Source organism: Lepidochelys kempii, chromosome 2 (assembly GCF_965140265.1).
Source record: "Lepidochelys kempii isolate rLepKem1 chromosome 2, rLepKem1.hap2, whole genome shotgun sequence".
NCBI classification, from domain to species: Eukaryota; Metazoa; Chordata; order Testudines; family Cheloniidae; genus Lepidochelys; species Lepidochelys kempii.
In genome coordinates, this window is record NC_133257.1 from 66,708,956 (window position 1) to 66,853,134 (window position 144,179).

General features: G+C 41.9%; 3 protein-coding genes across 14 annotated transcripts in view; 2 read left to right on the plus strand and 1 right to left on the minus strand.

Moving 5' to 3' along the window:
* Positions 1-20,694: 20,694 nt before the first annotated feature.
* On the plus strand, positions 20,695-77,849 carry NSMAF (neutral sphingomyelinase activation associated factor). Of its 11 annotated transcripts, XM_073331083.1 has the most exons (31): positions 20,696-20,947; positions 34,572-34,661; positions 34,768-34,846; positions 34,938-35,005; positions 35,094-35,130; positions 38,957-39,007; positions 43,659-43,730; positions 44,182-44,229; positions 44,322-44,374; positions 44,940-45,069; positions 46,225-46,296; positions 47,398-47,506; positions 50,037-50,213; positions 51,743-51,822; positions 54,113-54,203; positions 54,298-54,361; positions 54,486-54,537; positions 55,487-55,607; positions 56,003-56,134; positions 57,992-58,034; positions 58,489-58,652; positions 62,552-62,660; positions 63,216-63,274; positions 67,454-67,521; positions 69,063-69,130; positions 69,385-69,508; positions 72,095-72,178; positions 73,316-73,466; positions 73,892-73,994; positions 74,826-74,935; positions 77,405-77,847. In XM_073331083.1, the coding sequence occupies exons 1-31, from the start codon at positions 20,895-20,897 to the stop codon at positions 77,497-77,499; spliced, it is 2,757 nt and encodes a 918-aa protein (XP_073187184.1). In that variant the 5' UTR covers positions 20,696-20,894; the 3' UTR covers positions 77,500-77,847. The 11 variants fall into 11 exon arrangements, 9 of the variants coding, with proteins under 9 accessions (XP_073187186.1, XP_073187184.1, XP_073187185.1 ...); XM_073331085.1 differs by lacking the exon at positions 74,826-74,935 and having other exon boundaries at positions 20,695-20,947; positions 77,405-77,849; XM_073331084.1 differs by lacking the exon at positions 38,957-39,007.
* A 4,828-nt stretch (positions 77,850-82,677) lies between these two features.
* On the minus strand, positions 82,678-114,948 carry SDCBP (syndecan binding protein). Of its 2 annotated transcripts, none has more exons than XM_073331092.1 (9): positions 114,809-114,948; positions 103,308-103,374; positions 100,920-100,998; positions 92,427-92,536; positions 91,870-92,034; positions 87,623-87,798; positions 85,701-85,872; positions 84,903-84,994; positions 82,678-83,469 (listed from the first exon to the last, which is right to left on the minus strand). In XM_073331092.1, the coding sequence occupies exons 2-9, from the start codon at positions 103,356-103,358 to the stop codon at positions 83,415-83,417; spliced, it is 900 nt and encodes a 299-aa protein (XP_073187193.1). In that variant the 5' UTR covers positions 103,359-103,374; positions 114,809-114,948; the 3' UTR covers positions 82,678-83,414. The 2 variants fall into 2 exon arrangements, with proteins under 2 accessions (XP_073187193.1, XP_073187194.1); XM_073331093.1 differs by having other exon boundaries at positions 91,870-92,031; positions 114,809-114,947.
* A 23,682-nt stretch (positions 114,949-138,630) lies between these two features.
* CYP7A1 (cytochrome P450 family 7 subfamily A member 1) overlaps positions 138,631-144,179 on the plus strand; it is a 10,443-nt gene continuing 4,894 nt past the window's right edge. Inside the window, exons 1-3 of the mRNA XM_073329402.1 lie at positions 138,631-138,710; positions 141,502-141,742; positions 144,083-144,179. The exon at positions 144,083-144,179 is cut by the window's right edge and continues 514 nt beyond it. Of these exons, the coding sequence (XP_073185503.1) occupies positions 138,631-138,710; positions 141,502-141,742; positions 144,083-144,179 (418 nt within the window). The remainder of the gene's footprint in view (positions 138,711-141,501; positions 141,743-144,082) is intronic.

Sequence of the window (144,179 nt, forward strand, 5' to 3'; positions counted from 1 at the left end):
AGCACTACTATGTACTCTTTTGGCCTGATCCTGCATTCCTTATACACAAAAAGCTTCCATTGGCTTCAGTGTTAAAGAATGCAGGACTGTTTATATTTAGTGTAATTACGTATACATTGTGCCTGATTCTCCACTCACATTGGTTTGATCTCTGTGTCATTCCATTGACTGCAGTGGAGTTATTTCTGATGTTCACCAGGGAAAGAGAGTGGAGAATCAGGACCATTATTTCTTATGCTCACCCAGGGTAACTGAAAAACAATCTCCTCTGCAAGTTCCCAGGCCTCACTTGACTAAGGGCTTGGAGTGTTGCATTGCCAACTCTAAGCACTGTAATTTTATTTCTTTGCTAAAGACCATTAGGTCTTGCATGCACTGTTAAAGATCAATTAACATTAAAAGATTCTTTATTAATAGAGAAATGGAGAGTTAACACAGAGCAAAAATCCTTTTTATTGCCGGTGCTTTTAATTTCTGAAGAAGCAAAACAAACTGAATTAAATCTGACGTTTCATGCAATTTTTCATGGATGTAGATCTTGGTATGGAACAAAAGCATGCACTTTGTGTGAACTCCATACCCTCATTTTTTACTTTTTTATTAATTTTTCTTTTGAATTCACAACATGTTTCTGTTTCTTTTATGGAACGATATGAGTGCTTTCCAGTGGCCAAAAATAATATCTCTACATTCTGATGGCTTTTAACCAAAGAGTATGTAGCCCAGTGGATAATGCCTCTGCCTTTTATTCCAAAGATCTTGAGTTCAAATGTTATAGGGGTTGCATTTTTATTTTTAAATTTTCATGGGCCAGATTCTCAACTGGCATAAATTGAAGAGCTCCATTGACTCCTATGGAGTTATGCTTAGTTAGTTTAGGATCTGGCCCCATATGTTTTTTCTCTCAGTATCAAATGCAGCATTCAGTATTCATACACTAACAATTTGTTTGACGTCTGTAACCAAATGTTTTCATTGTCAGTATAAAAGTACCCTGTGAATTCATGAAAATGACTAGGCTGGTTGAAAACGGGATCATGGGCATGAAATTATACTAAAATTAGAACTTCCCCAAGCAGACACCTCCTGACATCTATAGAAAAATTTCCTGAGTAGGGACTGAGAAATCCTAACTGTGAAGTCAATGAGAGTTTTACTGTTAATAGCAACAGGGCTAGGATTTTCACCCATCATCTTTTGTCTAAATACCTGTGAGGTTCTGGGCCTGAAGGACTGAAAAGGACGAGGTCAGAGAACAGAGCCATGGTTCTGCCCCTGTGAATGGCCAAGAGAGCAAATCAGGGGCAAAGGAGGTAAGATGGTTCATGAGTAGTGCAGTGAGCGTGCATGAGCGCCCTTTCAGAGAGTCCCAAGGAGGACTTCTGATTGAGTCATAAACTTACTCTAAATTTTACTCAGTCCTTACTCAGGCAAAGGTTAATTTGGAATCTGTTTGAGTAGGGAGCAAAGGATTTGGTCTGCCCTGAACAGGAACAATGCAGGTAGCAACACTGTTCTGTCAAAATGCTGCAGTGCTCTAGTGGAAAGTCTGTATTTAGGAACAAGAGGATAGGTGAGTTTCCAGGTCCTTTCAGTTGGCACATAAAGCAGAATCTAGCCCTTAGTGAAGGGATGGGGGTTAATATTTCTTATCAATATCATTATAGACTGATTACCTTTAGAATTAGCCAAGTTTATACTATTTCAACAAAAATGATTTAGGAGATAACTGTACTATCATATGAGGAAAGAAAGCTTCTGAGCTGCCATGAAAAGTTAATTATTCTGGTTACAACTATAATCAAGGCCCTGCAAGTAATTACAATGATAATCATTTTTACCATGGCTGTAAAAATTAGTTTTCTGTGTTCTGTGATTCAAGCAGGCTGATGGGAAGTATTAGGAAATTGTGATGTGTAATATCAGAATGCTTCCATGACTGCCTATACTTTTAGAAAAGATTTTATTGGGCATCTCCTTATCCTTCTGATGTTTTGGCTTATTTCTGTGAGTGTTGGTTCCAGAGATAAAATACAGATTTGGTTTCCAGTACTCTTATTGTCTGCAAAAAAGGCTAAAAATGCACATATTTTTTCTGGCACTTTTGAAAAGATCTTGATAATGATTTTAGAAATAAAAGTTGACTGGTGCTACAATGAATGGTGTGATTTTCAAATGGTTTGTATTAGTGTAGCTCACATTTATTCAATTTTATGATCAGATTGAGTTTTGTTATATTTGGATGAAATTTAGTGAGCCTAAAGTCAGAAACCAACAAAAAAACTAGTTACTTTTAAGGAGAATGCCCAAATTCTTCCCAGATATCTCTCCTGTGCAAATGCATTAACATCCCGGTTGTAACTGAGGCAGAGTTTGGCCCAGTATGCTGAGGAAATTAATGTGAGTTTTTGCCAAAAAACCCAACAACAAACACAACTGAGCTTTAAGTGGATGGAGTCACCTGAGATCACAGAGCCAACCAAATATGTTGATAAGGACTTCCTGATTGAGCAGCGACACATTTGTCATAGTTCAGGGCAACTATACTTGTATTTCCCCCATGCGATCCAGCAAGGGCACCAACTTTTAAGCTCCCAGAGCCTCCGCTTGAGCGGAGACCCACATCTTTTGTCCTCCTAGCCACTATTTGTCCAGGTTGCGCAGCTCCTTGCCTACAATATGAGTTCCGCAGTAAGTCAGATTGCCTCAGCAGGCCTGTTTTGCTTTCTTGTCAGAGACTATGAAGAGTATAATTGCCCAGAGTTATAGGTTACTGCACAGCCCCTTCTACACAAGCACATTTATTCTGAAGGTGAAAGCATTACAGAGAAACTTTAAAAATAATAAAAGAACCTACACACATGTTAAGAGCTTACCAGAGATCACTTCCAATCCCAACAACAGCTCTGGCAGATGATCAGTCCTTCAAACCCCACCAAGGGGATTTTTCTGTGGTTAGGAGTCTATCACAGCTGTTAGCTCAGAACAAGCACACCCATGAATCTGTGAGTCAGTCCTTTGTACAATTTGGGTCTTTGATCTTGAGACGCTGGGAAAAACATCAACAGGCAATCACCCTTCTGAGGGCATAGTTTCAAAGGGATGGGTTTTTGCATAACCAGAGATGGGGGGGAAGAGGAGAGGGAAACTGCATTCTCCCCTCCTCCCCCTGCTTCAGATATTTCCTAGGAAATCCTCTTCACACATATTGTCCCAAAAGTGCATTCTTGTCTGCCACATTGTTCAATACAGTTCTTTGATGATCCAGGCCTGCCGTAATACATAACCTTTGCTGTTTACAATGGACTCCAAAGATATTTAAACTTAATTCAGTAAGCTCTCCCAAAGATTGCAGGAAATTGCCATCTCTGTCACAAGACCCAGCATGCAAAAAAACATACACTTCTTCATGTCTGAAGTATCATAAGTGGATGAGAGGAAGAACTGAAGATCATTAATACCCACCCCCTGCAATTGTGTAAAATTGGTATGTGAGAAACATCCATCTGATCCTAATAGATTAACCTTGCTCAATGCTCCACAAGTTGTAAACCGCCTTCTGGTTTAGCCTTCTGCCAGGATCATCAAAGTTCTGTAGCACAAGGAGTTGCAAATATAGTCAGTACTAAAGCAGGAAGGGAAACAAAGCAAAAAAAGAAAAAAAAGTTAAATGTAATTCTAAAACTTCTTGATGGAAAAAGGATTGTTTTAAAACACAAGGGCAAGGACCACATTTTGTCCTCCAGTTTTATTACTGCAAGAGAATCTGTCCCATTAGGTCACACATTGGGGTAAGAGTTCGAAGCATCATGGAATCACTCTCTGTATTCAACTCGGTGGAAGTCAGGCTGTGCAAACTCTCCTCAGTTATGGGTGCTCTGATTTTAGGAGTGTGGCTAGGTAGGGAGCAGTTGCACTCCACAACATCATTTCCCTGAAAACTCCTCTGAGGGCTCCATGTTACTAATGGGGAATTAGGGTTCTGAAGAGAACCAACCAGAGTGCAGACATTTTCCTGGATAATCCATCTACCCAAAGCTTGAGTTTGGGGGGATTTCCTTGTGGATTTTGGGATTTGCACAGGTCAGGATGGCCATGTTCCCTGCCCACTATGCAAATTGGTCAGACCAACCTCCTGACTGCATAGTTTGACAGAAACTCCATGGTCCTAAGACAGCAAATATTTCTATCTAAGATTTGTGTGGGAAGGTAGGATTTGGGGGTTTATGTTTTACATTAAACTACTGTAATTTATCTGCACACTGCTATATATTACATTATTTTTCAGATTATTAGAAATATTCCATTAATTAACTTTTACAAGACAGGTAAGAATGCATAGGAGAAGCAGAGACTTAGCCAAGCAGATGGGCTTTGTTGATCTTTTGGAGATCTTTTTTGTTCTGTGGTAGAATCTCACAACTGATTTTTGGTTTTGTTTTGTTAATCTTATTATATGTGGATCTAGCCCTGAACAAAACTAAGCACTTTGCTTCAGGCCAAGCATTACAAAAGTACACTAGCAAATGAATCTTCTAATGCTGTGGGTGATTAAAATGATACAGTGTTAGTTTAGTGCCATCAAGTGACCAAAAATGTGAAACAACACTTCTACATTTTGTAATCAAAGGAAAACTGAACTGTTATCCTTTTCATAACAGAATGGGGAACTTTCTGAAAAGTTTTATTAAAACAAAAGGTATTTCTAAAAAGTGAAAGAATCTAAAAGTTAGTTTCAAAGTCTCTCACATATTTTGATAAAACTAGGCCTCCACTCCTTTACTAGCTAAATTTGTTTGAAGAAAATGAACTCTTGGGGTAAAATCCTAGTTCCATTGCCACACACACACCTATCTCTTATTCCCAGTTATATCCCCTGATTCTGCACTCTGGTTTGGGATTTAGGATGGAGTGCTCTCTTCATTTAGTGAAGAAGACATTTGTTTTCCTCAAGTTTAGTTCTGTATTTGTAAATCAGCCAGCACATCCCTCAGGAATCAATCACCTCTCACAGTCAATACTTTCTGTCTGCAGATAGACCATCAACCTACCTAGCGTTCCATAATTGCAGGCCCTAGAGAAAAAAAGGAGAGTGGCCAAGCTACAAGGGTTAAGGAACAATTACTCAGTGTGGCATATTTTCCCTTTTTCATGGCACTAATACTATGTTAAAGCCAAGATTTTCCAAACTGGTATGTAAATCCTTATGTAAGTCCCTGACATATAGTACTGGGGCCTTTTAGAAACAGGATACTAGACTACATGGATACATAGATCACTGGTCAGATTCAGTATGACAACTGCTGTTTTTCTAGAATGTATGATGCTGCCCCATCACAAAGTCATCTAAACAGTACAACTTTTCTACAAATCTATCCATCTAGATAATGAAACCAAAATATTTCTATAGCACCCTTTGCTGTAGTAGCTAAGCACTAATAAGTTTCCATTTTGATTTTATTGAACCATTTTAAAAATAAACTTTTATTCTGAGATGAAGTACTGGCATATTTCACTTTTTAGGGTGGATGTGTTGTAATAGCATCGCACCAGCAGGGGGAGCGCTAAATCAAGCTGTAGGGAAATATTAGAGCCCCCCCACACACAAGCAGGAAATACTGTAATGCAATCAGATAGAGAACTTTAAAACACATTTGATAAGGAGGGAAATTATCAAATGTGCTCAGAAAACCAAGTGCCTGTAAATCAAAGGGAACACACAAGAAGTACTAAACTATCACCCCTGTAGAGTTTGATTGTGGTCACAAGGATGGATTAAAAATTATGTAGTAGGGCGACAGCCCATCCTGTTAAAGTGGTAGTGCAGATATGACTAATAAGGCTAGGGATGACTTCTAAAGCTATTTTGTCTGTAGCATCCAATACCTCTAAATATATGGGTGGAACAAACAGTAAGCTGGAAGAACGAAACTCTAGTGGCTTGACCATTTTACGAGAGCCTGTTATTTATAGTTGAGTCTACTTTTTTAAAATACTAGGATTAAAACCAAAAGCCCTGTATGTGTGCCCTTTAACGTTCAAAGTGTTTGGTATGTTGGATGTTAGGATTCCCATACATGTTAGTGACAGTCGTGCACCAGCCCAATGCCTTGAACATTTAGAATCACTGTAAACTTTCAAATGGATATCTAACCATTGACATCACTTCCTCTCTTCTTCTTGCACTTGCATTGGTTTGTTCCTCTACCCTTCTACTTCTCTTGTTTTTTTATATGAATGAGTAAATTGAGTACATTAAAGACAGCTTCCTTTTCACCAGAGAAGTTACTTAAAGCCCTCTGGAGAGAGCCAATGGGGGGAGCAGGGTATGACTGCCCTCCTGCTCCCCGCAACCCTGGCCAAGTGGGGCTGGAGCTGTCCCCCAGGAGGTGGCTTTGGCCTTAGGGTGACCACCCATCCTGAATTGGGCGGGAGAGTCCCGAAGCGTAGTCCCAGGCTGAATCACTCCGAGGCAGCATTTGTCTCAGATTCCCAGTGGCACAACTCTGTGTCTGAGGTTCAGGGGCAGTGCCAGCCTTTTCCTGGTTGTGGGGGAATTAGATGGGCCTTAGCCCCACAATGAGGCCCTGCCCTCTGCTTTTCCTCTCCCCCGCACCTCCCAGGCCCCACCTCCTGACCAGGCCAGAAGCTGGAGTTGGGCAGTAGTAAGCCACTGAGGTATCCCAGGTTGCTGTGGGGATTCCTGGACCCTCCACCTGCTCTTTGGCACACCCCAGGGGGTGGTGACACAGGCCAGGGGCTGTTATTGGGCACCCCAGCCCCCCATCCAGGGCAGATGGAGGGTCATGGGCTCCCCACAGCAGCCCGGGCTCCCTGGGTGGCTCTTACCATTGTCAGGCTCTGGCTTCTGGCCTGCCCAGGGTCGGAGCCTCAGGGAGAAGAGGAAGAGCAAGGGGCAGGGCTCCTGCATGTGTCCTGATTTTGCCTTTTTAAAAGGTGGTCACCCTACTCAGCCTATGTCTTCTTCAGGAAGGCACTGAGCAACAGTAGCTCAGGAGCAAAGTAACACAGCCATCGAGGTGCCCTCTACTGTGGAAAGAAACAAGGGGGAACACAGCTAAAGCACCTTCTCTCCTCCTTCACTGCCAGATCCCCTCCACTTCTATGAAAGATCCCAACTCTCTGTGGAGGGCAGAGTGGCAGTAGAAGCAGGAAACAAAGTGTCCCAGCCAGAGATGCCCACCTCTCTACTCGCTAAAACCCTTCCCAGGAAATAGACACAGTGGGGGAAGCAGGGCCCAGGTACTTTTCCTCATCCACTGACTGGAGTCCTCATTATCCCCAGAAAGACACATAATATTGGCAACAGCAGCAGCACGGACCAGAAGTCCCAGCCAGAGAAACACCACTGCCAGACATGCAGAGAGAGACAATGGCAGAAACGGCACCCAAAGGCACTCTCCCTCTGCCACCAACCCCTGTCTCTCACTCAGTCACCAGTTTGGCAACCTTGGCTTTGAGGAACTGTACTTGAACACCTGACTGAAGCTGAAACCTGGAAAGATAGAGACGATGCTGGTAGCAAGGGGAAGTACTTACAAGAATTTGCTTCCTGCAGAACATCTCCCCTCTAATCAAAATATCTGCTCAAAGATTGCTAAACTGAATCACAGCTTTGGGGTCTAGCTGGACTCCACAAACCTACTGAGATCCCCAAATAGCCTTGGCAGGGAAAAATATCTACTGCCATCTGTGTCTGCCTAAAAGATTGCATGCCATCCACTGGGCAAAAACTTGACCATGATGATCCCCATATTCTTGAAACCGAAGCACGATTACTATGACTTTTGGTCCTGCTATGTCATTGTGTTTTGATGACACTCAGTGCTGTAAACCAAAATGCTGGCTGCTTTTATTGCCTGATTTCAGAACTACTGAATACACACAGCTCCCTTTGAAGTCAATGGGATCTGTATTCAGAACCTCTGAAAAATAGCCAGTCTCCTTTGCTTTATTTTTTTAAAAAACTCTTCTTAGCTACTTACTGGATGCCATTGCAACATCTCAATCCTTTAAACTATAATTCCTATAAATGCGGAGCCAGTCATTGCTTGACTGCCTGAACCTTCTTTCCAATATCTTTCTTTACAAAGGTGTGAGTGTCATGCTGTCTGGAGTGGCTCAGGACCATGAGTGCCTACCTCAGGGCAAACTGTCAAAAACAGGGCAGATACCTCAGACTGGTAGTATGTTCTATAATTAGGGCCCTACCAAATTCACAGTCCATTTTGGTCAATTTCATGGTCACAGGAATTTAAAAATAATAAATTTCATGATTTCCGCTATTTAAATCTGAAATGTTATGGTGTTGTAATTGTAGGGGTCCTAATCCAAAAAGGCATTGTGTGTTGGGGGGGGGGAGGAGGAGGCATTGTAGTCTGTGTTGTGGTACTGCTACCCTTATTTATACACTGCTGCTGGCAGCAGCGCTGCCTTCAGAGCTGGGAAGCTGGAGAGTGGCAGCTGCTGGCCGGGAGCTCTGAAGGCAGAGCCGCCGCCAGCAGCAGTGCAGAAGGGAGGATGCCATGGTGTGGTTTTGTCACCCATACTTCTGCACTGCTGCCTGCAGAGCTGGGCCCTCAGTCAACAGCCGCCATTCTCCGGCCACCCAGCTCTGAAGGCAGCAGTGCAGGAGTAAGGGTGGTATGGTATGGTATTGCCACCCTTACTTCTGCACTGCTGCTGGTGAGCATGTGCTATTATTAATGGCTTTTTCCTCTTAGGAATTTTTTGAATGTTTTAATTACTGGAATATAGTATGAAGAGCTGCCTAATTTATTTCCTGCATATTGCTGAATGATGCAGTTCTGAGTAGATTCTCACTCATTATACTGTTTCAGCTCTTTGAACATAAGGCCACTGAAGTCAGGTTTATTATAATAAGGCAGCAATGTCAAATAGAGTACTTCTCTTTCAGATCATACCAAGTGGGGATGCTAAGCTTGATGCTTTAAAAATGATCCAACGCTTATGGATCCAGGGCAGAAACCCTAATTTCGTCTTGGAAAATTTTCCAAACACACAAGGAACCAGGACTGTCTCTCTCTGCTAGGATAAAAATCAGAATCCGTTTAAAATGCAGAAGACTGCTTCTTCCTTTCTTCTCCTAGCCTGTTAGTTGTTATTAGTTCAGACTAGAGTTAGGGGCCTTTTCTCTTTGAAGCACTCTTCCTTTAGTGTCCCAAATACACATATTTTCTGAAACAATTCCTGAATCTCCTTTACTGAACTGTGATAGTGGCATAAATATGAATCCCTCTCATCCTTTAGCACAGTGGTGCCCAAACTGTGGGGCGTGGAGGAACGTCCTGTGGGGCACAGTGGGGCCGGGGCCAGCCCCCACAAGGGGGTGGGGAGGGAGTGTGACCTAGCCCCACTCTGCCTCCAGCTCTGCTCTGCTCTGGCTCCGCCTCCAGCCCTCAGCTGCAGCTATGGCTCTGGTTCTGCTCCCGGTCTCTGTGTCCGGCCACAACTCTGCTCCTGGCCTGCAAGAGGTGGGGCATGGACACATTCTATTACTGGTGAGGGAGGGCACGAGAGGAAAAGTTTGGGAGCTACTGCTCTAGCACCAGCTTCTCTTAGCAGTTAGGGTGGTAGTGAACTCAGAGGAGAAGTCTCCAATTAATAAATGGGTTAACATATCATGGGATGTTTGTCCATGGAAAAACTTAGAAGCATTACAAAAGATTCTTAGGTGAGATTTTTGAAAGGGCTCAGCTAAATCCTGACTAAGCAAATCAGATGGTTTATCCTACAGGGGAATGCAACAGGCAAATTCTTTGTTACTTCTTTTGAACTTTTGGAAATCATTCTGCTGCTATGGTGACAGATACAGATAGAAAGAAAAAGAGAGATAAATCTGAGAGCTTTAAATTCCTTGCACCATTTTGTTTGTTCTGAACAGGTCAGGCTCTCATCTATTGATATTCTAGTTCTAGTGTATTGTCTCATCATTATCATCCCTACTTATTTTCGTATATATTATGGGAGTGCTCAAAGGTCCTACTGGGGCCAAAAGGCTCAAACTGGGGCCTTATTGTGCTGGGAGCTGTGTAAACATATATGAAAAGAGAAATCCTGTCTAAGATGTTAATGTTCCTGTACTGCCAGACAAATCATGTGATCATGTAATAATTCACCTATCCCATTCAGAGAGCTAAAACCTTCGAACAACTAAAACATTACAAGCAAAAACATCTCTGGCACATCTTCACTGAAATTAACAGAGTTACATCAGGGATGAATTTAGCGGTCAGTCTTTAGGGGCTAGAAAAGGTGTCCTAAACCCAAATACCTCCCCCAGTTTTATCCCTGACTGGCAGTAGACAAAGTATAATTCAGAGCAGCATATGAGGTTAGCCTAAGCCTAACTATTCCAAATTGCGCTGACTGCAGCAGTCCCAAATAGATTGCTGCACTGGCTGAGAATTGAGCGGACACTATGTACTCTGCCCCTGAAAAACCCTCTGTATGGTGGGATTGACTGAATGGCGTACAGCCAGCTATGCCTGCTTTACATAGCTATTTTATACTCCCTGACCAGAACAAAGTGACATTGTCATAAATATAAAGGGAAGGGTAAACCCCTTTGAAATCCCTCCTGGCCAGGGGAAAAATCCTCTCACCTGTAAAGGGTTAAGAAGCTAAAGGTAACCTCGCTGGCACCTGACCAAAATGACCAATGAGGAGACAAGATACTTTCAAAAGCTGGGAGGAGGGAGAGAAACAAAGGGTCTCTGTCTGTCTATATGCTGTTTCTGCCGGGGATAGACCAGGAATGGAGTCTTAGAACTTTTAGTAAGTAATCTAGCTAGGTATGTGTTAGATTATGATTTCTTTAAATGGCTGAGAAAAGAATTGTGCTGAATAGAATAACTATTTCTGTCTGTGTATCTTTTTCGTAACTTAAGGTTTCGACTAGAGGGGTTCTCTATGTTTTGAATCTTATTACCCTGTAAGGTATCTACCACCCTGATTTTACAGAGGTGATTTCTTTACTTCTATTTACTTCTATTTCTATTAAAAGTCTTCTTGTAAGAAAACTGAATGCTTTTTCATTGTTCTCAGATCCAAGGGTTTGGGTCTGTAGTCACCTATGCAAATTGGTGAGGCTTTTTATCCAACACTTCCCAGGAAAGGGGGGGTGCAAGTGTTGGGAGGATTGTTCATTGTTCTTAAGATCCAAGGGTCTGGGTCTGTAGTCACCTAGGCAAATTGGTGCGGCTTTTTACCAAACCTTGTCCAGGAAGTGGGGTGCAAGGTTTTGGGAAGTATTTTGGGGGGAAAGACGTTTCCAAACAGCTCTTCCCCAGTAACCAGTATTTGTTTGGTGGTGGTAGCAGCCAATCCAAGGACAAAGGGTGGAATATTTTGTACCTTGGGGAAGTTTTGACCTAAGCTGGTAAAGATAAGCTTAGGAGGTTTTTCATGCAGGTCCCCACATCTGTACCCTAGAGTTCAGAGTGGTGGAGGAACCTTGACAGACATGGAGCTGAGAACCTGACTCTCAGTTTCTGTATACATTAACATGCTAGTGAAGAAGAGCTTCTAGTTATGCTAAGGAAGGAGTAGAACATTCTAGAGTTTATTTATTGATTGCTGAATGCTTCTCTGTATAATAAAATCAATATAACTTCATGCCCAAATCCTACTCACTTTAAACATGTGAATAGTCAGAGTGAATAAGGTGAATTGGATTTGACCCTTATTTTGTACAGAATCTTTCACCCCAACTGTTCCCTAAAATACTTGTACAGAATTATCTCCTCCTGTACTATTTTTGGGGTTGTCAGCAGTGTTACAATATAAAGGATGTCCCTTTTTTAAATAAAAAATTGCATGCCCCATACTAAATGGGTAGGAGATGCCTTTTATCCCATATTTCCTCTTCTGGCCACTCCTTCCCTTTTTGTAGGCACATCTACGCATGCTGAAGAATAAAGCAGGAAGAGTTCATCGGGTGTTTTTTCCCTCTGTACTAAGTTCTGATTGGTTGCTCTATCCCCTAGGAGGTGGGGCTATTGGGGATGCAGCCAATCAAGAGGGCCCTCCCTACAGCTAACAGAGCCAGCCCCTGCAGGGTAGCTAGGCTTGGCTGAGTCAGAAGTCAGCGGTGGAACGGGGGGCTGGCTGGGGAGCTGGGAGAAGGACCAGAGCTGTTGCACAGCCAGAAGGAACAACAGCTGGCTGGGCAGGTTTCTGCATCTTGGTGTCAGGCAAAAGCTAAGAACCCCTAACCTCATTCTCCTTCTGCACCTTGCAACAAAGCCTCTCCCATTAGGGGGTCTGTCATAACCCCAGATGAAGTAAAGCCCCTGTCTTCAGTATTCTCCTTCAGTACTTCACTCACTACTCCTCCTGTTCAACAACCCTAAATGCCAGCATTCAGTTGGAATGCCTGCATTGTAAACGTCCTGGTGGGTGTTTTGCCCCATCTACCAGGTAAATAAGGCCTTGTTTACACTCCAACAGTTACATTGGTTTAAATAAAATAGATTTTAAAATCAATTTAATCAAAGTGGTGCACATTTAAATTGGCTTGCAACTGACTTATATACATTTAGCAGAATTAAATATAGGGTGACCATATTTACCAAAGGGAAAATGGGACACCATGTGGGGCTGGCCTAAGCTTCTCGCCTGAGCCCTGTCTCCCTCATGTGCAGAGCTCTCAACCGAGCCTAGCTGTCTCCCCATGTGGGACTGGCATCGCCGCTCACCCAAGCCCTGCCTGCCCCCTCTACCTGGCTAGTGTTGCTGCTCACACGAACCCTGCCTGCCCCCCACACATCAGCTGGCAAGAGCAAATGAGATAAATGCCCACTTTTGCTAAAAACGTCAGGACGGCCAGGGCAGGGCTTAAAAAAGGGACTATCCCGTCCAAAACGGGACATATGGTCACCCTAACTAAGTAGATATAAGTCAGTTGTAAACTGATAATTAAGTTTATTTACATCAAGGTTTTCAATGGTTTAACTAAATCAAATTAAAAACTGATTTTAGTTAAACTAATGCAACTTTTGTGTGTAGGCAAGGTTGTAGGCATTCCTCTGTGCAAGACAACAGATAGCACAAATTTTTGTTCCTCAGACACAGTGGGCCAAACTCATCCATTATTATTATTTATTATTATTGTGGTAGTGTGCTGAGGCATCAGTCAGAGATTGAGCCCCATTGTGGTAGGAACAGTACACATACATAATGAAAAGATGACGCCTGCCCCAAAGAGCTTACAATTGGAACTTGCATTACAGAATTTAGCCCAAAGAAAGCTATTTTTTAAAAGAGCAAAAATATTAACTCAGATCTTCTCAACACAAAGTGCTAATCCCATTAATGTATCAGTTAGTTGCAAAATGTGAGAGAATTATAAGAGCTCATTTGAAAATGTCAATTTCAAAATTTCAGTGAAAAATGGTGTGACGTTATCTGATTAAAATATGACCATATAGATCATTGTTGCAACAAATCTTGTACAAAGGTTGTCAAGTAAGGTGTCTATGGAAAGGATATAATTTGGTGAATATGATTATGCTACTTGTATGCATGTATGATTTTTGTATTTGAAGTTATGAGTATTGGCTCTATACCTGAATTTCAAATGTTTGCTCCTGGGGTAATGCCCACAAGGTATTTAGCCTGCACATCTTGGAGGGACTATTCGGATTAAGTGGCCAATCAAGAAACACTTAACTGACAATGGACCATGGGAGACGCCCATCTACACTGAATGGACTGTCCTGTAAATGTTCTGTCTGGGGTATAGGTAATGATTTCCTGCTGTGACTAAGCAAAATTTATGCCTGGACACGTGACTTGCCCATGTGACTCCAAACACCATCTTGTTCCTGTAATTTTCCACAGTAAGAACAATGGGATTCCCTCCACATGGCAGAAGATATAAAAGGCCCTGGAAACATCTCCATTTAGCCTCTTTCCTGCTCCAGCCTCTGGACTATGGATTTACACTAATGGGAGCATTCTAACCGACGAATTGAGGACCTTCCAATGATTTCGAAGCAACCAGAGACTTGACTTAAGCCAGCAGTTTGTTCCATCACTGCTACAAGCCTTAACCTAGAACTTTCCAATTATTGTATGTATTTGATTCCTTTAACCAATTTTCACTCTAACCTTTCTTTCTTTTTATAAATAAACCTTTAGATTTTAGATACTAAAGGATTGACAACAGAGTGATCTTTGGGTAAGATCTGAGTTGTATATTGACCTGGGTGTGTGGCTGGTCCTTTGGGATCAGAAGAACCTGTTATTTGATTAAATTGGTTTTAAAGAACCACTCATCTATAAGTCTAGTCTTTTTGGTGGTGATACAAGGACTGGAATGCCTAAGAAAACTGCTGTTCTGACTTCTTGTTAGCCAGTGTGGTGAAACAGATGTTTACTTTTGTTGCTGGTTTGGTATATCTCATGGGAGAATAATTTCCAGTTTTGGGTGTGTCTGCCCTATTTCTCAGCAGTTTGTCCTGAATTTAGGTATTCTCAGTTGTGACCCACAAAGGCACGGTTACAAATGGCAACACATTTCAGTGCAGTTTTTCTTGGAAGGTTATATTTGCTAACCTCTAGTAATAATTAATAGGCCAGAATATCTCCTCCCAACTCCACTGTTACATAATATGCCACTGGTTTCCTCTTGTCCACTGCTGAGTGAATTTGAAACGTCCTCAGCAGTGGCCGAATATTGCTCCCATTAAAGAGCCAATGGAAGTTTTACTGTTGACTTAACTAGAGGCCGATAGGACAACATTAAGCACTTCAGAAAACTTTACTCGTACTAATTTTATAGGCATCCAGTGAGGATCCTAAAATGATCCTTAGCACTGAAAGCTGAACAGGAAAATGCCTTACTTATATCCACTAAATGAGATAACATGTGCTGCATACATATTACCCGAGACACCTCTGCTAATAAAATACTAACCACCCCTGAAACTTGACACCTATACTGACATCCACAGTAATGAATACTATGTGGGTGGGGCGGGGAGTGTTGTGCATATATTCTCCCCTTTCCTGAAAAGATTTATGCACATGCTTAACTTTATGCTTTTAGGTAATGCTGATCAGAAATTTTATGACTAAACTTAGCTTAGTAGAAAAATGCCAATTTGATAGAACTAGTGCTTAATGTCTGGAGGACTGAGGTAGGTTGTGGAGGGTCACAGATCTCAGATTTTTTTTTTTAAAGTTTTAGGAGGTCACTACAGGGTTAAAAGATTCTACTAGAGCTGCTGACCTACCCAGCCCCTGGGCTCTGCTCCACTGCCACATGGGCAGGTACTGCCCACTCATTGGCCCATCCATCATGTATAAAGGGGTCTGTATCCCTGGGGGAGTAGAGCTGAGCCCAGGCTGTGAGCAGCAGGAACCAAGGGAGCAGTAGTTGTAACTTGGCTGGAAAACATTGCAAAGATTTTGGGTGAGCTAAACTTCATTAGACAGGAGAGCATTTTGTTAATTAGTCTAAGCGCTAGAATGTGTGTTAGGATTTTATTTTACATGTAACCATTTGTTTTCAATATTTTTACTTGCTACTTCTTAAATCTTTGTTTACTTTGTTAAATACATTTTTACTTGTTTTCACTATAAACATATCTATGTGCTGTTTGTTAAAGGGGGTGGTGATCTGAGGTAAAACTGACAAGCAGATGTGTACTGATTCTTTGTGAGCAGCAAATCTGTGATTTCTGTGAGTGTCCAGTGGACCAGGGGCTGGACACTCTAGGAGGACACTCTGAGGTCATGCGGCTTGGAGTGTGCCTAATGCTGATTGTAGAGAGTGGATCCTGCACAGTCCTAGAGGGGAGTGCTTCTGTTGTCAGTGGCCGGTGGAGTGGGGGAGCTGACCTGCGGTGGGCTTCCTCACACTAAGGGCAGGTGGTAGCAAGGTGCCTCACAACCCTAGGTACTGTCACACCCAGCCTCAGAGACTCCCCTAGCCCCACTGTCACTGCACCCCCATGAATGGAGAAAACCCCAAACCCACTGATTGTCACTTTACCCCAATTCCCAGAGAGCCCTCCAACCTCACAGAATATCACTGCACCCCATTCGCCCATTCCCAGAAAGACCTCCACCAATCTATCACTTCACCCATTAGCCCCAGAGAGATACCACTGAATATCACTGCACCCCTAGGCCCCTCTCCCTAGAGAGGCTCCCCAAAATTCACTGAATCTCACTGCAGCCTGAGCCCCCTATCACCAGGGAGACCTCAGCCACATTAAATTTCACTGCACCCTCCAGACCCACCATCTCCCAAACTTCCAGGATTGTATTTTATTTTAATAATTTGTATGAATCCCATTGTAACATTAAAAAAACAGTAACTATAAATAAGCATAAATAGCTTAATGAGCTACAATTGCATGCAAGTATGTAATATATGTATAAAAGAATTTGTGAATTGTCTGTACCAAGTGCATGAAAATTGACCTCAGAGGGGTTATGACAGACCCATACACACACTATTTTTAGACTGGGTACAGAAAAATGTTTCAATGAATTTATTACAGATTACATGAAACACAGGAAGGTTTCTGCGGAAAAGGACCTAGGGGTGACAGTGGACGAGAAGCTGGATATGAGTCAGCAGTGTGCCCTTGTTGCCAAGAAGGCCAATGGCATTTTGGGATGTATAAGTAGGGGCATAGCGAGCAGATCGAGGGACGTGATCGTCCCCCTCTATTCGACATTGGTGAGGCCTCATCTGGAGTACTGTGTCCAGTTTTGGGCCCCACACTACAAGAAGGATGTGGATAAATTGGAAAGAGTCCAGCAAAGGGCAACAAAAATGATTAGGGGTCTGGAACACATGACTTATGAGGAGAGGCTGAGGGAACTGGGATTGTTTAGTCTGCGGAAGAGAAGAATGAGGGGGGATTTGATAGCTGCTTTCAACTACCTGAGAGGTGGTTCCAGAGAGGATGGTTCTAGACTATTCTCAGTGGTGGAAGAGGACAGGACAAGGAGCAATGGTCTCAAGTTGCAGTGGGGGAGGTTTAGGTTGGATATTAGGAAAAACTTTTTCACTAGGAGGGTGGTGAAACACTGGAATGCGTTGCCTAGGGAGGTGGTGGAATCTCCTTCCTTAGAAGTTTTTAAGGTCAGGCTTGACAAAGCCCTGGCTGGGATGATTTAATTGGGGATGGGTCCTGCTTTTGAGCAGGGGGTTGGACTAGATGACCTCCTGAGGTCCCTTCCAACCCTGATATTCTATGATTCTATGATTCCACCTCTCTCCCTTCTAGCTCCAGGAAATGGAGAAGCACAGAGCTGGTGCTCTGCCTCTCTGTCTGCCCCCTGTCTCCATGGGACAGAGCATCACAGTGCTCTGCCTTCCTACCTAGCTCTGGGAAACAGAGAAGCTCTGGCAAATAAAGAGACACGGTATCTGGCCACTCTCTCTCCCCACTAGGTTGAAGGGGTGGAGAGGCAGAGTATTCCGCCATCCTGCCTAGCTCTGGGTGATGGACTCCAAGAACTGGATGGTTGGTTGGGAGACAGAGCTCCCAAGCTCTCTGCACCTCTCTCCAGCAGCCAGATGGAAGGCACTTGTAAAACTGACAAGAGCCTTCCCTGAAGGCAGCTGGGAAGCAGAAAATTTTCATTTGCGGTCTCCTGAACTGAATTAGTCTTTAAAACCTTTTCTCAAACAAATTTTGTGTTTTTGATGTTTCTTCCTGCTTCAGGATGAAACTTTTTCTTAAAAACACATAGTATTTTGTGAAAGGGATTCCCTTTTTTCAGCCAGTTGTACTTGTAAGTATGCCTTGACTGACTGGGACTACTCGTTAAGTGGGCACTATTGGAATACAAATAATAAACTGATTATGGGAGTATGGTCTAATGATTAGGGCCCTAGCCTGTGGCTTCAGAGAGGTGGGTTCAATTTCCCTGTACTGCTATGGACTTCCTAGATGACCTTGGGCAAGTCTCTTAGGTGTTCTGTGCCTCCATTTCCCATCTCTAAAAATGGGGATAACACAGGGATGTTGTGAAGCTAAATATAGTGAAGGTTGTGATGTGCTCAGACACTGTGGTGATGGGGGCTATTTGAACTAAAAATAGTTAGGGGTAAAAACACTTAGGAGTTTGGATGTTTGTCTACCTTATATGTTAATACTGCATTTGCACTCTTTATTTTAATAAATCAGGAATTACCTTTTTAATTCAAAACATTTATGGTTATAAGAAAGATAAATTAAAGGTCAGTTAATGAACAAATATCCAAGTGAGTTAATTGGCAAGATAGGGCTACTTCTATTCTAACCCTTGGCTTTTTCAAAATCACCTTTCCTAAAAGATCCTAAGTTGTTGGGTCAAATACTTCCTGGGTGTAACTCCATGGCCATGGATTTACAATCCGTGATGAATCTGATCTAGGGCTTTCGATTAATCGCAGTTAACTCTCGTGATTAACTCAAAAAATTAATCATGATTAAAAAAATTTATTAAATATTTTGGGTGTTTTTCTACATTTTCATATATATTGTATTCTGTGTTGTAATTGAAATCAAAGTGTATATTATTTTTTATTATAAATATTTGCACTGTAAAAATGATAAAAGAAATAGTATTTTTCAATTCACCTCATACAAGTACTGTAGTGCAATCTCTTTGTTGTGAAAGTGCAACTTACAACTGTAGATTTTATTTTGTTACATAACTGCACTCAAAAACAACACAATGTAAAACTTCAGAGCCTACAAGTCCACTGAGTCCTACTTTTTGTTCAGCCTATCGCTAAGACAAACAAGTTTGGTTACATTTACAGGAGATAATGCTGCCTGCTTCTTATTTACAATGTCACAAGAAAGTGAGAACAAGGCATTTGCATGGCACTTTTGTAGCTGGCATTATAAGGTATTTACGTGCCAGATATGCGAAACATTCATATGCCCCTTCATGCTTCAGTCACTATTCCAGAGGACATGCTTCCATGCTGATGACACTCGTTAAAAAAATAATGCATTAATTAAATTTGTGACTGAACTCCTTGTGGGAGAACTGTATGTCTCCTGCTCTGTTTTACTCACATTCTGCCATATATTTCATATTATAGCAGTCTTGGATGATGACCCAGCACATGTTGTTCATTTTAAGAACACTTTCACTGCAGATTTCACAAAACACAAAGAAGGTACCAATGTGAGATTTCTAAAGATAGCTACAGCACTTGACCCAGGGTTTAAGAATCTGAAGCGCTTTACAAAATCTGAGAGGGCTGAGGTGTGGAGCATGCTTTCAGAAGTCTTAAAAGAGCAACACTCTGATGCAGAAAATACAGAACCCAAACGACCAAAAAAAGAATATCAACCTTCTGCTGGTGGCATCTGATTCAGGAAATGAAAATGAACATGCGGCAGTCTGCACTGCTTTGGATTGTTATCAAGCAGAACCCATCATCAGCATGGACGCATGTCCCCTGGAATGGTGGTTGAAGCATGAAGGGACATATGAATCTTTAGTGCATCTGGCACATAAATATCTTGCGACGCCAGCTACCACAATGCCATGAGAAGGCATTGTATATTGCTAATGCTTTCATATGCATTGGAAAGGAGTTCAGGACGGGCTGAAAGAGTGTGGAGTGAAAGATTCCTTTGCAGGTTGCGAGAGGCCGAAGGGGGAGGAAGGGAGAAAGGAGCGGGTTAACTTGACACTCCAGCTAGGTCCGAAGATAAGAAGCTGACTCCAGCCCAAGTTTACTGCACACAACAGATTCTCTGCTACCTGCCAAGAAAGACGGGAGCCTAGATTCCAACCCCGACCAGCCACGAGAAAGGAGAATTGCTGAACAGAACTGCAGGGGCTGCAAAAATGAGTGAGACTGCGAAGGTCAGCGAGTGGGAAAACAGTCTCGCATCCCTGAAGGTGTATATTAGGACAGCTGAGGAAGCCGCAGAAAGCCAGTGTGGACCGGTACAAAGAGCACAGGGGACAGAGGTACCTGAACGAAACGCCCCAGGGCTTAAAAATCCTCTCAAAAGCCAAAGCAGGTCGGAGATCAACAGCAGACCCTGGACGGCCTGTGCACAGGACTGAACTCTTGTCCACCTTTCCCCCTCTTCTTCTTACGTTACTCCCAGGCTTGGCCGGCCTTGGGTTGTGCGTGTGAGTATGAAAGCGGATGAGGGCTCAAACACTAATGCTTTCTTCCTTCCTTTGAGTGACGTGGGGAGAACCCAGCATTCACCTGTTATTTTATTAATAAAGCTTCAAACTTAATCACTTGGTGTGCTCCTTCATCTCCTCCCCTAAAGATCCTGTGGCCTCAGCCTGATCACCTGACGCCCCAGACAGATCCGTAACCTAAATCTGTCAGATTTCAGAGCAGCAGCGGTGTTAGTCTGTATCCTTGACAAGAAAAGGAAGACTTGTGGCACCTTAGAGACGAACAAATTTAAATCTGACGTACAGTCAGGTCCTCGGCCCCTGCCCGGCTGGGTGGCCCTGGGCGAATCCCGGCCCGGCTCTGCGGCTCGGTTATGGGGAGGGGGGCTAGTGACGATGCCCGGCTTTGGATCCGGCTCTGCATGACTGACAAGGGCTGCGAGTCCCGCTCGGGCCCGCCCACTGGGTAGCCACTGCCGGGCCTCGTTAATAACCAATAGCAGCAGCGGCCGCGGCTTGGTGGGAGTGTCCCCGCCCGGGGCCGGCAGCAGCACGGCTCTGGCACATCCCCCTGCAGCCGCCACCGCCAAGCGCCGTGTGGAGCGAGCCCGGCCCGGGCCTGGCCAGCGGGGTCCGCAGCCGCCCGCGCGGGCGCCCCGGGCAGTGAGCGGGAGGCCGGCCGGCCGGCCCGCCCGCCCCGCGCTCTCCGTGCCCCGGCGGGGCCTGCAGGCGGCCCCATGGCTTTCACCCGGAAGAGGCGGCAGGAGCAGCAGCTCTACTCCAAGGAGAGGTGGGGACTCCGCCGCGGGCTCGGCTGGGCCGGGCAGCCTGGCAGGGGCGGCCCCTCCCGGGCCGGGCAGCCTGGGGGCAGGCTTCGGCTTGGCCTCTTGCGGCAGGGGGGCCCACAGACACCCCTGCCCCCAGCAGAGAGGAAGGGCCAATTTGGGCAGCGCTGCCCCTGCCCTCCAAGAGGAGGGGGTCGGATTTGGGCAGCACTGACAGTTCCCGTTTCCTTTCACGGTGGGGGTGTCTCGTACGGGGCTGTGCATAGTGCAGACTCTGTCACACACACACACACACACACTTATACCCACGGAGCAAGTGTTCTGGACGTATGGAAGCACAGGATAAAGATCTGTTTCAGAGCAGCAGCCCTGTTAGTCTGTATTGGCAAAAAGAACAGGAGGACTTGTGGCACCTTGGAGACTAACAAATTTATTTGAGCATGAGCTTTCGTGAGCAGTTCACGAGGTGCCACAAGTCCTCCTTTTCTTTTTGAAGATAAAGATCTGTTTATTGTTACATTTGGGGCATGGGGTTGGGAAGATGACATGAACACTACTCTGAGCACTTCTGGTTAATGGAGAAGACTAGAGTCACACACATTGGGTCAGGCCTAACTCTTCATTGATGCATTGTACTCTTCATCCTCGGCAAGGAAACCACAGAACGATGAGACAAACTGAATGGCTAATTGGCCAATGGCTAATAGAAAAGGGGAGCTGGGGTGAAATTAGTAAAGCATTCTACATATACATTAAATACAAATGTCCATTGGATTACTTTTATATTATTGAATATTCTGTTTACTTATAATAAAAAATACCACTTTTATGCTACTCTGATGCTTTTGGGGTAGTGTTGGGCACTGCCATAGGAGAAGGGTGTGATTCTTAGGAATATACAGCCTTGAGGGGGAAAAATCTTGGAGGAGGAGGAGGAAAAGAACAATCCTTAAAGCTCTGATGGGGCAAAGAAGTTCTTAGAGGGAAAGAGGATAGGAAAGAAACACTAAATCTGTTCCACCAAATTTCTTGTTTTGTGGAAGAATGGTTTTCTTTTGTTTGAATGGAGAACTTGTAAAATGTAAAAAACATGATGAGATCGGGGTTGGAAAACTTAGTAGTGGCTGATAGAAAAGGTGAAGGACCCATTATCACCTGGGTTTATGGGCAAACTCATGTCTAATTCATTGTTCATTATTTGTGGATTGTCATCACTGCTTCTGAGACGTTTTCTCAGCCATTGAAATCTGATTATTTTTCTCTCAAATTTAATCTCACAATTTTATTGCCTATTGTTTCTAATTTCAGCAATTCAAGAAATACTGATTTCCATCTTTACTGGTATTTATAACCCCTCCCAGTTTAATATCTGTGAATTTCATTTCAAGTGCTTGCTCCTTCCCAATCATTAGTCAAAATCAAAGTTCCCTTGAGCCAGTGGCTCATGGGGTTGACCTGGTTAAGTGACGTCAATTTCATAGCCAACAGTACACAAGGTAATGATGTGGCCAGTGTGTCCTGGTGCCTTTGAGTGCCCTAACCTGCTGGACCAGCTACACATTTTGCAGCTGGGTGAACTGGAGCTGGCCTTTCAGTGTGAAATCGAGTGAGACTTGAACCCACAACCTTCAGAATTGTGATCATGTGATTGTACCTGTAGATTCCTTTGTTTTGATACCCAAATAGATGCTCCCCCTTTAGTATATTGGTTTGTACCCTTTTTATGACAAAGAAGACATGAAAACATTTAAAGCAGGGGTAGTCAGTAGGCAGACCCCAGGCCAAATCCAGACTGCCAGATGCTTTTGAATGAACCCTTTTACTTACGTATTATCATTATTGTTGTTTTTTAAATTATTTTTCTCTGGAGTCTGGACCTTGCCTATACATTGACCAAGCAATTTGGACCTTGACAAAAAATAATTGACTACCCTTCCTTTAAAGTGTTTTTCTGCTCCACATGTTTTTTTTTTTTTTTTTTTTCAGTAATATAAAGTCTTGACACTCCTGTTTTTCTTAGATGCTTTTTCATCCCTTAATTGAAGGGCTAAGCTGTTGATTCTCTAACAGAGAGATTTTCTTCTATTTGCTTGCTGGGTATTTGTTAAAGGGACACAATTTTTGTCCAAATGCCTTTATCTACTAATGTGATCTTGGGTGTTGTAACTATATAACTGAAAGAGATTTGATTTTTTTCCCATTTTATTTACTTTGTGCATTTGACAGTTTGTGTATAGTCAGTTTTGCTGGCTTTTTGCACAGCAGCATAGAGAAATATTTAAGATATAAGATGGTAAAAGTAGAAAATTTGACTGAGAGGCTGGCATAGTACCTCAAACAACATTTAACTCTCTTCGTGAAACTGACTAGATTAATTAGTTAATTGTATCCTTTTAAATGACCCACAGAAAAAGTTTTAAATCTCAATAAAAATAATTCCCTTCTCACTTAGTATATGATTTCATAAGTCTCCTACTCTCCAGTTATCTACAGTTTTCCAGAAAAACAGGACAAGACCAGAATTTCTTGTGGTACAAACTGAGCAAATAAAAAAGCAAGACTTCTTTGTATTTCTTAAAAAATGTCAAACACGAAAAAAGGGCACAAAACCCAGTGTCTCTTTTTTTCCTTTGCAGACCATCTTTAATAGGTTTAGAACAGAAATATCCCTTTCAGATGGGTAGACATCAATTCTTATTTCTCTGACACTTTTTTTCTCCCATTTGCTTTGTAAGAAAACTACTTGAGGGGCATGTATTGTGTCCCTTTTAATTGACTTGAATGAAAATCTTCTGTTTTGTAGCTGCTATTTTTGCTGTATGTTTGTTATTTGAAGGAAATAAAATTAGGTTTCTAAAAAGTACACTAATTTTAGTTACAAAATTTACAAGTAAAATGATATGGCTTTATTTCCTGTAAGATCATTGTAGTGTTTATGGATTGAGTTCTCTATGCTGTTGACTGTTAACGTGAACAGATGGGGGTGGGATTAACTCATTGGTCTGACACCTGGTACAGAGGAACTTATAAACAGATATCTAATGATCTACATCTTGCATGCTACACCGTTTCCTGTTTAGGAAGCTTATCTGTTTCTGCATTAGTGTTCTGTTTGTGTGTAAAATATGGCAGCATACAGGTTCTGCAGGTGGATCCTGAGCAAAACAATTGTTTGGCTTTTTTTTCCCCCTAAGCTAATAACCTTGTCATCCTCTTGGAGCAAAATATCCAAAAACTTACTGAGGGCTGTCATGCTCAAACATCTGTAAATGAGTGCCACTTCTTATTTATGGATACTTTGTTCAGTTAATAGTGTCTAAAATTTTATTATGAGTTTTAGTTTATGAATAACCTGGTGATTCCAGCCATTGCAGATGTTACTCACATTCTGATGCTGCAAGCTGTTCTATATAGATAACTTCAGTAGGGCTCTGTGCAGGCACAGAGGTCCACCCATGTGGGGCACGTTGCAGAACTGAAGCTTAAAGCTGCACAAGTTGGAAATCCTACTTAAGGTTGCCTCCTCTCAAATAAGTATGTCTTTGAAAGTCTGAGAGTGAGCTAAAGGTGGAAATAGAACTTCTATTTATTTTGTCTTACTGAAGGCTTTAAAACTCTGTAGTTATCTAAAATCTTCTCTCAGTGAATATAATTGGGCTGATTTGGTAAGCAGACAGCTTAGAGACCCAGTGGGAAGGGAGAGTGGTGAAACTTCAAATTTTCAGGCATCTACTAATCAGATTGATATGAGATGAATTTCTCAGCAGGATCCAGGGAGTACCCTCTCTGCCTAGGCGCTGAGGATGGTAATGATAGAAATGGGCTTCTCACAAGCGATTGACCTTGGTAGCCTCGCTTTCATATCGGTCTCTTTTTAGTAGGTTTGACCAAGGGGTTCCTGAGGTACAGACTCTTAGGGGGAAAAAACAGCTTTTCTTAGTGACGACACACTCTAGTAACATTTTTTTTGTGCACAGATAGAGATGAAACCAGAGCGCCGATCATCTCATCAGGGTCTCAATTGCTTGAGGGTGCCTAGCACCCATCAGCCTTTTGCAGGAGCTCAAATGAAAGCGTTATTTCAAAAAGAGTTTGGTTCTCCATGTTTGTGCATGTGAAACAGTTCTTAGGCTCATGTGCCTATTTATGTAGCTAATGGATTTCAGATGTGCAGAGAGAGAGGCTAGCTATCTGGAAAACTATCTCCACATCACAAGACCTCAGGGTGTGTTATGGTTAAGGTTGCGAATCTGTCATGGAGGTCATGGATTCCATGACTTTCTGCGATATCCATGAAATTCTGCTGCTGCAGCGGATAGTGTGGCTGACCCCCAGGGCTGTCCGAGCAGGTGGCCACGGGGCCAGCCGCTGCTGGAGTGGCCCCACAGCCAGCCGCACTGTCTGCTGCTGGAGCAGCCGCATCAGCCGCTGCTCAGTGGCCCCGGGCAGCTGGCCCTATGGACCGCCCAAGCAGTGGCCAGTGTCGCTGGTCCTGGGTGCTCCCCAGAGTAGCAGGTCCCATGACAGCTAAGATTTAGTCACATGTGTGTATAGTAAAAGTCATGGACAGGTTCGGCTGTGAATTTTTGTTTGTTGCCCATGACCTGTCAATGATTTTTTCTAAAAATACCCATGACTAAATCTAAGCTTTAGTTATGGTCACTGGATCTGAGCACCACCTCAGTCATTGTAGGTTTGAACCCAAACCAGGGCAGAATCTGAAGTGAAAAAAGCAGACACAATGCTCCAATCCGCCTCTGTCAAAAGTTGGTTCTTATTTTGGGGAAAAGTAATTTGAATACAGCAGAATATTCAAAAGGTGCTGAAACCATTTTTTGAAAAGAAAACAAACTACATAAGAAAATGCTTGCTGGTAGAGGAGATGATTGGGGTGGAAGAGCAGGTGGGACTAGGGGAGAGGAGTGGGGGATGGGAGGGGACAGATGGGGGAGTGGGAAGGAGGACATAGAGATGAGTGACGGGGGGATTGGGGAAGAATAGAGGCAAGTGCCTGCCAGCCCCACATTCCCCTCTCCTGTGCGTGCCATGATCAGGAGGCCCCCAGCCCATCTACAGGGCTGTGACCCCCCTACCGTGCCTCCCTCCCATTTGAACCAGCTTTTAGAGGGAGCTTGCCTATCTGAATGAGGAGGTCTAAGTCCCTCTCGCTGTGCTTTCATGTTAACTGCAGTCTGGGGGTTCCTGTCCTTTGGGAGTGTCTGAGCCCTGAGCCATGCCCTTGTGGTGTGCCAGGATCTGGGGGGACTTTGCCCATATATGGGGATGTGACGTCCCTTGGGATGTCCCACTCACTGCCCCACTCTGTGTTCCAGAATCTGGATGCTCCTGCCCATCTGTAGGGGTCTGATCCCACCGTGTGAGCTAGATTTGAGGGAGGGGACTTGCCTCTCTAGGAGTGTCTGGGACCTTCTCCTTACCCCCTCATGTGAACTGGGATCTGGGTTTTATTGTGTCTCTAAGGGGGCCTGAACCCATCTCCCTACCACCTCCTTCCATATAAATTAGGATCTGGGGAAGCCCTGCCAGTGGGTGGGGAATTTAGGACAGGTGTGCTCAGAGTGTTCATGGACAACACACTGGGGTGAGGAACTGAGGATGGGTATGTTTGATCCACCCCAGGACTGGAGAGTTTCTGAGATGTGGCAAGGGAACGCTCACCGACATGAATGGATCAGTTTGTGCATCATAGTGCTATTGTTTCAGGCTGTGTTACTCTCCATTGGGTGTTCTGTTTCAGCTGAGAACAAGGCCATGTCTCTACTACCACTTATGTCAGCAAAACGTATGTCACTCAAGGGTGTGGGGAAAAAAACCACCCTCCCGAGCGACTTAAGTTTCACCGGCATAAGTGGTAGTGTGGACAGGGCTGTGTCAGCAGGAGAGCTTCTCCTGCCAAGATAGCGACAGTCGCTCGTGGTGGTGGTTTTATTATGTCGATGGGAGAGCTTTCTCCTGTTGGCATAGGGCGGCTACACAAGCAATCTTACAGCAGCACCGCTACATGGGTACCGCGGTGCCACTGTAAGCTCTCTAGGGTAGATGTGGCCCAACTCATTGAGATGAATGGGCACTTAACACCTTTCCGAGCCCGCTATGCTCCCTCTAATTTCATAAGAATTTATAATGAAGCGTCAGCTCATCTGTAGCTATGGTTGGGATTCTTGCTTAAAGGCTGACTCTTTTGAGGGGGTAGCTACACTTGAAATACTGTAGCCGCACAGCTGTGCCACTGTAGTGCTTCAGGGTAAACATGACCTACACCGATGGGAGGGGTTCTTCTGTTGGCGTAGGTAATCCACCTCCCCAAGAGGCGGTAGCTATGTTGCAAGAGATGGAAGAATTCTTGGGGAATAGAGATCCTGGAGATGGTCTGCAATTCTCTGCCCAAGGCTTCTTGGAAGGGCTGCCTTGTTTCTTCCCCCATGGTCGGACACCTTGCCATGCCACTGGGCAATGACTTCCGGAGGCACCATTGCGGCACACAGGCTAGCAGCATACGGACCTGGTCTGCAGCCAGACGCATGCAGGAGCTGTTGCCTTGTAACTTCAGTTACTGTCAGGAGTGATATATCAGGTAAAATCACCACCAGCTGTGAAAGACTGAGCTAGTTTTCAGTGCAGTAGCCCTATCCATTTGTACTGATGCCACAGTGCAATCCCTTCCTATTATTCCAACTCACCCGCTTCTTCCCCGGGCCATACTCAGCATGGCTAGGGCTGCCATCATGCTCTGAGTCCCAAGGGGAAGTGAGAATGTTGTGCTTGTAACTTGTGTGGATCAAGAGGAGTAAATGCAGACAGTAGTACCTCTGCCCATTGTTTCATTAGCAGCTGCAAATGTAGCATCACAGCAACCCCCACGGTTGACTGACTCCAAACTGATTCCTGACTGACTGATAGCAATCTGGCATTGCCAGCTTCCTCATGGTGATCACCACTTGCTTCTCCACTGTGAATGCAGCTCTCATTTTGGTGTTGCTGCGCCGGAGGGCTGTGGTGAGCTCCATCCATGGTTCCAGGAAAGTGTCCTTGCCCATCCGAAAGTTCTGCAGTCACTGCTCATCATCCCATACCTGTATAATGATGCGAGCCCACCACTCAGTGCTTGTTTCTTGGGCCCAGAACTGACGGTCCCCCATGTGCAGCTGCTCTGTGAATCCCAGCAGCAATTTGAATTGTTTCTTTCCATGGCACACAGCAAGGCAAACACCAAGGCATCTTCATCAGATTCGCAGCTCAGGAAATGCTGCAGGGTCAGATGTGTTCATAATGCTCAGCACAATACTGAAAAGCAGTGCAGGATCCATGCTTTCTGACAGAGATGGCGGGCATGCAGGTTACTGGGCCTGTTGAAAAGTGTGGTGAAACCTACATGGAATGATGGGATGGAGAAAACTGCATCATGGGATTCTGAACCTGCCTCCATGAGGTATTGCACACTCTTTCTAAAGTATATGGTGGCGAGTTGCAGAGTGGGCTACCCATGGTGCACTGCTCTCTTTGCTGATGCAAGAGTTGTTACTGTGGATGCGCTCTGCTGATACAAGGAGTGTAGTGTGGACATGCAATAGGGTTGCCAGTTTTGGTTGGATGTATTCCTGGAGAGTTTATCACATGACATAATCTTTAATTAAAGAGTAATCTTTGAATCCTGGAGGGTTGGCAATCTTATGGTGGTTTAATTACAGCGGCAGCTGTATGTTGCCATAATTTACTTCAATTTAACTTTGTAGTGTAAAAAAGCTCTTAGTATTAGGATGTTTGGCTGTTTTCCTCCATAGGTACAGTGGCTTGTGCCAACACTCTTTCCCCCTGCTCTCCCACAATGTTCAATCGATAGCTCAGTGGTTTGAGCATTGGCCTCCTAAACCCAGGGTTGTGAGTTCAATCCTTGAGGGGGCCATTCAGGGATCTGGGGCAAAAATTGGGGATCGGTCCTGCTTTGAGCAGGCGGTTGGACTAGATGATCTCCTGAGGTCCCTTCTAACCCTGATATTCTATGAAAGTGTAGATGATCTGTTGCTCAGGGTCAAGTACTCAAGCAGTTTTCTATACATGTGTCTTAGCATCTCCGCAGGCAAGATTTTTTTTTTTAAATTTCTTCTTCAGAAATTATATTCCACTTTGTCTCCACATTTATTTTTCTTGTATTTTAGTAAATTAATCCATTAATTTAATTGGCACAGTGTAAAAAACAGAGCTATGAAATGAAAGCTGTTCAAGCAAAACTATATAGGTTGTTCTTGGTTACTACAGAAAGTACCCTTATGTAGGCATTTTAAATTCAGCTGGTACTGTGATATGTACAGTATTAAAAAAGTGCTAAACACTTTCTACACCCACTGACATCAATGGGAGTTGAAATCACTCAGTACCTTGCAGGTTCTAGTCCCTAAATCCAGATTATCTTTTATGAATATGTAATCTCTTATACAATAGCAAATGCTTTTCAAGCCTCCAGTTACTAGGTTCGTACCCCTCCATTTCCAAGCTGTATTTTAGGTTTCAGCACATCTCATGAAAGTAACTAATAGGCAGTCCCCCATCTCTGGTATGTGTTTTAAAAAACTAAAACAAACATGTATAAATAGCCGTGTATGTGTGTGTGGAGATAGACTTTAACAATCTCATTACACCATTTCAGAGAGAGATCCATGTGAGCCAATACACAATATTACAACGCTTCCTGTTTCTCAATCAGTCTGACTAGGTTAATTTAATATCAGCTGAATTTGTTTCCATAAACTCACATCATCTTCTCTTTTAATTTACACATTGATACTGATGTGCATCCTAAAGGTTTTTTCCCCCACTATCAACAAATATTTTTACCTGAAGACGTGAGACCAGCTTGTGATCTTAGGTAGTCTCCAGAGTTTCATTGATGCCTTCTGATTGCCATGAACACTTTCTGGAGACTATTTCTGTGGATGTAGCCCCTTTGCAGACAGTCTGCTTGCAGACACGGTGTATATTCAATTGAGTTTCCTTGCACTGGCTGCTTGCTGGTATCGTTATGTTGGAACTGGTAGGATAGTTGCTTCCACATCCAGAAAAAAATTATATTGAATAGCAGAGTTCCTGGAACCCCGACCAGGGGTATTCTATCTGCTACCCAAGATCCATAAACCTGGAAATCCTGGACGCCCCATCATCTCAGGCATTGGCCCCTTGACAGCAGGATTGTCTGGCTATGTAGACTCCCTCCTCAGGCCCCATGCTACCAGCACTCCCAGCTATCTTCGAGACACCACTGACTTCCTGAGGAAACTACAATCCATCGGTGATCTTCCAGAAAACACCATCCTTGTCACTATGGATGTAGAAGCCCTCTACACCAACATTCCACACAAAGATAGACTACAAGCCATCAGAAACAGTATCCCTGATAATGTCAGGGCAAATCTGGCGGCTGAACTTTGTGACTTTGTCCTCACCCATAACTATTTCACATTTGGGGACAATGTATACCTTCAAATCAGCGGCACTGCTATGGGTACCCACATGGCCCCATGGTATGCCAACAGTTTTATGGCTGACTTAGAACAACGCTTCCTCAGCTCTCGTCCCCTAATGCCCCAACTCTACTTGTGCTACATTGATGACATCTTCATCATCTGGACCCATAGAAAATAAGCCCTTGAGGAATTCCACCATGATTTCAACAATTTCCATCCCACCATCAACCTCAGCCTGGACCAGTCCACACAAGAGATCCACTTCCTGGACACTACGGTGCTAATAAGCGATGGTCACATAAACACCACCCTATACCAGAAACCTACTGACCGCTATGCCTACCTACATGCCTCCAGCTTTCACCCAGACCACACCACACGATCCATTGTCTACAGCCAAGCTCTACAATACAACCGCATTTGCTCCAACCCCTCAGACAGAGACGAACACCTACAAGATCTCTATCAAGCATTCTTACAACTACAATACCCACCTGCTGAAGTGAAGAAACAGATCGACAGAGCCAGAAGAGTACCCAGAAGTTACCTACTAAAGGACAGGCCCAACAAAGAAAATAACAACTCCACTAGCCATCACCTTCAGCCCCCAACTAAAATCTCTCCATCGCATCATCAGGATCTACAACCTATCCTGAAGGATGACCCATCACTCTCTCAGATCTTGGGAGTCAGGCCAGTCCTTGCTTACAGACAGCCCCCCACCCTGAAGCAAATACTCTCTAGCAACCACACAACAGAACCACTAACCCAGGAACCTATCCTTGCAACAAAGCCCATTGCCAACTGTGTCCACATATCTATTCAGGGGACACCATCACAGGGCCTAATCACATCTCCCACACTATCAGAGGCTCGTTCACCTGCGCATCTACCAATGTGGTATATGCCATCATGTGCCAGCAATGCCCCTCTGCTATGTACATTGGCCAAACTGGACAATCTCTACATAAAAGAATCAATGGACACAAATCGGACGTCAAGAATTACAACGTTCAGAAACCAGTCGGAGAACATTTCAATCTCTTTGGTCACTCGATTACAGACCTAAAAGTGGCAATTCTTCAAAAACAGACTCCAGTGAGAGACTGTGGAATTGGAATTAATTTGCAAACTGGATCCAATTAACTTAGGCTTGAATAAAGACTGGGAGTGGATGTGTCATTACACAAAGTAAAACTATTTCCCCATGTTTCTCCCCCTTCCCCCCCCCCCCCGAACTGTTCCTCAGAGGTTCTTGTCAACTGCTGGAAATGGCCCACCTTGTTTATCACTACACAAGGTTTCCCCTCCCCCCCACTCTCCTGCTGGTAATAGCTCACCTTACCTGATCGCTCTCCTTACAGTGTGTATGGTAACACCCATTGTTTCATGTTCTCTGTGTATAGAAATCTCCCCACTGTATTTTCCACTGAATGCGTCTGATGAAGTGAGCTGTAGCTCACGAAAGCTTACGCTCAAGTAAATTCGTTAGTCTCTAAGGTGCCACAAGTCCTCCTTTTCTTTTAGCAGAGTTTGAGTTGGCACACTGTGTTGATAATGTCAAAAAGGGGAAACTGTACTTCTGTGGTATTCTCTTGTGATTTCCATATTAAAATGAATTTCTCTTTACTCTGGCCTTCTTCTGCTATAATACAAATAATAAATAATTATCTTAATAATTTTTCACATTGGTCTCAGAAACAGTAGATGGTAATCCTATGTATTCTAGGTGTCCTGCTGTCTTTTAAAATACATCCCCAAGGCCCCAAAAGTTGGCAGGGTGGCTCAGATAGATATGGTACCAGAAGTTCCTTTTAGCTGACTTGATTTTAAATGCTCCAGTCCAATATATGAAGCCCTTCCCCCTTCCTAGGCTTCATAGCCTGAGCTCCAGCTTGAGCCGCAACTTCAAAGCAATGTCTCTACAGCTATGTTTAGAGTGCTAGTGTGAACCCTGCTAACTCGAGTCTCTTGACCTGCTTTAGGAGGCTCACTCCTACTAGTAGCTCCAAAACATTGTGGAGAGATACTCTTTGAGCTCTTTTGAAAGCTTCCCCCTTTTGTTTAACTCCTTAAAGATGTCCTTTTCCTTTGTCTTCTGTTTTAAGGGTATTGTTGCCTTTAAAAGCAGTCTACTATTTTTCATTCCAATCCCACACTTAAGATAAAATATTTAATGATCCTCAAAGAAGTAATAATTTGTGAGATACTCATTGTATGATGTGTTTCTATCAATGTATTTCTGAGCAATTAAACTGCATAGTGGTCCTACAACTTGTGGCCATATCGATGAAAAGTGTGTCTTGACTTACAGAGAGGCAACATAATTTGATTATATTACATACCCCTGAGGGAATTTTGCACCACTGCGCAATACAGAATTTTGCAGAAATTAACGTGCCTGCAGAATTTCCTTTTTCCCTCCACAGAAATGTGATGCAGAGATGTTGGCCGCCACTAGGGGCCACTGGACCCAGCAAAGCCCAGCTCACATATAGTTAAGGCCAGGGGGAGGAGAAAGGGGAGGGAACTTGAGGGTTCCCAGCAGCTGCAGTTCCAGCATGCTCTCAAGGAAGGAGAGGGTGGTGCCATGCAGGAAACTCTCTGCAAGCATGGGACCCTGCATCAGCTGTTTCTCCCTCTGGATCCCTGGGCTCTGGAGGAGTACAGGGTTTGAGCATCTGGGCTGGGGTGACCTGCAGCTGGTCTCTTGAGGGGAGGAAGCGTGAGTGTCTAGGCTGGGGGGGGCGGAGGCAGCTGGCCTCTGGGGAGTAGGGGATGTGAGTGTCTGGGCTGGGTGGGGGGCCTCTGGTGGAGATGGGCTGAGAGTGTCTGTCCCTCCGGACACTCTCAGAGAAACAGGAACTGGGCTGTCATAGGGGTTACTTTAAATCTCTACTCCTGGAAGAATTTTTGTCTGTCTGTATTATTACAGATCTATTTGCTGACAGGTATTTTGGAATAAATTACCAAAATAATTGAAAGTGGCATGATTATATAGTTTTATTTTGACAAATACAATTTGCAGAATTTTAAAGTATTGTGTGCAGAATTTTTAATTTTTTGGTGCAGAATTCCCTAAGGAGTATATTACACAAGTGCTTCCTATGATCAACTTAAAGTGATGTTTCAGTATGGGTCGCTTGAGGTTTGAGCCCAACAACGTTGAAGTCAAAGGTGATATTTCCATTGGCTTCAATGTGCTTTGAATCAGCTGGTTATGTGTATAGTGCTGAGTTATTTAATATAATTGTTAACAGTTAGTGTTAATTAATTAAGTGTCTTACACATGGCAAATTTCTGATAGCAATAGTCGATTTACACACTTCCAGAAAACTGACCACTTTTTGGTGTGAAGAAAAATCTTAGTCATCCACAGTTCTCTCTAATTTCACAAAGACCCTACAGGTTAGGGCCAGACACTAGTTTTCACTCATACCAAATAATGGAACTGAGAAGGGCTGAAACAAATTTGCCTGAAAGTGTGTGTGGGGGGGAACATCGCCCTTTTATTTCTAATACAGAAAGCAGGGCCTTTCAGAAGGATTCATTGTTGTGGTTATTCACAGATTACCCAAACAATCTTGACAGTGCAGTTTTTAAAAATGTTTATTATTATAATTTAAAAGATTATGCATATACATAATGCTTTCCTTGTAATGCTTACAAGAACATGTACATCTAAGTGATGGTGGCATAGATAATATCAAATGATTCAAGGCTATATTGTGGAGAGAAGCCTTACTTATTTTGAAATAATTGTTTGCTTCCTGTTTCCTTTCAAACTGCTGTGAGGTCAGCTTCTGTGAACGGTGCTTGGTGATACTTGTTCCCTGGTTTACCTTGATCAGGTTGAGCTATACTGGTCTTTGTGGTCCTGCTGGGTTCATCCAGGCAATCAGGATTGCTTTTTTGACCAAAATAGTAACAGAGCATAAAAGATTTCTTCTATGGAGTTTTAACACTTCAGAAATGCCTGAAACACAATTGTGGTATTTTTTATGAAAACCAGTTTCCAACATGTCTTTAATTGTTACTCCTGCCCATTTGACAGTATATTTTAATAAGAACAATGCAGAGTCTGATCTCTGCATGAAGAACAAAGTTTCTTTAAAAAAAAATAAATTCCTCTTGTTGTTTTTATTTGTAGGTTTTCGCTGCTCCTTCTTAATCTGGAGGAATATTACTTTGAACAGCATACAGCTAATCATATTATAAACAAAGACTGCAGAGATGAAAGGTAGAAAGCCATTTGTGTTTTGAAAATTATACTGGAGTCATTCAGCTATTGGATCTCAATTTAGTTATGCAAATCTTTTTTTTTCTTTTTTCCTTTCTCTTTTTAGGAAAATCAGAGGTTCACTAAAAATCTGCTCAAAATCAATTATTTTTGAACCAGATGAGCAAATCCAGCCCATTATTAAGGTAAATTGTCCAGTCTGATCATTTGGTAGTAACTTAGTTTCTTTTTAAAATGTATGTTTAAAGAAATATGTATTTCTATAACTTCCTGCAGATCCCATTGCGAGACTGTATTAACATAGAAGCAGCAGAAGATAATGAAGAAAATAACCCTTTCACATGGTATGTGGATTTAAGATGTTTAGATACTTCTATTTTTGTTTTTAATAAGTTGAATACTTGTATTTCAAGTACCTTATCTGCATTATAGGTATACACCTGGAGTGATTTCTGTTGTATCCAATCAGGTAAGAAATACATATAACAAATTTGTGGCTCATAAGTAAGAAAAGTTTTTTTTCTACGGTTCCTTTAAGTATTTTCAAAAAACAATATTGGACACAGTGAACTAGAAAACAATATGCCACATTACCTTTCTTAACATCTTTCATAAATAAGTAAATACAGAAAAACACAAATGTTCAAATCAAACTGAGTTGAGGTTATCTCTTGAATAGATGGTAAGTCAGATACGATAAATTTACCTCCATGCTCAATTGCAAATTGCCTAATAAAGATAGTATTTTCAGAAATGAATGGATACAGGAGGATCACTTTTATCATTAAAAACCAAGGGAGGTGTATTCCAGCTTTGATACTTCTTGTTTTGGTCTTTCTGCATGTCTTTCAGTTTTTCTGACTCTCTACTCTCACCATGGCTTATATTTGTCTTTTGAAAGATTCAAGTGGAAAACTCTGTTCAAAGATTGGACGCTGTTCTGCGTGTGCATTAAATTTTTCGGTAACTGGTCATGAAGTATGGAAGTAATGTTAGAGCATGGAGTGTCTTGGGTGTGATTAATTCAGATTTGTAAATAATGTTCAATACTCTATGCTTCATTTTTAAAGTGGAGCGGAGATAAAAATTTCAAAATTAGAAAGACTTCAACAAAAAATGGACATGCTTTTCATGAAATCTTTTGAGAAAAAATTCACCCCATTTTTCATGTTGGTCCACTGGTAGATTTCACACTTGTAATCTTGTTTTTGCTCTAATAAAGAACAAATTGCTGCAGTCCAAAATTAATTTGGGCAGGTTACTAGATTGTCTACATGGGAAAGTTTTACTAGTTATGCTGATGTAGTTATACCCAGTATAGTTAGTTATGCTCTTTTCAGTGTAGAGCTTCTGTAAAAATGACATTCTGGGGTTGTGGGTCCATAGCAACAACTTCTATATAAAATGTCCTCTGTTTACAAATATAAAGATGCCTTTCTAACAACCAGTCCTGCAAACTCAGTCAGGTCCCTCAAAGTGGAGCTATGTTCTTTTCCTTTTCGTCCCCACGCTCCCCGGTTAAAGTTGTGAAGAACAAAACACGTTAGCCTAATCTGTGGTCCAAGGAGGATTCCTCTTACAGTATCTCAAAAACATTTTATAATGGAAAGTGTTTGGCAAACTAAATATGGGGTAGTTAGACGCTACCATCTCCTCCCTATAATCAGGGTGCTGGAACAATTTTTGTGAGGGGGTGCTGATGATGGAAACCAGGTCTTTGGTGTTTGTTATTACTACTTCAAGCCAAAGGATGCAGGAGTACTCTTAGTTCCAGAACCACTGCCTATAACACTGGTAACGTATTGAAATCCTTGGATGAAAGCTGTGATATAAAAGTATTTTATATAAAAGAGAGGGAATTTAAAGTGTATAAAATGTATATAATTGACATTTTCTGATTTATGTCACTCTGTGCAGAGAAACCTTTATTAGTATATAAGAATTAGACATTATTACATCCATTTTGTAATAAGTTGTAGTTATATTGAATTATAATGGAACATTTGTACAGTATAATCGCAGTCAGGATTACTTTCTCTGTAAACTCAAAATTCATTGCCAGTGCATGACTGAATAAGAAGCTTTTTGTTTTGACTGCAAATAATAGGCAACTGAAAAGGTATTTAATGCCATAATATCTGCGAAATAAAACCTGTAATGTGAAGGTCATTGGAGGTTATCAAAACAGTATTAAAAAACTGTAACTTCTGCTTTTGTTATCTCTGAGGAATAACAAGATGCATTAATAATATATGTTAAAACCTGAAAGAGCCTTTTCTGTTATACTTGTTTGGTAATACAGATGCTTTCAACCTTCATGTTCTATTTGGTAATTTAAATTTGGGATACCTATTTGAGAGTTCTCCAAACTGTAAAATATTCATTTAACATGCAGTAATACAAGCTAACTGCAGTGTAAGCAAACTTTAGGATTAGGCCCCAATCCTGAAATGTGGGCAGACCTCTGCGCCTGCACAGAGCTTGTTGCTAGGTCAGGGCTTTCATAGCCATAGTTTGATTATTACGGAGCACCTAGGAGCTCTAGTCATGGACCAGTACCCCATTGTGTTAGATGTTGTACAAAGACAGAACAAAAAGACAGTCCCTGTCCCAAAGAGATGTCTACAGAGCTAGGTGGGGGAGTACAAGGAAACAGTGAATCAATATTGGTCAGCACAATCGGCAGTGCTCTCAACACACCAGCACCCACTGTCAAGTTTTTTGTAGGCATTGCTGAAAAGGAGAGTTTTTAAGGAGGATAGTGAGGTAGCTTTCGGGATGTGTACATGGAACTACTCCCAAGCATGAAGGGCAGCATGAGAGAAAGCATAAAGGTACTTTTTTTGAACATTTATCAGGTGGCCAGTTGGAGGTGACATCTTTTCAATGGACTGTTCTGGCCTTGAAATCTATGAATCTTAAGAGTGAATGAGAGAGAGGCCATGCAGGGCCTTGAAAGTGAAGACGGTTTGGAATAGTAGTTTGATTTAAACATTAAAACTAATTCAAAGAACAACATTAGAAATGTTAAATGCAAAAAAATTTCTAGGAAAGGTCTGTGTATCAAACAGCCTTCCAATAAATATAGTTAGACTTCAGTGCTCTTTCTGTACATTGCATTTAATCCTCTAAATGTTGTGGAGTCTTTTAGAGAATAGATAAAAATGCACTAAATCAAAAAAGATGTTTAAGAAATTAAGCTTCTTGGCTGAATTGAACACTTGTGCCTTTTGTAGGTGGTGGTCATATTGCTGAAAAGCGATAGCTCTCGCTAGCAGAAGTCACTCAAAGCAAAAGAGTGCAATCCTGCTTCTATCTTGCTTAATAGTAATTTACTGTCTTTAAAATCAGAAAGTGCTTACAACTTTTTAAACCTGTTCTTACATCAGTTTTAGTGTGTACACACACACACACACACACACACACACACACACACACACACATTATGAATGCCTTTGTTCAGCAGTATCACCAGTGAACCTGCCATGCTAATGGCAACGTAAATTCTGGGTACAGCTAATTGAGTGAAAGGCATCATAACATAATTTAGTTAAAAACATTTAATGTAACTGACCTTCTTATTAATATTTGTTTCTATCTTTGGTCTTTTTACATAACATAACAAAACAGTGATGTTGACAAGTTGTTTTAACAGTCATAAATCTTTAACTTTTTGAATCTCAACATCTACCGTCACTAAATAATTATTGTCTGATCCCTTCATACTTTCCTGCAACTGTGAAAATTTAAGCGATAAAAAGCTTAAAAATAAACATTGATATTATCCATCAAAATTATATAAAAACAATTGAATTCTGCCAAGCCTAATTATATAGGATTAGAAAACAAAGCAAAAGCTGCGAAGTTTAAGAATGGATACAAGTCCTCATGCTTTAGGGCATAAGCCAACTTCTAAATGAAGAGTTTTGTGAATGATGTTTTATGAATTTCTAAATGAAGAAATTTTCCTTACAAAAAGGTAGTTCCATAATTGTCCACGTCTTGGTTTCTTGCACCTTACTCTGAAGCATCTGGTACTGGCCACTTTTGGCAACAGGATACCAGATAGAAATTGCCAGGAATGGCCCATGTTCCGACCCCTTTGTCACTGTCACTCTCACTCCCCTCTCGTTTCCACCCCAAGTTAATAGAAGATCTCTCCTCCCTGCGCAGACCTCCACATACACCTCATGAGCGCACACACTTTATCCACACATTATCACCAAACAGTGTAATTCATAGAGAGTTTATTGTCCAAGCGTATTCTGGCTAAATGATCTTTTATCCTTTTTCAGGCTTTTCTCATTAAAGAACAAAACATTATTGCACCCTATAAAACTGAAAGAGTAAGTAGACATTTTTCATTATTTTTAACAATCTAAGGATTTTATATGAACTATGCTCTTGTTCCTGAAAGAGCAAGATTATTTATTTAATTGCCATCTGAGGTTTATGGGAACAAGTGCAAAGTACTCAAATAAGTACTTCTGTGTACTGTATAATAAACGGTGTCTGGGTATTTGTCTTAATGTATGCATGATGTGTCTTTAAAGGTCTAAGGCTGCCATGACTTGGTATTGAAACAAACTTTGAATGCATATAAAAGCTTTTCAATTGCTAGGTTAAATTAGATCAAGGAAAGGCAAATGGAAGAAAATGCAGTGTAAAGAAACAAACTTTTATAAAGTTGCTGTGAAAGAACATAAGCGCTCAAATACCAATAAACTTCGTTCTTACCCAAAAGTTACTGGAAAAGAGTGAACAGGCACAAGAATTGTTTAAATTGCTCAAGATGTTCTGTCTTCCTTAAATAAGGGCAAGATTTCAAGAATAACACAGCCCACAAATTCCTATTTCTATAATGAACAGCAACATGTCTTGGAAATGCTCTCTTGCTCCCTTCACAACTTTTTTAGGTTTTCTATGTACTCTTTATTAACTAGATCTCTATTCATAAAACATAAGCACTCTTGAAAGTTAGGGGGAAACAGTGAAAACCTTGTTGCACTGCTTTTCCCCTGATTCACCAGCAGTATGTTGGCAGTACAGAAAATAAAACCTTATTGACAGGAAAAGGTCCTTGTGACAGGATGCTGGGCTAGGACTGTTGAACCAGGCCTCTGTCACGCCAGCTCCAATTAAGGGAGGTAGATTGGAGCTGCCTAGAGAAACCTGCACCTGATTGGCAAAGGGGAAACATCTGCCAGCCCAATTAGCCTGGGGCTGCATAAAAGCCTCAGAGGAAGGAAGCCAAAGTGGGGCAGACAGAAAGGGGGGAAACCAGAGAGTGGAAGGAGAGGGGTAGCTCGCTCCCCCCAGTTGCAAAGATTGAGAAGCCCTTAAGGCTGAAACCTCCAAGCTTTAGATGGTGAGAAGGTGGTGGGATTACACACTGTAAATAAACTGCACCGATGATTGCTGAGCCAGAAGGTCTCTGCTTGGTTTTTGGAACAGAGCAGAGGCAGATGCAAAGGAGGCCCTGCTACACCCTGTTACAGTCCTGGACAACAACAAACCCAGCTGGATTGAGCTTGACGGGAAGAGATTGAGTCCTTGCTCCAGAGTTCAAATTTACTGGAGGCTGGCTAATTGAGAGGAACTTTTTCAGTCCAGTTCGTGACCAGTTCAGTCCAGTTTGTGTCAGTTATTTTTAGGTACTGGAGATGATTTATTTATGTGAGTGGTAGGGAATCATAACTAACACCATAAAGGGATGAAGCTGTATTGCTGCATGTTAAAACAAGAAACCTAGTGTTTCTTCCATAGCTTCAAGGGCTCACTTGTTCTGCTGTTACCAAACCGATCTTCCCCCTGAATGATTACTAATTCCAGACACTCATATGAGTACTTTGCTCTGGTACTAAGTTTAGGTGTGTGTGTTTTGAAACTCCACTCGTCCTATCCTACATAACACCTATGCAGTAACACTCTCCAACAAATCAGAATATCCTGAGTTGTGGTTTTTATCTTTCCATGTGACTGGGGAGATGGACTTTTTCTGAGATACCTTTTGCCTATGATGGCTATAAATAACCCACAACACTATTCTCTAGCATTCGTGTTGGTCTGGCAGCTTCCACCTTTTCATATTTTCTGTATGTGTATATATATCCTCTTACTATATGTTCCATTCTATGCATCTGATGAAGTGGGCTGTAGCCCACAAAAGCTTATGCTCAAATAAATTAGTTAGTCTCTAAGGTGCCACAAGTACTCTTGATCTCCCAGAGTCACTCCTAGTCATTGAAGGAAAGGTGCAATTCCAGAAATGTGCTATAAGGGTCGTCCTATCAGGCTAGGACCAGAAATACTTTGTTGTTCAACCCTCTTTCTCTTCACTCCAACCCCAAGTTCTTTGAGACTTCCTATTTTCTTCACTATCATATCAAACATTTTATTTTTATTTCCTTAGTTGGATTGCTCTCTACCGTCTGTGAACTGGGACTGTAAAACTGAGTTGAACATAATCCAGATCTCACTAGTTCTTTGAGCCTGAAAAGCAGCTCTTTTGCAAAATAAATCTTTCATTGCATCTACCTGTATCCCAGTGTCACCAAATACCTCTTACTATTCATCTTGCCTCATTAGGTTGTATGTTTAAAAAAATCACAGGAGTTTATTTGATATACTTTTATACCATATTTAAGGGTTGTCAGAAGATTCTGGGATCTCCTTGTTGTGATACAATAGAGTGCAGATGTAAAATAGAGATAGTTAAAACTGAACCTTGTTTTTAATGTTCAGTGTTTTTCCATTGTACATATTCTCCTTCCTCATTCAGAGACCTGTACTGCAATTAACCTGTACAGCCTAAAGAAAAGGAGTACTTGTGGCACCTTAGAGACTAACCAATTTCTCTAACGTGCCACAAGTACTCCTTTTCTTTTTGCGAATACAGACTAACGCGGCTGCTACTCTGAAACCTGTATAGCCTGATCTTCTAAGATGTTGTAGATTAGAAACTTTTGTCTAAAAGATGTACAGTAGCACTAATTGTATCCTACAATAAAAAGTCAGTTGCTAGATAACCATGTACTGGTTCTAAAGTTACAAATAAATATGTTGACCCTCTCTTTTAGGTGTACAAGCATTTAAAAGCTTTTACTTCTAACTAGGGCTGTCTGTTAATTGCAGTTAACGCACGCGATTAACTCAAAAAAATTAATCAGGATTAATTGCAGTTTTAATTGCACTGTTAAACAATAGAATACCAATTGAAATTTATTAAATATTGTTGGATGTTTTTCTACATTTTCAAGTATATTGATTTCAATTACAACACAGAATACAAGGTGTACAGTGCTCACTTTATATTTTTATTACAAATATTTGCACTGCAAAAATGATAATAGTATTTTTCAGTTCACCTTATACAAATACTGTAGTACAATCTCTTTTTCGTGAAAGTGCAACTTAAACAAATGTAGAATTTTTTTTGTTACATAACTGCACTCAAAAAGAAAACAATGTAAAACTTTAGAGCCTACTAGTCCACTCAGTCCTACTTCTTGTTCAGCCAATCGCTCACACAAACAAGTTTGTTTACATTTATGGGAGATAATGCTGCCCAGTTCTTATTTACAATGACACCTGAAAGTGAGAACAGGCGTTCGCATGACACTGTTGTAGCCAGCGTTGCACGGTATTGACATGCCAGATATGCTAAACATTCATATACCCCTTCATGCTTTGGCCACCATTCCAGAGGACATGCCTCCATGCTGATGACACTCATTTAAAAAAAAAATGTTAATTAAATTTGTGACTGAACTCCTTGGGGGAGAACTATATGTCTCCTGCTTTGTTTTACCCACTTTCTGCCATATATTTCATATTCTAGCAGTCTCGGATGATGACGCAGCTCATGTTGTTCATCTTAAGAACACTTTCACTGCAGATTTGACAAAACACAAAGAAGGTACCAATGTGAGATTTCTAACGATAGCTACAGCACTCGACCCAAGGTTTAAGAATCTGAAGTGCCTTCCAAAATCTGAGAGGAACGAGATGTGGAGTATGCATTCAGAAGTCTTAAAAGAGCAACAGTCTGATGTGGAAACTACAGAACCCAGACCACCAAAAAAGAAAATCAGCCTTCTTCTGGTGGCATCTGTGTCAGATGATGAAAATGAACGTGTGTAGGTCTGCACTGCTTTGGATCATTATCAAGCAGAACCTGCATCAGCTTGGATGCATGTCCTCTGGAATGGTGGTTGAAGTATGAAGGGACATGTAAATCTTTGGCACATCTACCACGTAAATATCTTGAGACACCAGCTACAACGGTGCCATGCAAATGCCTGTTCTCGCTTTCAGGTGACATTGTAAACAAGAAGTGGGCAGCATTGTCTCCTGCTGTAAACAAACTTGATTGTCTGAGCGATTGGCTGCACAAGAATTAGGACTGAGTGAACTTGTAGGCTCTAAAGTTTTACATTTTATTTTTGAATGCAGGGTTTTTTGTACGTAATTCTACATTTGTAAGTTCAACTTTCATGATAAAGAGATTGCACTACAGTGCTTATATGAGGTGAATTGAATTTTTTTTGTTTTTTTACAATGCAAATATTTGGAATCAAAATTATAAAGTGACCATTCTACATTTTGTATTCTGTGTTGTAATTGAAATCAATGTATTTGAAAATGCAGAAAACCTAAATATTTAAATGGTATTCTGTTATTGTTTAACAGTGCAATTAATTGTGTGATTAATCACGATTAATTTTTTAATCGCTTGACAGCCCTACTTCTAACAGTATAATAATCTGAAAACTTGTCTCAAAATGTTTATTAAATACTGACTAGCTTGCCAAATACCACTTAAAAAGCTGCATTTTGTAATTTATTGTATATTTGTTATGGGTATGAAATCCAAAATAGTTCAAGAATGCCACCTTCTTTTAAAATACATTTTGGCTAGACAGTGTGTGGTCTTTTGGTACTGTGCTTAATTATAGTCTCTCCTCCAGTACTAAACATACTTTTTGTCTTTGTTAGGGTAAAACTGAATACCTCTTTCAGTTGGATGTTGCTGGGAAGACGGATGATGTTATACAAACTCTACTTCAGGTACAAGTGTTTGACAGCTTTGCAAACTTCACCACCACATCATCTAATTTTGGAATATGTGATACAGGTAGAATCTCTCTAAGCAAATAGTTTGAATAGCTTCACCTTCTGAAGGCAAATGAAAGCATTTTAGGACACTTCCCTCAGAGTACTACTGATTTGCTTGGAGAACCTGTGGTAAAGTACACTAATCAAACATAGTGCTCATTTTGAAATCTGCCTTATACGTCTCTCTTAGAAAACTTTTATTTCTTGATGGTGCTTATCTGCATAGACCACTTATTAAAATGACTTCAAATTTGAACAGTAGATCTGAGTAAAAATTTCTTTTAAAATTAATGCACGTCATTTCTCAGTTAAGTCAGTGTGCAAGTCTGCTGAGTGCCCTCAACTTCTATTGACTGTAGTATGAATCTATATGGTATTTAATTGTAACTCCTTTTTTTAATAGCTCAACCGGGCCTCTCACCTGGACAAGCTGGGAGATCAAGCTGCCATGGTAAATCCCTGACATATTTTAAGGGCATGTTGTTGATGATGATGATCCAACTGCAATTAGGAACATAAAACATTTTAACCTTTTTTCATTAGATAACTGCTATATTGCAGTCACGTTTGGCTAGAACATCATTTGATAAAAACAGGTATGTTTCTAATTATTTTTTACTATGAAGTTCAAGCGTGTTTAGAGATTAACAAAAGCTAATTAGCTTGTTTAAAGTGTTTCAGAAAACCATGTTTACCACAGCATGTGCATTTTAATTTAGAGGATCTTACTTCTCTTTGCATTATGACTCAGTATTGTAGCACCTTACATTTAGCAGAGGATGGAAAATTCTCCGCTATAAAGTCAAATTTGTTACCATTTTATACATCTTCAGACTGTTCTGAGTCCTTCTTATCCATGAGTTTCTGGTAGAAATATGGCATTTCTGAACAGACTGTGGAAAATGCAGCAGTGCATGTGAAGCTGCCAGTGCTTTAAAATGATGGCTGCTGCAGAATGTGATGGAGACGGTGTAACAACTTCTACTTCGAAGTAGCAGGGAAGATGGGGAGAAGACTCTGATACATTTTTCAGAGAACCTGTTTTAGGCATGCAATAAGGTGCACGTAAAAACATTTCTAGAGCAGTGTGTGACCATTTCAGTTAAGCAGGAACTAGTGAGAGATAAATTGACTTCTGTTTTGTTTTTTAACTTTTTTCAGATTTCAAAATGTTTCTGAAACCTTGCATATGGAATGTGAAGCAGAAATGGTGACACCACTGGTGACTAATCCGGGGCATGTATGCATCACTGATGCAAACCTGTATTTCCAGCCTCTTAATGGGTATCCTGTAAGTAAATAAAATTTTGTATGTATTTTTTTTCTCCCCACCCTGCTCTTCTGTGTACCATATATAACTTTTTTTCTAGATTACTCCTCTTAAGAAAATGCCTTCTCTTGGAACACATGCAATAAGCACCTACGTAAATGTAATTTGTTGTGTTGATTAAAGTAATAACCATTTAATTTTCCACAGTCATCTTATGTAATATTATACATATCACTTAAATAACTGGGACTGTTCCTTGGTCTTGACTATTTCATTGAAATGAAAACATAGTTCTTATTTTTTGATTTGTCAGAAAGAGATTATTTTCATTGGATACTGGCCTAATAGCAATTATTAAATTGCTTGGCAGACTTTCCTTGTCTTACTATTCCATGTAATTTACAATTTATAGGACCTTATTCTAAAGTACTGTCCCTGCATAGTGGAGATTTGAGTACATTCTGGTTAAAACTGAACAAGGTTAACTACATGTAGGGGGCTCTCCAGTTCTTGGCCTACTAAACTTTTTTTTTTCGATGGGGGTAAAAGGAAATGTGTTGTAGATTAAACTGGTTGATCATTGCTGCTTCGTTCATGGGACTGTTTTTTGTTTGTGCTGTCAAATGGTTAAAATGATTCTAAAACAATTGTTTAAAAAACTGTTCCAGAACCTACAATAGATTACCACTATGTCCTAAAGTCAGATCCACTGCCACCTTGTGCTGTGTTAGGTGAAAGAAATGCTATTTTATCTTTGTCCATAAGGTGGTATCCACAGCTAGCAAATATTTTTCCTAGCATGCTTATTCTTCAAGGACCTTTTCCATATTCTGACAACTTCCTCGTTTTGCCTTCTACTGTTGTGTGACTACTGTTTTGAGAAAAATTTCTGAATGATGTATAAACGGTGGAGTTGTCACTAAAGTTGGCTCTCAATCTGGGAAGCAGCTAATAGCAAAATAATTATTTCTCCTACAAAATAACTATTTCTTAGGAGAACAGGGGTAGTTTCTTCTCTAATGTGGAGAATAAATCTTGCCTCCAGGGCATTACATGCCTACAAACAAAAAAGAAAAACAAACCCTTGTTTAATTTCCTTGAATGTTACTGATCTCATATATAAGAACCTGTGGAGTATTAATGCTTTTGGGCTATGTCTTGATTTTTATTTTACAGAAACCTGTGGTTCACATAATGATGCACAATGTCCGTCGCATCTACAAAAGAAGACATGGTCTAATGCCATTGGTGAGCTGGGGTTGTTTGCTTTTAGCTACATATATTGCTAATACCTTTCACACTTTTTTTCTCCTGTTGGATAGATTCAGAGAAAGTAACTCCTCTTGCTTTTTGAGAAGTATGAATTAAGAATAAGACTGCAGTTTTCACCCACCATGTGTTTTGTTAGCAAGGTAGAAGTTATAAACTGAAAGGAACAGTGAACTGTCTGTATGAGGGTGAGAAGCCTCTTCCATAGTTACTTCTAAAAAATTAATATTTCAGTTTGATGTTAGTGGGAACTAGTCCAGATCTTATGCTAAAAAGCTATTTAAAGGATTTTATTTAATTTGCTGATTATTCCGATGTGTGAATGAGATGCAAACTTAAGTAAACTCTCAGTAACTGACCTATATTACAGTTATTTCACGGTGAAGTAACCGACCTACTTTCTTTTGTTTTCCATAAAATAATTTGGTTTATACATTAACTTCTGTGGCTTTAGTGTCCAGATTTGGAGTATATTAACGCTTTTTTTAAACTATACATTCTTCTGCAAAATGGCCCGCTTGGTAAATGTGCGTTCTAAAGATTATATATAATCTTGAAGTACAAGAAGGAAATTGTGTTAGCTTACATGACTGATGTGAGAGAGTGGCAGAGGGGCAGCACAACAATTCTGCAGTGAGATCTTGGTTGTACACTTTCAGTGTTTTTGTTTGTTTTAACATAATGTAAATGTAAACTCTAGGCATAACAAAATTTGAGGGGAGGGACCCAAACTTTTGCATTGTTTCAGTCAATTAGTATATATTTTATAAAATTAAAATGTGTACTGTGTATTGTATATGAAATTGTTTGTTAGATTGTCTCATGTGGATCAAATGTGTACAGCTATAAATTTCCTTTCTCTGATTACAAGAAAGTGCATGTGTATGTGGTTGAGAAGGGGAGGAATCTTTACAACAGGCAGCGTATTAGCCAATAGTTAGGCAAAACTGCTGGCAAACTTCTAATATGGGAACAGTCTTAAGTTTTGGATATCACTAACTGGAATGGGCTGTTAGTAACATGGGCAGTAGGGCTTGTCGCTGAATTTCTACATTTAGTTTTTCTCCTTTAATTTTGAAGGGCCTAGAAGTATTTTGCACGGAAAATGATCTGTGTTCTGACATCTACTTAAAATTCTACAACTCTCAAGATCGAGATGAGCTCTATTTCTATATTGCAACATATCTAGGTTTGAAACCATTTATTTATTAAATGTCCTCCTTCTCCCCCTTGTGGGGAATATGCTGAGTTCTGTTGTCTTGATGTGTGGGAAGAGGTAGGTCACAGTTATGCAACTTTTTAATAGGTGGAAAGTGCCATTCCTCTGTGGACTTTTGGGCTTATAGCAGTGCATTTAGAGGCCAGCTGTACCCCCTGTTCATAGGGGTCAGCAGCCTTCGGCACGCGACCCATCAGGGTAATCTGCTGGCGGGCCGCGAGACATTTTGTTTACGTTGACCATCCGCAGGCATGGCACCCTGCAGCTCCCAGTGGCCGCAGTTCACCATTCCCGACCAATTACCCCGAGGATCACCTGTTCTATAAAGGTTACTGGGTAGCTGCAGGGGAAGTAGAATGAGAGGGTATGAAGAATAACCGGTTTCTATATATCTGTGCTGTAGGAGCGCATATAAGCTGCCCTCTTCCCCTCACTACAGGTTATCATGCTTGCACTGTAACTAGCTAAAGATGTTTTTATTTTTGGTGGAGGTTGGCAGGGGGGTTGGTTTCTAGGAGCCACCCACAGACTTGCATCTAATCTTTGATAGTCTTAAGGAACCTGTCGTCCGCTACGCCACCACCCCCAAGTTGCATGTATCAACCTTTGTAACGATGTCTTCTAGTTGCAGAAGATTGTATCTTCCACCTTGATTGTTGCCTTCTTTGTTTTTTTTAAAAAAGAGATGAATGCCAGCCATTCATCAGTAGGATTAAAACTATCGTGTATTTGTTACCAGACTTGGCCAATATTGTTAGGGCTAGTTCACTTTGTGACGACATGTATTTGTGAAATATTAGGATGCACTGTTGAGAGCTCTCTTTTCATCTTACAAACTCAGTGAAGGTGTTAACAGGATTGTCTTAATGAATAACATAATTAATGTTCTGTGAATAATTTAATAAGAGGCTGTCATACAAATCCAAACCCCCTTAGTCTGTGATTAACCCAGTGTGTGTCACAGGGGTGACATAGCAGAATCTACTTAGATAAGCTCAAATATAATCAAAGAAGCAGCCAATGTGACAACAGTACCATATTCTGGAAATGGCCTTTCAGGGTTCCTTCCCCACTCTGAGGTACAGAAGTGAGGACCCGGTTGTAAGACCCCCTAAGCTTATTTTTACCAGCTTAGCTTAAAAACTTTCCCAAGGCACAAATTCCACCTTGTCCTTGAACAGTATGCTGCCACCACCAAGTGATTTAGACAAAGAATCAGGGAAAGGACCACTTGGAGTTCCTGTTTCCCCAAAATATCCCCCCAAGCCTTTACACCCCCTTTCGTGGGGAGTCCTGAGAATAATATCTGAACCAGTTGGTTACAAAGTGAACACAGACCCAAATCCCTGGATCTTTGGACACTGAAAAAAAAATCAATCAGTTCTTAAAGAATTTTATTTAAAAAAAAAAAGGGGGGGGGGTAAAATCCCCTCTGTAAAATCAGGTTGGAAGATAACTTTACAGGGTAACAAAAGATGCACAGAACACAGGGGGAACACCCGCTAGCCTTAGTTTCAAAGTTGCAACAAAATAGGGATAAACCTCCCTCCAGCAAAGGGAAAAGTCACAAGTTGAGAAAACAAAGATAAACTAATACGTCTTGCCTGGCTGAACTTACAATTTCTGTAATACGAAGGACTGGTTCAGAATGGTTTGGAGGAAATGGTTTGATGTCCGGTCCCTCTTAGTCCCAGGAGCGAAAGAACACAGAAACAAAGAACCCAAAACAAAGCCTCTTCCCACCCCACCTCACCCCCCCCCCCCCCCGATTTGAAAGTATCTTTTGTCCCCATTGGTTCCTTTGGTCAGGTGCCAACTGGGTTATTTGAGCTTCTTAACCCCTTACAAGTAAGGAGGAAGGCTAGGCTACCCTTATGGTTATGACATGGCCTGTCAGCTCAGACCATCTTTTCCTTTAAGAGTATGGCTTGCATAGCCATACTTCCATTAGAACTGTATTATTTGGTTTTGGAGCTAATGGAGGGGTGGATCTCTGACAGATGCTCGACTCGGTATTCCACAGACAGACAGACAGATCCTCCTGTAATAATTTCCTTTTTTCTGTGTGGTGTTGGTATTGCACCTTCATCAAATCTGTTAAACAGGACCTCATTCACAGAAAGGTGAGACCACGTTTCACTAATAGATGTTAAGCAGGCACCATTAGTTACTCCATAGCAAAACAAATTCCTTTCATGTAGTCTCATCCCTTAGTAAGCCATGGTCCAGAATCTTAAGAGTCTTCTCACTGCTAAGAAGAAAATTCTTCAAATACTATAGACGTCATATTTCTCTTTATTTTCACAAATGTTTAGTCTTTTTCCCCTGTCCATTCAATTGGACTCCTTAATGATTTTTATGCATTTTAAAGCTATAGATAGATATGTTTTAATTAGATTGTTTAAACTACTACACATTTGGAGTGTATAATGTAGTGAAATAATTCAAGGTGCTGTAGAATAGAGAGAAGCTAATTTTATTTATTTATTTTTTATTAAAGAAAATCATATTACAGAGCAGACGGCTGAGAGTTACATGTTGCAATGGCAGCGAGGTCATATTTCAAACTACCAATACCTTCTTCATCTCAACAATCTGGCTGATCGGAGCTGCAATGATCTCTCCCAGTATCCTGTATTTCCTTGGATCATAGCAGATTATTCTAGTTCAGAATTAGGTAAACAACATATATAGGAGGAAAAAACATAGTCTGCACATGATGTACAAATCTGAAACTGCTGCTTTTACACTGCATAAATATCATGCCACATCAACCTGAGGTTGGAGGGTGAGGAACAGGATGTTAATCAATGTGCTAATCCCAGCTCTATTATGTCAAACAAGTGACCGTGTCTGATTTCTCCATCTGTAAAATGGGGATAATACTTGATGATGAGGTGTGAAGCTTAACTAAATGTTTGTAAAACCTTTTGAGATGCTTGCTGAAAGAGCCACATTGTCGTCTTCCACAAGATTTTTTTTAAGAATGAGTCAACAATATCTGGTGGTCAATAATCTCAACAGCTTTTTGCATTTTTTTTATAAGTCTACATGGACCAACCATATGATAGTCTGGCATGGAACAGACTGATAAAGTACAGAAGAAATGTATGTTGCTAGACTGGGCCATCACCACTTTCTGAGAAACGCTTCCTAAAAAAGGAAAGTTCAAGGCAAGGTACTAACTGTCAAGGTTAGTGCCTAAACTGGCTTCCTGAGCAAGGTTCTAACTGTAACCTGTTTGTGTTGCTGGTAGCTTGCCCTCCTCAGAGTTGTGAATGCCTTTTCCATTAATGGGTCCAGCGTGTCTTCGCTTATGCCTCTCAGCTTCCACTCAGACACTTCCTATTCAAACAATGTTGTCATGACACAATGTAGGTGTCAAGTTATTTAAAGGATGGTAGGGGGGAGATACGCCATTTATCTGTGCCTCAAGGCCACTGGGGACAATATTAACAGATGGGAGATGTTTGCCCAATCGTAGTGCTGTGGAACATATAATGTTAGCAAAATCCTACTCCAGAGCTAGCTGTTATGTGCAACTTTTAGATAAGTAGCTGAAAAACTAATGTTGCGAACAGGGTATACAGTCACTTAGGGCAAGTCTACACTACAAAATTAAGTCAACCTAAGTTATGTCTGCATGTAGCCACCACAGTAATTTAATAGCTTTTTCATGTCCACACTACACACCTTGTGTTGGTGGTGCATGTCCTCATCAGGAGCACTTGCACCAATTTAATTGTGAGTGTAGGAAATTGTGGGACTGCTTCTGAAAGGCTGCAACAATTGATGTAAGCAACACACTGACACTATGTCGCCCTAACTACATCGAACTAAGCACTACGCCTCTCATGGAGGTGGAGTTAAGTCAGTGTGATGGGTGAGTTACATCGGTGGGAGCTACTTTTTAGTGTAAGCTGCCTTACGTTGACCTAGCTCTGTAGTTTCAGAGTAGCAACCGTTTTAGTCTGTATCTGCAAAAAGAAAAGAAGTACTTGTGGCACTTTAGAGACTAATACATTTGTTAGTCTCTAAGGTGCCACAAGTACTCCTTTTCTTTTAACTCTGTAGCGTAGGCCATGCCTTAGTGTGAGAGCTTCTTGTGCCTGTAGGAAGAGGAGGAAAATGTTTTAAAATATTGGTTTACAAGTGATTCCTATCCGTGGGAGCAATCCATACAGATTAATTTCTTTTCTCTTTTAGATTTGACAAAGCCTGAAACGTTCCGGGACCTTAGTAAACCAGTTGGTGCCCTGAATAGGGAAAGGCTGGAAAGACTACTGGTATGTGGAGTTCAGTTTTTTTTTGTTCTATAATTTGTGACCTACAAATCTTATTACTAAGAGGACTCAGTTTTCCATCTAGCATCTCTTGTGAGGATGAAATTTGCACAATACAAAAATAAAATAAACATGCTTGTATGACTTGTATTCAGATATTTCTAGGATTATTCACTGTATTTCTTATGTTCTGCAATTCTTAAAGCTGTTATTGAAACGCAGACTACAAACGTTATCAGAAGCAAACTCTACCTGTATTAAGTTAGTATGGTGTGGCATTCGATATATACATAATTAATAGTGCAAACTTAAATATCTAAAAAAGAAAAGGAGTACTTGTGGTACCTTAGAGACTAACAAATTTATTTGAGCATAAGCTTTCGTGAGCTACAGCTCACTTCATCGGATGCATTCAGTGGAAAATACGGTGGGGAGATGAACACATCCGATGAAGTGAGCTGTAGATCACGAAAACTTTTGCTCAAATAAATTTTAGTCTCTAAGGTGCCACAAGTACTCCTTTTCTTTTTCTGAATACAGACTAACACGGCTGCTACTCTGAAACCTGTCATTAAATATCTAAGAAGCACTGCAAGTAAAATATGGAACACAAACTCTTTAAATCTCATTACAAATATGAGGCTTTATGCCTCTTTAAAATGAAGTCCAGTAGGTAGTTAACTGTTGTGATTGCTTTTCCATGGATACTACAACGATTAGCTATATAAAACCCTATGATAGATGGATAGATTACAATACATAATGTAAAATAAGTGTGTGTGGATCAGTCAAATTATTTTTTAAAAACAGAAGAATCTGTTTTAACAAACACTATGGTTACAAATTAAGGTAGAACATAGGCACATGCTTCTAAAGCCATGTCTAATTTTTAGGTTGGAAAAACTTGTGTCGCCAGACGGGGTGCTTTTTCACCCCCCTGAATGCCATGAGTTTTGCTGGCATAAGTGCTTGGTGCACAGCACTATGTCTCCCACCGACATAGCTACTGCTGCTTGTTTAGGTAGTTTTATTATGTCAACAGGAGAACTGTCTCCTGTCAGCATAGAATGGCCACATGAGCTATCTTACAGCGGCACAGCTGTATTGATACATCTGTGCCACCATAAGCTTGCTAGTGTAGACATGGCCTAAGTCTCTAAGAAAAAGGGTTTAATGGGGAGAGGAAAGGGGGGGAATATTTAAAAAAGAAAAAAAAATTGCGCACACATGGCAAAAGACCAGGGTAAAAAGTGAATGCAGTTATAGACAATGCCACATTAGAAATTCTTTCCCATTCCACATCAGGAAGGAATTTTTTTCATGAGCAATCTAACATATAAATGCAGTGTTTGAAAGATCCCCGTCTCTTCACTAGCGTTAGACTTCATGATTGTAAGACTTAGACATAAAGCTGCAAAAACACTTTAGAGAATCCTAGTATATTCTTTATAGAACCTGTCTTATTGGCAAATTGGCAGCATTAAGTTATCATAAAGGAAAAATCATATGAAGAATATAAATATTATTCAATAATTATCCCCATGCTGCTGAGCTACCTTAAGAAGCACTGGGACAGGAAATTCTTGCCAAATCAGTAGCATCTTTACTTGTGAAAAAGAGAAAAGGGTTTTAAAGAAATAAAGATTCTTAATGCAAATTCTGACTTCCACCTGTAAATTTCTTTGATTCTATGCTCTGAATCAGTTGATTGCTTTATTTGTATTGGAATACATTCTAATTTCAAAAGGTATCTTGAAAATATTAGTTTCTGCTAATAGATACCATTGAGTTGGAGTTGTATGTGGAGAGGCAGCATGTCCAAATAAAACAATTAAAATTATTGTAGTTATACATGTTTGGAAACTTACATAGATTCTTAGTCTGTGATTGTTATGGATGATTTAAAAAAGTATAACCTTTAACTTGTCCTAAGATGTGAAGAAGAGCTACAACACTGAATTTACAGAAATGCTTTAAACTTACAAAAATGCAAACTGCCAATGTACCTTGGTGTTTTTCCACTTTTAGCCTGCTCCGCTCTTTTCAGCGTAATAGGAATGCATTTCAGATCTTGTGTATAGAAAGATATATACACACACACATGGGAATACAGGAATTCTTTCCTGAGATTAAGTATCTGTAACGACACAATTTAAAAGCTTTGTATTTTGTTTTTATCTGAATGAGAAGAAGTGTTCAATCCTATCTTAAGTTTTCTGATAAACGTGTGTGTTTAATACAGAAAAAAATACTATGATTTTAAACAGTTTGTCTTGTTTTCAATATGTTGCAGACACGTTATCGGGAAATGCCAGAGCCTAAGTTTATGTATGGCAGCCACTACTCATCTCCAGGTTATGTTCTGTTCTATCTTGTTAGAGTTGGTAAGATTGCTTTCATTGCAAGTCTGTTGAATACCTGGTGGGTTTGAAAATAGCAGCATTTGGACAGATCTGACTTCCATTCTTATTTCCCCAGCACCAGAGTACATGCTTTGTTTACAAAATGGAAAGTTTGATCATGCTGACAGAACGTTCAATAGGTTTGTTTAAATTGAATTTAACAGATTTATTTTTCACTATATAATGGTTTCCTTTAAATTGTATACTTATACGGGGTGTAAAGTACTTTTCTGACTGATATACCATTGACTTTATTATGTCTAGTATTGCAGAAACCTGGAAAAACTGTCTGGATGGTGCAACAGACTTCAAAGAGGTAAGTAGCCAGAAGCTACTTGAGGTCACATTACCTGAGTGCTCTGTCCTCCTTTTTTCCAGTTCAAAATTTTTAAATTTCTGTTGTTTGCTTCTTATGGAGGTGAAAACTGCCTTGCTATGCCTGGTTTGAGCTTGGCACTGAACATAGGTTTAAATTCCTTCTCTTAATGTTCACATGGCTTCTGGTGGGCTGCTTTCCTTTTTTTTCCCCCCTATTTTGATCGGATCATTGGTTGGAGATTTTAAGTGAAGATCATGAGATTATTCTACCAAGTTCTTTTCCTCACTAAATGTAATTGGGACTTGGCTTTTATAGTGCAGCCCATTTTGAGGGTTTAGAATTATAGTGCATCTTTTTTTGATAGCTTCTGTTTTTAAGCATCATAGAAATATTGCATTTGAGGAGTCTTAAAAGCCTTCTCATTGTTCTTAATGTCTTTTGAAAAACTAAAGGAAATCTGTCAGGTAGATATTTGGAGCTGGTAAATCATGCTTCAGTGACATCAGAGAAGCTTGAATTGAGAAAGGAGGCTTTTCTTAACATTCCAGTCCAGTTTTCCACTACAGAATTAGGAGTGGTTAATTATATCTGATCTTAAACAACTGGCTTACCTGAAATGCTTTAGAACCTTGGCCTGATATGTTTGAGTCAGAGTTCTATTTGCTATTTTCAGAGCTTTAAAATTGAATCTATGCAAGACTTAGCTCTTTATCTACCTTTAAGATGCTTTGGGGGCTTTCCAAAATGTTGACAAGTTTGTAATACTGTAATGTTACAAAAAGAAAAGGAGTACTTGTGGCACCTTAGAGACTAACCAATTTAATACTCCATGTGTTTTTAGCAGTATTGTTTCAGCATATGTATTGATTTATTTAATTTAAAATTATAAAAAATAAAGGAAATCCTGAAATGTTTTTCTTCCCTCCCTCTTCCATCCTCGCACTAGCTGATTCCAGAATTCTATGAAAACGATTCCAGTTTTCTAGTGAATAGTCTGAAGCTGGACCTAGGGAAAAGGCAGGGTGGAAAGATGGTTGAACATGTAGAACTTCCTCCTTGGGCATTAGGTAATGGCACTGTGAATGCTTTTACTAAACTCAATACTGCACACAGTTTACCTTCATTGTTTTCAGACTCTTGGAATCCTTTGTCTTCCCCTTCCCTCCCTCAATTTTATTTTTATCTTCTGTTCTGTTTGCTGTTACAAAAACTTAAATAACAATAAGTGCAGCTATTGGAGAGGAATAATCTAAAGTGGCTATTAATAAATGAAGATCATATTCTTATATGAATGTATAAATCAAATACTTTTTTTCAAAATGTTACTAAATAGCTGAAGTAGTGTTATTTTAATAAATCTAGAAGGTTTCTCATTGGAATGTCTGTGCGGGTGAGAGAGAGGAGAGTTCAGCCACATTTAACCGTGGTAGATTTCTGCACTGATTAAACTTTCTCTTGTTAGATCCTGATGACTTTCTTCAGAAGTGCCAAAATGCCTTAGAAAGCCAGTATGTGTCAGAACATCTCCATGAATGGATTGACTTAGTATTTGGCTACAAGCAGAAGGGAAGTGAAGCCATTGCAGCCCACAATGGTAAATTGTAAAATTCTCTAAAGAATCACTTTTTTGACATTCTAGCTAAACTCGGATGGAAAACATAACTAGCAAGGTTTCCATGCTGCCCTGCGTTCTTTTGAACCTGCATCATGCCTGTGCTTGATCCTTCAGTAATTGAGAAAATTGCCAATCCTTTTCCACTGAAAATAGTGACTCCTCTTCTAAAACTTATTCCCTTTCTTGTAATGCCTGTCTTCCCGGAATACAGTATATAAATGAGAAATGTTTGATTATGTATTGTGGGTAGCTGTTGCACTTAAAATGACAGTCAAGGGAGACCGACAATATTTTTGTCATTTCTCAAGTCAATGATAATGGCAATTTGGTGCTGAAATAGTCTCTTGTGTAGGTTAAAATGGGGCTGGCACACAAACCATTTGTGTATTTCACATTTCTGCCCAAAAGTTGCAGCATGAAACTTCAGGTTCATGTGGGTAACATTGGTTTCCAAGAAGAAAGTGAGAGGGAAGGGAAAGGATAAATAGGTCGCTGGGCTTCTCTCTGTGTGCCACTCTAGCGACAATAAGTCTTTGACTCACTTACGATGGTTCCTCTTTTTTTAAAAAATTTTTTGTGATCTTTATTTTGAGTCTTATTGCTCTGTCTTTGCTGTAATTAGCCCAGAATATTAAGACATTGTAAATACTGAAAGAAAAGTAATACATTCTTTTTTGAGTGACTGAAAACTGTTTTGCAGCATCAAAAGCAGTTCTTTCATGATGAAGTTCTCTGAATTAAACTATTGAAAGTCTGCTACATCAGAAATCTGGTGTCTCATTTAGTTGGGTTTTTAATACATTTACTAACTTCTCAGTGAGGAAACACATAACATTTTGCCAAACCAAGTGGATTTCAGAAAGAGCGGGGGAGTGGATAAAACACCTTTATCTGTTCTAAGCATCTTCCCCACCACACACATTCTTGAGTTTCCTTTATAACCACCTCTAAGCCAAACAGCCATGTAGTCAGTTCTCTCCAGTCTTGTTACATAGCTTCAATTTAGATGTAGCTGAATGTAAGGCACATGTAGCTTAGTTGTACTAAGCTAAGTTTTATGTCTCTGAATTACATTCAATGTTTATCTTCCTGGGGAGCAAGAGATTGAGATCTGAAATCTATCCTAGACCTATTAGTAATTGAGTCCTTCAGAGATCTAATGAGGAAGCAATAATTGTGGGTGGGTGTGTGTGTGTGTTAATACTGAACTAACCCTAAATCACCAAGCCTCTCAGCTTATCACTTAATCACAGTTTACAAAATTCTCACTTTCTTACAGATATGGGATTAGTCCACTGTGATGATGGGCTCTTATAATGATGTAATAAGATCACTGTTGTGTATCCAGTTACTGAGAGTCTTTGAAATCACAAAAAGAAAAGGAGTACTTGTGGCACCTTAGAGACTAACCAATTTATTAGAGCATAAGCTTTCGTGAGCTACAGCTCACTTCCTCCGAAGTGAGCTGTAGCTCACGAAAGCTTATGCTCTAATAAATTGGTTAGTCTCTAAGGTGCCACAAGTACTCCTTTTCTTTTTGCAAATACAGACTAACACGGCTGTTACTCTGAAATTTGAAATCACAGAAAACATCCTAGTGAAATGCACAGTCAGGAAAAGTTGTGTCTGAGACTGTTTTTTCCTCTTTGGCCTAGCTCATACCTTTTCTGTTTGGCTTGAAACAAACTATAACTTGCAATAGGTGTGAGGTGGGTGGAATTGTCTAGATGTGTAGCACAGTTAAATATTTGTGGTTTACAGCTCATGTGTGAGTTGAAAAAAATAAGGCATGTTTATCTACATTGTGCAAATGACTCTCTTTCCCGCTTCTTTCAGTGTTTCATCCATTAACTTATGAAGGTGGAGTGGATTTGAACAGGTAATTAATGCTTATAAGCAATGTTTGGTAGAGGCACGTATTAAATTTCTCTTTATCCCATAGAGTTCCCTGTTAACTATCTAAGTGCTCCCAACAATTGAGGTAGCCATTCTGTTTTGGACTCCAGAAGACACTGACCACCAATCTTACCATTGTAACAAAGGTTGTATTGAAGGACTAAGTTCTCAAATGTCTGTGCAGTCTGAGATTTCAGTTACACTGATACAAATTGCTATATTTGCAGAGTAGCATGCATGCAATTATTGCTTTTGTACACACAATCATGGTTATGTGCTTGCATTGCAATTCTCCGACAACAACTATGTAACAGGTCAGTTGTGTATGCCTTTACTGTGACTGTATTTTACAGCAATAACTGCACACATGTGCCTACATTTTCAGAAACAATCTTTCTGTCTTAAAATATTTCACTGAACACTTCGCTTTTCTTAAGTATTATGGACCCCAATGAGAAAGTAGCTCTGTTGACGCAAATCTTGGAGTTTGGACAGACACCGAAACAGTTGTTTACAACTCCTCATCCCCGGAGGATAATACCGAAGTTCAAAAGTTTGTCTCGAACATCGAATCACAATGTTTCCATAGCTGAATCTCCAGGTAAACGTGTAAAAGAATGGTAGTTATTTTTTGTATTGTTACCTGAAAACATAACTGACTTGACCTTATTTCTGGGAGGGTTGTATCTTTTTTGTTTCAGAGGTTCATATGTTATATAACTTGCTTGGCTGCTTTCCCTGTAAGTCATGGAGAAATAACTACCCGAACCAAAGGCTCTGACAGAAAACAGACTTTTGCCTGGCAACTCTTTTTTTATTCTGTTTTAAACAATCAGAAACGGAAGCATTGTCTTGTTGAGCTCTGATTATTCAGTTTGCCTCTTAAAATTGTTTCAAGGGTTTAAATGAACATCAGACTTTACTTCTATCATCGATATACAGGCCTATAAATATACAAGTCAATAACTCCTGCAGTTAATATGCAAATTACAGCACTCAGTTTTTCTATTCTATGTGGTGGTGACTTTACCAAAAAAAAAAAGTGAATTCTGTGACCTGTGAAGTACCAGATCGACAACAGTGGCAATCAAATTAGTATGTCCACAGCATAGGTACGGGATGCCCACTGGCAGTGCAAGCTCCACACAGTGTCCCACTAATGTACTTTTAATCCTGTCCTGGAAGGATCACCTCTAGGGTGAGAGGGTAATTCAGTTCCTATGTCCACTCAATCATTTAGCCACCGCTGAAATGGCCAACAAGCGTGCCAGTCAAGATGGTGGCTCTTGTGATGTGGACAGGGGGCCACTTAGAATTGGACTAAAATGTGAGACCACATATATGCTTAAATCGGTCTCTGTACCAGATGACTGTAGGGTAGCTAATGTAGTGCTGATTTTTTAAAAAGGCTCCAAAGGGGATCCTGGCAATTACAGGCTGCAAGCCTAACTTCCGTACCAGGCCAGCTGGCTGAAACTCTGATCATTCTGCTTGTTACTAGACATTTAGATAAACGCGATATGTTGGGAAAGAGTCAACGTAGCTTTAGTAAAGGGAAATAGCGCCTCCGCAATCTATTGGAATTCTTTGAGGGGGATCAACAAGCATGTGGGCAAGTCATTACAGTGACCTTGAACTTTCAGAAAGTCTTTGACAAGGTCCCACTCCAAAGGCTCTTAAACAAAGTAAACACTGCTGGGATAAGAGAAAAGATCCTCTCATGAATGACTAACTGCTTAAAAGATAAGAAACAAAGGGTAGGAATTAATTATCAGTTTTAACAATGGAGAGATGTAAATAGTGGGGTCCTCCAAGAATCTGTACCAGGACCAGTGCTGCTCAACGTATTCATAAATGGAGGGGTGAACAGTGAGGTGGCAAAATTTGCTGATGATAAAAAATTAATCCCAATAGTTAAGTGATTGCGAAGCTGACTGCGAAGAGTTTCATGGGGATCTCACAAAACTGGGTGACTGGGCAACAAAATGACTGGCAAAATACGTTGTAATGCACATGGGGGAAAAAATATTCCCAACTGTACATACAAATGATGAAGTCTAAATTATGAAGTCCAAGAGATTGTGAAGTCACTATGGATAGTTTTCTGACAACATCCATTCAATATGCAGCAACAGTCAAAAAAGCTAACAATGCTAAGAACCATTAGGAAAGGGTGGGTTAGATAATAAAACAAAAGATATGATAATGCCACTATATAAACCTATGGTATGCCTGTTTCCTGGGGTTATCTGAACCCAAAAAAATGGTAACTAGTTTGTGTTTTCTAGGCAGTTTCAGGACATAAATCACTAGGGACATAGCTCGTCTGTCTGATAAATGATTGGTGTACACACAAGTGCTTTAAACCAAAAATCCTTGTTTTTGAGTCCAAAGCACACATCTAAAATAACAATAGTCTTGAGCATCCCCAATATAGTTACCCAAATAGATTGAGATTGTGTCAAGTGGTCAGCAGTACATTTCCAGTGGCCAGCTTTTCTCCTAGCCGCGGGGGAGTTGTATGTCAGTCTCTTAGCTCATCAAAATCCTCTCCAAAACTTCTCCAAATTGCACACCCTAACTAATCTCTTTTATAGGTTGCTCAAAACAAAGCACATAACTCATAGTAACCCCTAATGGGCAAGTAGTTTCCATAGCAACAGCCAGAAAAAAAAAATCTTATTAGCAAAGCAACTCCCACACCCAGATCCAAGGTCAGCTATCCACACTCCCTCCCCATCTCATGAGTCTGTCATTTTGTCTCCTTGTCAGCAACAATGAAGCTGTACCGCTGTTTTGTCTGCTCCGGCAAAGGCCAAATTATTCCTGACTGTGTGGTGGTCTCACTTCCAAATAATGATGGCTGAATACACAAAATGGCTGCGGTTATGTTAATTACAGTTTGTCATAACATGCCCACACCTTGAATACCACATGCAGTTCTGGTCATCCCATCTCAAAAAGGCTGTATTAGAATTGGAATGCAAGGTGCGATTCCAAGATGCAGAGAAGGTGTTGGAATTATTAATGTTTATGAAGGGTATTAGCATGACACTAATTTAACCATAAATTCCTTTATTAAATTCAAAGGTCACATGGTATTTATACAATTGCTCTGAACATGCCTATAAAGTCTAACTAATAAGCAATTTGCTACACCTACAGTAACAAAACATTTATAGGCATTTGCTCCAGATACTTACAAACGGGCTAAATGCATCCATATTGGTTGGTTCCAAAGTGGTCAGGCAGGTATTAGCAATGAAGCTTTTAAGAGTTTTCTTTCTATACCTTTTAACAAACAAATGATGTCCTTTCCAATTACTGACTTCAGCTAAAGACCAATTGGGACAAATCCCCCTTATTTGCAGTCTTAGGAGGTGGTAAATTTTATCTGGATTTTCTCCCCAAGGTCTTTCCTCCCTATCTCTTCCCCTCCTTGCTGATCAACATTTTTTCTTTTGCATCTGGTTCACATCGGCCCTCATTTTTTAAATAAGACTGGTGCGTGGGTCGTATTGGCTCATCTAAAACTGATTCTGCTTCCCGCAGTTCCCATTGGCCGGGAACAGTGAACCGCGGCCACTGGAAGTTGTGAGTGGCTGTACCTGCGGACGCTCAGGTAAACAAAGCGTCTCGTGGCCCGCCCTGAACAAGCTGCGAACCAAGTTTGGGAACCCCGGCGGCTGAAGCAACTGGCATTGACCACTATCAGAAGAAAGGATACTGGGGCTATATGGACCATTGATCTGGCCCAGTATGGCCATTATGTTCTTATACTCCGTCAGCCAATAACTATGCTTTTGACCATCATCTTAGATTTATACCATTTTCCTCATTCCCCTATTGGGTGATCTTTAACTTTGAAGTAAAGGAGTGACAATACAGGTTGCTGTTTTAAGTAGAATATCTCTTCCAAATGACTCTCCTAGAATTAATTCTAAGATTATGTTGGGTGGTTTGTCAAAATAAGATTCTATTAAAAAAATTCTAGAAATTTAAACATTTCTAAATCGTGTTATGTATTCTCACGGCTTGGCAATTCTTATTGACTTGGTGGTATTCTTGGTAGCAGTTGCCGCATAGTTAGCTCATTTAATTTCTTTAAACCCCCATAACCTTTGAAAAACATAAGCCATAATTTTAAACCTACAGCTTTACAGAATTTGACTCTTAAATACATGAACATAAAAGTGGCAGCCAGTCATAACAGAAGAACATATACTGTCTAAAAACTTCTGATCCATTTAGGAATTAACCAGAAGATTTTTGGCTATTTATGTTCTTGAACTTCTGTCAATAAATATTGTGGGATAGTTAATGACAATCTGTCATAAATTCTCTCCTCTCTATAATAGAACTGAAATGATAGAGGTGCCTTTTTGTATCATTAAATGTATTCGTATTTGTTATAACTTCAACTAATTTATTATCTGAAGTCTTATCTTTTTTTAATTTTCAATTTATGACTTCTCATTTTATGGTGGTATTTTATTTTAGTTTCTCCAAGTGAAGAATCTTTTGAAGATTTGACAGAAGAAAGTATAACGCTTGCATGGAACAACATTGCCAAACTAAAGTTAGATGAACAACATAAAATTCATAAAGAGTAAGTCTTTGTAGTGTCCTTGTCTGTGGTATAATTATTTCAAAATCTATTAATCTCCTGTAGTCATCTTGATAGTTATTGGATCACATGTTTATCTGGATGCATTATGTGAAGGAAAGCTTCAAGAAGGTGCATTCCTTCATGAGATTATCTGGTTGTTTGGCAGTGAAAAATGAGTTGTATACTAGGAATGGGCCTGATATCTTAACAGTCATCTTATTATTGGCTGACCCAGTAGAGGCTAAATGACTTAAGTGGGTATGGGCCAATTTAGGCTTTCACCACCTTAGGCACGTCCTTTTTGGTTAGGGTTGAAGCATGCTGGCAGAACAATGTGGGGGGAACTGGTACTGCTCCTTTTAGTTCTTTGGCAAGGTCTATTTTGTCTGTAGAATTGTGATGCGCTCTACAACAATCGTCTTAATTTGTTTGTGTCTAAATTAACCCTTGTGAAGATCAAATACTGAATTGCAGCTGTAAAAAAGTCACTGTATAGTATGATTGTTGAATGAAATACCCTTTGAATTCACTTCCAAATTTATTTGCCTTGAATAGGGAAATTACTGGAATAGCAGTCTCTTGCAATGGGTCTTCAGTTTTCACTACATCGCAAGGTGGGTATTCTCGTACAAGTGTCTCCTTGCAAGACACTGTGATGCAAACATTGCATCACTGTGTTATAATGTCTTGGCTTAATGAAGTTTCATGAACCATCAAAAATTCATACCACTCAAAGTATACCTTTGGATGGGATTTGCAAAAGTGCTTAGCATTGGCCTCGCTCTGCTGTTCTTGAATTCATGCAAGTAACTTCACTAAAAACAGAGTTAGGCCAATACAGTGATTTTGAAAATCCCATCCTTAGTTTGTTTCTTTGACTTTTTCAATAAAGTAATCCACTTTTTGACCTCTAGACAGGCTTTAATGACCTGTCGAATGCAAAAATCTGTTTCAGCCTGTACTCTGGAGCCACCATCAGCGTTTCCATTATGTGTCTGTTTCTCTCAAAAAAACATGTGAATAGATACAGGATTAAAAAACTTCAACAATAGTCTAATGTGGTGTGAAGGCTTCTTATCTGAATGAGTTTGGGATAGTCAGGTTATCCAGCTCATGCCAAATAAACGTTGTTAAAACTGTGCGCCACATTACAATGTATATTCTGCCATATATTTAACATACTTAAAACTGCTATAAAACCAATTTTAGGTCACTTTTTATATACATAGTTGTCATGCTGTTGAAGTTGCATCTTGAAAATTTGCAGGTGCCAAGTAACTGAGAAAAACTGATGATGCTGGTAACTTCTATTTTCTAATGTTACAAAGTTCTTTAGTTAATTAGCTGTTTAGTTAGTTTAATTAGTCAGTGAGCCCGGGCCAGGGCATGCCCAGGGGTTTAAGTCTTGCGGCTCTTGTAGGTGTTCTATGCCAAGTAGTGACCCGCACACAGACTGTTTGTGCTGCTTGGGAGAAACCCATATCAGTGAAAGGTGCAAGATTTGCAAGTGATTTAAGCCTTGGACCAAAAGAGAAAGGGATATTAGGCTCCGGGCCATCCTGAGAGAGTTGGTGCTGACCCTGACCCCGGCACGCCGCTCTGAACTGGTACCTGGCACTGCAGCATCGGTACGTGGTGACCCTCTGGTGCCATCGACCAGTCGGCACCATTCCCCATCCACGAGGCACGCCAAGAGGGCCAGGAAGACTTCCTCTTTGCAGCGGCACCGAGGGAAGTCTGAGACAAAGGCTAGGCCCATGTCGGGCAGTCCTTGATCCCCACCGGGCCCCAGGCCTCTGAGTCACTTTGAGAGTGACTTCTCTTCAGAACAGGCCTCTCTGGATGTCAGGATGCCGTCCACGCCTGAAGCCCTCCAGGTGGCCCGGGACGTTATGTCCATGCTGGTGCCTGGAGTGCCGCCGATGTCAGCTCCGTGCTTCAGAGGCAAGCCACCACTGGGATCTTTGCAGTCGCCTCCAGCCTGGTACCGGTCTTGGTCGAGGGAACGTTCCCAACGCTGATCACCGCCCACCAATCGCTCGGGGCAGAGTCCAGGTGGATCACCCTCAATGCAGACCAAACTGTCTGGCTGGATTCCGTCCGGATGGGACTCGCGGCACCGCTCGTCCTCAAGGAGCAAATGTCGGCGGGACCACAGCGGGCGTCGCCATCAGTCCTGGTCTTGGAGAGGGTACCGCAGTCAATCACAGCATGGTCGTTGACACTGTACTTGCTCGGACTCCCGCTCCAAGTCTCCGCCAAGACATCACAGCCCCAGGAATTGATAGCCGGCGTTTCGCTATCGCAGGTCCGCCCGTCGAGGCCGTTTGCGAAGCAGCTGTTACCGCCGGTACCAGTCCTCCATGTTGAGATCACGGTCTCGTGGCCATCATAGATCCCGGCACCGCTGCTCCTCCCGGTCTAGAGACAGCAGCAGATCTTATGCCAGTCTGGTCTCCATTGATAGCCGTTCTTCGATGGGGCAGGCCAGCCAACCTGAACAGCCGGCCCTGCCACTGCCACAGCAGGTGCAGTGGCTCTGAGTATCGTGACCAGCCCAATGGTAGCAGTGAGCATCGTGGCTTCCGGCGCAGCCCCCAGTGGGAGCTTGCTCGGTGGCCGGAGTTTCGGAGGCACCGTCGGCCTCCTTCTCCAGACCCCCGAGAAAGGAGGCGGTGGGACATGTGTCCGCGGCACCATGCCTGGAGACCGACCATGTGGTGGACCCTCCGGTGCTGGCCAACACCCAAAGCACCGCACTGGCCTCTTCGCCCTGCCCAGAGGAGGCGATTGCGGCCCTGCCCCCCTCCATCCTGCAGGAGGACTTCAGGGCCCACCAAGAACTCTTAAAGAGGGTGGCAGCAAGCCTCCACTTCCAGGCAGAGGAGATGGAGGAGCCCTCAGACTCCCTGTTTAACGTGTTTTCCCCATCGGCACCGGGTAGGGTGGCCTTGCCTCTCCATGAAGGGGTGGCTAAGATTTCAAATGCCCTGTGGCAAACACCGGCCTCATTGGCCCTCATCTCTAAAAAGGTGGAACGCAAGTACTTCGTACCTGCTATGGGGCATGAATACTTGTATACCCACCTGGCGCCCAACTCCCTGGTGGTCGAGTCGGTCAACCACAGGGAACAGCAGGGTCAGCCAGCCCCGACCCCAAACAACAAAGACTCTCGGAGACTGGACTCTTTTGGAAGGAAAGTTTATTAATCTTCGAGCTTCCACTTATGAGTGGCAAACCATCAGGCTCTCCTGGGCCAGTACGAATTCAATCTGTGGGGCTCCCTGCCCAAGTTTGAGGACTCCCTCCAGGAGCGTGATAGGAAGGAGTTCAAGGCGCCAGTGGAAGAAGGGGCAGCGGCTGCTAAGGCATCCCTGCAGGCAGCCTCGGATGCTGCGGACATGGCCGCATGATCAGTAGCCTCCACGGTGTCCATGGGACAGGCTCCTGCTCTCTGGGCTGTCCAACAAGGCACAGTCTTCCAGGCAGGATCTCTCGTTTGACAGGAAAGGTCCATTTGCGGAGGAAACAGATACAAGGCTGCATGCATGAAAGACTCCCGCACAACCCTCCACACTCTGGGCCTCTATGTCCCAGCTCCAGTAAAACCTAATTTCAAGCTGCAGCAGACTCCCACCCAGGTCGCCCTCGCGAAGTACGAGGCCGCCCATTAAAAGGAGCGGGACTATAAGAGACGCCCTCAGAGGCAGTCTTGGCCCCTAGGTCCTCCAAGGGCAAGCAGGCGGGGAAAAGGCGTTTTTGATGGGACGCTCGGGGGCACTCCACCAACCCTCATCAGGAATCCACCCCCAATAAAGCTCCCCTTCTCCAACTGGTTGGGTGCTTTCCTCCCAGAATGGTCGCGGCTAACCTTGGACCAATGGGTCCTCAACACCATCTCCCAGAGTTACACCCTCCAGTTTACTTCCTCCCTGCCCAACCACCCCCCCGCCTCCATCCCCCTTGGGGGACCCCTCGCACGAAGCTCTAGCAGGAGGTGGGGTGGCTCCTAGGTCTAGGAGCGATAGAGGCGGTGCCCGAGGAGTTTGTGGGCAAGGGTTATTACTCCCATTATTTCCTTATCCTGAAGGCCAAAGGGGGGCTCAGGCCCATCCTGGGCCTCCGAGATCTGAACCAGTACATGGTGAAGCTCAAGTTCTGCATGGTCTCCCTGACCTCCATCATCCCTTCCCTGGATCCCAGGGATTGGTATGCTTCCCTCGATCTACAGGATATGTATTTCCACATCTACATATTCCAGGGGCACAGGTGCTTCCTCTGTTTCATGGTGGGACAGAACCGTTACCAATTCACGGTCCTCCTGTTTGGTCTGTTCACTGCCCCCAGGGTGTTTACAAAATGCATGTAGATGGTAGTAGCCTACCTCAGATGGCGGGGGGTGGGGGTCCAGATATTTCCCTATCTGGATGATATCAGTGATGAACAACAAATCAGAATGTTTAAAGATTACACCTTCAGCATACCTCCGTTATCTTGGGTTACCTTTGAATATAAAACACTAGGACTGCCTTTCCCTTCAACTCCCTGTTCTCCTTCCTCATTCACTTCTTCAGAGTTAAGAAAGAAAAATGTTCGGTAGTTTCTGTATTTAACAGTATCTTACAATGTGCCTCTTATAGTGACATTTTAGAAGTGATGTATGCATCCCTTGCCTGTTGTTAGAATTAAATATTTCAATATTCACACAGGAGCAAAAATTATTAGTTTAGGTGAGAGTATTGCAGTACAGTCCTGTTCTGTCTTCATAATTACCTTCCTAATGTTTGCATTAGATTCAACCTTGAAGATGTTTTCTAAAGAATCAAAAACACTCCAAAGAAGTATATCCTTTTCAAACATGGTGAGTAGTTGTCATCATTAAGGGAAGTCTTCCTGAAAGCTACCCACAGAAAGATGTCCCTTGTCAGCAGTATAGCAATGAAATGCCAGATTTGCCTTTGTTTCCTTCTCTCTCCAGCCTTCTGCATTTTCTCTTGCATGAGTAATTTACCGATGTGGGGTGAGGTTCAGTACTGTGCCTCCAAAGAAGCATAGCACAGCTCGCACCCTCCTAGGTTTGGGCTGCTTTGAGGCCCAGAGTAAACCTGGTGATGTAATTGAGACCATCCAAGGGTCTGCCTATATTACATAAATTCATCACTGATTGTCTAAGGCCAGCTATGCTGCCCCGAATCTCTGCAGCACTACATGCTCTCTCATGCCCCTGACATGTCCCCTGGACCAGGGCTTGCAAGGGGATCCTTGGAAGAATATCTTTTGTCTATCTTCCTCAGTTCTGTGCCAGGAGAGTTATCCTCCAGAGGGAGCTGAGTCTTTTAGAGCCTCTTTACACAGCTCCTGTCATTTTAGTTAACATAAAGGGTCTGGAGCAAGGGTGAGAATCTCACCTGTGGCATTGACTAGGCTGCTGCTAATTCTGGCTGTGACTGCTGTTTTCTTTTCTTTAGTACTTTTTTCCTAATCCTTGGCCAAGGAGCCAGTTTCTCTCATTAATGGGCCTTGTCTACACTGACATTTCTCTTAGTCTCCTACAAGTGCGGTGCAGCTACATTGCAGAAATGGTGAAACCCCTAGTAGAGACTTGTAGCTGCCTTTCTGCCACTGTTACACCTAACCCTGCTTTGGGCAGGTGTAGCACGCAAGGCAACAAAAACACCAGCAACAGAACTACACAAATTCTCCCGCTGTTGCTGGTAGTGCTGCTGGTTGTATAACTGCAGCAAATTTCAATAGACAAGCTAGTGTAGACAAAGGCCTTAGCACTAACAGCACTGTCTTTCCTTAAATTGATAGATATTCTTTGCTTGTTCAGAGCTAACAGGGCTGCCTTTTTACTTATGCACTGCAGAGAGAAATACCCTTTCACAATCAGAAAAATATAATCTTCCATGCACCCCTTTTCATGAAAATATCGTTCTCTGACTAGTAGTTATCATGAGATGGTTCTTGGCAGTGTAAATATAGAACAAAAGCTTCCTTTTACTTCGGTGGTTTTAGGTGTGTTCAGTATTTGCTATGTCTCAAGTGGATAGGTAGCTGCAAAATTGAAAAGCTTGTTCATGCGAATAGGATGAAGCAACGCACTGTATTCTTGAAGCATGAACTAAGATTTACTGTATCCTCTATAACATACTGGAGGGAGTTGGAACTCTTATGCAAAGCTGGTAACTCTCTTATGTTGACCATAGTGAATCCACCATCCTTTAAGGCAGTAAGAGTTCATCTCGGTCACCATCTTTTTTTTTTTTTTTTTTTTTTGAGAACATGAAATGTATAGGATGTAGATACTGTTTGGTTTTTTCCCAAATACGTGCTAATGCACTTTAATTGACTTCTATGCTATCTGGCACTAAATTGAACACTGCTCTGTTTTCCTTATAGGCCTTGTCATCTTGTTTAATCTTACCGGGAGATACCACTGTCATAAGTTCTTCGTGGGACAATCATATGTGTGTATTTATTTTGTGGATTATATTTAATCATACCGTTTTTGGGTAACTGTGCTTTATGAAACTTCTTTTGAGAACATGGAAGTAAGTCGCTGTCGGGAAGCATTTACTCTTTTTCTATATTTTTTTTTTTTGGCCAATTTCTATCTGTTATTTAGAAATTATAGAAGCTAAATTATTTTAACTTATTTAAAACCTATAAAAGTTTGCTCTCTAAAGCTGTACTTTCATAACTAATACTTTTTTCCTGATAGCTATTTTTATTCAGTCGCATTTGGAAGACGGCAAGACACCTTAATGGGACATGATGATGCCGTCAGCAAGATCTGCTGGCATGATAATCGCTTGTATTCTGCATCTTGGGACTCCACTGTAAAGGTTTGTATGTCAGCCACTTTACTATTTATACTCATGGTTTTCATTAAGGTGATAGTGGAATACTCCAGAGTTCGTGATAGTAGCTTTCCTGTTGCTAACAAAGATTGCTGTAATTGTGTCTTTATGTCCTTTATAATTAAGGCTGCAAGTTTGTCACGGAAATCATGGATTCTGTGACTTTCCGTGACTTCTGCAGCGGCTGGCCCTGGGGCTGTCCAAGCTGCTCGGGTGGCCCCTGGGCCAGCTGCACCGGCCACTGCTAGGGAAGTCTTGGGTCACTGTCTCCTCCCCCCAGCAGCAGCAGGAGTTTGGGAGGGGTGCTGGGGGTTGGGGTACAGGAGGGGGTGAGGGCTTATCTCACTCTGGGAAGTGCTTACCTTGGGGGGGCTCCCCGGAAGTGGCAACATCCCTCTGCTCCTAGAGGGTGGCACAGCCAGGGTGCTCTGTGTGCTGCCTCCACCTGCAGGCACCGCCTCCTCAGCTCCCATTGGCCGCGGTTCCCGGCCAAAGGGAGCGGAGGAGGCAGCGTGCAGAGCTGCATGGCCGCACCTCTGCCTAGGAGCTGAGGGATGTCGCCGCTTCCAGAAAGGCACGGAGCCACCAACCCTCCCCCCCTGAACCCTCCCCCCCCCACCAACCGGGATCCCAGGCCGCCCTCCCTCCCACGGCACCTCTGGGCCGCCCCTTTCCCCAAGAGTTAGTTAGGGGTCTATAGTACAAGTCACGGAGAGGTCACGGGCCGTGAATTTTTGTTTACTGCCCGTGACTTTTATTAAAAATACCCATGATTAAAACGTAGCCTTATTTGTAATAGCCCAGTGGTTTTCAACCTTTTTTCATTTGTGGACCGCTAAAAAATTTCAAATGGAGGTGTCTTTGGAAATCTTAGACATATTCCACAGGTTGAAAATCACTATTCTATGTTAATGACAACTTTTGCGGACCCCTTAGACATAGTCTACAAACCCCCAGGGGTCCCACAGGTTGAAAACCACTGTAAAAACCACTGTACCTTAAATCCACTCAAAGGTAATGCAGTACTTAAGTGGAATATCTTGCAATGATGCTAGTGCTCTATGATCTGCATTGACTATCTATTGGGCTTTGAGTAGAGATTAATGTGTTGGCTTTGCCTTATGACCATTAAATGGGATAAGATCTGCCTAATTAAAATATCACCTCTCCCTGTCTAATACTGTCATAGTTAGAATCGGAGACCTCCCCCCAAACATTTGTTTTAAGAGGGGGAGCATTTGGAATTTTGAAACTTGTCACTGCCCTTAAGGGCATTCTGCAAAGTCTGTCTGTCTGTTTGGTGGATTGTTTTATCATGTTTTCTTGCTCAGTGGGTAGAGGATGCTTCTGTTTGGTTCAGTGGAATATGCTGCTGCTGCTGCTACTGACTGTTTTTAATTGTTATAGACTAAGTTCTTTGTGATTTGTGAAGAGAGCTTAGAGCAGGCAGGTTTAATGTTTAAACCAAAACAAGTTTTGCGGATGATACTAAACTGGGAGGAGTGGTAGATACGCTGGAGGGGAGGGATAGGATACAGAAAGACCTAGACAAATTGGAGGATTGGGCCAAAAGAAATGTGATGAGGTTCAATAAGGATAAGTGCAGGGTCCTGCACTTAGGACGGAAGAACCCAATGCACAGCTACAGACTAGGGACCGAATGGCTAGGCAGCAGTTCTGCGGAAAAGGACCTAGGGGTGACAGTGGACGAGAAGCTGGATATGAGTCAGCAGTGTGCCCTTGTTGCCAAGAAGGCCAATGGCATTTTGGGATGTATAAGTAGGGGCATAGCGAGCAGATCGAGGGACGTGATCGTTCCCCTCTATTCGACATTGGTGAGGCCTCATCTGGAGTACTGTGTCCAGTTTTGGGCCCCACACTTCAAGAAGGATGTGGATAAATTGGAGAGAGTCCAGCGAAGGGCAACAAAAATGATAAGGGGACTGGAACACATGAGTTATGAGGAGAGGCTGAGGGAGCTGGGATTGTTTAGCCTGCAGAAGAGAAGAATGAGGGGGGATTTGATAGCTGCTTTCAACTACCTGAAAGGGGGTTCCAAAGAGGATGGCTCTAGACTGTTCTCAATGGTAGCAGATGACAGAACGAGGAGTAATGGTCTCAAGTTGCAGTGGGGAAGGTTTAGATTGGATATTAGGAAAAACTTTTTCACTAAGAGGGTGGTGAAACACTGGAATGCGTTACCTAGGGAGGTGGTAGAATCTCCTTCCTTAGAGGTTTTTAAGGTCAGGCTTGACAAAGCCCTGGCTGGGATGATTTAACTGGGAATGGGTCCTGCTTTGAGCAGGGGGTTGGACTAGATGACCTTCTGGGGTCCCTTCCAACCCTGATATTCTATGATTCTAAGTAAAAGGAAGAATAATTCTGAACTTAAAAACAAGGAGGAAGTTTCTTGAACTGTCGTTTGTACAGTTGAACTGACCTTTGTACAGCTTTTAGTTAGCATAAACAACTTAAACCTTGCAGTGACAGAGCTAGGTAATTAAAAGAAAAGTTAACACGACCTAGTTGTCCTAATGCTTGTTTAAATAAACTGCAATGTTGGTATTCTAGGTGTGGCACTGTGTTCCTGCAGAGGTTCTGGGCACCAAAAGACATCAATTTGAATTGCTTGCTGAGTTAGAACATGATGTTAGTGTGAGTATGGAAATGTACACATATATAACTTCTAATCAATCAAAGACTACAGTCTGGAGTTACTTGACAATATCTCAATTAAGCTTTTAAAAGATCTGGCATAAACCAACAAAAGTGAAAATTCTGAATTAAGACTACCATTCATCAAAGGCTGTCAGTTGCTAGATATTGCAATGCCAAGACTAGGATGGACTAGAATAGTCTAAGGGGAAAGTGAAAGCTAACTCCAAATATTTTTCTCTTTTCTTAAAAGAATTGGTTCAAGTGTCCACTTCTGGAGAGTGGAAAGGTTGTATAAACAAATGGGTTTTCTTATTATTGGTCTGGCACTACTTGTGGTGTGTGCAAAGGGTTCATGGGCTCTTTCAATAAATCAGAATAAATTTGTCTGAAGTATTTGCATCCTCATGCCTTCTACATAAATACCAAATTTGGCTGTTTAGCGTTTTTAGGTAAAAGTCTGACTTGTTTTCCATGTTTTGTACTTTCCTATGATCTATGTTATCATAAACACCACTGTGAATATCTAAATACATTGTACGTGTTTGGCTCAAACATACAATTAAAAATAAATATGGGCAGATACTGGTATATACATGTACACAAATCCGTTAACTTCTAACATCATTCCTGCAGAGTATTTAGAACACTTGTATTGAAATTTCTTAAACCTCTCAGTGGATTTATTTATAGATCACAAGGAGGCAACAATGCCTGGTAAAATTTACCAACAGCATCCAAGGATATCAAAAACAGATGGGTTGGGCAAAGCGCAGGCTAGTGGTTTTTTAGACCTGTTTGCTATGGTTAAACATTTCTTTGACTGATAACTAATTAGAAATGTAGGCTGTAATCTTCTCTTGGATAAGATCTTAAATGTCAATTCAAATGTCTGATTCTGCAAGGAAAAAGAACGCTTATAAATCTGCTTAAGACTCCATTTCCTGCTCGCATATAGTTGGCAAGGATTTTACATTTTGAAAAAAAGTAGGGATTTTATATAAAAATATGTAATCAACTGATGTCATAAAATTGGATACTTATGGAAGACAGGCTTGTTTGTGAACACTCAGAGGTCTATCAAGAATGCCCATGTGAGAGCTGAGTAAAGGAATAATGTGGTACTTAATTGTCTAGGTAAATACTATCAACCTAAATGCTGCAAATGCAATGCTGGTGTCCGGAACCAAAGAAGGCACTGTTAGTATTTGGGATGTTACTACTGCCACTATGTTGCACCAACTTTCATGTCATTCAGGGACCGTGTATGATGCTGCTTTTAGTCCTGGTATGTTGTGTTTAAGTCTCTTCTAATATGCAGGTGTTGAGAGAGATGAGAATTGCTAGAGGAATCTCTGTCTTTGTATAGCTCTACTGTACAGTGATATCTAGATTTGTAACGTAATTGTAGAGTTTTAGATCTTCGGTTATACTCAGACACAAATCTCCAGTCTCCAGGTTTTATCAGTGCTTTACCATACTTGATGTTAGAATACTTTTCTGGGCTAGTTATAAATTGCTTCAGTTTTTTTGCTTGAAGATTTACTTACTCCTCATTATCTGAGATGTGACTGAAATAACTGCTTTTAATTAAAGCATGTTTTCTGACCTACCTAACTAATGTGCAGTATTAGTCATCATTCCTTCCTTTGACCACTGGAAATATTAGATATGCAGTACTGTACATGTTTAATACATTTAATTTTTGTATAGACAGCAGACATCTGCTCAGCACGGGAGAAGATGGCTGTTTTAAAGTAATAGATGTGCAAACTGGAATGCTCATTTCTTCTATGGCCTCAGAGCAGCCTCAAAGGTAATGCTGAGGAAAAGCTCTGTGTGAAGCGCAACCCCTTCTAGCTACAGTGGCTGTGTGGATAATTGATAGTTATGTCTCTGAATTATAGTGGGGGCAGGAAGTGGACATTGGTGTTTGCATCAAATGCCCAAAGGGAATGTGGAAATGACACAAATATGAAACACTTCTAAGGTATATGTCATCTAGGAGAAATGGGGTCATCTTAACAAGAGATGCATGTATCAACAGATGGAAGTGCAAAGGTTGGGATTCTGTGTGCATTGTCTGCTGCCGCCACAGTTTCTCAATTTGGCTGCTAAAGCTAGGCACTTCTATAAATGACCAGCCTGTCAGATGTGCTAAGCAGCTGCAGTTTTCACTGAAATTAGTGAGAGCTGACACTGAAAATTGCTACAATTAATAGATGCAAGTTTGTGTGTAGTTCAGCAGCTGTAAAGCATCTTGGATTCAAAACTTGTTAGTTTGCAGTATACCAAAAACTATAGAAGTGTCAGCCTTGGTATCTTACGCTGAAGAAAGTATCAATTTTAACTTGAGGGGGCTCTTTCCCACCTCTCTCTACTCAGACTGATCTAGTGTTTCAGAGTATAGAGCAATACGATTTGTGCTTTAAACTATCGACAGCCAGTTTTCTTCATTTTTCAAACTTTCCCTTTACCCTTGCACCAAACTCTCATTGCTTAATTCATAGTGCAGCATTGGCCTCAGTACTAAGTAGAACAGTTTCTTTTATGCATAGGTGATGGACTAAACTAACAGGTAGAAGAGTCTTAAATAATGCCGCCACTTAATGCAAGTGGGATAAAAGATTGCCGAATTATTTTGCAGATGTTTCAAATGGGATGGACATACTGTTTTATCAGGAAGCCAGTCTGGAGAATTATTGGTTTGGGACCTTCTTGCAGGAAAAGTTATTGAAAGAATCAAAGGACATACAGGTGTGTGTGGAGTACTGTGTAATCTCCTCGGGCCAGATCCACAAAGGAACTTAGGTGCCTAAACCCCAGTTTTAGGGGCCTATGTCCCAGATTTAGGCTCCCCTGTGGTGCCACCTACTCCTGTGGCATCTAAACTCACTCAACCCCTAAATTTTTGCTGTAAATGTTCCCTCAACAACTATGTTTCTGCCTCTGCACATGCAGACTGCTGCCTCCCTCTAGGTATCTGGACACCTATCTCCTGTCTAGGCCCCAGCACCATCCGCAAATGGGGGGAAGATAGGTGCTACTCTGCCTATCTTGTCTGCAGAGCCTGATCTGGTAGACATGCTCAGAGCAGCCTAACTACACACACAGCAACCAGAGTGTGGCAGGGAGGAGGACTCTCTCTTTTAACCTTCAGCACAATGGCTAGGGTACTGCCCAGGATGGTGGGAGACCCAGGCGAGTCTCTCCTATTGAATCTGTTCCACTTTAATTCAATGTTTGACTAATAAAATATGAATTGGGCCAGAGGGAGTGAGGTCATGTCTACACTATGGGCTCTACAGTGACACTGTTACAGTGTTGTAGCTCTGTAGTGTAGATACTTCCTACCACAGCAGAAGGGGTTTTTCCTTCATTATTGATGATCTACTTCTCTGAGCAGCAGAATGCTATGCCGGGGGTTCGGTTGGCTTAACTATAGCGCTACGGGGGTGTGAATTTTTCACACCCTTGCATGATGTAACTAGGTGAATCTAAATTTTAAGAGTAGACCAGGTCTCAGGGTGACTATATAGTCCACTGGCTTCAGCGCTCAACTGAGCGGGGGGAACCCCCTCTTCGAATCTCTTCCATCATCAGGCAGAGGGGGAATTGGTCTGATCTTCTGCATCTGAGGTGAGTGCTCTAATCGTTGAGCTAGTGGTTATAAGGGAGGTCCTCCTCCTTCTCTTGTTTTGTGTGGAATGAGACAGGCACCTAACTTATTGCTGCAAAAAGGGGCTTAGGCACTTAAGCTGCCTGACTTCAGGAGAGGGGTTTCTGGCTGTGGGTTATAGGCAGAGAAAGGCACCTTGCTCCATGAGAAGGGGGGGACTGAGGATACACCCCTCTTATTGGCATCTCCCCTTGGCTGGCTTGCACAGCTCCTCACCTAGCACGCTGGCTTTTGTGGAACCCCTTCTCTCTCTCTCTCCCCATGTTGTGTACTGTGAGCCCAGGCACCTAATTCAGGCTTTGTGGACCTAAAAGTTAAGCATTGCAACACCCTACATACCTTTGTGAATCTGAGTCCCAGTTCTGTGCAAGGTTCCTTTTTCCAGAGGAGCACTGTACTCTGACATGGGTCACAGAACAGTTACAATTTCTGACACCATCGCCAGTTTCGGTGAACTGGAATTTCGAATCAAATGACAGTTGGATCAGATGCTAAATTTAAGACCATAGAAAGTCTCCCATTGGCTTTAGTGGAAGATGAAAAGGACCCTTCATCTCCCTTTATAATGCTGCTGGCCCACGAATAATGGATGATCTGCCCCTTGGTGACCTGACGGGAAGAAGAAAGAAAAGATTAACAGGAGAAATGTTGATTTCTACTGATTTGGATGTTGCAGTGATACTGATGAAAACAGGCTGCTCTAATAGCATGCAAGGCCTAGTATACTCCAGCTATGGCAAAATACCCAGGTTTTGGCAGCAGATGTGAAATTTTGGGAAAGTCAGAGTTTGTATTTTCCACATTTAATAAAACCTAATTTTGAAAAAATCTGTCCAAAGTCCATATATTTATTTTGATGTCAAATTCAATTTTACAGTCAGCACACTTTAAGGTTTCGGTGTGTTAGTCTGACCCAAACCTGTTTCAGAGCATCTAAAGGCTTGAAGATAATACTATCTAGCATCAGTTTGCTTGTAAGGTTTCCCTTGCTCTTATGAGGGCTGGAAACAGCAGTGTAATAAAAGCTTACTTGTGGAATTCAGCTCTGCATGGAGGGGTGGAATCTCAGCAAACACACGATTTCTGGCCATATGCTCCCACTGAAGTGTATTGTAGGATTGTGTAGGATGCCAACTCTGATTTTAACATGTGAGAAATGGGTCAAGTGGCAGGGGCTAAGAATGCTGTGAAGGGTCCTCTGAAAGTTGGGCTAAAGGAAAACTCTTGTAGCCTTTGGCCAGTTGACTAGAGTGGAAATGGCTGTGGCTAAATTGACTCATCCAGTTCAAAAGACTGCTAAGGATATGCAGTGTGCTAGAGTTAAGTATACATACTGTAAATGAGATCACTGGTCCTCACTGAGCATGCTCAAGCAAGAGAAATTTTAAGGCTGTGCTGTTAAATGCTATTAATTTGATCAAAACTACCCATCAAATACCTCCTGCAAACTTGTTTTTAAAATAGTACTCTTCTGATTTGTTCACACGTCTCCGCTATTCCCACTGTGTTTGTATCTAACACAAAATTCAATTCCCTGTTTTTCTCAGGTGCTGTAACATGCATGTGGATGAATGAGCAATGCAGCAGTATTCTCACAGGAGGGGAAGATAAACAAATCATGTTCTGGAAACTGCAATATTAAGTGCCTTTTCCCTACAGATACTTAAATGAACTCAACATATTTTAAACCAAACTTCATAAAGGAACTTACCCATGTGCAATGATGGCTGCTGAAGGTCAACCAAAAAAAAAAGCTTGGTTTATCTAAAACTTTCTAGCTTATGGTGACTTCATTTAAAGCTCTTGTACTGTAATTTCCATACTGTAATATTTTTGTTTGTATTTCATTAAGTCTGTCATATTGTCTCAACTTGAAAATGCTTGTCTTCATTTGAGATGAGACTTATTTTTCTGTAATTAAAGAGATTTTAACTTGCAATCACTGTGTGATCTACTTGAACTGCATCAAATAGGGTAGTGTATGTTTAAATCAATAAAGCAAGCCTCTCTTATTTCCGCAAGGACCATGTTCATATCATCTTTTTTTGAATTGGAAGCTTCTAAGCAAAAGCCTTTTCATAAACCTCTGCTCTCTACAAATTTATTAGAAGGAAACATGATCTTCCCTTAGCCCTACCACTCTAAAGAGTCTTTCTCATCTATCACACCTGCCTGCTTCCTAGTATAGTAGAACCTCCAATTTCTTGTGGTGAACAGGGGCAAAAGGAGGAATCTTTACTCATGAACAAAGTGTTTCTATACCTGAGGCAGCTGTTATACTTTAATCACCTACAGGACAGCTGCAGTAGCTCCCACTTTGTGCAGGAGAAACATTTGTTCTGCTCCAAGGGAGCAGAATTGGGGGTTGTGAGGTTACTTACCAATAACTTGTTCTTCCAGTTGCCTTTGTATATTCACATTGGTGCCTCTTGGTGTTGAGCTGCAGAGTCACCATAGGGGTGGATGTGCATTCAAATGCAATGGTGCAATTTCAGCACCTTACTCCTACATGTGTCCTCCCAAACTCGAGTTCTGATTTTTTTTTTTGTACAATGCCGAGGGAAAGATGCAAGTAATGTGATGGCAGAAGGGACTGAGAACAGTAACCTCATCTTATTTTAAGCCCCTGTGTACTCTCAGAAGGGGGAGATTAGTGATGGACAGTGAATGAGGAGTTCTGTAGATGAATGTGGACTAGCATTGCTCTCCCAACTGGGCATGAATGTGAAGTCTGATTAATAGTGCTTGCTGATTGTATGGTTGGTGCTGCTCTGTGAATAGGAATGTGCCTGAAAAAAGCCCCAGATGATGCAGCAGCTCTGGCAGGAGTGCATTTTAATCCCAGGAGCATTGTGGTTGTAGCTAAACTGTCACCTCACAGTATACATCTTTGTATCCTTCCAAGGAGTGTCAAGTTAGAGCTGAACCCAATTGATTCCCTTTGTTCCACTGGCAGAATCTAGTAAGGGGCACCATGATTAAAACTTGGAAAAATATTTTGCCCAAAACTTTTCCAGTAAAAAATACAGATTGTTAAATTGAAAATTTTGCCAAATTGTTGTGGGTTTTTTTTCTGAGGGACCTTTTTTAAAAAAAAGAAATTGAAGGGTTTTGACACTTTGGAAATGCTTCCATTTTTAAATGTTAAATGCTCAAAATTGAAACACTTTTTTTAATTGTTTTGGTTTGACCCAAAATTAATTTTTTGTAATTGCCAGAAAACTGAAAAGTTGGTTATTCACTTAGCTGTCCTTCACAAGCTGGTAAGAAAGCCAGGCAAACTTGATAATTGGCCATTCAAAATCTACTGAGCCAGAAGCAAAGGCATTCTGCCTGAAGATCCATTTCCTGCTACTCCAGTCAATGGTCATTGTGATGGGTTTGGTCACAGAAACCCCCTTGGGCCTGTCTATGCTGGGGCAGATGTAATGTCCTGGTGAAGGAGCTGGTCTCTTAGCTTCAGTAAGAGCCTTCATGGAATACTGCATTCAAGGACACAGGAGAAGCTAGAGTGGCTGCTGCATTATGGTGTTTCCATGATGCCTGATCTGAGGATAGAAACAGTATCCTGGGATCCTCCAAACTGATGATGTGGAAGGGGCTCAGGATACCAGATTAGCACTGAAGAGTGAGGTGTGGGGCAGCATCAAAATGGCCATTAGGTACTGTACTCAGATGGTGTCCTTGGGATTTGTAATAGTGCTGAGAGGTCCAGTGGATGAGATGTGTGGAAAAGAGGTGACAACTGCCATTTGAGAGGCCCCATACCAATCCTATATTGATGGGAGAGAGTGCTTCCTCTTATTTACATCTCCCACCCTTATGGGGAGCTGGCCTTCCTTTTTTTCCTTCCCCGAGGGTACTCTGATGGGTCCTCTGGAGCAGTTATCAGTGCTGGAGGACAGGCCCAGTACAGGACTCAGAGCTGGTGCAGATAGCAGTGGTGCTGGTTGAAGTGGTAAGACACCTGAGTCTATACAAGAGCTTTTGTAGCCTTGTGAAACAGGATGCCTTCATCTCAGTGCTGTACTATGAATCAACATTGGGGCAAAGCAGTGTTGGCTAATTCACCCCATGATGAACTCCCACCTCTTCGGTGGAAGGGTGTGCTGAAGCCAAAGTGTGTGTGTGTGTGTGTGGGGGGTGTATCTTCCACCCCAACAGGGAAGTACTCAGCCCTGAGGCTGCACTTGGGCTATGTACATTCTAAGGCCAGATGAGCCTGGGTCCTCAAGTCTCAATCCCTGCTCATCTGAGGAGTAAGGGTACAGCAAACTGTACATCATGGAGGTGACAGCTATGGGTGTCAGATATTAGCATAGTCTATACTGCAGCCGGGAGCAAGCTTCCCACCTCAGCTAGATAGACTTGTACCAACAGGCTTGAGCTAGCAGTATGGATATTGCATGAGAATGCTTGAGAGCCCATGCTGCAATGACATCACTGCTATTTTTAGCATACTAGCTCAAGCCCTGCACCCATGAGTCTGGTCTAGGTGATTTACCTCCAGCTACAGCACAGCCTGATGGGAAGTGGCTCAGGCCTCAACACAGTCCCAGTGGAGAACTTTGAGTGCTTGCAGGACAAGAAAATGGACTATTTAACTGAACAGTAACCCCCTCTCCCAGAATCTTGCCCAAGGCAGTGCTATTGCTTGACAGCAGGGGGAGTCAATCCCACAAGGCTGTACAGAGACAGTTTGAAGAACAACAGGAGCATAAATGCCATCCCTTCCCTGTTGCAAACCTACATAGGGAATTTGAATGAAGCACTACTGCCTAGGCCACCTAACTCCCCCATTTAGACTTCCTTTCAAACCCATACACACTCAGCTGTGGGTACAGATGAAGCTTCCTGGATCCTGATGCTCCCCCAGAGCTAATGGCCTCACTCACATCTCAACACAAGTGGGAGTCTCAAGGTAGCTATTCAGCCCCTATCTCTGCAGTGGCATCTGAGCACCAGGAGGCATTCAGAGAACATGCCTAAGTGGTAGCAGCTGGGGCTAAGCAGGTAGCCTAGCACTTAGGAAAAGCACTTGGGATATGGAAGACCTAGGTTTGAAATCCCTTCTGATTTAGCCTACCTACTGAGCAGAAACCATAAAGGGCTGTGCCTAACTCTCTTTGAGGGGTTAGGCTTAGGTCCCCCTCCTTCCCTCAGCATTTCCTACTAACTAGCTTGGTTTGCTGGCATCTGGGAGTTTGGCTCTTTGCCTCAACGGCATTTAGGTGCCTAAGTCCCACAGGAAATCAATGCCATGGCAGGGAACCTGACTCCCTTTCCACTGCCTCTCTTTCCTGTCAGGCTGACTCCTAGAATAATTATGGCATGCATCAGCTTCTCTTTAGGAAGGGAGGTATTTTTTTTTCCCTTCATGAGCAGCAACAACTTGATTGAGCCTGAACCACTATGGCATTTTATTAAAGAGTGGGAATTTAGCACATTCTCCTTCAACAATCCCCCAAATCAGCACCAACCCTTTGCCCAGAAAAAAAAAATTCAACTGATCAAGAAGTTCACTGCAACAGTGATCATCTGCAGCTTGCAAACAACCTGAAATAACTGAGTAGTTATGATTGGTGAGGCTTGAGAAACTTAAACCACCCATCACGGAAGTCAATTACACCCACACAGACATCCCCTCCTCTCAAACAGATCACAAGGGAGTTGTCATCTGATTTTACCAGAGTCTTGCTTGAAAGCTTTCCTTCCCACCATTTTTCAGAAAGCAAGTTTAGTGTGAAAGACCAGTAGGTTCTTGACAGGGAGAGTGCACAATTAGCTGTATGTACTAGAATAATCACATAAATGACCCAGCCTCAAAATATGCAAAGACTTCTGTACTGGAATTGGCTTAGGAGCAGCTCACCCTCTAAAAACTTTAGCTTAGAAGATTTAGGAAGCAATGGTCAATCCAATGCTCAAATAGTTGGTGTCCTGGTGTAGGAGCACAAAAAGCAGGACAAAATATGTGGCAATCATTGGCCTATGGCATCATCTGGCTCCATTTCATTAGTAAATATGGGAAGTGGGGCCCTATCCCTCATGCAAGTATGAAAAAAGTTATTTCAGCATGCATTAAACCTCCATTTCAAACTGTGAGAAGAATGTAATATTTGTAGTTGCCTAGATTCTGTTAAAAACACTTAAAATTAGAAGTAATTTCACTAATTACACTTACTGCTGAATGCCTTTTATTTACTTATTTCTAAATGTTTTTCCCTTATTGCTATGTCAGACCCCCAAAGAAACAGGACAAGCTAACTCCATAAAGGGGAAAGAATGAAATTGACACCACACCCACCCACCCAACAAATACAGGATGCTCTTTACGATACCGTTGTTCTGTAAATATTCAACTTACATCAATTAGCTGTTATTTGCAACAGTAGGTAATGTGTATGTTTAAGTTAACAGTGTCCCTTTAAGTCTAAAAAGCTCTGGGACTGTTTCAAACAAAGACTGCTGCTAGCCAAAACCATTTACAGGAAAGGGAAACCATTTCTACACTAACCCATTGGAGCTGCTTATAATGTACAGCTATTTGAATTGTAACATTTAACATAGGGGAGATTTAGACTCCCACTGAACTACCAATAGAAAGAACCAACTCTTCCTTGAACGAATGCTCCAATTTTTCAGATGCCGACCAGGAACAGCATTTTGCAAAGTATCAATTTTAATTTTATTTGGATATACCTCCTGGTTAACGCTTACCCTTAAACTCAGTTTGCTTGAATAGTTAATCAACAAAGTTACTCTGCAGTTTTAAAATGTTCATCCTACATCTTAAAAAAATATCCAAAGTTTTGCAATCTTATTTGGTTATTCCTGAACTTTATTTTTAAACATGTTTAAGGATACAGAATTTAAGCATATTAGAGTTACAATTTGTATAATAAGAGTAGTAAAAAGTTGAGTTTAACAATCGATTTTTATCGATATACTTTACCCTTTAAAGCACTTCTTTAACGTTTAATGCCAATATTAGCTAAACTTCGTTTTCAAGTGGCTTTTTTTTTGCCAACAAGATTACTTGAACAAAAAGCACACTACCACTAAAATAGTCAATTTTCTAAATATACTGTTCTAAATATATGGTTACAAAGAGAAGGCAATAAAAATACTTATTCATCCGAAAAAGAACATACAAAGAGCAGCAATATGTTCTAGATCATGGATAACTGATATTATCACTTGCAGAAGAAACACTTATTAGTTTCCTTTTGTTGCAATGGCTTATAACCATAGAAACAGTAGTAAATTAGAGTAGCATGATCCTACAGAAAAAGAGATCAGCAGAACTTTGTTGAAAATTTCACATTTGTAAAAATCAGCATTAGGCTACAAACAAGTCTTACGGTTGCATGAATAAACAAGATAACGTGTTGAATGGTAACATTCCCAGCCATGATATATAATGTAAATGCTCAATGCAGCATATCTCCTCTTGGACTCAAGAAATGCTCATGTGCAGAATCCAGAAGTTGCTGAGTATAATAGCCCAAGATTAGCTGAGTTCTCATATGCATATACAATACAATGGCTTTAAATTTAGACCTCAGGGATTGTATGGTCCATCAGACTTTTCATGATGCCAGAAGCCATCCTGGGGGAAGGGGAAAAAAAAAGTCCTTTACTAAATTTAAAAAAAAACTTCAAACCCTTACTTTGTTATTAAAAAAATGCAAAGAAAGAGAAACCAAAGAATACTTGACATTAAGTTTTAAATCAAAGCATTTTGTCTTACTAGATTAACAGCAAAACATTGCAGCAAATGATATAGAAAACTAGCAGGTAACCATGCCGTTGGCATTTTATTCTACCTTGTACGTTATGAAAGAAAACAGAATATTCTAATATACTTTGTGTATGGGTAAAGAACTGGGAGGTGTATTCTGCCTGATGTCAACTACAGAGAAACTGCTGAGTGTAGCAGCTAAGGATAACTTTTTCCATCCTCAACTTTGAAAGCAATATGTTTTTGTCATACTGCAACCAGAAGAGGTGCTCAGGTAGTGGCAAAGGCTTAAAGCACAAATGAAGATGGCAAAAATGTCTCAGTTTTACAGAGAATAGTGGAGTCCTAGTCCATCTTTAACAGAAGCTGGACTAGTTTTAGTGCATCACCATGGTCTAACTGGGGTGAGCAAACTTTTTGGCCCGAGGGCCATATCTGGGTATGGAAATTGTATGGCGGGCCATGAATGCTCGCGAAATTGGGGTCAGGGTGTGGGCAGCAAACCACTGAAGCATTTGAGATTTCAAATACATTGCTATATTCAAAAATCCATTAGAACTCTGAAAAATTATTTGGCTAAATTTCAAAGAGGGCTGTTACTTTGAAAAACGTTAATGAAGCAGAAAGTTACATATTATTGATTTTTTTTTTGTATATGAGATGTAGGAGACATCTTTCAATTTGACTGGAATAACAGGATTAAAGACAATGATTTCCCAGTCCCAAAAGACTCCATTTCAGGTTTACAATTGTTTGAAGTAAAAAGGTATTCCATTTCTGTAATCAGCTACTCTAACATTACACATGAACTCTGCCCAAGTCACAACAGGACTGAAATGAAATACAAATCTTGTCCTACAATAATCTGAGATATAGTCTAAACTGTGGGAATTTTATAAGTTACACACTTCCCCCATAAAGCTATTCCAGTGCCCTAATTCCTTGCCACTAATTTCTTCTGTAAGTTTACTCTGTTTTGTTTGCAGAAAACATGTTTTCAAACTTTTGTCTTAAAAGGATCCATAGTCATCCCCCACAAATTCAGATTAAATCATGTTAGTGAACTGAAAACACATGACAGCAACGCCCTTGGCATAAATGCATTTCCACATTTCCTGATGCCAGATTTGGCATTTTCTTGACTCAAACACACAAAATGCATTTGTGTTTGAGAGTTAAAATTTACCCTAGAACCAAAGGAGTAATCGTCCATTGGAATATTGTTTCCACAACACTTAAGAAGCAGATTCGTGCAACTAATTAGCTATATTTAAAAAATGAATCAAAGTTTTCTTGCTTACCTCTTAATTATATGTTCAAAGATATATGAAGGCATGATAGTAATTGTCACAACATTCCCAGCTGTTGCCAATATGTCTGCAATTTGGGAGTCCTGTTAATGAAATACAAATGAACAAAAAAACCTCATGATCTGAATTCCTGAAATCCTTCTGCATATAGCTACGGACCATAAACAGGGCAAAAAGAACCTTTTCAAAATATCTGCAAGGAAACACTAAGGGAAGATATCTAATGTAGACTAGGACCAAACAATAGCTGTTAGCATCATTAAAAGATCCCTGGTCTTGGAATACAAAGGTCAGCATGTACCCAGACACAAGGACACCCTGGACAGGAAGCCATAAATTTACAGGGCAATCACTCTCAATGTTGATACTGGCAAGGGAACATCTAACAAGATGTACCTCATGTCTCCAGATGGAGAAGGAGAAGAAATACCACGCACACATTTCTTAGAGAAATGATACTAAAACAGAGAGTTTAAGAAAGTTGATGACAAAAACCTAAGGATAAAGCTAGGTAAGAGCCTAACTCTTAATAGCCATTTCTATCTGCTAAGACACACAGAAAACTGGAATAATCAGATAGACCACCTTCAGATATTGAGATGTTGTTAAAATTTTGTTGAGCATTCTTGATTACATGGACTGGTAAAAAGTCACATCAATAAATGTTCAGAATGACACTCTCTCATACCATACTTGTGATCTTCTAAAAGCCCCACTCCCCTCTCAGAAGAGTGCAAAGATAGGACTATTGTTACGCTGAATTTATTTTTGTAAAGCACATTACTTTACCTTCAGTCCAATTACATTCTGGCCATTAATTTCACACATGTTGTGATCTGTAAGAAGACCATTTCTAGCAGCAGAACTGTCTTTTACTATTGAGGTTACTTTTCCATTTTTGAATATGAAGCCAACATGACCTGTGCTGTCCTTATGCATAGTAAGAGTTCGTTCAAAAGGCCTGTAAGAAATATGTTCACAACTTATTATTGTACTATATTCACTAAGTATTCAACATATACTGAACAATTCCACAAGATATTATAGAGTTACTACTAAACGCTAACAGCTCTGCAAGTTTATGCCATAATATATTATAACATTTACAATATCTTTGACCTACAAGTATTCTTTTTGTCTGAAATGTCTGTTCTCAATATTGGTACTATCCACCTTCCTAGCTAAAATATTTATAAAATTATATAGATTAAGATACAGTACGTTCCAGAAGTCAGTTTTGATTATTCAATTTTATGAGTAATTGCCATTTCAGTTTCAAGTTATGATTCTAACACACACAGTTCACTTCAGCGTTGAAAGAGACTATGGTATTTTAGGTGACTAATGTACTCTACACACCCATACTTTCAACTATATGCTGAAAGTGGCCTGATATAACCAGCTACTTCACTTAATATTTTAAGCTTATTTTTTCACTCAGGCGATAATCATTGTTCATTGGCTTTTTACCTATATTCCCCTACGACACAGGAAATACGTAAGTATCCCACCCTCTTTAACATATGTACATTTACATTTTAAATTACGCGTTCTTGTAGAATGGATTGGTCACCAAGTGTTACAACTAAAATAGCATTGTCATATATAGTAATAACATTGGTCAGATCACTGATCTCCTTTTTGAAGGCCTAATACTTGCCCACATACAAACTTGCACTGATGTGTTTTTAAATCAGTTTAAGTTAACAAGTGCAAATGTGTATGCAGACACTTATTTCAGTTTAACTAACAATGTCAAAAACACACCTCTAATTAAACTTGCACGAGTCTGTATTGCTAAAGACCTTGGTTTAAAGCAGGGGTGGGCAAACTTTTTGGCCCGAGGGCCACATCGGAGTTGCAAAACTATATGGAGGGCCAGGTAGGGAAGGCTGTGTCTCCCCAAACAGTCTGGCCCCCCTCCCTATCCGCCCCCTCCCACTTCCTGCACTCTGACTGCCCCCCTCAGAACCTCCCACCCATCCAACCGCCTCTCGGGACCCCACCCCTATCCAACAGCCACTTCTCCCTGACCTGACTGTCCCAACCCCTATCCACACCTCCACCCCTTGACAGGCCCCCTGGGACTCCCACACCTATCCACCCCCCGCTGCTCCCTGACTGTTCCGACCCCTATCCACACCCCCACCCCGTAACAGGTTCCTGAGACTCCCACACCTATCCAGACCCCTCTGTTCCCTGACTGCCCCCCCGAACCTCTGCCCCACCTGACTCCCTTACCATGCCAGAGCCAGCCATGCCACCCAGCAGGAGCAGTGGGCCAGAGTGCTGGCGGCGCAGCGTGCCGTGGCTGCAAGGAAGGGGGACCACGGGTGAGGGGCCGGGGGCTAGCCCCTTAAGATATATGTATACTTTTTTTCCTATTCAAAAGAGGCCTAGACAGTAGTAGCAAAATTGCATTGGCAGAGTTTGAGAGAAACTCTGCATAATACCTGCCTGAGACAGAGTTAGCAGCCCTTGCTAATGCCAACAGTCTTAATTTAACAGATTTACTCATGAAATATTAGACAAGAAAAGGAAGCTTCTGAACTACTTAGACTGTAAGCTCTTTTGGGCAGAGATAGTCTTTGTTATGCGTTTGGTGCTTAAACACAGAAGAATCCCACACCTGGACGAGGGGCTCATGGTGCTACTGCAATACAAATAAGTAATAATGAACAATCACTTTCCTTTACACTTGATAGTTTTACCTGTCACGAATTATCATCGAAATTCTCTCCCCCGAAGCCTGCTTGAGAACTTTATGGGATTTCTCAGAGCTCCATCCTGCACAGTTTTCACCATTAATTTGCAGAACTTGGTCCCCAAACCTCAGACCAGCTAAAGATGCTGGAGAGTTGGCTTGTACTAACTGGACAAATATACCCTAAATGGAATGATAAAAATTGATTATTCTTGAATATTAACAGTCAGAAAAAGTTCCCAGTGCCTATTTTACACATAACAAAGTATACATAAGCAGCAAGCAGAAGATGAGTTGAACAACTATGCCTTTTGAAAATAAAGATATACTCAGGAGATGAATAGGCAATAATTTTTTTTTTAAATACATACAAAGGTGACCTACAAAAACTAAAAGGCTTATTAATCCTTTTATGATACAATGAAGGCCTGAAATCTTGTTTTTCATTTTTAAAAATGAAGCATTACCACCACAGAACTATCAGGAAGACTAGTCTTCACATCCCCTGATTTTACGGCAGGATCTCTTGGTCTCAAAGCAGGTTTATTGTGAGCTTTAAAGACTTGCATTAAAGTGGTGAAGGATGGTGAATCATTAGCAATGGATTTTACGTATCTCAAATGCTACTCTGAGATAAACAGGTGTTAACACAGTTGACTGAAAATCCCTTCTTCTCTCAGCTACTCAGCTTTGATTCCTGTGAGGTTATTTAGTAGTGCTTCAGTCATCATGGACCCTGTCTACAGTTAAAAAGCTAAACTAGCAATGCTGGGAGCCCTAATGTAGTTGGGGTTGTGTCTGCAATTATGGTTAACACCATCATGTTGATTAGATTTGCCCCCACTTCACTTTCATTAAAGGGTGCTGAAAGCTAAACCCCACCAGTGCTGGGGCACACAACACCTGTTCAGCTTAACCAGTGTTGACAATAGTGGGATGTTTCCGAAATGCAGACAAAGCCTTAGGGTTTTCCAAGGTAGACAACACCAGAATTTCTATTTTAAAAAAAAAAGCTGTAAGATAGTTATACCTTGGACAAGCCCAGTTTCTCCTGATTTTGCAGGTCACTTAAGAATGTGACAAGTTTCACAGTTGGGAACAGTCAGTCAGAAACCACAATGGAGGAGAGACTGGCTGCAGAGAAGTTATAATGATTTCTTTGCACATTTGGTCACCACAAAGGAAAACAAGAAAAGCATACTTCGGTGTTACTCTTTATAGATAGGTTTCAGAGTAGCAGCTGTGTTACTCTGTATCCGCAAAAAGAACAGGAGGATTTGTGGCACCTTAGAGACTAATTTATTTGAGCATAAGCTTTCGTGGGCTAAAACCCACTTCATCGGATGCATGCAGTGGAAAATACAGTAGGAAGATAGATATACACACACAGAGAACATGAAACAATGGGTGTTCTCATACACACTATAATGAGAGCGATCAGTTAAGGTGAGCTATTACCAGCAGGAGAGGAAAAAACCCAAAACCTTTCATAGTGATAATCAAGATGGGCCATTTCCAGCAGATGACAAGAACATGTGCGGAACAGTACGGGGGAAAAAACATGGGGAAATAGTTCTGCTTTGTGTAATGACACATCCACTCCCAGTCTTTATTCAAGCTTAAGTTAATGGTGTCCAGTTTGCAAATTAATTCCAATTCAGCTGTCTCTCACTGGAGTCTAGCAAATACTCACCAGCAACCACATGCCACACAACAAAAACACTAACCCAGGAACCTATCCTTGCAACGAAGCCCATTGCCAACTGTGCCCACATATCTGTTCAGGGGACACCATCATAGGACCTAATCACATCAGCCACCCTATCAGAGGCTCGTTCACCTGCACATCTACCAATGTGATATGTGCCAGCAATGCCCCTCTGCCATGTACACTGGCCAAACCGGACAATCTCTACGTAAAAGAATAAATGGACACAAATCAGGCGTCAAGAATTACAACATTCAAAAACCAGTCGGAGAACACTTCAATCTCCCTGGTCACGCAATTACAGACCTAAAAGTCGCAATATTACAACAAAAAAAACCTTCAAAACCAAACTCCAATGAGAGATTGCTAAATTGGAATTAATTTGCAAACTGGACACCATTAAATTAGGCTTGAATAAAGACTGGGAGTGGATGTGTCATTACACAAAGTAGAACTATTTCCCCATGTTTATTTTTCCCCCCGTACTGTTCCTCACACGTTCTTGCCATCTGCTGGAAATGGCCCATCTTGATTATCACTACAAAAGGTTTTTCCTCTCTCTCTTGCTGGTAACAGCTCACCTTAACTGATCACTCTTGTTATAGTGTGTATAACAACACCCATTGTTTCATGTTCTCTGTGTCTGTGTCTTCCTACTGTATTTTCCACTGCATGCATCGGATGAAGTGGGTTTTAGCCCACGAAAGCTTACGCTCAAATAAATGTTAGTCTCTAAGGTGCCACAAGTACTCCTGTTCTTTAGAGATAGTATAGGCCAAATCAGAGCTTCACTTTCCCTAACGTTCCCCATCAGAGTATATGGTCTTAATCTAAAGGTGATGCAGGCACTCTTACAGTGGTTAATAGCACAATGAGAAATTAAAATTGCAATGTGTTACCCAGCTAAAGTTTATGAATGAAGACTAAAGCTACCGAGCTATGACCAAAATGCCATTTATCAAGTACTATAGCAGATAGCTGAAAGGTGTCCAATATCTGTGATGCTGCACCCCATATTCTTCAGTGATATTAGCATATGATTATAGCATAATTATGATGCATTTTGTACAAAATGAGTCGTGTGAGGTGTCGTTGGAAAAGTTACGATTTGCTGAATATGATTCGTATGCATGTATCATTTTTGTATCTAAAATTAAGAATATTGACTATGTATTTGTATTTCAATTGTGCTTACTTTGGGTGACACCCACAACTAGCCTTTCAGGTACAACAATGAAGAAACCAGATGGGGCTGATGGCCCATCAGCAAAGACAATGGACTGTGGAATAGCTTAACTTTCCTGTGGGCATTTTGGCCAGCCTGTAAACAAGAGCTGCTATAACAATGCAAGGGCATGTGACCAGACCACATGTCTCAGGACTCCATCTTGGATGTCAGTATTTTTCCACAAACCAGTTTGGGAACCAAGTTTTGAAACAAAAGGGTTCTTGCCATATGCTAAAACTATATAAGGCAGGGGAGTGACATCATCCGTGCTTCTTTCCTCCCCACACAAGACGAGTCCTAGAAACACCCGAGGAACAAAGACTGAACTGGGGGGAAGTGCTAGATCCAGGCTAAAGAGATTTCTAGCCTGTATATGAAACAACTGGGCATGCCAAGCTGCAAAGCAAGTGTAACTTGTGCCTTAAGACTCTGTAGCCCACTTATATCATCTGTTCGCGTGAGATATTAATTCAAATCTTATCTTTCGAGTATGTTAAGCTTAGTTTGCATTTTTGTTTATTTACTAGGTAATCTGCTTTGTTTGCTATCACTTACACTAACTTAATCTATTTTTTATAGTTAATAAATGTTTTATGTTTTAATCTAAATCAGTGAGTTTCGAGTGAAGTGCATGGGAATCTTAGCTCAGAGGGGCTGGTCCATTTCCTCTCCACACTGAACTGGAGGTGAACTGGATAATAAATTCATACTGGGTTGGGGTTTGGACCAGGGCAGAACAGCAACTGGTGGTTATTTTGGCTGTAGCCTCTCTATTGTTGGTTCACATGCAGTGGCTGGTCAGAGAACTGCAGCTGTGAGTTGTCCCTACCTGTGTGAATGCTGGTGGAAGTGTAAGACTGGGAGCATGTCTGCAGCTTGTCACAGCAGCATAGTGTGAGAGGGAGCCCAGGCTGGTGGGTCAGAGGGCTGAGTGGTACCCCAGTTCGAGGTGGTACCCTGGTGGGGAACCTGTCACAACCTGTACTTTTTATATAAAAAGGTGCGATATGTAAACTTGGGTACTAAACGTACAAGTAGTACATAATGCTAGTTGCTTCTATACATTTATATAAAAGTAAATCATTAGGTAGTACTTAAGTTTAAATCTCTAATCTATTAGTATATTTTGAAAGTGTTAACAGAAGACAAAAACAGCAGCTATAGATAAAAAAAGACAGAAGAAACATTATGCACCAGATAGAAGTTTATCCCATTTCGTATTAAACTTCACACTCCCATACAATTTCACTTTTCATTACAACAGGATTCAGTTACTGATCTACAGAAGCAAGACAGATTTAAGTTTCCATATACTTACATTGTCTATAGATTTAAGACGAAGTCCAATTTTTCCATCCTGATCTTTACACACAACTACTTCACGGATGCCTTGTTTAATTTCTGCTCTGCGAATTCCAACATCATTTCCAGTTACTGGAGCCACCATGTAATTCACAGTGGAAGGTCTTGTTACCAGTTGCTGCTGATTAAAAACCACATCATATCAAACTACTTAGAACAGCAACTTGTGTAGACATCTGAACAGGACAGGAGAGTCAAAATGAAATCACATTTTCACACAAATAAATGAAATTTTAGGATGTCTTACTTCTAGTTATTTTGGGGGCAATAAAATTGTTAAGGTTCAGTAAAAATTTCTTTATACAAAGTTCTTACTGAAAGGTAAGCTCTAGAGATGGAATGACTTAGCACCTTAAGATCATTAATCCATCACTGATTAACTATGGTAATTACCAGAAGTATAATCCACTAAATAGAATATGTGGAGTCCTATTTTTAAGGGCAAGGTATTTTGTTAATAAATACCCTGTCTCTGTATTTTCTAAAGATCAGGTTTACTTGAATGGTACCTACCCCCTGAGATTGTGTATCTGCAACCATTGGCAAGTTTCTCTGTACTTCTTCTTCATTAAGACTTAGGCCCATGTACTGAGCAAGTTCTGGGTATAGCCTGGGATAGAGGCCTATTGAAAGAAAAAAAATGCAAAGTAAATGATTCACTATTTACAATATAGAAAATACTTAGTATTTTAGTGAATAAACATTTACTGATTTACTAGAAGAACACTGTAGATTATGTTCCTATATGTTACTTGTCTGTTCCAGTACTTTACTTCAAGGTCAGCTGCATCAATAGCAACAAACTTTGCTTCTGAAAGCACACGCAATATCATCCATTAGAACAATACTGCTATTTTGTCACCCATCTTAAGATACTTTACTACTACTACGTTTTACATAAAGCACTCTCCATTGTTGAGGTAATTTTTAGCCTTTTTTTAATCCTAGCTGAATCTATGCCATGCCATTTTTAGTTTCCAGTAATTCATGAAAACAAGGGTGAAGGGATTTGTCACCACAGACACGAGGTGAGAAAGCACTTAAAAGCTAGACTGTGCTCTGGAAGTCTCTGAGCAGAAGGCATGCGCTTCAGTTCCCCAGGCCTGTGTGGAGGGGGGGAGGGGGACCATTTCCCTTTCACCCCATTCCCAGGACTGTATGAGGGACTCTGCATTGGGAGGGACCCAATCTGGATGGGCATACACATGTTGCAAAGGAGCAAAGCATCCGATCAGTAGTTCTCGCAGAGACTCAGAGACTGCACACAGACCATCCTTGCTTTTTGCAGATCCCCAGGCACCCGTAGAATTTTGGAAGGCAAGAGGCCATAGCCATATCCTGTCAACAAGGGAAATAACAACAACCCTAACGGAATTCCCTCCCACTGTACCTCTTTCCACAGGTTTTTACCAGAAGCATGCCCAGTATGACCCTCAGTTAGTTCAACTTTCTGGGATGGCTATACTGAATATGTTTAAGCAAAGGTTAGAAAAGCATGAACTATTCATTCTCTTCAATACCTATTTGTTTTAGCAATTAGTTGATGCATAAGTGAAGACTGAAAAGAATAATCTGTCCTGAAAAATAGTAATTATCAGATTTTAACTAACTGTGGTGTCAATTTCCCTAGGAAAACAAGATATTTTGATTACTTAAAATATTTTAAGTATAAATTCAGTATTTTAAATTACTGATGAGACTATTAAGTACCCCGACACACTGTGTAGTACTAGCAAGTTAATGGCGCTATGAAAACCTTCTGAATTTCCTATCTTGCAAGTTCAAAAATGCTGAGTGTTACACAAAGGATTTTGCATTTAAAGCTACTGTGAATTTGCTTTTCATTGTCCAGTGTTTTAAGTATTTCACCGTACCTAATGATGAATATATTTTTGCTTTCAATAGTATCAGCCGACAGTAAACATCTTGATACTTTGCTCTAACACAATTCACTTCTTACAGTTATATGAAACTAAGGCACACAATCCACTTTATAAGACCGTGTTCGGCCAAATCATACTTCCATGGGGGAAAAAAAGCCCTCAGAAGGGCCAGAAAGCTATTAGTTGCAAGTCAGTTTCTGTGGAATAGCAACATCAAGGGAGCAGAATGTGCTGTCCCATAGAGCAAACATGGTAAAAATTGGAAGTAGTCATTGTTTTATTACAACAGGAAGAAAGTCAGTTTTGTTGAAAGGAAGTGGTATAAAAATATTTTAATACTGAGTTGGTTGGTCACTGGAAATTTCAGAAAAGCCAGGAAGATGTTTTTTAAAAACAAAAAACTGTTCAAAGACATTTAACACTTAATAGTTTAAAGCCATAGAACTTTACTCAACTATGATGGAGAAAAAGCCAATTTTTTAAAGAATAGTTCTGCTCAATAACTGTGCAGTTGGGTGACAAAATATCCCACCAAAAAAACAAACTTAATTATAGTGGAGCAGCAGCACCTCTATAACTAAAGGTTACTTCACAATATCTGTTTAAAGGTTACCTTTCTTAAATCCTCTAAAACTGACATGCTTAGTCGGATTTCTATGAAATTTAGTATGCCTTGGGAGGGTGTAGAGCAGGGTTGGTGAACCAAATGGAGTCACTGAGCCCAGGGTGCCAGAAATATAAATTCCCCACACAAAAAAATGCAATATTTTAAAAAGTTTGTAGGTGGGATTTTTTTTGCCCAGAGCTAAAGGCGGCGGGTCAAAATAGTCTAAATCTGTCAAATCTTATCCAAGATAGTGCATGGCACCCATGAAATCTCAGGGGGGAGGGACGGACCCAAACTGAGAACAGTAATAAGAAAATGCACCGATACCGAAAATGTGCTAGGTTTCCATTACTGCCATTTTATCTTTGAAGCTCCACTCTTGCAAGTGCTCTCAAATTGAAACATTTAACCGGATTGCTCTGAAATTCGGTGTGCTTCATGGGGGCACAGAATAGCATTAGGTGATACAAACTTGGGGTCATATGACCAAGGGATTCCTGCAATGCACCCCTCCCTCCCCAGGTTTCCTTTTGCTGCCTTGTACTGTTAAACTGAGAGGTGCTAAGGATGGGATTAATCAACAGAGCTCTGGATGGCTGTAAACTCTCACCCTTCAGTTAACAAAACTAAGGATAAATTAATCACACACCCTCCACCTACGTAGTTTTAGACTGAATAGCTGGAGGCTGCTATAATCTAAGCCCCGGTCTACAGTAGGACTTTAGGTCGAATTTAGCAGGGTTAAATCGATGTAAACCTGCACCCGTCCACATGATGAAGCCCTTTTTTTCGACTTAAAGGGCTCTTAAAATCGATTTTCTTACTCCACCCCTGACAAGTGGATTAGCGCTTAAATCGGCCTTGCCAGGTCGAATTTGGGGTACTGACGGTATTGGCCTCCGGGAGCTATCCCAGAGTGCTCCATTGTGACCGCTCTGGACAGCGCTCTCAACTCAGATGCATTGGCCAGGTAGACAGGAAAAGAACCACGAACTTTTGAATCTCATTTCCGGAGACTGCGGGAACTGTGGGATAGCTACCCACAGTGCAACATTCCAGAAGTTGGCGCTTGCCTCGGTGCTGTGGAAGCACTCCACCGAGTTAATGCACTTAGAGCATTTTCTGTGGACACACACACACACACGAATATATAAAAACGATTTCTAAAAAAACGACTTCTATAAATTTGACCTAATTTCATAGTGTAGACATACCTTAAGAGTCATGGATGGCAATTTTATTTTGGGGATAATGTAATCAGTCACTGAGGGAAAAAATTAGACATGTGAATGCTTCCTGGGAGAGTAGGCATATTAGGGAGGGGAGGAAGAGAGGGGAAAAGGGGTTGGGGCTGCAGCAAAGAGATGAGGGTTATGTGGATGGATGGCACCTGCAGGTCTGCCAGTACACCCTGAGCCCTGTGCGCTACCAATACTGCCAGTGCATCCCAATTAGGACGGAACGCTATAGGTGACAGTGAACAGGTTGTAAAAAGGAGACAAGGTGCATCTGCATTTCAGGAACAGTGGGGTGGACATAGAAAAGGTGTGTGTTAACAGGGCATATTGGGGCACTGCTGAAAGAGAGCAGAGTTAAGGTTGAATGGGCAATCTTAACTCTGCATTTCCTGGTTTTCAGAAGTTTGAGTTTTGCTAAACACAATGTTCTGCAAGGGAACAACATACCACCAAGCAAACAATGCTGCATTAAAATATTTTTTGCCATTGAATCTTATAGTGACTAGTTCATCACAAACTTGGGATCCATGCGGACATCATCATCTTGAAGTCAGAATCTTTGAAAAGCAGTTTCAGAAGCATCCTTGTGCATCCCCACCAGAGGTTGAACGGCCAGAGTGGCTACAACCCACCCTTAGTTCTCTTTACCTGGGATTTTGAATTGGCAAGTGAATGACAGAGGTTTGTGGGATCTATGTGGACAAGAAAGAATGGCTCAAAGAAGCATAATTACTTTAAGGTAAGTAAACTGTTTTTCCTTTAAGTTTGTGCGCACATGTGAATTGCATTCTAGTCTAGGTGACTAATAAGCACACATGCCAAACTTGTTGGGGGGCGGGGGGGAGAGGAAATGCAGAAACTGGCTTGTTTTTGGCTTAATTGACTTGTGAGTTGATTATTGGCTTGTAGCTTTTTTTTTTTTTTTTTGGATCAGCTCCTAGCAAGCAGGGGAAACGGGGGTGGAGGGGAAGCAGGAGCAAGAAAGTTAGGGGTACACAGTGGGCCCATCACAGTTCCAGGGCGATCTAGTCAGATAGAGTGTTGGGGTTCTTAGGGATTAGCTTGTTTTAGCATTGTTTTGAAATGGGATTAGCTTGATTTTTGGCTTATTGTGAAAATCGGGGTGCTTACTTACCACAACTGTGCTAATAAGCAGTATGGAAGATGGGACTGAGGAATCTTAACTGCCACTAACAATCCCCTATCAAATTTTGCATCTGATCTCATAGCCAGGAGAAGGGCAGTGTTTAACAAAAGTAAGGGGACTACCACAATTAGCTGCCTTGCAAATTTCAGATATGGTGATGTGTCCACAGCATGCACAAAATGCAGATTGTGCAGTAGTGGAGTGAGCTTTGGCATTTGAAGGAAGCGGTGTATCAGTCACATTACAGCAGATTGAAATACATGCATAATTCTTTTTTATATTCTCTGGGAGAGAATGGCTTGACCCTTAGGAGTACCAGAGATGGCAAGAAAAAGATGGGAAGACTGTGTAAAAGGCTTTATTTATCTTATGATGAAGATACAAGATCTTTGAAACATCCAGGATATAGAATTTCTTCTTTCCTGAAGAAGAATGGGGTTTTCGAAAGAAAACAGGTAAATCAACTGTAATTCAAAATGAGAGTGACAAGTTTGGGAATAAACTTGCGATGAGGTCTTTACACCAATTTATCTCTGTGGAACATTGTGTGAGAAGGGTCAGCCTTACGAGACTGGAGTTTGTCATCCTTCCGCCTGACATAATGCTGACTAAAAAGGCTATCTTGAGAGTAAGGTAGTGCAAAGTGCACTCCAAGAGGCTTAAAGGGGGGCTTATAAGGACAGTGTGGAATCTTAATATTGTAGACCGTTATCTAACTGCTGGGTAAGTATGGAGTAGTGATGGTATATGATGGTACCGAGGGGGGGGGGGGGGGGAGAAGAGACGGACGGACTTGAGAACACTGCAAGGTGGCTTTTGATAGAACTGAAAAAAAAAGTCCAGTGCTTTACATAACGAATATAGTATAGGGTTTTTTGTTTGTTGGGGCATTTTTCCCTTTTGTCCAGAGATGGTCCAGGTGCACATACAATGCATCTGTGATCAATGTCTTCATAGGAGGAGCAGAGAAGGGAATCTCTTTGAATATTTTTGGGGTCTAATGACCCATTCAGTGCCAATAAACGTGTCCCGACACTTCAGTCACATGCTTATTTGATGTCCTATAAGGTAATACACCCAGCTTTAATCAGCCTTTTAATGGACCCAGGTGAAGTCTGACTAATAGTGTCACATAAAAGCAAGGTGATGTGAGCTAAAAGTTTGAGGCAGTTTTCTTACTGTAGTTGACATTCATTTTATGAAGAGAAAAATCTGCCTTTGGCAATATATGTTTTTGCTGGTTTGGAGTCCACTACAGCTCTTATAAACTATCATTTATGATGGACTGAGACAGAATTTTTCACAAGTTATCACGAGGCCCAGCTAGCTGAACAAGACAACGTAGTTCAAGGCTATGATGTCTCCTTAGATCAGCCAATCATCTGGTTATGGGTATATGTGAATGCCCTGTTTTCTTGGATGTGCCACCACTACAGCGAGGCATTTTATAAAGCCTCAGTGCTATAGAGAGACTGAATAGCAAAACCTTGGATGGGCCCTACTGTGAACCTACTGTGCACCAGGGGATGGCAATATAGAAGAATGTGTCTTCAAGGATGACAGCCAACCAACCAGTTTTGAGCATGAAGGGACAGGATGATGGAGGCAAGATACCATTTCTTCCTTTAGATAATTTTCATTAAAGGTCCTCGAAGGACAAGAAAGGGGATGGATAGGGGTTAACGACTGAAACTGGATGGAACAGCTACAGGAGGTAACAGAAAGATGGGTATTGGAAGTGATGTCCCAAGTCGAATGGGAGAACGAAAGCCAGTATCTACAAGACAGAGTTTGGAGATGGCTTTTGAGTGACTTTAGTGTGGTTTTCTACCTTCACATCAAACCTGCTGTTCTGGAAGCAGCTGTAGACTGCTCAACAAACAAGGAAGATTCTCTTGGACAAGAGAATCTCAGCTTCTCCCTTGTTAGGTACTCAGAAGACCACTGTTGAGAGAAGGCAAGATGTCTTCTGCCGCAATTGACATCCTAGTATCTGAAGGTCTTACAATTTGGGGCTGAGGTGTAGATGCCCCCAAAAAACTATGTGGGTCTGGAATCCTATAGGGAGTGTAGTGATTCATCCGTGTACAAGTTAAATAAATCTGTGCTTTCAAATGACATCCTCAATCGCATTTCGCTGAACGCCAGAGACTTGCAGCAATGAAGCAATGGGCAGCCGCCACAGATCAAGCTGTGTCTTATTTGTCTATTGCTGACTGTACATGTTTTAGCCACAAGTCCTCTTCAACCACTCTTCAACCAATTGAAATGCCTTTCAATTCCCCACTCAAATCTCAGAGGAGTTTAGCTAGATGGAGAATACCTGACCCCATGTGAGATATTTTGCATTTAAGCCCTGATGATTAGCAACTCATAGTTCCAGTGATCCTGAAAAATAGGCTTTTCTCCAAAATAAATCTCATTTCTTTTGTCTTTTAGAATGTTCTTAAATTGCTTGGTCTTTTCATGAACCACATTAAATCATCAACAAACCCAATGTTGGATAGATACAGAACTCCTTTTGGGGTAACCAATGTTTCTTTTCTGCTGTCTTAGCCAGAAGAGGCAGCGTGGCTGGTGCCTGTCACAGAGTCTTTGCTGGATCTAATAGGCCCTCACTAATTGCGGTCCCAGCAAAAACAGAAGAATATAGAATACCAAAGAGCTTGTGAGATTTTTTCTTCTATCACAGATGTTCTATCTTGAGAGTCTCAGCAATGAGGAAGAGCAGCTCCAGCCGTGCTCTAAAGTCATCAAAGGCTGATACATGATCTGAAGGGAAAGCCTCATTCGGAGAAGCTGAAGATGAGGTGTGTTGCTCAGGGGGTATGAATGCCCATTCCTCCTCTGCCAGCTGCTGCTGTTGTTCTTTCCTGTCTGCAGATAAAGATCAAGACCCTCTATACTTCCTTCTATATCATTTAAGAAGGATCAGCCCCTGGATGCAGGTCCCTGGTATGCCTATAGGGCTAAGGCAGAGCATTACATTGGTAAGGCTTGTTCTGATAGGATTGACCAGGCCATTGCCCTGCCAGACAGGAAGACACTGGGGCTCTAAAACGGAGTCCCTGGTCTGCAGAGAGAAACCTTTGCCTGACTGGTCAGAAAAAGGTTCCCTGCTGGATAGTGGAGATGTAGTACGTACTGGAGATGAAGAACAAACATCTTCTAGAGGCAGGACCAATCTTCAAGACAGCCTCAGTACTGGGAGATCAGAAATAATGCAGTACTGAATGTAAATAGGGGTGTTAAGGGTGGTGCTGGGACATAATTATCTCCTTCAACATTGAATCAGGTGGTACATTTAAGGCCTCCATTGACAGGGCCGACGTTCATGCTGATGTTTACTAGTTACCAGTATTTTCAGGTATGGGTACCAAATGTGACTTCAGTTCAATGGCCACTGCTAGTCAAAGATTTTTGACCTGAGGAGCATGAGGTTCATGCAAAATTAGATGGGATCCATGTGGTCACATACTCTAAGAAGAAACATGTTTTTATCATGAAAAGTGGCAAGTCAGTTTGTATCAGTCTTTAACACCTTTCCAAACACACGGATCTTAAAACATCAGCAGGAACTTCATGCAGAAACTTCATACTGTCACACAATTCCACTGTCCTGGCTTCTCCTCAGTATTAGAGATAGGATCCCTGACCCTGTCCCAAAAATCCCCCTTCATTTTATGACTGTGTATGCAGAGACGAAAAATATGTGAAGATAATGCTGACAGTCCTCAAACTTGCAAATCTCCCATGGATTTCAAGGGTGATAATGGCAAAGAGCCACTAACTCCCCAGCTTCAGAACTGTAATCACCTGAAAGAGGTATCCACAGTGAAGAGAAAGGATGAAAATATATGTATTTTCCACACAACTCCCTCTAATTTCCTTTCCTTTCCACACAACCCCCCCTAATTACTTCATTTTTAAAAAATTCTGCAGCCTACCACCCAAATATTTGCATTTCCAGAGGACACAGTCTGACCCTTAAAGAATTATTTTGTTCTCCTATACAGTACAGTTTGACTGTACTTCAAGCTCCCCTCCAAAAGAGTGTTTGTTTACAAAGTTTCAGGATTTTACATTTTTTTTTTTCAAAACATCAACTTTTTGTACAGTACTTAAACTTACTTCCATCTTGAGGGATGGGAGTGGAGGCTTCAGACAAAATTGCTGGATTGGAAGGGTTTGAAGAAAAGGCAGTCTGGGCCTAACAGGAAAAAGGAATTCACATGCATCATTCTGTACAAGAGAGACTATTAGATAATTATGTAGTTGCAAGGTCAAATGTTCAGGTTTTTAGGAAGTACAGCTCGTTACATTAAAAAGCCAAAACTTCAGAACTCATTCTTGGATCTGAACACTAATTCATATAAATGGAGTCTTTTTCAATGGTGTTAAAAATTGCTTAATTAAAATAAATATCACTTGTCAAAGGAGCTTACGGCTGTGACTTTCTACAGAGAAAAAGCAAGGGCAACAGCACAAAAAGGTAGTACCTTATAAAGAAAGAGGGTTGGTAAATTAACTAAGTGTACTTACTAAAACAGACTCAGAATTTAAGATATTTACACTAAACTTCTCATCCAGAATACATGATGAGAAATCTACACTAATAATACACTAAGAAATTTAAGTTGTTCTGAAATGGCACTGTTTAAATGTAATATGAAATTTATAAAACTTCAGCAATTGCAAATACCCAAAATATTTTCTTTTAGTTCAGTAATTCATAAGGACCTTCAGAGTCTAGATGTGTCACACTCATCCAATCACACCTACCTCTTCTTGTGCGACCCACAGGGATTAAATTGTGAATCAAAGCTAAAATGTCAACAATCCTTTAAGATTAACAGCTCCTATTCAGAGAAGCAGTTAACCTTCTAATTAGATTTGTATACAGAACTTGAGAAGTGGGTTATTACAAGAGAGGACACAATGCTTACAGCTAATGCCCCCCAAAAATACTCTCTATTTATAAATTAGTATTTGCTAGTCACTGGAAGAGAGTAAATGATAAGCTTATGTGTAATGCTACATATTTCCTTCCTTTTCAGTCTCCCCATCTTTCAGTAGTTTTAGAGAACACACACGTTTTCTGCGCCTCTGAATGCAAGCCAGGTACTACTGACCATTTAAAAATTACCTTTAATCATAGAATCATAGTTGCCACAGTTCATGGCTATCTGACGTTTTACAATTGAATTAAAAGAACACAGGCATCAGCATGATGATTTAACAACCTAGTTCAACACACTGGTCAAATTAACCAACAATTTAAGAAAATAAAGCCACCACTAATAATGCCTTCTCTGGAAAGCTGTGGATTAGAAGTCAAACGCAAGTTGCACTTGAAAATAAGTCTGAACAATAAATGAAAACAATTGTAATGGTTAAATATGACAAGCCATCTGGGGGTTAGTTTCCAGTTTAACTATTCCTGTTCAAATCTGTCCTTTTAATCTATACTCACTGGCTGAGACTAGAGAATTTGTGCTTTTTTCTTCAAATGAAATTATTGAAGGGGAGGGAAGGTCTCAAATCTCAACTACTACAAAAAGCTTTAATATGTATCCACACTTGACTTGCTTGCGACACCAATCACTAACACTGGTAATACAAAAGAAAAAACATGTTCAAACACAGAAGCCTCTAAGACAACCAGGTTACTGCATAGCTCAACTTCTAGCGTGGACAGGCCCTCATAAAGGCTGGTTAGCAGGATTTATTAAACTTAAAACTTTACATCAGACCACATGCTGGAGCACCAAATAGTTTAATCTTTATCACTGAGAGTAGCAGTGAAACTGGAGTGGTCCAAACCTAGAACATTAAGATCAATTAACTGTCCCCCAAAAAACACATATTTGTTCAACATAGTATTCCGGGATGCAGACTGTGCTTTGAGATCAAAATTTGAAGTGGGGTTGGAAATAACTTGACAGTACTTATATTCAAGGGGTTATTTTCTTTTTATTACGCACACTCTAAGTGAGACGTGCAAAGTGTGTATACTGACCTGTCTAGCACATCTGAATAAATGGAGTAATTTTGTTCTAGAAAGAGATGCAGCTTTTAATCAGCATTTTGTTACTCACTGGTTTACTGTATGATCTAACTTTTATTTGCTGCAGCCTTTATCATTAAAATAAAATGTACCTCTTATCTTTAAATTGTCATTTTGATATAAGCAGAGAAGTTGCTATCAATTTTGAGATACCAGCAAACAAACAACTATTTGGTTAAAAAAAGCATAAGTGTGCCATATGGATAACATAAGATTTACACTGAAATATTTGTAAGAGCAAGCTCTCCTAATTTAAGTATTAATATCCAATCCATCCAAATAGGTGGCAAAGTACAAAAAAATAAAGACTTTATAGTAATTAAGTATTAAATGTAGTACCCACACATTTAACATGAGAAACTTGTTTTAGATATGAAAATCTAATTATTAATTGAACTGTTCATTTTTAACTAGAACTTATCTCAAAAAGAAGTCTATATATTTCAACATACCTGAATTACCTTGTCCACTTTCAGATCTTCCAGAGAAGGATAGAGAGACATTTTTGTGCAATTTCCACTAAAGAAAAATAAGAACATTATTTTAATAATCAAGTTATTTTACTCCCAAACAATATAAAATGCCAAGTAAAGTTTGGAAGTTGGCTATGTTAAAAGCTCCTGTCCAGAAAAGTGAATTTCTGTGAGCAAACAAGAGTAAATCATGTTATAGAAGAAAGATGAAACCCTTATTTGATCTGCAGTCTAAAGTCTTGCTTAATGCTGAACAAAAAACTTCAGGATAGATTGATGCACAGGACATTACTGCACTATCATCATCATGACTTCTATTCTACCCACCAAAGAACCTCCAAATGTTCAATTTTACTGAAAGATAGATCTGGAATGTAAACAGAACTTCTAATGGAGATAACTGTGTTCCAAAAGAAATATTTTATTCTATAAAGGTGGATTTCTAGGAAGCCAAGATTCACAGAACCACAGGTTTAGATGGGGCCACAAGGGTCATCTAGTCTAACCCCCTGCTAAAATGCAGGGTTTTTTGTGTCTAAATCAGGGGCCTCAAACACGCAGCCCGTGGGGGTTATTTTTTGCAACCTGCCAGCTCCCCGCAGCCCCCCCAGCGTTTACCTAGAGCGGCTCCAGTGCGGCCCGGCACGCTCCGGGGGCAAGGGCAAGATCCCCACCTGCCTGCCCTGTCCCCGCGCCACTCTGGGAAGCAGCCGGGACTTGGGGGATGGGGGGCACAGGGGTCTGTGTGTTGCCCTGTCCGTGCCTCCAAATACCTCCCTCAAAGCTCCCATTGGCAGCAGTTCCCCGTTCCCAGCCAATAGGAGCTTCGGGGGAGGTGCCTGGAGGCACAGCCAGGGCAACACACAGACCCCTGTGCCGCCCCCTCCCCCAGGTTCCAGCCGCTTTCCAGAGTGGCATGGGGGCAGGGCAGGCAGGCAGCCTGCCCTGCCCCCAGTGCATGCCAGGCCGGAGCCCGCCCCCAGAACCCTTCCTGCAGCCAAACCCACTGCCGCACCCCGTGCCCCTCCTGCACCCGGACCCCCTGCCCTGAGCCCCCTGCTGCACCTGAACTCCCTGCTGCACCCCGACCCCCTGCCCTGAGCCCCCTGCTGCACCCTGCACCCCTCCTGGGGGCAGGGAGGGGGTGGAGTTGGGTGGAAAGAGGTGGGGCAGGGCCTCATGGAAGGGGTGGGGCAGTGGGGGGAGGGTGTCAGTGATGCAGCCTTCAGGACAATGTACTAGTCCTCATGTGGCCCCCGTGGTCATTTGAGTTTGAGACCCCTGGTCTAAATCATCCAAGACATACAGCTAATCCAGCCTCTTTCTGAAAACCTCCAGCAAAGGAGATTCCATGACTTCCCTAAGCAGTTTGTTTCACTGTTCTTCCAGTTAGGCAGTTTTTCCTGAGATTTAATGTAAATCTGCTATGCTGTAATTTGAACCCATTGCCTCTTGTCCTGCCCTCTACTGCAAGAGAGAACAATTATTCTCCATCTGTTTTATGGAAGTCTTTCCAGTATTTGAAAACTGCTATCATGTCCGCCCTTAATCTCTTTTCAAAACTAAACGTACCCAGTTCCTTCAGGCTTTGCTCATATGGCTTGCATTCCATCCCTTTGATCATCTTTGTTGCTCAGCTCTGGAATCTTTCCAGTTTCTCTATATCAGGACCAAAATTGAACACAGTAGTCCAGCTGAGGTCTAACCAGCACCAAGTAAAGTGGTACTATCACCTCCTGTGACTTGAGTGCTATGCCTCTGGTAATGCAACCCAAAATTGCATTTTCTTTTATTTGCAACAGCACCACATTGTTTACTCATGTTAAGGTTGTGATCCACCACAACTCTCAGATCCTTCTCAGCAGTGCTGCTGCCGACAAGCCAGTTATTCCTCATTCTCTATTTGTGCATTTGGTTTTTCTTCCCTAAGTGTAGCACCTTAAATGTGTCTCTATTGAATTTCATTTTGTCTATAGCCCAGTTCTCCAAGTGAAGGCCCCTTTGAATTTTAGTTCTATCCTCCAAAGTGTTTGCAACCCCCCCACCTCCTCCCAGCTTTGTATTATCCGCAAATTTAACCAGTATGCTTTCTATTCCTACATCCAGGTCATTAAAAAAGATGTTAAGTAACACTGGACTGAGAACAGATCCCTGTGAACCCCACTTGAGGCCTCCTTCCAATTTGACATTCTATTAACAGTCACTTTTTTTGCAGTTATTTAACCAATTATGTATCCACTTAATGGTAGTTCTACTGAGCCCACATTTCTCCAGCTTACTTATGAGAATGTCACATGGGACTGTGTCAAAAGCCTTGCTAAAGTCCAGGTGTATTATGTCCACTGCATTCCCTCTATCCACCAAACCAATTACTTTGTCAAAGAAGGAATCAAGCTGATTTGGTATGACTTGCTTTTAGTAAATCCATACTGGCTGCTAGTGATCACCCCTTCACCCTCCAAGTATTTGCAAATTTAATGTTTACTACCCTTGCATAGCTTCACAGGTATTAAAGTCAGGTTGACTGGTCTATAGCTCCTTCTTTTTCCCCTTTTTAAAGAGGAATACTACACTGTCCTGGAGAAGGGCTTTCTCCTGTCATCCATGAGTTTCCAGGGGCTCCAAGATTTCTTCAGCTAATTCCTTCAGCACCCTGGGGTGAACAGTATCAGGCCCTGCTGAATTGAATTCATTCAAATTAGTCAGAAGATCTCTGACATGTTCTTTACTTAGCCTGATCTTCATTCCTTCCCTTTTATTGTCTATGATAACTTCGTCAGTAATCCTGTCACGTTATTTTATATGTGAAGACTGAAGCAAAGTAGGTATTCAGCAGCTCTACCTTCTTATCTTCTATAGTCAGCTCACCTTCTCCACTGAGTGGCAAACCCACACCATCCCTGATCTTTCTTTTTTGCCTGACATTTTTCAAAACCCTTCTTAAGTCTTCAGAGTAACAGCCATGTTAGTCTGTATTCGCAAAAAGAAAAGGAGTACTTGTGGCACCTTAGAGACTAACCAATTTATTTGAGCATGAGCTTTCATGAGCTACAGCTCACTTCATCGGATGCATGCCGTGGAAACTGCAGCAGACTATTTATACACAGAGAATATGAAACAATACCTCTTCCCACCCCACTGTCCTGCTGGTAATAGCTTATCTAAAGTGATCATCAGGTGGGCCATTTCCAGCACAAATCCAGGTTTTCTCACCCTCTACCCCCCCACACACATTCACTCTCCAGCTGGTGATAGCCCATCCAAAGTGACAACTCTTTACACAATGTGCATGATAAACAAGTTGGGCTATTTCCTGCACAAATCCAGGTTTTCTCACATCCTCCCCCCACCCCCATACACACACAAACTAACTCTCCTGCTGGTAATACCTCATCCAAACTGACCACTCTCCAAGTTTAAATCCAAGTTAAACCAGAACATTCGGGGGGGGGGGGGGGGGGAAGGAGGAAAAAATAAGAGGAAACAGGCTACCTTGCATAATGACTTAGCCACTCCCAGTCTCTATTTAAGCCTAAAGTAATAGTATCCAATTTGCAAATGAATTCCAATTCAGCAGTTTCTCGCTGGAGTCTGGATTTGAAGTTTTTTTGTTGTAATATCGCAACTTTCATGTCTGTAATCGCGTGACCAGAGAGATTGAAGTGTTCTCCGACTGGTTTTTGAATGTTATAATTCTTGACGTCTGATTTGTGTCCATTTATTCTTTTACGTAGAGACAGTCCAGTTTGACCAATGTACATGGCAGAGGGGCATTGCTGGCACATGATGGCATATATCACATTGGTGGATGTGCAGGTGAACGAGCCTCTGATAGTGTGGCTGATATTAGGCCCTGTGATGGTGTCCCCTGAATAGATATGTGGACGTTCCCGATTTTATCCCTATACATTCAAGCTACTCGCATGTATATTTCCATAGTTACATGCTCCTCTGTCCATTTCCTGTTTGTATCCCTTTTGGTTTTTAGATACCTAAAAAGCTCCTTGTGCTGCCATACTGGTGTCCTGTGGCTCTTATCTTTCCTCTGCATTGCAAGAGCTTGATATTGAGCCTCTAGAATTACATCTTTTAGGAACTGCCAGCCCCCGCCCCCTTTGATGCTTTTTCTTCTTAACTGGTCTCTCCCCGGAACCTTGCCTACTATTTCTCTGAGTTGGCTGAAGACTGCCTTTTTGAAATCCAGTGTCTTTGTTTTGCTGTTCTCATGTCCTCATTTCTTTAGGACCTTGAATTCTATCAGAGCATGATCACTTCCTCCCAATTTCCTGACAACCTTCACATTCGCAACTAATTTATCCCGGTTGATCAAAACCAGAACCAAAATGGATGACCCCTCATTGTTTTGTCAACTTTTTGAATCAGAAAGTTGTTCCCTATATATGGTAAGAACTTGCAGGATACATTATATTTTGCTGAATTAGTTTTCCAACATCTATCAGGGAAGTTAAAATCCCTCATTAACAGAAGCTTGTGTGTGTTAGCTAATCTTGTCACCAGCTTGAAAAATGCTGAATTAGAAGTTATGTCCTTCTAATTAAGTTGAACAAAAGTGTTCCATAGGTAAACATGAAATTCCAGAAGTGCCACCTTAAGTGCAGTCCTACGAAATCTGTTAACAAGCACAGACAGAATTGCAGAATCAAATCCAGGCTCTCCCTGGCACTAGGACAGTGGCTCTCAAACTTTTTTACTGGTGACCCCTTTCACATAGCAAGCCTCTGAGTGCAAACTCCCCTTATAAATTAAAAACACTTTTTAATATATTTAACACCATTATAAATTCTGGAGCAAAGCGGAATTTGGGATGGAGGTTGGCAGCTCTCAATGCTGCCGCTCCCCCCACCCCCCCCAAATAACCTCATGGCATCTTAGGGGTCCCAACCCCCAGTTTGAGAATGCCTGCACTAGGACCTCAGCACAGGCAGGCAGGGTGGGTTGCACAGCTGAACTATGTGCAGCCACTGGAGGTAACAGACCAGTGGGCACGGGGCAGGGGAGTCGCGCCAGCATCTGGGATTTACAGGCAGCTTCTAAGAACTCACTTCTTTGCTGTGTCAGTTTCATGTCAGGAGTTGCAACTTCCAGGCAGACTCCAGCCATGCAAAAAACATCGATTAGTATAACAAACTACCACCTCTCAACCATCCCTCACCAGAACTGTGTGAACAATGGTTGGTGTTTCTGTATAGCACTCAGCATGAGCCCACCTCAGATCCATGGGATCTTTGCGCTTATTTGAAGGTTATGAAGGGACGAGTGCCTAAAGTAGCAGAGGTTGCCCTATCTTACATCTTCTTCCTTGTCAGCTCTGTAGGCAGAGAAAAGTTTTAGTAAATATAAAAATCTACTTATAGACAAGAGGGAATCACTTTCTGAGGAAAACACTAAAAGGCTAACTACAATGTATCACAACGGAAATGTCCGTCAGAGATGGCAAAAACATTTAAGTTTATGAATTTGTATGTTATTCAGCAATAAACTGTTGATTTGATAGTTTGAAATTTAAGCATTCCTTCAGAATATAGGAAGTACTGAATTTAATTTAAAATGGCAACAATGAATGCTGCAAGGACAGATTTTATGCTGGTGCTTTTCTTATTTTTTAATTATTCAAATATTAATTCAGTTAAATTGACACTACAAGGCTCTTCTGGGGACTTCTTGTGTTACTGTTCTCCAATGTCAGTGTGGTCATATTACTAAGTGCTACTTCAAAAAGTGATTTAAAATGTATTACTTTTACCATATACTGCATATCTGCAGTATTTGTTTAAACTGTACGCTTTTTTCCTAAAATTGTTTTTTCCTATTGCAATCCAATTCTGAACATTTTTATGCATTTATAGTAGGACCACTTAACTGTTAATGCAAACATTTGATTAAAAATCAAAGACGGAATTTTCTTAAATGATAAAACAAAACAAAATCAGAAAATAAAACCAAAAACCCACAATAAAATGGATTTCATAGGGTGCTACTTAAGTATTTGTATACTTTCTGATCTCCTATGAAGTTTGTAAGACCAACTCACTCAAACAATTGGATTCTACTGTCCATTAAAGCCACTTTGGTGCCATATTAGTAATAGTGAGTGACCTTAAAACAATGAGAAATAGCCAGTGGAGAATTCCCCTTATGTAAGTGAACTTCACCATGAGTGAAAAGTTGGCGGAAGTGGCCAGACCAGGGGTTCTCAACCTTTTTCCTTTCTAAGACCCCAACCCCAGCATGCTATAAAACCTCCCACCTATGTCACAACCGATTTTCTGCATAAAAAAGCCATGGTTGGCATTAGAGGGTAGCAAACATGACAACTGCTTGAGGCCCCATGCCACAGGGAGCCGCATGAAGCTAAGCTACTCAGGCTTCACCTTTCTGCTCTGGGCCCCAGTGAGTCTAATGCTGGCCCTGTTTGACAGACCCCTTAAAACCTGCTTGCGGCCCCCCAGGAAACCCTGGACCTCTGGTTGAGAAACACTGCACAACACCCCCTTCACCCACAGGCTAAGGATAGAAAGAGGCAGGTCATTGACTTTCTAGAGCCTCATTTCACCACATGTGATCTTCCAATGGATCTTATGGAAGTTAGAGCAGCAGGGGGTCTACTCTAACATCTGCCAGGACTAGGTGGCTGAGAATCAGGGAGCCACATTATTGAATATTATCTGCACATGAACTCCCACTGAAGTCAAAAGGAACTCCATACAAAGTTTGGAAACGCTGGATACTAAAGTTTTTATTTGTGCTTTCCTTTCTTAATAAAAAGTATATGAACTGTCAAGAGAGGATTTTGCCACGTAATCTGGCACGCATGGTTCAAACTTTCTGTTCTCGTTTATGCAAGTATCAAGTGCCAGCTTCAAACTTAAAAGATAGGATTTAAATCATCAGGTCATTAATCCATAACCTGTTGATTCACTTTGTCAAATATTGGGGGTAGCCGTGCTAGTCTGTATCCACAAAAACAACAAGGAGTCCAGTGGCCCCTTAAAGACTAACAGATTGCATCTGAAGAAGTGAGGTTTTTACCCATGATAGCTTATGCTCAAATAAATCTGTTAGTCTTTAAGGTGCTACCAGACTCCTTGTTGTTTTTGATTCACTTTGCTATGTAAAGAAGTTAACTTCCTTGTCTGCTTTTAAACAGATTACTTATATACATCTTAACACTAGCCAAAGTGCATAGCCTAATTTTGCAGCAATACAATAGACATGCCTATGCCAGTCCAATCATTAACAGATTTTTGTGATTCAGTTAGCTATCCATCAGACAGCTCCTACAATGTCAATTTGGACTATAAACAAGCTTTAGAAAAAAACCCGCTCAAAATTCAATATCCCTGTACACTACACAGCATACGTACAGGAATACGTACAGCATATCTACCTATTTCTAAGGCATCAGTAGTGTACCTAAATGCTACATCTGTGTCTGTAACAGTTTATGGTTTAAATTAGGCTCAATCCCAATTCCTTGTTGGCTTATTTCCCAAATCGCTAGCTCAGAGGACCCCGAACTGTGGGGCAAGCCCCCATAGAGAGGCGCAGAGGAACATCTGGGGTGGCGCAGCAGGGCCCAGGCCAATAGGGAGTGGGGAGGGACCACCACCCAGTCCTGCTCTGGCCCCGCACCCAGAAGCTGCCCAGCTCCCAGCCCTGCCTTAGCTTTGGCCACTGACCGTGGCCCAGATGTACTCAGCCCCATCCCCAGCCTCTGGCAATGGGTCCTCAACAGGCCCCAATCCCATCCCAGCCTCAGCCCCCTTACACTGCCCACTTTGTCCCCACTTCCCTGCCCCCAGGAGCCACATCCCCTGTCCCAGCCACTGGGGGGAGGTGGGAGCACAACACTGAAAAGATTGGGAACCACTGCTGTAGCTGTTCCAATTGAATTAGGGGGGAGGGATAACTCAGTGATTTGAGCATTGGCCTGCTAAACCCAGGGTTGTGAATTCAATCCTTGAGGGGGCCATTTAGGGATCTGGGGCAAAAATTGGGGATTGGTCCTGCTTTGAGCAGGGGGTTGGACTAGATGACCTCCTGAGGTCCCTTCCAACCCTGATATTCTATGAAGAGGATGCAACTTCAGCATTAAGGCCTTAAATACACTGGGCCAAAAAAGTACATTTAACCGGTTTAGAATTCCCTTTAAAACCAGCGTTAACCTGAACCAATTAAGTCTTCTTTTCCCCTCACAGCCAGAGTGGATGAGCTCAAACAAAATCCTGAAAAATCCTTACTCATGCAAGCAGTCCTTCAGACTTCTGCTTGCACCAAGTAAGCCGATAAAGAGAGAAAGAATCTCCACTTTCTTATAATTTTTCTTAGCAATGTCACCTGATCACAAATAGGAGGGGAGGTGGTCCCTGCAATCACAAAAGAGATGGGGAAATGGCCGGAGCGGCATGTTGCTACAAGGAGGTTCACATTATGGAAGGGTTTGAGAATCTCTTATTTATAATGTAAATTTGCAATGAGTCAAACATAAAAAAACCTTAACTGCAACCACAACAGCAGAGATCAATAATCACTGAAGGTCTCGGTCCGAGCTTCTAAAAAAAATTATACTAAGAAATAGCATCTTTAATGATATTGGGTATTCTAATGGACCAAAAATTCCAGTTATTTTAAAAAAATCATGTATTCAGCTGAAATATGTCATTAAATGGTCAGATTTATACAAATATTAAAAGCCACCAAGATGAAAAACCTTGAAAAAACTCCCCACTGCAATTAGCTATTGTAGTACATTGTGTAACAGGCAGGCATCTTCTACCACAGACTTAGTAGCTTGTAGCTAGCTTGTTGGTTAACATATTATGACAAAAGTATGGACAGAAATCACTACCCTATTATTACAGCTATTTAAAGTTATGAGAAACACCGAGCAGGAAAAGGATTCTGTCTCCCCACACAATCACTTAGCTTGATTTTTGTACAGAGATGACTCAGTCCATTTTTGTTGATAAAATTTTGCATGCTGGTATGTGCTGCAATACCTAAAAAGGGGGGGATTAGATAAGTGACTCTTTGGGGAGAGGGGGAACTGAACTAGCAGACTTAAACAAGCTTTTCATTAAAACAGATTGCTCCCCTTTTCCCAAAATCCTGGCCTGTAGATGTATCTTGTTGATTCTCTCATATCCATCTTCCAGACTCCACTGCGAGCAACAGACTGAGGACAACCAGTTGTACATCCCCTCGTTCACAGACTCCACCAAAATCATCTCTATCCCTAGAGATCAGTAACTGGTTCAAATTCAACCCAGCAAGACCAAAGCTATACTAGCTGGAAGAGAGAAACACTTTGAAGAACCGACCAAGCAACTGTTCTCCCATTCCATCAAGGACATCTCTAACCTATTCACTTGAAAGATTCGAAGGCTCATGGTCTTGTCTTAATTGCCACTTCGTCTGGAGTCCAAGGCAGCATCAGTGATGAAAATGTCTTCTTATACTTCCAATTTACTGCTAAGTGACTCCTTTCTCAGGCAAGGAAGATATCTTGCAAAAGTGACCCACATATTCACCAGCTCCACTCTGGATTGCTACAACTAGTAGCATCTGCATTTGAAGCTGAAGTTTCAGCTTGTGCAGAATGCAGCAACTCAATTCTCCAGTGTCACTGCAAGGCCTTAGTTCTCATCATTAAGGACATTCACGAGTCAGGACCCAGTTATATCAGCAATCATCTTCATCCACAACCCACTAAGTAGGCTGTCCTTCTCTCAAAAATTTAGTTTACAAATCCAGGACAAAGTGAGAATCAGAGTAAAGTCATTCTCAGAAGAGGAGTTAGAGTTTTCAGAGGAAAACAGTCTAATCCAGAATAGTACCATCTTCAGAGTAATTTGGTGACCTACGCACAAAAGTAATCCTTCAAGAAAACAATCTTTCCAACCAACTATAGTCCAAGCCCATCCTCCTCTATCAAGGCACAAGAAGATTAACAAACCTAGTCATGTTTCACAGTAGCAGCCGTGTTAGTCTGTATCCGCAAAAAGAAAAGGAGTACTTGTGGCACCTTAGAGACTAACGAATTTACTTGAGCGTAAGCTTTCGTGAGCTACAGCTCACTTCATCTATGAAGTGAGCTGTAGCTCACGAAAGCTTTATGCTCAAATAACCTAGTCATGCAATCCTCATCATGAAGCTCCAAGTAGGTTACCTGAATAGAACTTAGATTCTGTAGTGACCGGCATAAAAGAAAGGGAGGGGGGTGTGGGGGGAAACAGGGCTGATAACTAACCACAGACTAAAGATCTCTACCTCTAAAAATGTAGGCATAGATAAATATTTACTATAGATCCTGGGTAAAATAAACTTGTGGTCTCAGTAGAAAATGAAAAGCAAGTCAGTCAGCCAGTACACAAATGAAAAGCTAGTTTATATATGCAATCCTAACTGACCATTGTTGCAAGGAAGTTAGTTGAGCCTTACTTACAAACAGACAGGTATTTATTCATCATCTTCTATAGTGTTCAAATTATCTATAAATTAAAACTCTAATCCCAAACAGTTTTACCCAACCATTACTAAAGTGAGAAGCTGATACACAGTAGTATCTCAATTTTAGCCATGTTTTCAAGCAGATAGTTAAGGACTCTGTCTACACTGTCGACATCCTAGCCATAAAATCTGTTCCTACATGGATAAGTCAAAGTGAGTTAGTTTGTAAAAACTAAGAGCATTAACCAAGTTATGGCACAGAAGCCTGAATTAGCCACTGAATGGTTTGTGAAGTGCTACAGCGCCAGCTACGGCACTACGGGTCTTGTGAGCGCACCAGATCTATCCCAGTAACACCGACGCTTTCAAGGGGAGGTAAAAGATTGCCAAAGATACAAAAGAAAAAAACACCTTCTCCAGTAAACCGAGCCGAGCAGACGAAGCACTGATTACTCTCGCTGGGTAATCACCAGAGAGCCCAAGGGAGCAGGGGCTCGGCTCAGCCCCCCAGCCAGGACTGCCTTATTTCGGGGGGGCTGGGGGAGACTTGCAGGATTTCCCATTGCGGGGTCTCCACGGTACCCAGGTCTGCTGTTTGCCTCCTTCAAGGGGCAGGAGCTCGAGTAAATGACATGCCCTGCTCCCCCCGCTAAAAAAAAACCCGTCTCCCACCACCCACCCCCCCGCCCAGCCGCCGGCCCGGGGTGTGCGTGTGTGTGTATGGGGCGGGGCCCTCAGGGCTTTACTCCCCGCCCGCGGAGCAGGGGTGGGGGAGCGCGGAGCCCAGCCCCACGCTGGGCTCAGCGCCAGCCCGAAGGTGAGGGCCGGGCCGGGCCGGGCCGGGCCGGGCGGGGCGCGCTCTGTACCCGGGCCCCCAGCCGCTGCGGCTGCCCGGGTGGGGCGGCAGCAGCGAGCGAGCCGGGAGAACGGGGGGGGGGGGGGCGGGGGTGATACCTCCCCGGACCCCGCTCCCGCAGGGGCAGAGCCGGGCTGCCCACCCCGACACTCACCGGCCGGGCCGAGGCGGCGGCGGCTATTCCCAGACCGCTGTCGGCGGCGGCTCCTGGCGACGCGTCTCCGCAGAAGGAGCGGCGACCGAAGCTGCGGAACAACGGCTGAGTGCGCGGCTGTGCGCATGCGCCGCCCTCGGGGCCCCGTGACACGGCGGAAGGAGGGGGCGGGGAGTCTTTTGCCCGCTGAGGGAAGCGCCTGCTCCCTCCCCCGTCCGTCGTGCCGGGGCCGGCACCCGCCCTCCTGGAGCGTCTGCAAAGGGCCTGGGCGGCGATCTGCGGGGGAGGGGCGGCCCTGGCGGAGCCGGCGGGGGACGCCCGAACCCCATTGCCTGCAGCCTGGTCCGCCGGGCGGTGCCCGCCTAGCGCGGTGTTACAGCCCCCGTGCCCAGCAACGCAGCCCTCGAGTCCCACCCCAGCGCCCCCCGGGTCCCTCACACGGACCCCCTCCCCCCGCAACCCGTGACCGGAGCTGCTGGCTCAGCGGCATGGTGATTCCCCGCTTCCGTCGGTAGCCCCGGCGCGTGGCAAGCCGCGGGGCGCCCGGAGACCCTGGCCCATAGGTGCTGGAACTAGGGCAGCTGGGCAGCACCCTTGGGGTTGAAGTGGTTCCCATCGTTTACAGGGTTACGGTTTTGTTCTCTGGCTTTCGGCACCCCTTCTGTAAAAATTGTTCCAGCGCCTCTGCCCTGGAGGGGACGCAGTTGACCATGCGGTTAACCTGAGTTCATTTATACAGCACAGTCCTGATTAAAGAAATGAAACTCCTCATCAAGGCCCCTGTGTCATGCTGAGAACGAGAGAACTGGTTTTACATTAAAAACAAACGAACAAGGCGTCCTTGGGGCACCTTAGAGGCTAACAAATTTATTTGGGCATAAGCTTTTGTGGGCTAAAACCCACTTCATCAGATGCATGGAGTGAAAAATACATAAATAAATACATAAACATTTATGCCCAAATAAATGTGTTAGTCTCTAAAGTGCCACAAGGACTCCTGGTTGTTTTTCCTGATACAGACTAACACAACTACCCCTCTGAAACTTGATTTTACATAGTGTCACAGCCCTGAATTACGCCTTTCTACTTTCATAGCCTTGAGGTATGATTTTGGCATGGGGCTGACAAGAAACTAAAGCATGTGACAGTTGTGCATACTGTGAAGTTTTTTTTGTTTGTTTTTTTTTTTTTTAACTAGCCAGAAGTCTGGGATAATCAAGTGAGGAAGCATAAGTGAAAACTGCAGCTTTTCCCAAAGTATATGAAAGCTTCATAGCACCCACCATAGCCATATTTATTTATATTACGTGTGTTCACTCTCTAGAATAAAGGTGGGGGGTTTTCAGTCTTTCATCATATATTTGCCTTCTTTACTCATGTTTTTATCTTCTCAAATCAGCAGCTGCGTGCCCATATGATTCAGTGTTTCTCTTTCCATTTCTTTTTTTTTTTTTTTGTAATCTTTTAAATGGTTTATGTACTGTTGTTGGTTGTGTTTGTGGTTTCACTTCCTTATAGGAGGGACTTCAGTTGCTCTTTTTGTTGCTGTCTTGTAGACAGTTTCATTTGTGGCTAGATATGGTACTTGGCTTCACCTCATCATTGAAAGAAAGCATTTGTGGATTTAATTTGTTTATTATTCTCAGAAACATTCATATTGGCACTTGGAAGACTAATTTAGATTGCAAGATCTTTAAGGGAGGGACTGTCTTTTTGTTCTGTGCTTGTATACCATCTAACACAATTAGGGTGACCAGATGTCCCGATTTTACAGGGACAGTCCTGATTTTGGGTCTTTTTCTTATATAGGCTCCTATTACCCCCCCCCCCCCCCCAACCCCTGTCCCAATTTTTCACACTTGCTGTCTGGTCATCCTAAACACAATGGGGTCCTGGTCCATGACAGTAATACAAATAATAATAATAAGACAGATAATGATTCTTTTACTGCTTTTCTAGCTTTGAGTGTGACCACAATTAGTTGTTTAAAAGACATGGACTGAAAGATCCAGAAATATTAAAGTAAACCAGGTTCAGCATACCAAGGGAGCAAGCTGCAGCTGATTTAGGCCTCCACCTTATAATGAGCTCAGTGCTGGCAAACCCTTGCACCCACACCAAGTTCATTGTAGGACTGGGGCTTTAGTATTGTCCACAAAACTTAAATGAAAGGCATTATAGCACAGTTTGAAATTTGTGTACTCAAAAATAATCAATAATACAATTATGTGCTTCATAAAACCAAGTTAAGACACATTTCTGAGCCTCGTTCCATTAGTCAATGGGAGTTTTGCCACTTTCACAGAACCAAGAATTGGGTCCACAATTCCTGCCATAACAAAAAAAAAAAAAAAACCACCAAAAACCTTATGTTTTAAGGCCCCAATCCTGTAATCTGATCTGAAATGGATGGGTCTCTCTGCAACCCCTCTCATTTCAGCAGGACTCTACATTAGCAAGAGCGAGAGCTTCCCCAAACTCTGGGTCCATGTTGAAGCTCCCCAAGGATAACTTGAGGGAGTCCTTGAAATGTGTCTTCTGGCTTCCCTGAGTGCTTTCCCTCCTTTAGCTTGCCGTAAAAGATCTTAGATGAGCAACTGCCAGACATTCTGGTGACATGGCCTGCTCATCTCATCTGTGACTTCATCAACCGTGTGGGGATGCTTGGAATGCCTTCCCATATGAGAACTTCAGTATTTGGAACCTTGTCTTGCCATCATTGGTTTCCTTAGACAGCCCATGTGAAGTGAAAGTGATTCAGCTTCATAGCATGGCATCTGTACACCATCCAGGTTTTGCATACATACCTCAGAGTTGGGAACACAATGGTTTTGTAGACCTTCAGTTTTGTTTGACTGATGTCTCTACGCTCCCACATATTTGCACATATTCTGCCAAAGGCCATGCTTGCTTTGGCAAATCTGGTGTTGGTTTCATCATCAATGTGAACTGCATGTGACAGTGTATTGCTGAGGTAGGAGAACCCTCTTCAGTATGATGTTCTCTGCCATGCTTCCATATGCCTTTTGTGACTGACACCAGGGACTGGCATCAGATACCGGACTGATGGCAAGCTCTTCAATTTGAGGAGACTATAGGAGAAGACAAAAAGGTACAGGAAGTGGCTGTTCATGATCTTCTGTTTGCTGATGGCTGTTCCCTGAATGCTAAATCGGAGTCTGACGTAGTGGACTTTGTCATAAACCAAAGAAAAATAATCCAATTTAGGTCTTACAATCAACATCAAGAACACAGAAGTGATGTACCAGCCTGCACCAGGAAAGCCTTATGTAAGCCTACTATCACAATGAATGGCCAAACCCTCCAGGCAGTGGACCACATAGGTAGTATGTATGTATATTCACGGTTACAGGGCTAGCTGAACCTCTGGTCTGTTCAAGTGCAGTCTTAGTGGTCTCAGGCCTTGTTTCCTTACCTGTCTTTAGGAGAGAATCACACAATTCTCATTGCTTTAGACCAGGTTCTGAGTTGAAGTACCCTGTGGATCAACTGTGCCTTCCCAGCAGGTCTGGGTTCTTGTGGTTCTTTCCTTTAGGAATCTGTGACCAGTGGGTTACAGTGACCCGGAACTGCCTTTTTAAACAAAAGTATCGATTATTTAACCAGAGGAACAAAGCATAGCATAAAAGACAGAATTTTACACCACCACAAGGGGTACTTACGTATCTATCATACCTAGTGTCCTAGGCATGCCTATTTTACCTTGGGCTCCTAATCTCAGGGATGGGTTGGGGGAGGAGGGGTGAGTGGGTTTGAGTGTCAGTTTCCAAAAACCTAGGTAAGTCCTTATGGGAGTGTGGGTGCCTTTAATTCCTGCTATGGTTCTTTGTTCACAGTTTCCTGAACTTGGACTTGCTGCCCAACATCAGTTTGGTGAGTTCTGCAGGCTCAGAGATAGCACATCCAAGCCGATGGCTCTTGTATCATTCCTGAAGTGTTTGCTTAGAGGTGTATATTGAGATCCATCTCCCCTTTCCTGGGTGCATTTCCTGACAATCCTGCTATTGAATTAACTCAATTTATGTATACAGTAAACCGCAGAGTAACCAGATCATACATAATATTTATAAATTCATACAGGAAACTCAAAATTCATCACCACCAATGTAATTCATAGAGATGGCTGGAGAATGAAAACCTATATTTGTGAACAAATTTTAAATTGTTTTGTTTCAAAGTTTTCAAAATGGACTGGTTCTTTTTGGGGGAGGAGTTGAACATTTTTAAATGCCTTTACTGTTTTGCTTCTGCTAGTTTCTGCTGTTCTGAATTGGCCTTGAGCAGTGACCTTTCCTGAATTGGAGAATAAGAAAAGAAGATAGATAGGAAAAAGTGGGAGTGTCTTTAACAACTATAACTTAACAAGCCTCACATACTTTGAAAATATTTGTATAGGGATCAGTACCTTAGCAACCTGAGATAAAAAAAAAAAACATTTATCTTGCTTAATATAATAGATATTCTCATTGTATGTATGACAGGACCGGAACATCATCTAAATAGCTAGAAATAGACTTCTGTTATTTTTTTTAAATGCAAAAAAATGCATTTTTTAAATGCTTTTAGTGTATGTGAACAGTTCAAAAGGGGAGGACTTGCAAATGTTACTCCTGAGTAGTTACTCTTTACCCTAGCGCACAAATCAGATAAATGTAGTATTTTTAAGGGTATATTTAACTGAGCTGATTTAGAACTAAAAATAGCATGTAAAAATAGCATTTTTAAAACTCTAATATGATATTGTTTTCTTTGGTTTTGAATAGCAAGATCAAGTAGGGCTGGTTGCTTTTCAGATTAACTGTTTATGGAGAGGAGTCCTTAATTTCTTAGTCATTGAAGTTCACGGGAGTTTTGCTTGAATAAGGGTTACAGAATTAGATCTATTGTTTGAGAGCAGAGCAAACACATGGTGAAGTCATCAGTTTTTTGTTCACTTAAATTGCAACCAATAGCTTGGTAATTTCTGTTGTTGAAATACTTTTTTAAACAAACCCTGTTATTGTGCTAACATCCGGAGAATAACAGACTCTACCCGTGGGGAAATAACTAGTCATCAGAAGCTGAAGAATTCCTAATAAAATAATCTATGGCAGGTAATGCGGGCATTTTCCCCCTGAAACTGGAAATAGACTCTACTTTGCACATGAGAAAGCTCTCTGACCATCCAGCAGCAAACAGTTGTGAAGAGTCACTTGGACTCTACAGAGAACAAAGACATTTGTTCTCTGCCATATACATTGTTTGTATATGGCAGAGAGGGATCCAGCATGTATGTGGCAGATACAATTATTAAAAAAAAAACCTACATTAAAAGATTATTAAGGTTGCAAAATCAAGCACTCAAACGTTAGGAAATGCCAGACTAAGGCTGCTTGTGCAATGTTGATTTGGCCCTCTTGTGCATATCTGTGATGATACATTCTTTAATCACATGAACATGTGCTATTTTTTCCACTTCTGGCTCATTCCAAGGAGGGACAGTGCTAACTGAATGAGCAGCTGTTCAGTTTTCTCATTGTTCAACAAGAAGCCATATGACTTATTTACTGCACACTATTCAACCTGGCTTTAATGGCAGAATTATTAATTTCCTCATGGGCTTTTCTATTATGCTTATCAATGTGCTTCACAAACATTAATGAACTTATTTTCAGAGCAGCCCTATGAGATGAGGGAGTATTATTCCATTTTACAAATGGGGACCGAGACACAGAGAGATTAAAGTAAAAAAAAGTATATGAATTTTGGTACCCAGTTTGAGATGCCTATAGCCTGGTTTTTCTCCCCTGAGAAATTAGCATTCTGCAGCACTTTATTGCTCAGTACACACCTTCTGACTCCAGATTTTTACAGAGGTTCTGACTGCATCCCTACCACCTGATTTATGAACATCCCATCCATGGGCCCACAAAGTCGCAGAACAGCCTTTTCAACCTCCTCCTAGCACTGGCCAACATAGCCATTCATCACACCAGGTGGAGGAAGCTAGACGGGTGGTTTCTCTGTAACTGGGGCCTATTTCCTTTCCCGTGTTCAGTCATGTCTCTAGGCTGAGTTCCTCTGGGCAGTGTCCACTGATTCCTTGGACACCTTTGAGGGACAGTGGGTGCTGTCCAGGGTTCTCTGCTCAGTGTCCCTATCTGGTTCGTTGATTTTTCAACTTTGGACCTCACTCCCATTTCTGTTTTCTCGTTTGTTGTCCTCTGTAATTAATTGGAGCCAGGTGTTGGTGGTTCCTCACTTAATTGTGGTGGATGGCCTTTAGTTTTGGGTGGACCTAGATGCACCTGTCCCCAGTACTTCAAATGCTACATACTTCCCAACTTTAGAACCTCTTGCTGAAGTTCTGGCTATACTTTTCCTCACACCACCTGATGAATGCACATCCTATGCGTGGTTCCATAAAGTCATGGGACCTCCTTGCCAAACTCCTCCTGGCACTGGCCAGGACAGCTGGATGGGGGTGGTGCTCTGCAACTCTGGGGCCTATTCCTGATTCCTCATATGATCATGCCTCCAGGAGAGTTCCTCCAAGTAGCATCCATTGAATCCCTAGCTGCCTTTGAAGAGCAGTGGACTCTGTCTGGGGTTCTTTGCTTGGTGTTCCCTTCTAGATTCCCGATTTGTTACTGCTGACCTCCTTCCTGCTCCTTTTCTTTTATCTGTGGCCCTCTATAATCAACTGAAGCGTGGATTTAGTGGTGCATACTTCTTAGTTGAGGGCCTTTAATTTTGGGCAGGCCCATAATTGCCTTTCCCCAGTACTTCAGATATAATATGCCTTCCAACTCCTGCAACAAATGAGGCAGGGGCCCTACAGACAACAGCCTCTTTCATCACACAACTCTGATTTATTCCCTGTGAGAGGAGACAGGAAAGAGAAGTCAGGAAGTGGGTGGAGTGAAGCTCTGCACTTATACATAGAGGGGCTTATTGTGCCTTTTCTGTAACTAAATCACAGGTGGGGTTCCTCTGGAAGGGATAGTGACTGAATGAGCTAATATGACTTTTCCATCTCCTACCTTGTATAAGTTAATGTTTTAATGTGCTAAGGCTGGAAGCTGAACTGAACAAATTAGCACTGAAATAAAGCTCACATTCATAATAGGGTAATTAACCATTAGATCAACATACAAACGGATGTGGTAGATTTTCAGTCTCTTGAAATCTCTAAATCAAGATTACATGTCTATCTAAAAGATCAAACAGAAGTTAGGGGCCTGATGGTGGAAATACTGGGCAGGAAGTCAGATTAGATCATTATAATGTAGCCCTCAAAAATCTCTAAATAAAATGGAATAATTGAGTGTTTCTCTGTATTCTGCAGGTAGTGCTACACTATATTCAGCTGAAAATGCAGTAGTGGTTTAGTTAGAATGTTAAGTGAGTTGGAATTCATCCAGGACACTGGGACTTTGCAACTCTTATGAAAAGTGCCATGGGTTCTTTAAGTGGTCAGAACCTCCATTTTATAACTCAGTGCTCTCCCCCTGCCCCCCACATCAGTAGCACAGTCTCAATACTGACTTAGAGCAGAGGGAAGAACACTATATTAACAGTACTTTCTGCAGCTCATGGGTTTTTCTTGGAAATCTGCCATCTAATTACTGACCAAACTAAACCTGTTTCATTTAGGAGGTCAGAAGCCTTAGATGGTATGGCTGCAGGAACACCCATGTGAACACCAATTTGTAAAGAAAATAATTTCACCTATCTAAACTTTCCATCTGTTTCTATTCTTCTGTTTTCTACCCCTCTTTTCATGTCTCCTCATTATGTGTAGGAACAGGTTAGGAATAAAAATATACCTCTCTTCCAACATCTAGTTTTTTATTTCTCTATTCTCTTCCCTCTTTCAGTATATTTTTTCCTCTCTCCTCCTTCTCCTTTGGTTGAAGTCTCTCCCTTCAGTGCATGATATAAGCATGCTAAGTGCTAGTTCTACAGCCTTTACCAACTTTAAAAAAAAAAAAAAGAGATACAAAAAGTTCTAGTGATGTTTACAGGGACAGAATAATTTGTTTACACACAACTGCACAATAGCAAAATGCAGTGTACTTAGTTTGGACAAAGGACAATTTAGCTGTGAATTTTTTGTTGCTTTTTAAATTTGTGGAGAAACTGAAAGAAAGGCTGCTTCTGAATTCCTGCTCCATCTGCTGGAGTAATACAACATGGCTTGTCACATGTTTGGAGCAGATTAGGATAATTTTCTGTTGGTAATTTACATAACTTCTTCACTGTGCAGTAATTTTTTCATACTAATAGCTACCATTTTGTGAGTTTTTTAATTTTGACTTTTTAAAAACTACTTTTCTCTGTTCAGCTGAGTGCTTTTACTTATTCACTTGAAACTAATGAAAGTTATTTTTTAAATATGCTGTTTTAATGGGGGCCTTATCTTTAAACAAATGATATTGCCCAAGTTTTAAGAGTACACTTTTAATGCAATAACTGTTAGCCATATCCCTTCTCTTCATGCTACATTTTGTGTCCACTTCTCCAGTTCTGTGTCATTTGCTACTTCTCATTTGTGTTCTCTCTTTCACCAACTTTTAGTTTGCTTCTGCTTCACCAGCTGCTCCCTCTTTTCAATTTGTTCTGAAGTGAAACTTACTAGAATCCTGATCTTTTGCATCACTGTTTGCCAATATCAAAGATCAGGGATTGAGTAGACTCCCTTTGCTACCAGCTGCCAATGGAAAAAAAAATAAAGCACAATAAAATTGTTTAAAAACAAAAGTTGTAAAATCATAATGCTAAATGTTATTAAAATCTGCTTATTTGACAGAAGGGAAACTGTTTGTCCAGAAGTTATATTTCATATTGCTTGGAATTATGGAGAACCAAATGATCCCAGTCCAGAGCAAGTGCACCTGTATTCCCCATCCATGGTCTCTTGAGGATACCGAGTCTAGACTCCAGGCTCCTCAGTGAATACCTCTCTTGGGTAGAGACCTGGGTCAGTCTGTCTCTCCCTCCCTCTCCGAGTTTTTGAGGCTATGCAGTTCCCTGCTTACACTGTGATATCCTCAGCAAGCCAGGCTGTCTAAACAGGCCAGCGTCTGTGTTGGCTCTCTCTTCTGTTACTGCCAGCAGTCATAAATTACTACCCAGCCTTTGTGTAAGCAAGCACATTTATTCTTAAAGTAAAAATATGACAGAAAAAACCCATTAATAAAAATAAAAATCTACATGTTAATAAACTTACCAGAAGTCATGCATCAGTCTTATTGGGCCTTAGTAGGTCAAGTCCTTGCAAAGGAATACTATCAAAAGTGGAAACATGGAAAAATTTCTAAGGACGAGTATAGAAGAATTGGATAAACATGTAAGGACAAAATCAGAAAGGCTAGTGCACAGAATGACTTACACCTAGCAAGGGGGAGATAAAAGGCAACAAGAAGCGGTTCTTTAAAGGAGCAACAGAAAGATGAAGGAAAGTATAGATCCTCTACTTAGTAGAGAAGAAGAGCTAATACAAAATTACATCAAGAAGACTGATCAGTTCAATGTCTATTCTGATTCAGTCTTCACTAAAAAGGTTAATGGTGACCAGATACTCAACACAATTAATATTAACAAGGGGGAAGGAACAGAAGCCAAAATAGGGAAAGAACAGGTAAACAATATTTAGATAAGGTAGATGTATTCAAGTCAGCAGGGCCTAATAAAATTTATCCTAGGATACTTAAGGAACTAGCTGAAGCAATCTCAAACCATTAGCAATTATCTTTGAAAACTCCCAGAGGATGGGGGAGGTCCAGAGGACTGGAGAAGGGCAAACATGTTCCCCTTTTTAAAGATAGGTACTAAATTGGACCTGGGAAATTATAGACCAAATCAGCCTAACTTCAATATCTGGAAAGATATTGGAACAAATTAAACAATTAATTTGAAAGCACAGAGGATAATAGGGTCATAAGGAATAGCCAGCATGAATAAAACGTGTCAGCTATAAATATTATAAGCATAACCTCTTCTCCATTATCCAAGTAATTAATGAAAATATTGAACACTACCAGTCCCAGGAGTGACCCTTGCAGGATCCCACTAGATATGTCCTCCCATTTTGACAGAGAGCCATTGATAACTGCTCTTTGACTATGGGTTTTCAACAAATCGTGCACCTACTTTATAGTAATTTCATCTAGACCGCATTTCCCTAGATCGCTTATGAGAATATAATGTGGGACTACTGTGTCTAAAGCCTTACTAAAATCAAGACATATCACATCTATTGCTTTCCCCCATCCACTAAGCTAGTAACCCAGTCAAAGAAGGACATTAGGTTGGTTTGGCATGATTTGTTCTTGACAAATACATGTTGGCTATTACTTATCCTATTATTTTCTAGGTGCTTACAGACTGATTGTTTAATAATCTGTTCCAGTACCTTTCCAGGTATTGAATTTAGGTTGATTGGTCCAGAATTCCTGGGGAATTCTAGATAGAAAGTAGACATCAATCTGTTCATTCTCAAGAAACAGTGGTCTATACCAGTGGTTCTCAAAACCTGAGGACGTGGCAGGTAAACAAACTGGACTAGCCCGCCAGGCTGAAAAAAGCCGGTGGCCCTAGTTTGAGAACCACTGGTCTATACAATATTAAATTAAATTTGAAATGTTCAGTGACTACTATGTTTGGAACAGGAGAGAAAGAAAACCACTTCCCAATATTGGACAGTTTCAGAAACACTGATTGTCCCAGTGCAAATATAATTCATTGTAGCAGAGTACTAAAACATTAACTTCAAAGATTCTCCTAGGTATAACTGGCCAAAATAAAGCAGGTCACCTGGGCTCAGAGGATGTGAGAGCTGCACCTTTGCCACGGTAAGACTCAGACAGGATTTGATACAGAGCCTGAGAATAACACAGAAATCTAGACGTTAGAGCATCATATTTTCTGATTTCTTTTGTGTAACTTTAAGGATTTGGGCTTGCCTATGAAAAACTAGGGAGTCTTGGGCTAGGTATGTTTCTTTCTACTGTTTATTTATTTTCTTCAAAGACAACTGAATCCTAGAATGCACTTTTTACTACAGTCCATCATAGGAAAGGTAAACAACTTCGGAGGAGCCAGTCTAATTTGGTTATAAATCAAGTACACAGACCAAAGGATGCAGCTGACACACAATGCCCAGAAAAAGCCTGAAACCTAGACAAGAGAGGATTGGAGGGAAAAGATTGACATTAATTTTGTCAGGCTATGTCTACACTGGCAACTGATCAACAAAACTTGTGTCTTTCAGGAGGTGTTAAAAACAAACACTCCCCCCCCCAAAAAAAAGACAAACGTTTTGCCGACAAGCACTGGCATGAACAGCTCTTTCTGCCAACAATGCCACTCGTTGCGGGTGGAAGGTTTTTGTCGGCTGGAGAGCCGACAAACAGTAGTTACACTGCACGACTTTTAGCGGCATGGCTGTAGCCACACAGCCCGTCACTAAAAGCTGCATAGTGTAGACATAGCCAGAGACTTATACCAACTGTTAACATAAGGCCTGGTGACTTTTGTCACAGATACTGGGCTACCTGATCTCTGAGTTCCACCTCTCAGGCCTCAAGCCATCACCTCTTTGGGGGCAGAATCATGTGATTCTCTCATTCTCACACCAGGTTTGGGGCTGCAATCCCCTCTGTACCAACTGTGATTACCTCAGGAGGCCTGACTTGTTAGGTTCAATACCTGCAGTTCTGTACCCTCCTGGAGCTAGGACCACTGATATCCAGTGACCAGATAATCCTTTGCTTTAAGAAGGCTGTTTGTTTAGAACCAAAGCATTTCAGAGCAGAAGATTGCACAATGAAGAACAGTCTATATACATGCTTATCTTGCCTAAGGATTACCATTGCCTGGAAGTTTGGGAAGCCCCCCCAACTGCTTCAGACATTCTTGCAGTCTCTGTGACTGTCTGTCCCCTGGGTGACCAGCTCACAAACAACTCCCCCCCAGCCCTCTCTCCAGGGAGTCTTTTTAAACTGCTCAATATGCCAGTAACTTTGAGCGGCAGCCTGGAAGTAGCATATTCACTGCTAAAAGTTCATCTGTTTTGTAATCACTCCCAAGTGTTTGTTAGGAAGCTGGTTATCTAAAACCACTGTGTTGTCTTCTTCCTTGTCTGTCCAACAGCTCCCTATTAAAACTAAACCACCACATTCATACATGAAAGCCCAGTAACTCAGTATAGCTATATAATGATTGACCTGACTAACCAAGTCACATACTGTATTCATAAGATTATTACCCATCATTATTTCTAGATCATTACATAGCAGCTGCACGTCCACTACAATTTTTCGTCAGTGAAACTGAAATGTTGCTGTATAAAATGGTACATGTTCTACTTCTTAGATGGAAACGTTCGTAAGCAAACCAGTAAGTAGGTGGCTGAAATACTTCTCTGATGGACTGTATTTACTGAAACAATGAGGAGTCCTTGTGGCACCTTAGAGACTAACAAATTTATTTAGACATAAGCTTTCGTGGGCTAGAACCCAATTCATCGGATGCATGGAGTGAAACTACAGGAGCAGGTATCAATACATGAAAGGATGGGGGGTTGCTTTACCAAAATTCAAAAGTTATCTTTCTTCCCCTGGTATCCTGCTGTTAATTGATTTAACTTATTATACTGTCCACTAACTTGGTAAAGCAACCCCCCCCCCATCCTTTCATGTATTTATACCTGCTCCTGTATTTTCACTCCATGCATCCGATGAAGTGGGTTCTAGCCCACGAAAGCTTATGCCCAAATAAATTTGTTAGTCTCCAAAGGTGCCACAAGGACTCCTTGTAGTTTTTGCTGATACAGACTAACATGGCTACCACTCTGAAACCTGTATTTACTGAGGGACTACCTATCCTAAATTCTCAATTACTAAGGGACAATCTACACTCATTGCTATATTTGTTTTCCACAAACTACTATTAGCATAACCTTTTATGAGTGATGTACCAGAATATTTGGATGCTAATATCTAAACTGTATTGTTAAATTTATTAACCTTTATTTGGGATAGTGCAGATTATGTACTATATGTATTTTATTACTTTTAAACCAAACTTTGTACTTTTGGATAATTTAAGCATTAGTCTCTCCCTAACCTGTGTATTAGATAATTTTAGCATTAGCTTTAATACATTTTTTAAATCTGCCTATTAGATCATCTAGTACTTTACCATGGCAATGCAAAATTGTTCTCTACAGAATATTTGCTACTACTTTACTCAGTCTCCTTTCAAATGCTTCAAAAATGGATTTTCTCCACCATTTGAGACTGTTCCACTGTCTAAGGAAGAAGGAGAAGACTGAAAAAGAATAGTGAACTATTTTTTGGTCAATTTACCTCTGATATCACAACCAACACATAATCCAAAAACAATAATCTGTTGTTGAACAGCTACAGAGCCAGAAGGAGGCAGAGAAAATAATGGGGAAGTGGAGGATGCAACAAACTACCTTTGATGTCACAATCCCATTTCCTAACAATAAGTTTTCTCTTTGAAATGGGGAGATCAGCAGAAGTTGTAGTGCAACAGGGAAGAAGCAGAGTAGTGCTGATCATTTCCTCCCAGGATTAGTACAGACCAAACTGCTTTGCTCATTACTAGAGAGGAAGGAGGAAATCCTGGCCCTGTGGAAGTCAGCAGCAACTCTCCCATTGACTCCAATGAGGCCAGGATTTTATCTCAACCCTCAAAGACAGAGGTGAGTTAAACTGGCAGAGTAGTGGGGAAGGCTACCTTTCCACTCTCTGCCTAAACTACCTTTAGTCTGACTAAAATAAAGACTTCCTTCTCAAGTGCTATTAGTACAATAACTTTCAAAAGCCCTATATTTATTTTACAAAGAAGAATACTTTTAAGGAGGATACAATTATCATTCCAAAAGGCACTTCTAGTAATGGAAATAAACCCCACAAATATCAAGAGATAAATTCTATTATTGCTGTAGAATACATTATTCAAGTACCAGTTCATAAAATGAAAAGGAATACTTGTGGCACCTTAGAGACTAACCAATTTATTTGAGCATGAGCTTTCGTGAGCTACAGCTCACTTCATCAGATGCATACCGTGGTATTCCGATGAAGTGAGCTGTAGCTCACGAACAGACTAACACAGCTGTTACTCTGAAACAGTTCATAAAATGCCACTAGGTGGAGATGTTATGTAATCATCAGTCACTTTACAGGCAAGTTAGAAGACGCTGAGCTAGAAGCAGATACCTTGCAACTGTACTAAGCTTTTGTTTCCTGTTTTTGTTCTTTATTATTCAAGTTTCCAACATAGGTTTTACATATTTCACTGATGTAATTGTATCTTCTGATTGCAATGCCATAACAATACAATCTATTGCTGACCTGTGAGCTACGGCTTTCTTTTTGTATTGCTTTCTCTGGTTCTTTTGATGGCTGATGTTAACAGAGATCTTACAAAATATATAGGGAAAAGCAGCAAAAGGCAAAGTGTCTCTTCACCGGGGACATTTGTTATCAACCATCACTGCACAAACAGAAATTATAATAAGCACACTCTAAGTACATTTCTTATTGCCACTTATCAATTGCCTTTCATAACTCACTCATTTCCCTGCTTGCTCCACTGCACCTGAATTATGAGGCTATCACTAACAGTGGGAACAAATTATGCCCATTTTATACACTCTAAATATTATAGGTCAAATAACGACATTACTGGTGGGAGCTGTGAGGGCAGAGGAAGCAGCGTGGTCTCAGCTACACATAAAGCTGGATCGTTAGTGGCCCCTGAGCAGCTGCACAGAGGTGAAGAAGAAATTCGCCTACACCTGGTGTAGGTTTTGAGGAAACATAATAGCAGTTCCTTTGCCTGCACTGTGGAGAGAGCAGGGACTACTTGCTCAGTCTGCCACAAGAAATTCATGGCCTTGCTTGCTCCTCCGCTTTGGCTCACAGAGTAGAGCCGGAGCATTCTTGGCAGACCGATGTCTGCTGCAAGGTATGCATGAACCCCCATGTGTAGGAGTGCCTCAAGGATAAATTGGCATAATCTCTCTGGTGCTCTTTTTATGGGCAGAATAGTGCCACTCCCCTCCTCCTCAAGACTGTGACATTAAAGGCACAGTCTAACCCATATACTCTGTGGCAATTCTGCCAGTATTGGCTTTGACTCATGGCCAAGAAGGAAGTGCTGCTAGGTGTATCTTATTACTGCTAATATCTGCCTCTCGCTAGTGCATGCTATCAATCACAGTATGTGCACTGACGCCATCTATACCCTCTTGTGGGCTTTCCTGTTGGGTCTGGGGTGCATTTTAAAACCAGGAATCCCTCTCCATGTTGTCTTTAGGGCTGGGCAGGTATTCATTGGATAGCACAAGGCAGATCAGGACTGGGACCCTATGGCAGGAGAGGCTGTTAAAAATATTTGTTTTTTCAAGAAAAGGTTGAATGAAATCTAATTGCTTAAAAAAAAAACAGAAACCCCGTTCTCTAGTACAGTTTAGTCCATACTAATTCTCACCAAACAATAAATCAATGTATTGCAGGTCTGCACCACTCTTTCTAACCGATATTTCTACGGCACGAGCAGTTAAACTGACAAACCCTATTAAAAATAATAGGGCCCAAGTCATGCTAAAGGTATACCATGACTACTTTTTTTAAAGTAGAAAGTTATTGGCCAAATAAAACAAGGCCCTGCACTCAGTGTGATGGCATTTCTCTGTCTGCCTTGTAAGGCGATATCTTTTGAGCACTGCATCCAATCAATTCCAAAACTCCAAGGAATGTTCTAGGCATCAAAGGGCAGAACCCCATTGATTTTGGTGAAAATGGAAAAGCTAGAAATGCCTGGTGTGACCAGAGTCCCGGGGGGGCCACACTGAGATTTCTCAATTAGAGAAAACTGCAAATAATAGGGCAGACAATCCCCCGAACTTGTGGTTATTCTACTACTTAGATTCACCAAGCTAGCAACAAGCCAGCTTCTATATCTTATTGGTTACCCAGAAGCCAAAACCCACAGTTCCCTTAAAGCAACCCAGCCTTGAGCTCCCACCCAGACAGCCAAGTCAAATAGGATGAGGATTATTGAAAACCTTGGTCATCATATAAGAAGTTCTACCAATCCCAAAGGATCAGACACATTACCCACCAGGTTAATGAATATTTTAGATCTTACCCAAATACACGCTTACAGCTAATTCTTATTAAGAAGCTAAAATGTATTAAAAAGGGGAAAAAAAGAGAGAGTATTGGTTAAAAGATCATTATACATACAGACATGAATAGAGTTCTTAGGTCAGCTTTATAGTAGAGATGGTGAGCTTTAGAGCTGCAAAGAGTTCTTTTAGAATTAGTCCATAGGTTACAGTCCAATGTCAAGGTGATCCCGATGAGACTGAAGATCTCAGTCTTGCAACTCAAACTTCCTCTGATGAAGCTTAAGCACATCTGAGATAAAAGGATCAGGGTCCAAGAGTTCTTTTTATAGAACTCTGGCAGGCCATTGACAGCCTCTTGACAACAGGTGTTCCTTGGGTGAAGCATTGTGACTTTTAAGTAGAATCACCTATTTCCTATGTATACACAGGTAATTAGTTGCATTCATTAGCATAAGGTAATTATGCATTAAGCTGTTCATAGACAATTTACTACAAACTTCAAAGAAAAATATAGACAACGAAATTATTACATTCAGGTTTCATTTACATTTTAATATTCCCTTTTGATCTCTGAATCAATAGACACAGTAACAGAGAGGAACCATCTGTTTACATGGTTAACATCTAGCAAGATATAAGTAAATACATACAATTAGTATTACCTCTAATTCTCTAACAATACAGGTATACATTTCAAAGCTTTAGTCTATTTAACATGAAATTGCCCTAATTACCATTTACATACTTTTCTAACACATCTCTACAGATTGAAGTTGGGTCATTTAGCCTGCTAGTCATTTAACCCTTTCTGGCTTAATGTCACACCTGGTTTTCCACTGGTACAAATCAGAGGAAAAAATCAGACACCTGTGTGGCCTATTGGGTGCTGCTGGCAGAGGAAGCTCTCTGGTGCCTTCTACTGCTGCCCACACATATCACAGGCAGAAGCTTCATAAATTAATCTCCTTTTCAAAAGTTTTTGTATTGATGACCCCTTTCACACAGCAAGCCTCTGAGTGTGACCCCCCTTATACATTAAAAAAGGGGGGGTAATTTAATTTAATGGGGGCTTAGGGCTGTCAGCCCCACATTGCTGACAGCTCACAACCCCCATGTAAACACCTTGGGACCCCCCTGAGGAGTCACAACCCCCCCCAGTTTCATGAACCCCTGGCATACAGTGTGGACCACATAATCAACAACATGTGCAGCCCTCTAGTATTATTGAGTACCCAATAACTGTGCTAGGCACATCAGTGAGAGCAGCCATAGTGGTATTTTATCTATGGTATTACAAAATATTTTAAGAAAAAGTGGAGATGGATTTGACTCCCCTGCCTATAACAGCAATCGAGGTAGGCTTTGTCAATGACCGAGATATGGATGGTCATGCCAGTGGCTAGAGCAGGAGTCAGGTTTACTGGCCAGAGGAGTCAGTAGTCAGGAATCAGAGCCCAGAGTCAGAGGCCGGATGCCAGAGCCAAGTCAGAGTCGAAGTCAAGAACTGGAGCCAAAGATCAGGACTGTGTCACCTGGAGTGAGGCAAGGCAGGGGCAGTGCTGGGAATAAGCGGGCACAGGAGCTATTGCAGACACAGCTGAATGCTTTGAGAGCCACTGAACTGTTACTGGGCTTCAGAGCCGGTCTGCTGACTCTTCCAATCAATCGGGTGGTGTAGCCAAACAGGCAGCCTATTGCAGGCCTGCTGCACTCATTAGGTTGCCTAGAGACTGATTCTGCTGCAGGCCCTGCTTCCTGACTGTACTCCCCTGCCAGCTGCAGGGTGCCTCTAGGCTTGGTTTCTTGGGCTACTTCCGATGGAACTCTTGCAAAAGGTCCAGGGCATGGATGTTCTCTACCAGTTCCCAAGAATCATAGAACGGGAATGGACCTCGAGAGGTCATCTAGTCCAGTCCCCTGCACTCTTGGAAGGACTAAGTATTATCTAGACCATTCCTGACCGGTGTTTGTCTAACCTGCTCTTAAAAATCTCCAATGATGAAGATTCCACAACCTCCCTATGCAATTTATTGCAGAGCTTAACCACCCTGAAAGTTAGGTAGTTTTTCCTAATGTCCAACCTAAACCTTCCAAGCTGCAATTTAAGTCCATTGCTTCTTGTCCTATCCTCAGAGGTTAAGAAAAACAATTTTTCTTCTTCCTCCTTGTAACAACCTTTTACATACTTGAAAACTGCTTGTCCAGACCATAACCTTCCCAGTCCACCACATACTGGAGCCTTCCACTAATTTGCCAAAATTGAGGATCGACTTTCATGGGTTCAGATGACAGAGAGGGGACTAGTGATGGCCGTGCAGAGCCAGAGGGCTGGTGGGAGCAAGGAGGACCATCTTTTTTCTTAGTTGCAGTCGGTCAGGTAGTTGTCGATCTTGATGCATAGGTCAGCTAAGGCAGTGGTTCTCAAAGCCGGTCCGCTGCTTGTTCACGGAAAGCCCCTGGCGGGCCGGACCGGTTTGTTTACCTGCCGCGTCCACAGGTTTGGCCGATCACAGCTCCCACTGGCCGTGGTTCACCACTCCAGGCCCAGGGGGCTGCGGGAAGGGCGCTGCTTCCCACAGCCCACATTGGCCTGGAGCGGCGAACCGTGGCCAGTGGGAGCCGCGGTCGGCCAAACCTGCGGACGCGGCAGGTAAACAAACCGGTCCGGCCCGCCAGGGACTTTCCCTGAACAAGCAGCAGACCAGCTTGGAGAACCACTGAACTAAGGGATCCAGGCTGGATGGAATTCCACCCGTGCCAGTTCATCTTGAATATTATCATTTAGGCCAAGCGGGAAATGATAATGCCAGGCAGCCTCATTTCACTTGGTATCTACTACCAAGTATGGAACTCTGCTGCATATTTAGCAACTGGCTGGCATCTCTGCAGCAGCACCTGATTGTGGCTTTGGCCATATACTCATGTCTCGGATCATCAAAGATCACTGCCAAAACTCAAAAGAATGTCCTCAAATTTTCCCAGAAGGGGGCTTGAGTTTTCCAGGAATGGAGACACCCAAGCCAGGGCCTCCCCAGTAAGCAGGCTGATAATCAATTCCACTCAGGCTTGGTCAGTGGCATACAACTGTGGTCATAGTAGAAATAGGAGCAGATACCAATTTAGGAACCCAGAAAACCCACTGTGGCAATCGCCTTTGAACTTGTCAGTTATGGGGCGCTTGGGCTCTCAGGCAGTGGGGTTTGGAGCTGAAGGAGGTTTGGCTTGAACTTGCATGACCCCATTCTGCACCTGCAGGGTGGCAAACTGGGCCTGTGAGGTCTGTAGGGCTTCCACTGTCTCTGTCAGAGAGATATTGTCCTTTGAAGAATCCATAGCTACCAGATCAAGGTAACTCCTCAAGGTGTCAGTGACCAGGATATGGGTGGTTGTGCCCATTTACTTGGAGTGATGCTAGACAGGAGTAGGAGCTGCCATGGGCAAATGCTTTGAGCAGCCACTGAACTGCTGCTGCTGGGCTTACGGGTTGGTCTCATGACTCTTTCCAACCAATCAGGTGGTGTAGCCAATCAGGCATCCTGTTATAGGCCAGTTGCACTTATTAGGTTGCCTGGAGACTGGCTCAGCTGCCAGCTCTTCTTCCTGTCTGGCTCTGCTGCAGGCTCTGATTCCTGACACGGTGGCATCAAGTTTCTCCATAATTCCCAGCCTTGCACAATTTGATTTCTATAGTACATGAAGAAATCAAAAGGCTCCTATTTTTAGACTTGCTGCTCCTTCTTCTGGAGTAGCTGAATCCAGTCTGTGAAAGGCATAATGACATTATCACATTGTATTGTACCTACACAAGTCAAGTAAGGAAATAAGGAGCAGGTGTGACAGAACTATCTAGATGCACGTGTTATGCTGTCGTGAGCCAAAGATCTTAAAATAAAATAGGTCAATATCTGTTATTTGAATAAATCCTATTACTGCTATATGACCTTCCAGCTCATAGGAGGCAGAAATTTTTGCAGACACACCCCCTATTTATTGAAAAAAATTTTGCTAAACAAAAGACTAAGACCTGCACATGTGAAGAGAAGAGACATTGTTTTGCATAAAGTGACATCCAGAATTGAAAGGGTTTTAGCTTATTGCTCAATGTGCAAATTTCTCATAATGGAAATTACCAGCTTGGTAGACTGGGAGTAAGGAACATGAGTCTTACAAAGTGACCACCAAAAGAGGATATAAGCAGCAGCCTGTAAGCTTAGTTACAAAGGGACGGTCTTTTCGGGAAGTCAAAAAAGGAAGGAGGATGTGAAATCGGACTTTCAGCTGACATGCAGAAGGAGACAGACAGCCTTCAGACAGAGAGAGGGAGCTCTTTTTTTTTTTTAAAGGATTTTTGTCTTTGTTCAAGAAAATTTAAAATTGTCTCAATTACATTAGCATAGTTAAGAGCTATTTGCAGTCCCACAGCCTGCCTGGAATGTGGAGCAAGGGGACATGGGATAAGAAGATTTCTATCCATCAGATTTTCAGTCTGCTGACTTTGGCTTTGCTCTGGGAGTTTTGCCCAAGGGCCAAATTCTGCAGTCCTTACAAAAGGAAAACTCCCACTGACTTTACGTTTCCATTGTGCTTCTGGAGCAAATCTCCTGAGTGGGAAATTTCACAGAGAAGTGAATTGCACAATGTGATATTTAGAAAGGAAAAAAAGTCTCTGTGTCCTCAAAATGACATGGTTCACAAAATTAGATGAATATAAAAACCACACAATGAATTGCCCCAAATATTCCTAAAATCCACACTGGTTTTACACAGTTCTGACCAACTCATCACTTTTGTGTGGAGTGGTGGGAATGTGAAGGTTGGGATGCTTTTCATGTGGTGGAGAAGAGTTAGCAGGGTTTCTGAGTCAATTAGGACTTTATGGAATGATATGAAGCCGGTGGGCTAGGTCCTCTGCTACATCCAATAATTATACTGTAAACAGCTGCCACACCTGTGATACCCTCTAACAAAATGGTAGTAGATTGTAAATGTGTATATATTTGCATAAATTCACAAAATCATTAGAAGCACGTATCTTCTAACTATATCTTGCAACTGCATATCAGGAATTTCCATTTACATAGTTTAGAAGACAAAAGCCAGATAATTGCTATAAAACATTTTAGTGCCAGGGCTATTTCTCAACACATGTTCTAAGTAGAGGGAAATACTGTTGTGTCTTAGACAGTAAAGCTCGAGAACTATTGGAAAATGTTGGCATTTTAATGACAATCACTGTATAGTGAGCTGGGATAAAGTGCTCACATGTACCCAATTTCATGTTCATTTACTGTGAGGGCACGTGCAAAAATAAGCATAGAGGTGTGCCTACAAAATGACTGTAGAGCTTCAGCTTCTTTTTCAAGAAAGTAAGTGAGGTCCCAAATGACTGGTGAGACATCACTTACTATCTGAATCTTCTAACTTGTCCAAATGCCATTGCTGATATTGGTGGGATGCCAAGATTTGAGGTCCTAGTGGCAAGAGTCTGAACTACAATCAAAGCTTAAAGAACAGGAGTACTTGTGGCACCTTAGAGACTAACCAATTTATTTGAGCATAAGCTTTCGTGAGCTACAGCTCACTTCATCGGATGCATTCCATGAAGTGAGCTGTAGCTCACAAAAGCTTATGCTCAAATAAATTGGTTAGTCTCTAAGGTGCCACAAGTACTCCTGTTCTTTTTGCGGATACAGACTAACACGGCTGCTACTCTGAAACCAATCAAAGCTTAATTTGTCTTGATTATATTTGTATTATAACAGCAATATTACAGCCACTCCTTTTTCCTCATTGGAGATCCGGTGTCCTCATTGTGATAAACTACTCTAACTTTGGTCTTGTAATGTAGTCACTCAGAAATCAGACTATTGACAAGAAAAAGCAGACGTGTAATGACACTGTCATATAATCAAGTAGCCCTTTTTCAGTGGAATTCCCTTTAAGACTAGATTGAATTTCCAATTCTTGAGACTAGACCCCTAAAACCTACCACTGAGTCACTAAAGAGTGCTAGAGAAGGTGACTACTCTGCATCCTTATCCCTCTCTAAGCAGAAGGAGTACCCTGATATCAGAACACACACACACTGGATTAGTGCTCAAACTGACCCTTCTCCCTGGGTTCTTCTTTTATTGGAAGTCAAAATAATGATAACACAATAAGCTAGGCTGCTCTTAGGAATTCCCTCCAGAACCTCTCTGTCCCAGACCCTAGTCACCTCTGCCCAGAAAGCCACTCCCATCTATTTTTATCCAAGATGGTGCTAGTGAGCCAGCAAGAATCAGTCAGCAGCCCCAGGCAGGGTTCTAACAGTGTGTGTGAGGGGTAGGTGGGTACAGAGTGGTAAGGACACAAGAGGAACAGTTTCTGAGTGAGGTGGGATGGAAGGATGTTTCTGAGCTCCAGAAGTTCTCAGCCTATAATGAAGTAGGTAGCACAGGAAAAGGTTCTGAGCCTGGAAGTTTAGGTGAGCAGGACCTTGGATTTTGAGCCAGAGGGAAGAGTGAGGTCAAAGGGGGCGGGGCTTCAGAGGTATATGTGAGATGAATAGGAAAGGATGAGTTCTAGGTTTTGAGCTAAAGGGAAAGAAGATCTGGAATATGGTGGGGTCAGGCTGAAGGAGATTTCTGAGCAGGAATGGGTTAGGTTAGATGGAGAATCTGATGGGGTCAAAGTTTCTGAAAGGGGAGGGAAATGGCAGAATTGAGTGTAGGTGAGTGGGGAGAAAGGATTATAAGGATGTGCATGAGAAAGGGGTTAATTGATGAAAGAGGGTTTTGATCCTGTAAGGTGCTGAAAGTTCAGTATATTCTTTGGAGCTTTGCTGGATCAGGACTAGAGTGTCCAGATCCAGCCAGGAGCCTGACTAAATTGGTGGTGTGCAGACAGGAGGAAGATAGATCAGGAGATAAGAGCTAGACTGGAAGAGGGAGAGGGAGGCTGGGACTAGTCAAAAACAGCAAAATGAGGCTAATGCTGTTTTCTCCTACTCCTGCCCTCTGCTGTAACTGTGTCCATGCTTTTCATTTTGACAGTGACAGATGCTTGGAGAGGGAAAACAATCTTTTTCTTCCCATTTTCCTATTAATCTCTCATTCCCAGCCCAAATCTTCCCCTGACTCCCTTGAAAATTTAGTCAATCTGCAGGGAGAGCATAAAGTGTGGTAGGGTGCTGTGGCAGAAAAGTCAGGGAACTATGGTAAGTACTTGGGGCACCAGCTACCACCGTCTGTACGTTGGCTAGTCATCTCCTATATTGCTAAACTTGAACTATAAACTGTAGTTGATAAATCTACATGACAGATCAAAACACACCTGAGAGACCTTCAAATTATTAACTATTACAGCTCTTTGATTACTTTGGAATCTGCTGATACTAGCTCAAGGCCGTCTCTGCAACTGTCCAGATTAAGTCTCTCAAATTTTTTTTACAGAGATATCAGTCAGAATGAAGACATAATAGTTTCTATCCAGAAATGGTTAATTAATAGCTTGCCTAGGTTATTTAAGTTCAATTAAGTAAATTCGTGCCCCTGATCTATATAAAAAGTGGCTGTTTGATTTGTCATTTGCATGACTCTCAGTCTTTAAAGTGTACCAAGCTACTCTTTTTCACTGTAATTTGAAAAGTTCACTGTAATTGTCTGAAATGTTAGCAGCATCTTTGATCTGGGGAATAGTGATGATACTATGCTGTTGTTTTTGGTTTGTTCTGGGACTAAGAAGGAGGTAAGGTTTCTTTTTAAACATATCCCAACTCTAATTTCTGTAAAAAGATAGTATGTATATAGCTGAGACAAAACTAGTCTGAACATTGGCAGATGGATATGTAAAGGATAACAACGGTGATGTTGGTGTTTGTTCTTTGAAATCTTTATATTCTAATGGCATTTTTTGTGCACATAAATTTAAAAAAAAAACAAGCAGGCTATGCAGATCTATAGTCATGACTAACAGAAGATAGAGATACAAAGAAAGGAGGAATCCATTTGCAAATGAGGTTATCATCATTTGGAACATTAAGGATCTGATTTTTCAGAAGTGCTTAGTATGTGCAGCTTCTGTTGAAATCAACAGGATTTACAGGTGCTCAGTATTTTTGTGAAATCAGATCCTACATGTTTGTGCTTCTGATTACAGATGACTGTTTTATCCCTTATACCTTTTTCATTTTCTTTTCTGTATCAATGTAGTTTAATCTGGACTGCAGCCATATTGAATGACTTTTAATGCTAGTTATCATTCGTCTTGTTTACTGTATTGAGTAAATACTCTCAAGTCTTTATCCTATTGGCATGTGCTCTGTACAGAAACAAAGAAATTAATTAATATATTTACTATAAAAAGTGGCTCTTTGACTTGTCTTTTGCATCACTCTCTGGTTTTAAAGTGTACTGTACTGTTACCTACTCTTTTCCACTTGAAACTCCTGAAATTTCACTCAGATTGCCTGAAATGTTAGCAGCATCTTTGATCTGGGGAACAGTGATCTTCTGTAAGTTGTAATACTTTGGCTTCATCTTGGTTGTTGGGTTTAGTGTACAGGCGCTGGGCGGTGTTGTGACCTATGCTATACAGGTTAGATTAGGAGGTGATTGTAGCAGGATGATCTGTAGCCTTTAAGGGCCTGCAGAGTTAGGGAGCAGCAGGCTGTGGCTTAAAGAGAAGCCCAGCAGGCAGCTTTTGGGAACCAGCTGATCCAGCTCGGAATCAGATCCAGTCATTAGCTTCTGCTTAGCTAGATCAGCTAGTTCCCAACACAGGCTTGCTGGGCTTCTCCTTAAGCTATAGCCTGCTGCTCCCTAGCTCTGCAGGTGGTTAAAGGCGCAGACCACCCTACTACAACAGTCTGGAGGTCCCTTCTGACTTTAATCTCTTTGACATGTATTATTTAAAAGTTATTAGTGACTTACTGTGGGTGTCCATATCCAGGAATACAGTTATTTGGATCCCATTCAACAAAGCACCTGAACACATGCTTAATTTTAAGCATGTGCTTAAGTGCTTTGTAGAAATAGGGCCTGTAAGCAAAACTCCCATTGATTTCAATGGTGCAGAATCAGACCCAAGAGGAACATGCAAACAACAATACTGTAATACTCTTTCTTTGGTGGGTTCAAAGGCCTCAGCATTCAGTGTGCTAGAGAATTGTGCAAGCCAAAGACCGAACAAATAAATAAAGTAATCCTATCTTCATGTCTCTGGAAGTCCAAATGATGCTTGTCCATCCATCTTCTATTCCTCCTTTCTTTCTGTCCATTAGAACTGTTAATAATAAGTTTTTTATACAGTCTTAATTGAGTGTGTATTTGAGGTAATGTTATCTATTTTAGAATTTGCAGAGCAATTAAGGGCCCAATCCTGAGCAACTAAGGGGTTGATTCTTGCAAAGTGCCATGCATCCTCAACTCCCAAGGGGCATTGAGGTAGTCAGCAACTCCCAGCATCAGGCTCTAGAGCAGAGGTGGGCAAACTACAGCCTGTGGGCCACATCTGGCCCGCGGGACCGTCCTGCCTGACCCCGAGCTCCCGGCCAGGGAGACTAGCCCCCAGCCCCTCCCCAGCTGTCCCCCTCCCCTGCAGCCTCAGCGCACCACGCCGCCAGCACTCTGGCCCGCTGCTCCTGCTGGGCAGCACGGCAGCGTGGCTGGCTCTGGCGTGATAAGGGGGCAGGGGTCCTGGGGGGCAGTCAGGGAGCAGGGGGCGGTCAGGGAAAGGGGGATAGGTGTGGGAGTCCTGGGGGGCCTGTTAGGGGGTGGGGAGGTATGGATAGGGGTCAGGGCAGTCAGGGGACAGGGAGAAGGGGCGGTTGGATAGGGGGTGGGGTCCCAGGGGGCGGGTAGGGGCGGTCAGGGGACAAAGAGGAGGGGGGTTGGATGGGTCGGGGGTTCTGAGGGGGGCAGTTAGAGGGCAGGGGCCAGGTTGTTTGGGGAGGCACAGCCTTCTCTACCAAGCCCTCCATATAGTTTTGCAACCCCAATGTGGCCCTCGGGCCAAAAAGTTTGCCCACCCCTGCTCTAGAGGGGCTGAACCTGCACTACTGAAGGAGCTTTGCCATTGACTTCAGCTGGAACAGGGTCAGGCCCTAGGTGCTTAGGGCTCTATCCTGTTCCCGATAAAGTCAATAAGAGCTGGGCCAATGACTTTAATGAGAGCAAGTGTGGATTATTACTAACAGAAACTACAAACCAGAAATTCTGGACCTCATTCTGCACAGCATTACTTACGTGAGGATCACTTATTTATTTGAATAATAGAGTGATATAGCGTCAGTTCAAACTACATTTTTTGTTGTTCTTGGATTCTAATAAGGCTTCTGTAGGCTGTTAAGGTCATTCTTTCTAAGATACTATAGACCTCATCATGGATTTGTTATGAAACGGAGGGCAATTTCCTATCAACACTGATAGAAACTGAATGTTCTAAATAGACAGGTATCACAATCTTATTTAGCTGGCTAAGCTGAAGGACAGGTCTTAATTTATAACCCTAATTTGTAACATTTGTTTGTAACTTGTAGGCGTCCAGGTGAGCCGCCAGTGGAAAATGGGCTACTTCCATATCTGGGCTGCGCTTTGCAATTTGGTGCCAACCCTCTTGAATTTCTCAAAGCAAGACAAAAGAAATATGGGCACATTTTCACTTGCAAAGTGGCTGGAAAATATGTTCATTTTCTCACTGACCCTTTTTCATACCATTCAGTGATACTCCAAGGAAGGCATTTGGACTGGAAAAAGTTTCACTTTGCTGCTTCTGCAAAGGTACCGCTTTAAAATTACAGTAGTATTTTAACATATTTTAATATTTAATATGAAAAATATCAACATGGTCAAGTCAGACTGTACCTAGTTAATCTATATGTGACTTTTCAGTATGTCTGCCTGTCTGAAAGATAGTTTGTCTCCTGGCTCAAATCTACCAACAATGTGTAATACTAAAGCAAAAGTACAGCACAAGATGGTTTGCACTATTGTGAATTTATATTGAATTGACTAATTTTAAAAACAAATTACTACTTGTGAAAGATGCCAGATTAGCGGCCCTGGAAACTGAAATCCTCTATATATCCACAGAGCAGGTCTGGCATAGACTCCCATCAGTACAAGTTTCTTCCCATTAGCCTAGCATTGTTCTTCAGTCAGTAGTTGGAAGGGTCACCTCTAGAAGTCTCATTCAGGCCATTCAAACCTTGGCCTTTCTGCCAACAGAATAACAGTTATGGTGTTGGCTGTGTAATGTAGAAGCCTGTGTCCTAGAATCTAAATTCTAGATTAATCCACACACTCATTTCACTGAGGACCTCAAACAACACTTAGATAGTAATGGTCACTACTGATTTATCCCTTTATTTGCCCTGCAGTGACACCCTGAGAAGCAAATATACATCTGTAAAATAGAATGTGTCTTTACAAATCAGTTTAATCTTACCTCAGACCACAAACACTAAAATGCCTTAATCATAACTCAGGCTACATCTACACTGCAGTTGGACATCCATGGCTGGCCCATGCCAGCTGACTTGGGCTCACGGGGCTCGGGCTAAATGCATCGCTGGCAGGTATAAGAGGCTTGGGGAGACTAAGCCTCCCCAAATGGGGCACGAAATGATGGATGCGGCACACCTCCCTTTGGAGTCAGGCTGGCCAGCCGCCTTTAGAGCACCCCTGCTGGAAGCTCCTGAAAAGTAGGGAGGGCCACTGGTGCCTGGACTGTGGCCCTTCCCGTGCTCTGCCCCAAGGCCCCATTCCTACTTGGCCTTTCCTCACATAGCCAGACCCACGCTGAACATCTTCCCCCTGAGGCCCCCCCCTTGCTCCGCCTCTTCCTGCCCCCACTCAGTCTCTTCTCCCAAAGCCCCTGCCTGCCACTTGCTTCTCTCTGCCCCTGTTGCTTGCCCCTAAGGCGGGAGGGGGGGGGCAGAAAGGAGTAGGTGGAGAAGAGTGAGTGGTGGACAGGGTGACCTTGGGAGAAGGGGTGGAGAGGGACAAGCAGCGGGGGCTTCAGGGGAAGGGCCTTGGGAGGGGGGCAGAGAGGAGCAAGCAGTGAGTAGGCGGGGGTCCTCAGGAGAGGGAGTGGAGAGGAGCAAGTGTCGGGCAGGGGGTCCTCAGGGGAGGAAGTTGAGAAGAGCAAGTGGTGGGCAGGGGGTCCCTGCGGAGAGGGACAAGCAGCGGGTGGGGGGGTGTCTCAGGGGAAGGGGCCTCGGGAGAGGGGACAGAGAGGAGCAAGCGGCAGGCAGAGGACCTCAGGAGAGGGGCCCTTTGGGGAGGGGGGCAGAGAAAAGTGAGCAGGGGCGCTTTGGGAGAGGGGGCGGAGAGAAAGAGTGGCAGGTGCAGGGCCCTCAGGGGAAGAGACAGAGTGAAGATGCAAAGAGGCAGAGTGGGGGCGAAATCTTGGGTAGGGTGACCAGATAGCAAGTGTGAAAAATCAGATCAGAGGGTGGGGGTAATAGGCGCATATATAAGACAACACCCCAAATATTGGGAGTGTCCCTATACAATCGGGACATTTGGTCACACTAGCCTTTGGGGGAGGAGGCTGAGCAGGGGCAGAGCCTCAGGCCACAGTTCAGGCGCCGGTGCCCCCGCCCAGTTGTGAGCTGGAGTCGGTTTGCAGCGGTTTGCTGGAACCAGTTGTTAAATTTAGAAGCCCTTTTAGAACCGGTTGTCCCGCTTCTAAATTTAACAACCGTCCAAAAGTGGCGCCTTTTGCTCCGGGGCTGAAGCACCCACTGGGAAAATTTGGTGGGTGCAGAGCCACTTGCCTCTCAGCTCTCGCAGGCTTCCTGCGCGAAAAACGGAAACGGGGCGGAGAAGCCGAGCAGAGCGGCGCGTTCAGGGGAAGAGGCAGAGTGGAGGTGAGCTGGGGCCGGGCGCAGGGCGGGGAGCTGCTGGTGGGGGCTCTGTACCCACCAAATTTTCCCAGTGGGTGCCTAAGGCCCCACTTTTGGCCAATTATCACTTTACAGATTTGACAGTTCTTACTATATGTCCCAGTGTTAAATTATGAAGATGACATCTTGGCTATGATTTCCCTTGTAAATTATTATTTACCAAGGTTGTGGTGATCCTCATTTATCTTTCATACAATTTATTTGGTGGCAGGCTTTTGGACATGGCAGTATTGACCCACGTGATGGAAACACCACTGAAAATATGCATCAGACTTTCATTAGAACCCTGCAAGGTAATGCCCTGAATT

Bases quoted from the DNA above. Each gene is read 5' to 3' on its own strand.
- SDCBP (XM_073331092.1), bottom strand. From the start codon at position 103,358: ATGTCTCTCTATCCTTCTCTGGAAGATCTGAAAGTGGACAAGGTAATT. The intron at 100,999-103,307 runs GTATGTTGAAAT...TTTTCCTGTTAG, and splicing joins AAGTGGACAAGGTAATTCAG to GCCCAGACTGCCTTTTCTTC. The intron at 92,035-92,426 runs GTAGGTACCATT...GTTTTTAATCAG, and splicing joins CAGATACACAATCTCAGGGG to CAGCAACTGGTAACAAGACC.
- NSMAF (XM_073331083.1), top strand. From the start codon at position 20,895: ATGGCTTTCACCCGGAAGAGGCGGCAGGAGCAGCAGCTCTACTCCAAG. The intron at 35,131-38,956 runs GTAAGAAATACA...ATCCTTTTTCAG, and splicing joins TTTCTGTTGTATCCAATCAG to GCTTTTCTCATTAAAGAACA. The intron at 69,131-69,384 runs GTGTGTATTTAT...TTTTCCTGATAG, and splicing joins TCTTCGTGGGACAATCATAT to CTATTTTTATTCAGTCGCAT.